The following is a 142,443-nucleotide window of genomic DNA, read 5'->3' as shown; positions in this document are numbered from 1 at the left end:
ATCATGCACATTTTCTAAAACAACAGCCTGTGTCCTGAGGGTTTTTGGAAACCTCAAAGCCAAGTATTGATTTCTTTGTCATTATTTCTGAAGACTGTCTGCCCCAAAGCATGGAGGGAAAGGACAGCAAGAGATACCTGGGAAAGAAATAGAGGTCACTTTGCCCCGCTGTGCCCATGGTGCCTTTGGCAGGGCAGATGTTTAAAGTATGCATGCCTCAAAAGAGTTCTGTATCTTTCTCTACAGTTCCTCCCATCTGCTTCTCTGCTTCAAAGCTTTTGACCATTTCGCAACCGGTAACCATACGCCAGGATTCTCTTCTGCCTGTCATGGTTTCATGTTACATGTTACTCACCAACATGCCAATCCATGAATTTGAGGTTGCGCCCTGCTCTTTCTGCTCCCCCCTAGCTGCTCCACTTTTGGGGTCTAAATCGCAGAGTCTCAGAATGGAACAGAGCCTCATGGGTTACCTGGTCCACCAACCACCCTGAGTAGGACTCCTCTCTGTGGCATATCTCCAGTCATGGGGAGTTTACTACTTCAGAGTATCATTATGTAATATCCCTGATTGATAGAAAGCTTTCTTGTCCCCAGTCTGGCCCCCGCTGGTCCAGCTTCAGGCCAAGGGAGCCCACTGTGTTCTCTGTCTGTGACAGTCCTCATCACTCTGGAGATGGCATCGTGCCCACCCCATCCTCTAGCGAACAACCTTGCTAGAGTTGTCCCCTTGATCCCCCAGGTCCCCTGCTCTACTTCCTGGCTGCGTCTTCTGCTGAATTAGTAGGGCCTGTCCACGTGCAACTGAGGCCGACACTGTGATCTCCTGGTGTGCTCGGGCCAGCCCAGTACCAGGGCATGTGATACTGACACACTGTCTTAGGAACACAGCCTGCCAGTTTATCAGTTTTCCAAGCCCCTGCTCATCTAATATCTGAGATCTTTGTTACATAAATTGAGGCCTCTCCCAGCCTGACCTGTACCTGCTGACCTTTTGTACTAAAATTCAGTGACGACAGAGATTAGTTCTGGAATTAGGCCGAGTTGGGCCAAATACAGGCTGCTCGGCCACTTACTTAACGCCAGAGAAGGCCCTGAAACCTTGGACAGCTTTCATAACCTCTGCCCGCGGGCCTCTCACTGCTGTGTCCTCTCCCGTTGCGGAGCACAGCCTCCGGACGCACAGGCTCCGCGGCCATGGCTCACGGGCCCAGCCGCTCCACGGCATGTGGGATCTTCCCGGACCGGGGCACGAACCCGTGTCCCCTGCATCGGCAGGCGGACTCTCAACCACTGCGCCACCAGGGAAGCCCTTGGAGACCTGATTTTTTAAAGAGCAGTTACACTAGTACCTGTTCTTAAGGGCCATAGGAGGATTAAGAAATAATGTAGGGAATTCCCTGGCAGTCCAGTGGTTAGGACTCTGAGCTCTCACTGCCAAGGGCCTGGGTTCAATCCCTGGTCAGGGACCTAAGATCCCACAACTGAAAAAAAAAAAAAGAAAGAAAGAAAAAAGAAATAATGTAAATTCTTACCATGTGCAGTTTCTTGAGTGTACAGTAAATGATGGCTATTCTTACTGTTGTCAAGCATCTAAGACCATAGTGTTCATCTTAATTGGAAGAAAAAACCAACACTTGGCATCAATGGTGGGCAATCTTGATTACACAGAGGGTAAGTGATGTTGATTCGAAGGGATTCATTGAAATGGAGGAGGAAGAGGTATCAATGTTAGGTGGTAGAGACTGAGGGTCAAGCCAATAGATTCAAGAAAATTACACAGGTCAACAGGAGAAACAAACAGACCAGAAAAAGGAAAAGGGACAGCAGAATTGCAGGCCTCTTTGTCTCCTTGCAGCCATAGAGCAGAGACCAGAGCTCAGACAAGGTCTGTCCAAGCAGCAGCACAGTCCTGGCAAGCACTCAAGTGCCACCTTTGGGGAACCTGGCAGTGAGGGCCCCTCCTTAGGATAACGATGCCAACCTGGGCTGGTCAGCACAGGTGGGGGTGGGCTGTGCATGACGGCTAACATGGACTTCCTTGGCAAGCTCTTGAGTCCTGCCGGTGGCTCCTTTTCCTGCTGACTCTGGGCAGGGACTGCGTGAATAAACTCTGTGCCCGTGTTTATACATTGCTCACCTGTGCTAGTGGACGCCACCCCTGCAGGGCTGAAAGCCAATGGTAGATTCTCTAGGGCAAGAAGGCCCAGCCAGTAGGGGGGACAGCACAAGCTTTGAAGTCAGCGAGACCTGGGGTCAGATCCTGCTCAGCCACCTGTTATCCGTGTGGCCTTGGGTAAGTCATTGGCCCCCCGCTCAGGCTTGGAGCTGTCACCACCACGTGGGGACAGAAGCCTCTCCCTTGCGGAGTTATCACAAGGACTAGATGAGATTTCAGGTCTAAATCACCAAGCACAGTGTCAGGCTAGCTGGAAGAAAGGCTGCATGGAAGGGATGGTATCTGGCATAGTTCACCTAAGAGGTGCCACTTGCAGCCCACCAACTCCTGAAGGAAGACACACAGCCAAGGGGAACTGGGAAGAATTCCAGTCTCCACTTCACACTAGCGTGACCTTGGAGAAATCGTTTACCCTCTCTGGACGCCTATTCCTTCATTTGTCAGACAGGGACAATCCCCGATTTGTAGGTTCCTCCTGAGGATTGGTGCGGCGTCTAGGAAGTGCTTAGTTCAGAGCCCCGCACGGAGTCATCAAGTGAGGTACCGTTCCTTCCCCGAGGCCACCGGCATGCCCTGGCCAAACCGTAGCTCAGGCCCTCTCGCCGAGGGCTTCCTCCCAACTTCCTCTCTCTCTCAGGCTTCAGGCATTCTCCTTCAGAGGAGTGAGACAGAAACAGCAGCCCTGGGAATTCCCTGGTGGTCCAGTCTTAGGACTCCATGCTCTCACCGCCAAGGGCCCAGGTTCAATCCCTGGCTGGGGAACGAAGACCCCACAAGCCATGCAGTGCAGCCCCAAAATTTTTTTAACTAAAAAAAAAACCAGGGCTTCCCTGGTGGCGCAGTGGTTGAGAGTCCGCCTGCCGATGCAGGGGACACGGGTTCGTGCCCCGGTCCGGGAAGATCCCACATGCCGCGGAGCGGCTGGGCCCGTGAGCCATGGCCGCTGAGCCTGCGCGTCCAGAGCCTGTGTTCCGCAACGGGAGAGGCCACAACAGTGAGAGCCCCGTGTACCGCAAAATAAATAAATAAATTAATTAATTAATTTTAAAAAAACCCAAAAAACAAAACAGCAGCCTGGTCCACATCCTCACCGAGACCTGTCAGGCCTGTCTCTCAGGGCCGGTTGTCCCTGACTGTGCCCGTGAGGTCTTTGCCAAGAGCTGCTGGTGACACAAGCCTGCTGAGATGGCAGGTCAGTGCCGGGCTGTGTGTGGAGCAATGGGGTCGGAGCTGGGCTTTAAAGGGCCCTGGCTGGGTGCAAGGTGCTACAGGTATTATCTGTCTATTAGTTATCTGTGCTGCATAGCACATGACCCAACACCGAGGGGCTTAAAGCAACAAGCATCTATTTTGTCGGGCTTTCTGTGGGTCAGGTGTCTGGGCGTGGTTTAGCTGGGTGCCCTGGCTCAAGGTCTCTCGGGAGGTTGTAGTCAAGGCGCCAGCTGGGCGGCAGTCACCCCAGGGCTGCTCAGATCACAGTGGACAGTAGGTTCACTCAGAAGCGTGTTTCCTCAGCTCCACTCTGTGACCAGGTGGCTGGGGCGTGAGCCCTGTCCTGCCCTGCGGGCCGCTCCCCAGGGGCCCACAGCAGCCTGGACTACACAGGTGACCTTTATTATTATATTTTAATTAATTAATTTAGTTTTGGCTGCATTGGGTCTTTGTTGCTGCGCACGGGCTTCTCACCGTGGTGGCTTCTCTTGTTGCAGAGCGTGGGCTCTAGGCGCGTGGGCTTCAGCAGTTGTGGCACGTGGGCTTCAGCAGTTTTGGCACGTGGGCTCACTCGTTGTGGCTTATTTGCTCCGCGGCCCATGGGAATCTTCCTGGGCCAGGGCTCGAACCTGTGTCCCCTACATCGGCGGGTGGATTCTTAACCACTGCGCCCACCAGGGAAGCCCTGCACAGGTGACCTTTAAAGCCCAGCTGGACTCTGAAGAGGAGCTTCTCCAGACCTCCCCCTTGAGGCCTCTCTCTGCTCACTGTACCCACCACCACCCTGGGCCTTGAGAGAAACCTCCTCTGCCCACCTCTTCCTGACTCCCACAGTGCTCTGCTTCAGATCATGCTCGGGACCAGACACACCCATGTTTCCTGGAAGCAGCAGAGGGAGGCTGATGCATTGGGAATGACTTCAAGAAGCCTGGGAATGCCTCGGGGGAATTTCCCCAGAGAATGACGTGATCACGGTGGCCTGTTAGCAGGCTCTGGTTCACTTTTTGGGTTCTCACCCAAGAACCTCTCTTCTGGGCTCCCTGTCAGCTTCCCATGACAGATGCTCTCCTGGACCCCAGTCCCACAGATGGAACCAAGAGAAATGGAGTCCAAGGCCTCCTACCTAAGGCACATTGTCCCAGGGACAGACACCGGCATTGATCGTTCATGAAAACCCCACCCCATGACCACAGCAGGGCCTCCTTCACTCCCAGTCCCTCCTGGAAGGCTCTTCAGGACCCCTGTAACTGCATACCCTATGGCGACCACAACATTCACCCCTGCCCGGCACACGGGCAGCCTGGGAGAGGCCGGAGGTATTCTGTATCTGAGGGCAAGGCTCAGGTCCGGCATTTAGTAGGTGCTCTGAAAATACGTCTGCTGAGTGAATCTTGTAGAAAGGGCCCTGGCAAGTGTGAAGAGAGGGGTTTGACCACAGCTCCAGTACTTTGAGGCTGTGTGACCATGGGCAAGCTTCTGTCCCTCTCTGAGCTTCAGTTCTCTCATTTACACAGTGGAGATCAGAACTTATAAACTATTGGCTCAGAGGCCCTAGCTAGGTTGTAAATATGTTGTTTAGGGCTCATTCAGGGTTTAATTTTATTTTAAAATGAGTTCCCAACGTTTAAAAGTTGGGAGATTTCCACTAAACATAATGTTTTTAGTTTTTATTGAAAAATGAAAAGATCTGGCTACACTGGACCCATTGTCCACATACAAAAATTGACTGGCCTGGGCAGGAGCTGCCCCTTTAATTGTGGTGTTTGGACACAGTCCCACATCCACGTATTCCCTATAGCCTTGCCCAGCACACTTCATCCCAGTGTGTCTCTGCCTGGCCCCAACCGGTATATGAGTTTGCAACCCCAGGATGTCAGCACGTCCTGACTGTTCTTTGGCTCTGTGAGGCCTAAAGATGGCATTACAGGGTCCCTGAGTGATGAAATCCATTAACACCCTGGATAAGAAGCCGCTTGGGCTGAGTGGAGAGAAACTGCTGTTTCTGAGGATGACACAGAGTCTATAAATAGCCGTAGAGGCTGAGTGGTGACACCTACCCCATCTCACCTGGGGATGGGCATGTTTCAGTTCATGGCTCAGCCCAGAGACAGTCCTTGCTCCTGATGCCACTGAGGTCAGCACAGGTAGAAATGATTTCACAGCTGAGCCTGTGGGGAAGGCGGAATTTTCTCTGGTTCAGGCAAGAGGGAGTGATGATGTTTGATTTTTCAAAGAGGGTAGAAGGTGTAACATGGTGGGGATGAAGGATTGCACCATCCCTGACTCCCCAGTACTACCCAACAATGTTAGACCTCAGCCTGGCCTTCAGGATTTTCTGTGATTGCCACGCCCCTTCCCCTGCCAAGCTTTCAGTTTATGGTCAATATTGTAGCCTTTCTTTGAAGATGCCCTGACCTCTCCTAGCTCTGGGCTGGCTTTGGCTTATTCCCCCTGTGGAATCTCCTCTCTGCATCTTTTTGTCTCTGCCCCTCAAATGCAGTTGTCTCCAGGCTGACCCCCTAGGCAGAAACAATTTCCCCTGTCCCCTGAGTTCCACAGTCCCCCAGCTAACTCAGTCTCTATCTTGTTGTGTCGTCTGTCCAAGGTTTGTCTCTCTTGCCCTCCCCACCCTGTCCCAATTACCAGCTCCTCAGCGATAGTGACATATGCAAACCTGATCCTGGAGTCAGACAGATTCCTCCCAGCTCCAACATTCTGCCCTTGGGCAACTCACTCCCCAGCTCTTGGGGCCTTGCTTCCCTATCTGTGCAATGGAACTGCTTCTCAGGCTGCAGTGGAGAGCAGCCAAGCTAAGGGCTAGGCAAGGGCTTTGGGAACTAAAGTGGTTACATGAATGAAAGCAGCTCTTCCCTGGGTTAGGGCTGCTCATAACTCCATTGGGTGGGAGATAAACTGAGGCCCTCCAGGAGCCGGCTTGAGAGACAATAGGGACCACTAATATATTTGGCATAGCTAAGGGCTATGTGAGCCAAGGGCCTGGAACCGATATGTGGGGTGATTCCTCTCTTTCTCTTTTGAATCTGCAGTATACACTGATACAGGGGAGTATCTGCCAGATGTGCTGAGGGCCCAGATGGGGCAGGAAACAAGCCAGCTTCCTACTCAGGCCTGTCCTACTTCAGGGCACAATCACAAAAACGGAGAAGCCATTCCTCAGAACAGAGTGAGGCCCCGTCCTGGGCTGGGACCTGGGGAGCATCTGGGCTCCAGGATGCAGCTGGAGTATCATTGAGTGCAGGCCCCTCCTGGGCCAGGAATAGCGAAGGGGACTGTGGACTTCCAGAAAAGGGTCAAGCCAGCATTCTCATGAGGTGAAGACACTTTGACCCCTTGAATTGGCTTGGGTCAGCATTTTGCTTCCTGACCCCTTCCCAGGAGTCAATTCAGAGCCTGGGGCAGGTCAGTTTAGAGCTGGTCCCAGCTGAAGTCCACCTGATTCCAAGGCCCAGACCCCACCCTCTTCTCTGGCCCCTCAGAACTCTGAGCCCCTGCAGCTGAGGCCCATTACTGACTGAGCCCCAAACCCTGAGCAAAGACCGTCTGGACGGAACTTCCCCGGTGGCACAGTGGTTAAGAATCCGCCTGCCAATGAAGGGGACACGGGTTCGAGCCTTGGTCCGGGAAGATCCCACATGCCATGGAGCAACTAAGCTCGTGGGCCACAACTACTGAGCCTGTGCTCTAGAGCCCGCAAGCCACAACTACTGAGCCCATGAGACACAATTACTGAGCCCACGTGCCACAACTACTGAAGCCCGCGTGCCTAGAGCCCACGCTCCACAACAAGAGAAGCCACCGCAATGAGAAGCCCACACACCACGACAGAGTAGCCCCCGCTCGCCGCAACTAGAGAAAGCCAGCATGCATCAACAAAGACCTAATGCAGCCAAAAAAAAAAAAAAAAAAAAAAAAATGACACATACACACACAAAAGAATCAGAGGTTTAAAAAAAAAAAAAAGACCATCTAGACTCTGTCCATCACTGATGCTCATGGCACAGTACTTAACAGCTGACAAAGTCCTCTCTCTCTTCATTTTATCCTTGGAACAGACCTGGAAAACAAGCAAGGTAGGGATTAGCATCACCCCCTATTCTGCAGAGGGGAAACTGAGGCCCAGAAGGTCTGGGAGGACTGGCAGAGGCTGGCTGCAGAGACTCCAGGGTTCCCCTACCTCTAGGCAGTGCCTTCATCTCTCTGGGCCTCATTTGCACATATGGAGAGTGCAGGTGTTGGCTCAGATGCTCTCTCAAGTCCCCTGCCTGTCATTCATTTCCTGTGGGCCTCCCATGCCCCCAGGCTTCTGGGAAGCCCACCTCAGCATGTGGGGTAAATCCCCCTCACTGTGGTTTCTCCCGCTCAGTTCCCCTTCTCTTCCTGTCTTGCCTTCTTGCTTTTCCTTGGACTGGTCCCTGTGGTATGTTATCTGCAGGTGCAGTTTTGGGGTGAGTGGGGGTGGGAGGGGAGCTAGCAGCCGTCTGTCCTGGTTGCTGGGGATCAGGGCTGTCAGTCTATGGGGTCGGGGAGGAAGAGCCAGACCCAGTCCTGGTGGAGGACTGGGGGCCTGGTAAGAGCACGACAGGCCCAGGCTGAGTCTGGAAGAGGGACTGGTTTCTAGAAGCATCTGGAGACAAGCCCAGGATAGGACAAGGAGGCCGGTGGTCACCATGGGAGGTGCCTGCCTGCCACCTCTCGCTCTAATCCCGCTTCTCCACCTTTCTTTGACTGACTCTCAGTGCCACGGTCTCTCCTGGACCGCCTGTCTGTCTACAGGGCCTATGGGGCGAGGGGCAGCCGTACAAAAGTCTCAAACGTAGACTTTTGTTATATTCAATGAAAACATATGGATGCTCGTATTTTGGAGTTAACCACGTTTTAGCATTTTCCCCTTTTTTCATCTATTGGGACCCTCGCAAAATGGAACCGGCCTCCTTTTGCGAAGTCTTGTCTGCCCCTCAGGTCTCTGGCCCTGGTTGGGGTGTGTTCAGAAGACTTCACGCCCCACCGCCCCACCGGCCGGGCTCCGCTGCCCGCTGGGGCCAGCAGGGGGAGCCCGCGGTCAGGCCGGAGGGGGCGGGATGGAGGCGGGGCCACGAGGCCGGCTGGGCCAATAAAGGCGGCTGCACGCCGCAGCGGCTAACTCCGCCCATTGGGCGCCCGTGACCCTCGCTTCTGGAGTCTCTGCTGGCCCGTGGCTCTCCTGCTCGGACCCGCACCCACGATGCTGGCGCTACGCTGCGGCCCCCGTCTGCTCGGCCCCCTCTCCGGCCCGCGCTCTGCGCACCTGCGCCTACCCGCGGCCCGCGCTTGCAGCAGCGGCTCCCGAGACCCGTCCTCTTCCTCCCGGAACCCGCTCGTGTACCTGGACGTGGGCGCCGACGGGCAGCCGCTCGGCCGCGTGGTGCTGGAGGTGAGACCACCGGACAGGACCGTGCTGGACTGGGCGTGGGGGACGGTCGCGGAAGAGCTCTGGACCCCGGGCCGGCGCTGTGCCTGGCTCGCTGAGTGACCTTGCTTCCTGCTCCTGGGCTCTGGGCCTCAGTTTCCCCATCTCTAAGAAGGGGCATCAGATTGGTCTCTCCAGGCCTCCCCTCAGAACTTTGGACTAGTGGAGGCCCCTGTGGAGGAGAAAGCTCAAGGTCAGATCGTAGGCTAGGAGGGCCCGCCCCGTTGGCCGGGGTCGGGAGGGGCTCCGAGACTTAACGGGGCGGGATCCTAGGCCCGGAGCTTCGAGATGGGTTTCGGGGGCCTGCGGGGTCCGGGCGGCGGGCCCGGCTGGGCGCGCACACTGTGGCCCTTGCAGAAGGCGGAGCGGGCCCCAGCCCCGCCCTCGCCATTGGGCTCTCGGCGTAGCAAAGGTGGTTTCGGGCCGCCTCCTCTCCCAGCAGGGCGGCTGGCCCGGCCTTGGGCTCCAGCCACCAGAGCAGGCATAGAGCTCCTGGAGTCGGGGCAGTGTGCTCAGAGCTCATCGCCACAACTCCATCCCCAGCCACCCTTCCGAGGTGACACTCTGCATCTGCCCTGGCTCTTCGGGCCTTTTTGAAAAACAGAGCAAGAAACATACCTGGTAGTCCGGAAGGTAACAGAGGAGAAGCTTGGGTATAGCCTTCAAGCCCATTTTGAACAAAGGGGCCTCAGTTAAGCCTCAGTTCACTCTTCTGGAAAATGGAAAAGACCTTTATTTTAAAGGTTCGGTGCCAGTGTGGCTCTTGCAGCTGGGAGGCAAGAGGCAGGCTTAGATGGGACTCCAGCCTCCCCTTTCCCCCACCCCTCCTGCCTCTCTCTGAGCCTTGGTTTCCCATCTGCCCATTGAGGAGCTTGGACTGGCTCCTCCCCAGGGCCCTCTTTCCAGGCCTTGAGTCTCTGATGCTTTGGGCCCAGCTGAAGTGGCTCTGCCAGTTCTGCCCCTAGAAGTAGTCCAGGATGGTGTTGGCATCTCTTCTGACAAGTTAGGAAATTGAGGCTGCCTCCTCCCAGCCTGGAGTTCAGGAAGCAGCTGGCAGAAATGATAGCTGCTTAGGTGGCCTCCCACGGAGGGCTGGGAGTGACAGGAATGTGCTTTCCCCCTCTCCTGGGCCACCGTGCGGGTTGGGTCCCTCTTTCACCTGCCTCTGGACTGACCGTCTTGTCCCTCTTCTCTCCCCACAGCTGAAGGCAGATGTCGTCCCAAAGACAGCAGGTAAGTCAGGGCCCAGGGCCTTCTGAGTCCAGTCTGGATGGAAGAGGGAGGGGCAAGGCAAGGTGGGTGGGGTGGTGAGAGCAGTTGGGTTATGAGAACCGTGACTAGATGGGAGTTGACGTGTGGCTCAGCTGCTGAGTACCCTGGGGCAGCCACTGGTCCTCTCTGAGCCTTAGGGTTGGCCCCGCCCACCTGTCCAGTAGCAGCCTCTGAATCAGGAGAAGATACACATACATTTCCTCTGGGACAACTTCCTCCCTCCTGGTGCCCGACGGGGCAGGCTGGTGGGTTCGCAGCCCTTGCTTGGACTCCCTGCCCTGCTGACCCGGTGCTGGAACAGCCAGGAGCATGTGTTCTTGCCACAGTGCTCGGACACTGAAGTCAGGGCGCCAGATGACTTGTCCCAGGTCACACAGCCAGCGCAGACCCAGGGGTGGGGGTCTTTCCATGTCCCGGCGGGGCGTAGGTAGAGAGGGCGCCGGCTGGAACAAGTTGTGGCCCCTGGTTTGAGGCCTGGCCCTGCTGACCTGCCTCTTCCTTCAACCCTCAGAGAACTTCAGAGCCCTGTGCACCGGGGAGAAGGGCTTCGGCTACAAAGGCTCCACCTTTCACAGAGTGATTCCGTCCTTCATGTGCCAGGTAGCGGGGGCGTCTCCCTGCCTTGGGCTCCTCTTCTCTAAGTGGGAATAGTGACGGGGACGCCTCGAAGGATTCTCATGAGGATAAACCAGTGTGCATGTGCCTGGAAAGTACTGAATGGAGGGCAGCTGCGGTCACTCGCTCGGCCTGTCCTCTTACTCATAGAGGCCGGAGCTTTTCCTGGCTGCCACAGAGCCTTCCCTGCCCCAGGGGTTAAGCAACAGGGCAGGCGGCAGGACGGGCCCTGCCTGGCGGGGTCGGGAGAGTGAAGCAGTGGAGGGAGAGCAGGCATCGGGGTGTGGATGTGTTCAGGGTTAGATCTGAACGCTTTGGAGGACCAGCACATTCAGACAGTCTCTGCCCATGCCCCACAGTGTGTCCCACGGAGCACTTGGCGTGGGAGATAAGGCTAGAGAGGAGGAGGAGGAGGGAGGAGGCTGGGCACAGACAAGAACACACAGGTCTGGACTTGGAGCCTCTTTCCAGAGAAGGGCATCTTTCCCGGTTAAATGCGTCTGTTCTTTAGTCATGTCTGCGTCTTTTCAAAAGCATTAGTTTTGCTGTGTCAGATGTTTTGCAGGTAGGTGTTGAAAGCGAGAACTTGCCCCAGGGCCAGGATGGGGCCAGGACCCGAGCTATGCTGGGGGTTGTCCTGTGTGAGGTCAGACCCTGCTAAGACGGGGGCTAGTGTCTGAGGCCAGCAGACCTAGAGGCAGGGGCATGGATGTCATGACCTCTTTGAAGTCCTTTCAGCCTGGAATTCTCCTCCCCCCTTCCCTCCACCCCGACCTGGTGACTGTCATCACATCGTGGTGAGTGGCAGTGGGTTGAACGTGACAAATTCAGGGAGGGGTGAGGGCTGTGGCTGTGAGACAGGCCTGGCCCCGCCCCGTGGCTCTCAGCTGCCGCGGCTCCCGGCTCTGCCCGAAGCTGTGGATGAAGCAGGAGCTGAAGTGGTTGTCCCAGCCGGGCTAGGGTCTTCCTCGGAACCACAGCAGGCAAGGGCGGAGACTCCAAAGCTGGAGGGCTCTCGGAGGCATGGGATGGTAGCACCGGGACGCCCGGGCCAGAGTTTTGAATCATCCCTCTCTGGGGACACATTGGCATTTGGGGATGCTTCAGCCGGGCAGGGCAGGTCACCCGTGTCACCTGAGGATCCCACCTCAGGAAGACAGCAACATGACCATGGCCGGGGGCTGGGGCTCTGCTGCAGCTGGCAGCCCCTGGGCTCTTCTGACCGTGGCTCCCATGGAAGCCTCAGGCGAGCTGTGAGGAATGACGCCAGCCCCGGCTGGGTTCTGTCCTGGGCCTGGGAAGGGGAGATGCTCTGACAGGGAGGGGGACTCAGTGTGGGGAACTGGCTCTGTGCTGGCTGCTGCCGCTTCCCACAGACCACACTTGGGAATGAGGGTTCCTGGTTTTCTCCCTATTTACCCTCCAAGAGTTGTGGATAGAAAATTCTAGGTCACTAAGAAGCATCTCAGAATGGCCGAGATGTTTTTAAGGATCATTTAAAAACTCGCTCAGACAAAAATGAATCATTCGGAAACCAGGGTAGTTATTGTGGCAGAAAATATCTAAGCTTTATCTTATTGTTGCTTATTTTCCTTAGCATTGTATTAGTCCTTCTATCATTGGATGTTTTTTGACCTCTTTGCCTGAGGGCTTCCGGCTGGGTGGGCCCTGGGTGGGCTGGGGGCTGCGTCCTAGCGCTGGAGTAGCACCCCTCTGCCAGCTCTGGTGGCGACGTCTCAGCTGATGCTCTGTGCTCGCAGGCCGGGGACTTCACTAACCACAACGGCACAGGGGGGAGGTCCATCTATGGGAGCCGCTTTCCTGACGAGAACTTCAAACTGAAGCACAAGGGGCCAGGTGAGTGCAGGTCGCCAGTCCCGGGGCCATGTGCCCTGAGCTATGACCCTGCCTCTGCCATCCCAGCAGGCCTGGAGGCAGCAGCCTGATTGCCCCGTATGATTGCTCCATATCTGACGTTGCTCCTTCCTTCCTTCAATGCTCTGGGTGGGCTTGTTGGGTTTTCCTAGAGCTTTTTCATTCTGAGCTCTCAGTTTCAAAACCGAACCTTCCTTTGAGAACCTGGGGGAGAGAGCCTTTAAGCAAAACCCCAGCGTCGTGTCAGACCCAAGGCGCGACATGGGAAAGTCTAGAGTTCAGGGCTGGGGGTCCCGCTCCAGCTCTACCACTGAGAGCTTCCACGAGGCCCTTTTCTCTTGTGGCGGCAGAGGCGGACAGGCCCTGGGGAGCTGCGTCCTCTGGGCCCTGATTCCCTCTTCTGAGCCCCAGGATCTTCTGGCTCAAGCATCTTTGATGTGGTTTTCCCCATCTGCTCATCTGAGTGACTCCCGTGTGAGATGCCTCCTGGGGGCAGCCTGGTCATCCTGCTTGTGTTTGCAGGTGTCCTGTCCATGGCAAATGCAGGCCCCAACACTAACGGCTCCCAGTTCTTCATTTGCACCACAAAGACAGACTGGTGAGTTGCTTGCTCCTGGCTCCAGGCCCTCTGGGAAGATGGGGTGGCCTTGCAGCTGGAGGGGGAAGCTAGTTTGAGGCTGGACTCTGCTGTGGGACAGTAGCCCTCACCCAGGCTGTGTGTCTGTATGAGAGAAGGAGAAGGTTTGTGAAAGGATTGAGGGAGAATTTGGGTTATTCTTGTAACTGTCTTATTAAGCTTCCCATTGTTACTGTCAGCTGGAGTTTTCTCAGTGTGTTTTGTGCACGTGTACGCACGCACACACACACACACACACACACACACGGATTCTTTTACCAAATATATTTGTGAAATGCTGCGGAACATACTAGGCCTCAAGATGGCCTGTGGCAGAAACCTGTTTTCTTGGTTTAACCCGCTGTTTCCCTGGCTTACTTGACCTTGGAATGCACCTTGGAAAATGCTGCAGGAGACGTTTGGATATCACACCGGACTTCTCGTCAGGTCTTAGCATGGGCCTGCAAATAGCTACCAGCCCCTTAGAGCCCTCTTTCCCAATGCCCTTGTATTTTAGGTATGTTTCCCAGGTAAATTTTCCACTACCTAGTTTCTCTGCCCAAAGTCCCCTGTGTCCTAGCCCTGAGGCATCTCGGGGAGGTGAGGGGACAGCAGCTGGCCTGGAGCTAAGACTAAATAAAGCCCATTTTCAAGGACTTTAGGGAGACCTGGGTAGTGGGAGTTACTAGTGGTCTCTACCCTCCGAGCCAGAGGGACGTGGATGTCAGGGTGGGCAGGTTGTTGCTGGCTCTGCCTGCCCTCCTTCCGTGGAACCCCTGGTGGATCCTGAGGTATAACCAGTTTTGGCCTTGCTGGCCCTGAACTAAGCTGCCTTTCAGATTCTTGGGACTGTCGCGGATTGAGAGCTGCTTGGGACGCGCATAGGTTCACCACATGTATTATCTCGGCTCTCACCTCAGAATTTCTGACTGTTAAGATGGTTCCATTTGCACAGACCTCTTAGTTCTTCAGAGTAGTTCAATATCCCTTCATCTCGCTGTGCAGAACGAGAATAATTCGCTTGTTGTAGGTGAGGTTCCCAGGATTCAGGTGAAGTGACCTGGGATTAGGTCACACAGCAGGTGAGGCAGAACATAGCCTGGGAGGGAGCCGTCACCTGATGTGTTCTGGGGGGCTCAGCAAGGCTCGATACCCGAGCTGTGAGAGGTGGGGCCAGCTTTTCGGTGTGGGTTCCTTTCAGAACTGCTGTTTTTGGTAAATGGTCCCATGACCAAGGGGCCGTGACCCTGGGCGACACTGCACCGCCCTCACTTCTGCTTACCTGGCTCACCTCTCCTCGCAGGCTGGATGGCAAACATGTTGTGTTTGGCCATGTCAAAGAGGGCATGGATGTCGTGAAGAAAATAGAATCTCTCGGCTCCAAGAGTGGGAAGACAGCCAAGAAGATTGTCATCACGGACTGTGGCCAGGTTAGCTAACCCGCCGTGGCCAGGGCTCTAGGCCAGCGGCAGCTGCTGGCAACAGGGAGTTGACTCACCCAAGCGGCCGCCTCGGGCTCCCAGCGTGGGGGCCCCTTGGAGTCGCCTGTGCTCCCTCCACCTTCTCTGTGTTTCCGGAAGGCCTCTCAGGAATGTCAGACCTCACAGGACCCACCGAGCTGCTTCCCCAGTGCCTGATCTTCCCCAGCGCCCTGTTTCTGGACACCCATCACGTACACTGTGTCACCGCTCCTCGTCTGGCATCACCTGTGACCGCCCGGCCCAAGTTCACCTGTGCCTTGGACGTTGAGGGTGGTGATGGGTTAGCTCTGAAGGCAGTTTCTGCCTCTCCTTTGGCCAAGGGGGAAAGCCGGCTGCTGTAAAGGGGTGTAAGAGCTGTTTAATGTCATCTTCCTAATCAGAATAATTCAGCAAGACTCCCTGGAGCTGGAGCTGTGGCACTAACTACTCCAGGCTGTGGTGTGACCTGAAATTGGTGGCACAGGCCACGAGCTTGGCCTTTGGAGCACAGTCTGGGCGTTTGTGAAGGTGCCACGGCTGAGACCTTTTATCCCAGTCACTGTGAATCCCATTGGTTTGCTGGTCTTGTGTTTGGAGAGAGTCCATGGGGGTAGAAATCAGCTGAACCTGGGGACAGACCCACTGCGAGCTGTGCCTAGTCAATGTGAATTCCCAAGTTGAAAACAGAAATGACTTGTAAGTGCCATGTACTCTGGAAGGAAGTCAGTGTGTATTCCCTGGTGGGCTTTGATTTCTTCTGTGTGTCTTATAAATTATATCTACTGATTATATACACAATATACTTCTGGAACATTTCTTTGTGTTGAGCTTAAATGTGAAAATAAATCCTGTTTTCTATGAAAGACTGGGGTCCGTGCTTTAGGAAGCAGTGTCTGTAACAGGTATTTGGAGCTGACGTTTATTGTTACCACTGTCACTCAGTGCGCCACGGAGGGCCTTTCCGTGGACTCTCAATCCCCCCAGCAACCTATGAGGGTATTATCATCCTGTTTAACAGACAAGGAAATGGACTCAGACAAACTGTCTTAGCGTTCGCAGCCCATCAGAGCCCTGGTGCCGCCTCTGGGTGACAGAGCCTCAGTTTTGCTCAGCTGTATAATGGGGTAACAGTGCCCACCTCACAGGGTGATAAGGGTCAGACGTGATCTGTGTAAAGTGCACAGCACGGGCCCTGGCACATGGTCTTCATAAGGCTCTGGAATGATGAGGACAATATTTCCTGTGTGTCTGGGTCTTAGAGGAGGAGGAGCTGTGATTATCTCGGGCTAGACATGGACTTTACTACCTTCGATGTGCCGTTTAAATTTGGAGTTAAGTTACAGGTGTTTCTGAATTCACAGGGAGAGCAGATTGGGGGGTGGGAGGAGGGCTAAAAATTTCCTTAAACAGCCAAGGGAGGCACAGTCCGAATACCAGAAGAATCACAGTGTAATTAGCATTGCCTCACATTGGAGTTCCCTGAGTCTGATGATGTGTGGTCACAGGTCCTTGAAGGCATTCTGAGGTCACAGTGGCTGGACTTGGGTCATCTGGAATATGGGGTTCCCTGAGTTATGTGACGTCACAGATAGATGTAGTCACTCTGGGGTCATGGCTGGAGTTGGGTCATTGGAGTCATGGAGAGTTTCCATGAAGTCAGTTCAGCTACATGGGTTGGGAACTCAGCCGGCCTAACAGTTTTCAAACGGTTCTCAAGAGCCTTGGAGGTCCTCAGGCAAGGGCTCCCGAACCCCCTTTGAATCATCAATACCCTCTGTTTTCTAAAAGGGATTTCGTTTGCAGAATGGGATCCTAAGCCAAATAATAATGGGTTGTTGCTCGACCCTTCCAACCAACATTTTACAGACGGGTAAACTGAGGCCCCGAGAGGGGACATGGTTGCCCAAGGTGACCCCGTGAGTCAGTTGGCAGAGCAGGGGCTAGAACCCCGGACCTGCCAGTCCAGAGGGTTTTCTGTTGGAGGCCTTTCGGGATGCACAGACCCCTTTGTCCTCAGATCACACGCAGTCAGGGCTCTTCTGATTTCTGAGGTCAAAGCCGTGATTTTGGTCCCAGTGGAGTTTCCTCTTGACCTCTGGGGACTCTAGGGAGGCAGTGGTGCTGTTGACAAGTGTGAGGGTCGGCTCCTTGAGGTGTGACCCACTGGCCCCCTGGTGACTTCTGAGGGGTCTCGGGGTCACAGAACATGTGGGGCATGTGTTTAGTTCACAGAGCATTTCCTTTCCAATGAGGAGGAAGCACGTGTGCGTGCGTGTGTGTGTGTGCGTGGGTTCGTGTGCGTATGTGTGCGCGCACGCGTGTGTGCACGCACGTGTGTGTGTGTGTGTGTCCGTCCGTGCAGAGGAGTCTAGTGTGGGCTAGCGGAAGAAAGAATGCAGGAATTTCCTAAAAACAGTTTCCTGAAGGTGGGGCTGTTCCCTGCAGTTCTCTTCCCAGAACTCTTACACAAGGGCCTGAGACTGGTCTTACTACATAAAGCGGGAGCCTGTGTAATGTACAGATAGGATATTGACTTCTTGCTGGTACACGGTGCCTAGCGCAGGAAGGAAGCAGTGAGTCATACACGTGCTCTCACAGATGGAATCATGTGTGACGCCATGTAAATTCACAACGTGTTTAAATATCTGAAATAGCATTTTTATGAGACAACACATGATAGCTTTTCAAAATGACTTCACTGAGGTATAATTTACATACAATGAAATCCACACATTTTAAGTGTGCGGATCAATCACTTGACAAATCCATACACTGAGTAGCCACCACCAAATTAAGTTATAGATCATTTCCTTCTCCAGAAAGATACCTCTGTGCCTGTTCTATCACTGTAGATTAATTTTGCCCGTTCTAGAACTTTGTGTAAATGGAATCCTACAAGATTTACTTTTTGTGTCTGACTTCTTTCGTGTACCATGTATGAAGACGTGGGAGAATTTAACACACTTCTGGGCTTTATAGAATGTTGCTCCGTGTTGAGGAATGTCAGTAAATGTTTCCAAGGTCTGCTGAGGCCTAAAGCAATGCTTCTCCTGGGAATCATGGGGTGCTGGGAAAGCATGCAGATTCCTAGGCCACGGCTGAGCCCTGTTGAATACCAGTCTCTGAGGGTAGGAATCTGAATTTCCAAATAATAATAATTCAACTAAAGTTTAAGAATTTGAGTGTAGGCCAGAAGGGGCAAGATTGAAAAGGGAGACCACCAGACCACTCGAGTCATTGTCGACTCGCTGAAACGCCTGTTGCTGGATGCGCCGCCACTTGTAAAAGATGCTTCACTTGAGGAGTCTGGCCGATAACTCTTGGGTGGTGAGTAGGGCACCCTGTGCCGCCCAAGCTTCGTGGGGGCTGGTGGGAAGCTGTGCTCTTCCATAACTGCTTCCCAAAGCCTCAGCCGATGGAGAGGCCTTTCAGGGGAGGAGTTCCCACGGTGTAGCCCTCGGTTCTTCATTTCTCATCAGGAGGAGGGTCTGGCTTTGGTGGGCCCAGACTGGAGAACATTTCTCAATGAATAGCTTCTGGAGGCCGCGAGTCAGATCCATGTCCAAGGTCCACCGGAACAGGGCGGATAGAGAAAGTCTTGGTTCCATGCTGTGTTCTGCTGGTTGCATATATCTGTGAATATACTAAAAAAACATTGAATTATATACTTTAAGTGGGTGAGTTGTATGACACGTGAACAGTATCTCAATAAATCTGCTTAAAAATATGTGTTAGTAAATTCTCAGAATTCTTTGGGTGTGTAAGCTGTTTTTCTGGAGTCCTGTCCCTCTGGAAAATGCTGAGATTTGACCCCGTTGTGGAAGTGGTTTGGTGGGTCTTGGGCATTGCCTTTCAAAGCACCTGTCCCAGGTGAAGTTACCACAGCGTTTTTAGACAAAGAAGTCTGTTCTTCTCAGACACAGAAGGGCAAGCTACTTGCACAGGCAAGGGAGGCATGGAGTGACGGGAGGATTCAAGTTGTTAGTTTCATTTGGACCCAAACAGATGTCTCCATTACGAATTTCAGGATCCCACTCTTTGCCACCGATGCCCTTTCACACGAAAAACTCGGTGAGACTGTGAATTCAAATGTTATTGTAATTCAGCAAGCTACACAATTAAATTTTTGTTTGATTTTAAGTGATTATCAGTCTAGGGTCTACAAGAAGTGAGAGATGATTTAGAGGTGTCACGGAAGCTTTCTGGTTCTCAGACCTTAACGTAAGCTGAGAATTAAAAGACATGAGTTTGTTATCGTCTTTTGGTAAACAGTCACGCATGCTCGAAATAATTCACCCCACACTATTGTCCTTATGGCCGTCGATACTGCCATAACGGTCAAGTGTACAGCCACCTGGCCTCCCAAGGCACATGCTTCTCTCGTCACTTAACCACAGGTGACAGCATGATTAATTGTGATGTCACTGCATGCCAAAAATTACCATCATCCCACTTCCAATTGGCAGGTAGTTCAGCCCTGCCTTCAAGCCCAAGGGCACAGCCAAACAAATCTCGAAATCCCATCTTTGTGGGGTTATCTCCTAGGACCACTGCCTGTGTCAATTCTTTATTGATCAGGGTCCAGACAGGATACAGAAACAACAGAGTAATTCTAAGAGGGAAAGTTTATTATCAAAAATTATTAACCGGGGCTTCCCTGGTGGCGCAGTGGTTGGGAATCCGCCTGCCAATGCAGGGGACGTGGGTTCGAGCCCTGGTCCGGGAGGATCCCACATGGCGCGGAGCAACTGGGTCTGTGTGCCACAACCACTGAGCCCGCGTGCCACAGCTGCTGAGGCCCGCGCGCCTGGAGCCGGTGCTCCGCAACAGGAGAGGGCACCGTGGTGAGAGGCCCACGCACTGCAGTGAGGAGTGGCCCCTGCTCGCCGCAAATGGAGAAAGCCCGCGCACAACAAAGACCCAACGCAGCCAAAAATGAATAAATAAATAAATAAATTACTGACCATAACATAGGTTAACCTACTAAAGGGAAACAAGAACTCTGAACAAAGTGTCTCTCCAGTGCCCTCTATTGATAAAGCTTAATATAATTCCAGGTGGTAAGAGAGAACTGTTACAGTATCACAAACAGGGCAACGAAGGGAGGATTTAGAGCTAACAGACAGACTCATAAGTGGTGGCATTGCTTTCTTAAACAATCTGACAAACTCTGCCATTCAATTAAATGTTTAGGCCATGTATATTTAACTTAATTATCAATATAGTTAGATTGAAATCGACCACCTTGTTATTTATTTTCTCTTTATCCCATATGGTTTTTGTTCCCTTCTTACTTTCTTTTGGATAGAGTTTTTTCCTCCCAAATGATTTCATTCTACCTCCAGTACTGACTTACTAGATTTAATTCTTCATTTTATATTTTTAGTGGTTTCTCTAAGATTTACAATATATAGTTTAACTTATCACAGATTACCTGAAAATAATATTGTACCACTTTACATATAGTGTAAGAATTGCTGGGTTAAACGCCAACTTCACGTTTACCGTTTTGAGGAACATCAAACTGTTTTCCAAAGTGGCTACAAAATTTTACCTTCTCACCAGCAATGTATAATCATTACAATTTCTCCGTGGCCTCACTAGCACTTGTTATTATCTAACCTTTTTTTTTTCCTTTTCTTTTGGCCACACCGTGTAGCATGCGGGATCTTAGTTCACCGACCAGGGATTGAAACTGTGCCCCCTGCAGTGGAAGGGTGAGGTCTTAACCACCAGACTGCCAGGAAGCCCATATCTATCTTTTCTTTTTTTTTTTGGCGGTACGCGGGCCTCTCACTGTTGTGGCCTCTCCCGTCGCGGAACACAGGCTCTGGACGCGCAGGCTTAGCACCCATGGCTGACGGGCCCAGCCGCTCCGCGGCATGTGGGATCTTCCCAGATTGGGGCACGAACCCGTGTCCCCTGCATCGGCAGGCGGACTCTCAACCACTGCGCCACCAGGGAAGCCCCCAAAAAGAATTGATTTTTAAAAACAAGAATGCCTGTACTCTTCAATAGGGAATGGATAAATACATTACCTAACAAAAAAGTACAATCAGCTGTTAGTCCAATGAAACAGATTTCTGTGCTAACAGGGAAAGATAATGATGAGAACAAAGCAGATTACAGAACGGCATGTCAAGTATAATCCTGTTAGGTTAGTGTGTGTGTGTGTGTGTGTGTGTGTGTGTGTGTGTGTGTACATTAAACACAAATATATTTGGACGAACAAAAGATTAGGGGAGGATATGGCCAAACTCTGGACAGTGGTGTCTCTGGGAGAAGTTCGGCTGCTGAGAATTTTCACGTCCTACTTCCTATTTTTGTGTTGTTTCCATTTCACATTGTACATGCGTTATTTTTATAATCAAGAAAGGAAAACCCAGATATTACCACTTGACAGTTTTACTCAAGTAAAGGTGCATGAGGCCTGGATAGCACTGTGCTGGGGAGATCAGGATTCATTTCAGGTTTGGGAGCAACAACAAAAAATTCCCCTTCCCCTTTTGTCCCCTATGCAGGCTTGCCGCTGGCAGGAAGTCGCAGTTCTCAGATTTAGCCACCAGAGGGCAGCAGGGGACCAGCCGATTCCTGCGAGAGGGCAGCTGGGGGATTTTGAGTTGGCGAGGATGTCGGAGGAGAGAGATCTGGGCCAAACTGTTTGAAGCAGTCTCCACCGTGGGGCGGGGCTCGGTCAGGTTCCCAGGGAGAGGAGGACCAGTTATATGCTAGGCAAAGGTCCCTTGCTGCAGCACAAGAGGGAAACTCAGGCAGAAACCTAGTCAGAGCTGAGCTAACACGATGTGGGTGCGTGGAGAGGGAGGGGGAAAGGTGTACAGGCCAAGGACCAGACAGATCAAAGGCCCTTCCTGGGGGCAAGGCGCAGGCTCCTCATCTCCTGCCACCTGGTTGGGATGAAGTTTCCAGAATGCATGGCTCAAGGGCCTGATAAGTAGGAGGCAGAGGCAGAGAGAGAATCATGGCGGGGGGAGGGGGAGGCCGCAGGAGTTGGGGGGCAGCGTTTCAGAGGCAGCACAGGCCCAGGGGACTGGCACCCCTCCATGAACAGTGCAGTAGCTAAAAGTTCTTAAGCATGTCCCAGGTGTTTAATCGTGACAGTGACCCTGCGGAGGTGGGCAGGCAATACCATTCCCATTGTACAAGGGAGGCACCCGGGGCTCAGGGCGGGAGGCGACTTTCTCAGCTCAGAATGACAGCTGATAAGTAGTGAAGCTGCCGTTCAGTGTCCAGTCCATCTGACCCCAGAGCCCTTGCCAGGATGAGAGTGGGGAGGCCGAGATGGAGGTCACGGCAGGTGCCATGATCCTGGATGAACGAGGCAGGACTTGGACCCCTAATTGCCCCACAGGCTACAGAAGCTGGGTGTGGAGGGGCGGTAGAGGCTGAGCCCTGACCTCCAGGAGTGACCAGAGAGGGAGGGGGATGTTGAGCGGTGGTGGAGGAGGACGCTGTTCAGCTCCCAGGGTGGAGGGCTCGGATGGGAGAAAGACCCCCTTCCCTTCCTGGACCAAGAGGGAGGATGTGGAAGGGGGACAGGCCTGAATACAGGGCTCCAGCGGGGGAGGGCCGAGCGCCAGGGAGAGAAGGCACAGGTGTGCGGCCTGGCTCGCCCTGGAGGCAGTGGAGGTAGGAGCTGGGCTCCCCCTGCAACTGGGAAAGGGACCCCCTGGGAAGTTTTCAAGGATAGCGGTAGAAGGGGGTTGGGGGCTGTGTTGGGGGGCTTGGCTTGAGTTCTAGCTTCTGCATAAGCCCGCGGTAACCACCATGGAGCCTGCACTAGGTGGTTATTGGCTCTGGGCTACCATGGGAAGGCTGGCGGGTTCGGCTGGGCAGGTGTGAGGGGCCCAGGGAATTGGGGGCTGAGGGCAGGACAGCCCCGCCAGCTGGCTGTCTTGGGCGGGTGGCACAGCTTCCAGAGGCAGGGACTAGGCCCTGGACCTGACACTGGGGGGTGAGGGGTGGGAAGTGGTGCTGGGAGGGGGCACAGGGAGGGGCTCTGCTTCTCTAGCTGTATGATCTTGGACAAGTCACTCAAACTCTCTGAACCTCGGCTTCCCTCTCTGTGAAATGGTACTCATCCCAGCACCCAGCTCACAGGGTCGTGGTGAAGATCAGGAATGATGACGCACGTAGATGACAGAGCACAGCAGCTGGCGCACTGGGTGTCGGCCAGATCTCACTCATTTATTCCACATTTAACCCTGTGGTGCACCAGGCCACACCGGCACTGCAGGCGCACGGACGGTGGGGTGCTGGCAGTGTGCGGGGTCGGGTCTGGAGGCACCCTCCGCTACCTTGCCCCCGTGCACCTCCCTGGCCTGGCTCCCTTGAGCTCGTCTCCTGCCCGGGAGCGGAACACACACAAGTAGAAAGTGTCTCCTCTCTCAACATCATGTGGGAGGCGGGCCAGGGAGCCTCTGGGGTGGCGTTTGGATGCCTGACCTTCTGCGGAGCCAGGGTCCAGCTGTTTGAGGGCAGACAGGGGCCTGACTCCCCACCCAGGCCCCGAGGAGACGCCCCTAGTGCCTTGCTGAAGGCCTGAGAGCGCTGGTGGGAATCCACTTGGAGTCTCTGGTAGGGATCAGAAAAAGCACAGAGCGTGGAGATGGGAGGGTGCAGTGGAGGACCTGTCTGCCAGTCTGGGGCATTAGGGCCTCCCCTGGACCTCAGTTTCCCCACCCGCCATATCGGTCTCTGCCCTGGCTCCTGCTGGGATTGTTAGGAGCACACACATGAGGCCAGAGGAACAGGAGAGACTTGGGCCTGTGGCCAGGGCCCAGGGCAGAAGGCCGATGGCAGCGGGAGCCGGGGAGAGGAGAAGCAGCCAGCACAGAGCCTCCGCGGCAGCCCGGCGTCCGCTGCAGCCTGCAGTGTGTCCCAATTGCTCCAGCTCACAGGTAAGGACACATTCCAAGAAGGTGGTGGTGCCAGGAGCCTTGTCTGGGCCCCACGAGGGGCCCTTGAGTCCCCAGGGGTTTTGGTGCTGAGGTGGGAGAGGGAGTGGTGGTTGAGCCCACATGCTTCCCCCCCAGCCCGCCCCCAGATCTGAGGCACTGGCCAGTCTCCTCTCCCCGTGCCTGGTTCCTTATACCAAGGCCTTCACGGGCTGGAGCTGCCTGTCCCCCCAGGCCACCCCCGCCCCTGGGGCCCTCACTCCTTGCCCCACCTTTGCAACTGTGGGCATAGCATGCCGCCTGGGGCCGAGCCCCAGCTCTGCCTCTGAACCACACACGGCACTGGGAGGTAAGAACTCAGGGTTCAAATCCTGTTCCTCCCACCGGGTGACCTCAAGTGAGCCCCCGCCTCTGGAGGCCTCAAATGTGGGGTTAAGGTGGCGGAGGACACCAGCTTCGAGGAGGGCGGGCAGGGGTGGACCCAGAGCTGGGCCCTCCCCTCTGGATCCCCCGACACCCCTTTCCGCTGTGGACTCAGCTCTCTCTGCTCTCAGCCACCGCTGGCTGCCCCTGGACATGGACATTAGGTCCAACCGGAAATCCTTCCTGTCCAGGGGAATTACTGGTCTCCACGGCTGCAGATGTCGAAATGCAGGCTGTGTTTGCCTTGGGTTTGTTTTCTTTCCACGGAAAACAAAACAAAACAAATACGGGTGCATGCACACGACACACAAGGGCAGAAAATCAAACATTAACCTTGACACCTCAGCCCTAGCACAGGGGGTACTCAGCCAGTGAGCGAGTGAACCATGTTCCTGGGTTGGCGGCCTGGCACCCCCTCGAACTCCCCGGGTGACCTCTGGCTGGAGCCACAGACAGTGGGAGCAAGAGATCCACAGCCCCTGGCCTGCCACCTGCCAGTCAGGTGCCAAGCTGTGTGCTGGGCCTTGTGTTCACTGGGCCGGCTTATCCGCACAGTATCCCTGCGGAAGCCGGCGCTCAGAGAGGCCAGGGACTCTGCCCAGGGTCGCCCAGCCAGGGGAGGCAGGGCTGATCTGGAAGCCGGCACCGTGGGGCACAGGCCGCTGAGACAGACGGGCTCCGTGTCCTCAGACCTGTACCAGGAGCGCAGCCCTCCCTGGGCTGTGGGTGGAGAGGCTCTCATGGGAGTGATTATTCCCTCCCCCACCCACTCTGCTGGGCTGGGTCCCCTCTCTGCTCACTGCTTGGCTGCATTGACACCCACCTGCGCTCAGGCCAACTCCGGCCCTGCCCGCCATTTCATGCAGCCTGAGGCCAGGCACCCGGAGGTGAATTCTTCCTTTGTGCCAATAAGCAGGAAAGGGCTTGATGGCTTCCAGGATTCACTGTGCACCCCAAATAGGACAAGGGGTCCTGCTCCTGGAGTTGGGAGCCTCTGTTCCTGCCTGTTCGCCACCCTTCCCCCATCCATGATCCCTGATGCCAAGGACTTACCTTGTTTTCTCTGCTCCATCTCAGGGGCTGCATGGAGACATGGGTTGGTCCACAGACATGTAGTTTGGCTATTTAATAAACTAGCTGCTGAAGTTTAAAAATTGGAGAATTTCACATAACAGCCTAGTCCCCCCACCACTCCCCACCCCACCCCAGGTGGTGTACTCTTAGATGGTAGCTATTGGCTGAAGCCGAGGATGGGATGTCCTCCAGTGAGCTGAATGCCCCCTGCCCACGGCCTCCTCCCGGCCATCACCATCCACCCCACAGGACCCTGAGGACCATTCAAAGCCCGGTGTTTCTCAGCCGTGCACACTGGACTGATCAGGGACTTTAAGAACCTGAGGATACCCAGGCCGGTTTCTCAAGCGTCTCTGGGATGGACCAAGGCTCTCGTAGGCGATTCTGGTGAGTAGCCAGGTTGAGAACCACAAGTGCGCCGATCCTGGGCCGCAGGGCTCCGTATGCAGGTGGCTCCTTCAGGCCTGCTTCGCCGTGGCTTCAGGCCCTGCGAGCCGTGACTTCACGTCTGTGGCCCCGGTCAAGAGCCCCACCTTGAGACAGGTCCTTGCTCAGAAGAAGGGCCCTATGTTCCTTCTCCTGGGGACTTCCCAGGAGGCCCTGGACACTTGAGCTTGCTCACTGTGGGATGCCCAGCGTCTGAGGCCCAAATCCCTGTCTTGGCGAGAGGGCCAAGTGGGAGCTGCAGCTGCGAGGCCTAGGGCTGCTGTCTCCGAGGAAGATTCACTCCTATATATGGTCACCAACAGTCTCATCGCAGAGCTAACTGTGACCTAATGTGCCGACAATCTTGCCTAGTCTGGGGCCCCGCTTGGGGAGGGCCCTCGCCCCGGAGAGAGTGTCCGTTTGGGGCCAGGGGGGCTGGGTGGAGGCAGGGCCAGGACAAGACATTCCAGCCACGGGAGAGCGGAAGGGCAGCCCCAAGCCGCCCCTACCCAGCTCACCACCCCCGAATCTGTGAAAACGTTCAGCTCCCTACCGATGCTCCGTGTAAACAAGGACACCCAGGAGCCTCTCTTGCTTTTAAAAGTTCTTTTAATACAGCATGAAAAGGCTATATTTCTATAGGTAGGCCGTATACAGATTCTCCAGGAATAAGGCACACAACGGAATGCCATCCCGAGGGCGGCCCTCGGGAGAGGTCGGGAGGCTTCTCCACGCACCCTCCGAGCTGACCCACGGGTTCTGTTTGTCTTTTTAGCTGGACACACACGTATTAACAGATACAGACACGGACAGGGTCACCACACAGGAGTGGAGGAGGTCGAACGGTGAGGTTGGCAACAGAGAGCGATGAACTCCCCCGAAGGCCGGACGCCTCCCAAACTCCAGGGTTAGTTGTCACACTGGGCTACGATGTAGTGATGCTGGATTAAATATTCGTTTAGAGTAGATTCAAGTCCATTAGATGTTGGAGGGCAGGTGTAAGGGCTCTGGGTGACAAATCCAAGTTCAAAGAGCGTAGGGCACCAAGGCATGGGTCAGATGGCAAAGCTCCAAAGGGGGCGGCTGGAGAAGTCCGCCTCCTGCTTCCTCTTCCATCCTTGGGCCCTGCTGACCGGGAGCCCTGGACCAGGCCAAGGAGACCATCTTTGGAGCTGGCCGACCATGGTGGGGCTAGTAAGTCACACGCCCTCTCCTCCCCAGGCACACTCCTGCCCCCCACAAGTTTAATAACCATAATAACAAGATAATAATAAGAAGGTGCAAGAGAATGGATTATAATGCTGTGTTATCCTCAGCTGAAGAGGCTCGAAGGGCTCACCATTCCCTTTTTCACTAAGTATCTAATAATAGCTTCCCTTAAAAAAAGGCAGTACTTTCCCAAATACACATATGTATAAATACAGGACAAGAACATATTAATAATAAGTCTAAGCACTTGAATAATATGCTGGCTACTTAATACTGATATTTTTATCCAGGGATAACAACAGAGAATAACAATAATATGGCTTAAAGAATTGCCAAGTTTTTTTTCCTCATCAGAATTATGTACCAACTTCATATAATAATCTATGTAGACAATATTTCCTTCTTAATGTAATTCAGTTGCAGACTTTTTACAGACCAAAGCATAGTAAAAAATCAACCCCCCCAAAAAAAACCAACAGGAAAAAGAGAATAGTTCTCACCATAAATATTTTCTTGCAGCTCAACCAGAAGGTTTGCAAAAAATACTTCCAGAAATCTTCATTTGATATTCTATTGCCCTCCTGAAAGCTCTGAAGTTTTGAAAATGCCTCTCTTTTTGTTTACTTTAATCTCAAAAATCAGGCAATCATATTTTTCTTTTCTTTTTCTTTTTTTAAAAAAAGCCCTCAAATATATACAGACAAAAATCACTGTGAAGATTTTTCGGGAGAAGGTAACAAATTCAGTGTTGTGAGAAAAATTGGAAACCATGCAGAAATTTTAACATCCATGAATTTTCGTTTCAAAATACACACATAGTATTTTTTCTTTAAGAAAAAAAAAAGGAATTCTGTGTCAAGTATAACTCAAAATAAATACAAATTCACAAGTAGAACTATTGAATACTTCTTATGGGGTAAACACCGTTCTCTCCCAACTGGATCGCTAGATCTACTAACTGCAAGCGATTGTCCCTTTGAACGTACTAAAACCACACAATTTCTTGTCTCCTGGGTGCCCAGGCCCTCTGAGCACTTGATTCTCACAGCACCAGCCTGGACAGCAGCGGCTTTCGCTGAGCACACAGAGCTCCCAAATTCAGCCAAACAGTGCAGGAGGGGGCGGTGTAGAAGGGCTGCCTCATAGGGAGGGCCTAGCCCCTGCGGTGGCCAGCTCTGCACAGATGGCGGGGGCTGCCAGCTGGACAAACCCACTGCAAAGGTCACTTTGGGGTGATATCCCTTCTCCTCTTGGCCTGTGGAAGGCCCTGGCCTCCAGGGGTCTGGAGCCTGGGTTCTTTCTAAGGTGTGGGCTTCCCCCATGACTGCAGCCCAGGTACCTGAGGCCAAGGTCCCCCTGTGGAGCCAGGTCCCTGGAAGGATTGAGACCTGGTCCTTGCAGCAGAGACCAGCACACTGCCCACCACCGCGAATGTTCTCGTGAGCAGGGCACTAGGATGACTGACAGTAACAGCTTCTCCTTGGGGACAGAGAGCCCTGGAACAGGGTGACTCTGGCTCACCTTGACACCCTGGAGCAGGCAGGGAGCAGCTGGGAGGGATTCCTCAGTGGGCGGTGAGCGTGTTCACAGTCAGGGGCAGGCCGGAGGGAGGCCGCTACAGGGCTCAGGCTGGAGCAAATACACCCTTCTTAAATGCTCAGAGGGCATGGCCCCCCCCACCCCCCTGCCCAAATCTACACTGCAGCCCTCTGGCTGCAAATGCACTCACTCCATCTCTTCGACTCACTCCCTGGACCCCTGATTAACACTTTGCTGTAACTCCTCAGTTGTACAAAACATTTTCATTTGAAAACAAAAGGCAACTGGACACGGGTTGGGTGTCCTTGAGCCATGGTAAACACTGAATTTCAGGCCCATTTCGTGGTTTGCATAATGTTGGGGCAAAATCAAGTGACCCAGCTCTGACAGCCGGTTCCCCTGGGAGAAAGGAAGGGTGATAATGACAATAAAAATAGGACTTCTCACTGGGGAGGGAGCAAAGAGGAAGGCGATCCCCCCACTAGCCAGGACAATGTCGCCCTGACCAGTGTGAACGCCAAGAGGCCTCTCCCCACCTCGGGAGGTAGGAACTATTATCCCCACTTTGCAAACGAGAGGTTCTGTAGCTTGTCTTGGGGTGGGGGGAACCCTCTCCTTCACGTTTGCAGGGTAGGGGACAGCAGGCAGGGCTGGGCCTGCAGGGGCGACAGGGGAGGACGGGATCCCTCCGCATGACTTCTTAAGTGACCAACTGACGGGTGATACTGGGGGCACGGGACCTGGGGATACTGTCCAAATAAAGCTTTCTGCTCCAGGAGATGGCACACAGCCAGGCTGAATCCCAGAACATCAGAACAGAAACGGGCCTCTCGGCTCTCTGCTGTCACTCTCTCGCTTAACTAGTAGCGAAGCAGAGAGATGAGAATCCTTCCCAGGCTCCACAGTGTGTCAGTGGTGAGGCCAGCATTAAAACCGGGGTCTTTGATCTGCCTGGCCTGTGTCCTTCCTGCCAGAGTGGCTTCCCTGCTGGGTCCTGTAGCCTCCATCAGGGGGTGGCCCCCTCTCGTGGGTGGGAGGGGAGGGAGAGGGGAAGGGAATGGGGCTGACAAAATCCTAGCAAGTGGGGGTAGTAGGTGCTGGGAGAGGGGGGAGGCATTGCCTGATGTGCCCTAGGTCACACCTTGGAACACTGTCCAACATTCAGTGCCTCCCCGTGCCTGACCTCTGGGTCTATGGTGGGGGGCAGGGTGCGGCGCCCAGGTGCAATGCCAGTGACGGCAGAGGCGGTCAGGTTTGGGGCTCAAAGTGGCAGGGGGCAGAGATGCCCGCTCCCCAGCAGCTGCGAGAACAGGTGTCAGCTTGCCATGAGTGCTGACTTAGACAGAAAATTAGGGCTTTCTAAGAGTGGCTTTTCACACAGGGCAAACTGGAAGGCTCTGGGTGGGAAAAGGCGGCCTGGCCGGTCTTGGGGAGACAGTCCCCTGCAGGCTCTGGGATTCACAGTAAATTTAGTGCACTCGTGGCCAATACAAGGCTGCTCACCCCAAAGGGAGTCTCAGAGGAGAGCCTGCGGGGACACCAAGGGCTCTGTGTGGTCTTGTGCGCTGACCTCTGCTTGCCCTATTCCCTCCACACAGACCCAGGGCCCCCCGTAGAGAGTCGCAGAGACCCGGCCTTCTGGGGGCGCAGCTACGTCAGTAACACTGTTTGTCAACATACATGAGCCAAGGGCCCACCCCCTAGACCTGTAAGCCTGCGAGGACGCCCCCGCGCACACAGGGGACACGCAGGGGGGTGGCGTCTTCTCTGGCTGACAGGAGGGCGGCGGGGCCCAGCAGGCGGCCGGGTCATTGCACGCGCCGGCAATAGTAGCCCAGCACCTTGCACTTCTCGCACAGGTGCTGGGGGTGCTCCTTGCTCTGGTCGGACACGTCCAGGCCATCGGGCTTCTCCAGGGGTCTCTGCAGAGAGGAAGGAGGAAGCGGGCCCAAGGGTGGGGAGGAGGGAGCGGAAAGAAATACCAGAGGAGCAGTGAGAGTGAGACAGATGCGGAGAGAGGCAAGAGAGTGCTCGAGACAGACAGGAGGAGGGAGACAGACAGGGAGGGCCCAGAGAGAGCGCAGGCGTCTGTAATCAGAGGTTGTTTCCCGAAGCGCCCAGGACCCTTCCTGCTTCTCGCTTGCTGCAGGCAACCCGAGTGTCCTGAGTCCTGCATCCTGGGAGGCATAGGCCTCGCCTCAGGCTGGGGTCAGTGCTTTGGGAGGAGGTCTTGCACACAGAGCCCCAGGTCTACATGCCACTTTGCCCCCCAACTCCACCCCCGCCAGTACTCTCTGAGCAGCCACCACCTGAAGCTCACGAATGCCCGAGACAGAGGCAGCACAGTGGGGCACAGACATTATCCAGATGAAGAAACTGAGGCCCAGCGCAAGGGAGACCCAAGCCGCATCTCCTGATTCCCAGCATCCACTGCTTGCTCCCAGGCCACTTGTCACCACCACACCTGCTCCTGCGGCCTCAAGACTCAAGGGGAGTTTAACCTGGACGGGGTCACAGTGTTTCAGGCTTTGGGTAAGCGAGCCCTTAGCTCTGTGACGTCAGCAGCCAGTGTTCTGATTCATCCCACATCCCAGGGCCTGGCACAGTGCCTGCCTCGTTAGTGGAGTGGCTAGGTGTTTCTGAACAGGGAAACTGAGGTCCAGAGAAGGGACGTGACTTGCCAGACCTCTGAGGCTACTCACTCAGAGTGTGGCCTCAGAGAGCCTCGGTTTCCACATCTGTAAAGTGGGCCATTGTTGCAGCTCGTTTACAGGGCGGAGTCAGATGTCTAGATGCTTGTAAACTGAGTGGCGTTTGGCACATACAAGCACGTTTCTGTTACACAGGGGGCTTCCCTGCTCCCTCTGTACCTCGCATCCTGGCTCTCAAAAGCGAGCTTGTTTCTCTGGAAAATGTACGGAGGATATTAGGCACACCTCCCGAGGCAGACGGTTTCTTGGCTGGCAGCCGCAGCCCCAGCCCAGAACCCCTACCTGTAGCAGGGTCCTCTGCATGGACTCGGGGGAACTCAAAGGAAGCTGATCAGGGCCAGCTGGGAGCCACTTGCCGAGGACAGGGGGCAGGAACTGCAGTCTGGTGTGGGCCAAGGGAGCCTTGGTGCCAGTGACCAGGACCCAGAACGGTCCTGGAGGGGAGCTGAGCGTGAGCGCTACCCCCTGGACAGGCTGCAAACAGCTCAAAAGTAGCGCACCAACTTTTCTGCCTGATTATGCAGTGCCTGGCCTGAAGCTGACACTCAGAGCAGAGAATGGGCGAGTCAGAGGGCTCTAGAAAGCGAGTGTATGGACTGTGGGTGGGCAGGGTTCTGATCCAGGGTCGTAAAGCCCATCCCTGTGCTTCCAGGCCTAAAGCCACACTGGGAAGACATGGAAATAGGGCAGGAGCCTTGGCTTCATCTCAGTAAGCTTTCAATGACTGGCTTTCCTAGCCAGGGGAAAGGAGAAAGAGTTTGGCTTCATGTCAAACCTGGACTCAAACTACCTGTGAGCTGTGTGACCATGGGCAAGCCACCTGACCTCTCTGATCCTCCACTTCTTCATCTGTAAAAGGAGATGTCAGTAGCACTTTTCTCACGAGACTATTGTTACAACTCAAGGGAGATCACAAATAGAAAGTGCGTAGCACATAAAAGTTATTAATGTTGTTTATTATTATTACTAATAGGAGGGGAATACCAGCTGGTAGAGGGCCACTGAAAGTTGAAGCCACAATTCCAAGCTGAAAGACCTGGGAAGGTCACATCCCCTGCCCTCCAGACATCTTGATACACACCTACAGTATCCCAGGGCATGGCCTACACACCCCAGCGCTGGAGAGCTCCCTGGCGGCTGAGCTCACCGGCTTAGCCCATTGCCTGCACTTCACGATCTTGGGCTGAAGTCTGGGTCCCTGTACGCCCATCCCAGTGATCCCAGCCACACAGGGGCCATGCAGACTCTCTGCTGGCCCCCATAGGTCCGATGTGAGCAGCTCTGAAGTCTTTCCTCCCCCAGACTAAACCCAGCCTGATGTCCAGCTCCCCTCCCGGACTCTTCATTGCTGGTCCGAGCCCCTCCCTGAACCCATCTTCCAAGCGGGGCCGGAGAGACCAGAGCAAGCAGGCCTGACACCACCCTTGCTCCCTGTGGTTTACACTTTGCAAAGCACGGCCACATAAATCATACAACCTAACGTCCTGTGAGGGGCATATTATCATCCTCATATATTACAGATGAGGAAACCGAGGCTCCAAGACATTAAAGGCCCTGCCAGAGGCCTGCAGCTTTACCTACCTGCCAAGGACTGTTGGGAGAGAACTTTCTCCTTTAGAACCTTAACTTGCCCTTCTGTAACTTGGGTTGGGGGCGTTTAATAACATTTGCTGTACGTGTGATAGGGAGAGAAGTAAATGAGATGACTGTCTTAAGGTAGTTTCTAACCATAAAAAGCTCTGTAAGACTCTATAATTGCTGTGTGACCTCTTGCAAGTCACTTAACCTCTCGGTGCCTCAATTTTTCTCCTCTGCACAATGGGCTAATAAGGGTACCTACTTGATAGGGTTGTTGTGAAGAGTAAATAAGTTAATATATGCCAAGTTTTTAGAACAGTGCCTGGTACATAAAGAGCAGTGTTGATCAGTATTAATATCATGCATTATTGCTATTATTATTATGTAGAGGGAGCAGGCTGGGAACAGGGGAACCAGCTGAGTCCCTGTGGAAATGCACTTGCAACATCCTGGCCATCCCCGCTCCTTGGCCATGACCCTGTCGGCGCCCCTTCCCTCCACGGGTCCTGGCTCAGCCCTGCCCAGGCACTGGGTGGAGGAGCTGGGGAAGCTGTCAAGGCGACTCCCCTCTGCGAGGGAAAAACAGTCAGCAGCTGGGATTGATCACCCCAGGGCCATCCCCACCCCCCACAGTGAGGCAAAGCCCATTAGTGTTTTCTTCTCATGGGGGGCAGGGCTGGCAGGGGGGAGCCGCAGCTGGAGACTGACGGGAAACAGATGTGGTAGAGGAGGGAGGGGAGGGGAAGTGGAGGGTTCTCAGGAGATGGATACCACACAGGTCAGAGCTCAGGGCGCAGTAGAAATAAAGCAACCCCTCTCCACCGTGGGGGGCAGGGAGAGTATGGGGGGACAGAGGCTCTGAGCCCCTCCTCTCAGCTCTTCAAAGGCTCCTGACTGCTGGGGAGCTCGGCAGGGCCACCACCCCCTCTGCCCTCAGCCCAGCTTGCCACTTCCCTGAGGGAGAAGAGCCCTGTGACAGGAGGTTGGGGGGTGAGGCAAGGGGAGACCCGGTCCCAGGCCCCCCTGTCTGGCTGAGTGACCTTGCTCAAGTCCCATCTCCTCTCTGGGCCTCAGTCTCCCCGCTGCACACAGTAGGTGCTCAACAAACAAGGGCTGAATGACGAGGAGAAGGAAAAGCAGAGCCACACGCACTTGGAAGATTCTTCCTCACTGGGCCTGGGAGACTCTGATCCTGAGTGTGGAGACGGGGAGGTGATGGTCAGGGAGGCTGTGCTTGGACTGAGCGCAGGATGGAGACGAAGCAGGAGAGGCCACTGCCAGACTGGGGGATGGGGGTACGGGCCCGGCATCATGGAAGGGGTGCTAGGGCAATACAGGGGTGCGGCCAAGGAGGCTGGAGCCACACTGGAGAGTTGGGCCCTGGTGGACTTGGGTGCGTGGCCTGGGCCCTGCCCCTCTGATTAGGTCACAGAGGTGTGAGAGTCATAAGGACTGAGCCTCCCAGACCCTAGCACAGCCCCAAGCACCATACGTCTGAGCCACTGCAGGAACTGGCCCATTCCCAGCTCCCCTCCCCAGCCAGCCACCCTGACCTGCCCTTGCTGTTCCCCCTGCCCCCGCTTCCCCCAGGCCACTCATCTGTCCCCTCCAGGTTCCATGTTTTCCTCCAGCCCCAAACTTGATCCCTCTTCATGAGTTCCAGCTTCTCTACTGACCTTGGGTAAGTCACTTATGCCCTTTGCCTTAGTTTCCTCCTCTGTAAAATGGGGAGACAATAGAGCTGACCTCATGGGGTGGCTGAGAGGATAAAGGTATAAAGGTATATGCAGAGGAGTGCCTGGCCACCACACACTGCTGTCACAACTTCCCCAATTCCTGCCAGTCTCCAGTGACTGAGACGCACCTACAGCACCCCTCCTCTCTCCTGTGCTCGGAGCCCAGCCCAGCGCTTTGCTCCAGCCCACCCAGTTCAGAGAGCGCGAGCTGGGACACCAACGGAGGCAGACACAGGTGCAAGTTCAACGCCAAGGCACCACTTCCACCTGGGGGCCCTGGAAAGGCCACGTGGCTTCTCAGGACTGCACGTTCCCTCCCAGTGAACAGGACACCCGGTCTGAGGGCAGAGCACACATGAAGGGTGTGCAGGGGCTCAGCAAACGGCACCCGGAGGGTGACCACACCTGCGACTCAGAAGAGGAGTTCTCTGAACGCCAGTTGCTAACCCTGTCTGATGGAATCCTGTCCCTTGGGTTGCAGAGGAAGCTCCTGGAAAGCCAGGCAGCCCCCTGACCTTCGTCTTCCTTCAGAGCCTGCACAGACCTGGCGAGCAGCCGTCAACAAAGTGTGTCCAATGAGAGAAAGTAGGAACCCCTCTGACAGCACGGGCCACGCACAAGGGCCCTGGGGGAGCAGAGTTCAACGAGGGCGAGCGTGCTGACAGTCAGACATTTGGGGAGGTGCTTTCGAACTGGGGTTCCAGACCAGCTCAGGAATTGCCAGGAAGACTTCAGGATCCAGGTGCCGTGGCTCCTTTACACTGCCCGCCTTCAGCCCCAGCCGCGACATGCTCCTACAACACTATGTGCATATCACGTGCCCTGTGCCCAGCCACTGGGTCATCAAGCCTGTCTTGGCGCTCCAGAGCCTTGGTGTCTCCCTTGGTGCCATTAGGTTGTGGGCCAGGCCCCCTGCACTAAGGAGCCCCTTGTCCACTGGGCTGCATGGCCAGCTTCCCATCTATGTTCCTGTGTGCGACAGTGTGGGTGATGGGAACCATGGAAACCCTTGGGGGCAGGAGGATGAAGAGTCTGCAAACAGAGGCCTGCACGAGGGTCATAAAATCACAAAATGTTTCAACCACAAGAGTCCTCTTGGACAACTCCCAGATGCTCCTAGTAGGATAAAGACCAAATTCCATGCCATGGCCTCTGAGCCAGCCCAAGGCAGCCCGGCCCCTCCTTCCGCACTTTGCTTCACCCCTCAGCTCCTCCAGTGCTCGGCTGGGCCCTGTCCTCTCCACTCTGCACGTGCTGTTCCCTCACCAGAAGCGCACCCTCCCCTCTCTGCCACTCCCACCCCAGCCCCCTTCGTCTGCTGACCCTCCACTGCCCCTCGGAGCTCAGCCTGACGTCACTGCCTCGGGGGATCCTCCCCCATCCTCCTGTCTCCCTTTCCCTGTGGCCTCCTCTGCCCCCCCCCCCACGCCCCCGCTCCTGCCATCGTCTTGGTGACTCAGGTTACACAGGGAAGGCTCGCCCCACCCCCGCTCCCCGTACCCCAACTACCTCACCAGCAGTGACCGTGTCTCCCACCATCCCCTCAGCCAGAGCCTGGACTTGGCCTTCAGAAACCTGCTCTCTGTCCGGCACTCCCCCCAGTCCGGGCCCCGCCTCTCCATCAGGGCCCCTCTGGCTTCCCTTCCCAGCCGTCCAGCTCACAGCCCAGGACCACACTCTTCCACCATCACACCTGACTCTTTGAACTCTTCCCTCTGAAACACTCATCTGGCACACCTCTGTCCCCGAACCCCTGTAACACCATCTCTGGCCCACACCTGTGCAGTGAACACTACTGGCCAAGTCACAGAACCGGGCTGACGGCTTGGGTGACAGTTATGATCTCGAAGCTCCCCCTGGGCTGGCATGCTGCTTGCCAGTCCGGCTATGTTTCTCTAGTAGGTTCGCTTCCTTCCTTGTCCTTCCCCAAGCCCACCACACCCCTCCTCACTCTGACTTTTAGCTGAAAACCTCATGTCCCATTTCACTGAGAAAACAGAAGCCCTGGAAGTGAGGTCCCCCTTCTCTGCCCCATCAAACCCACGACCCTCCCCAATCATCCCCCACCTCCCTCCCTCCTGGGCTGATGATAAGGCATCTCCCTCTTGTTCCCTTATCATCAGCCTTTTGCTTTCTTCTGGGTCATTCTCATTTGCCTATAATGTGCTCCAGGCTCTCCCATCTTCAGAACACCCATCTCAACGCCACCATCCCTACTCTAGCTACTGTCCCATTTCTCTGCTTCTCTCCACAATCAATGCCCTTTGCAAAAGTGGACAGTGAAGGTATTTCCTCTGCGGCCTGGCCCAGGGAATCTCCACCACCATGGACACTGCCCTGGCCAACAGATCTAAAGGGCATCGGCTTCAGTGGTTCTCAGAGCTTGGTGGCAGCTCAAAAAGTCCTCCAGGTAAAAGTGATGCCCTCCAAAGTTTCGGGACCACCTCCTTATTACCAAACCTCAAGGGCCCTTCTCCATGGTCATTACACCTGACATCTCAGCACCAGCCACCACCTGTACTGCCACCCTCCCACCCCCAGGACTCCACGCTCCTTGGTCCCCCTCCTCGCTGGATGCTTCTCCTCCATCTGACCTCCGAATGCTGGGATTCCACAACACATGGTCTGGGGAATCCCTTCGCTACTTTACCCACATTCTGCAGGAAATCTCATCATTCCCTAAATACCTTTAGGCCAATGGTGAACCACCTTGACTTCTCATACGAGCTTCAGAATAACAAACCCAACTGCCCTCTTGACGTCTTGACCTGGATTTTCAGGAACATCTCAAATGTAGCATGTATTAGAGATCTCTTGCCTTTATCTAGAACACCTATGTCCCATCCCAACTGCCCCCAGCCCAGGCTGCCCACCTTGGTAACGACCACCTCCATCCACTCAGGAGCTCAAGCCAGAGTGTGACTGTTCTCATTCCTGGATTCCTGGCCCCCCGTCACCTTTCACATCCGATCCCGTGATGCTCTGTGTTGGACCCAAATCCAGAGCCACCACCTGAGTTCAGACCTCCTTCGGTTCGCCCGGGACTATGGCCGTGGCTTTCCTGCTGGTCTCCCCAGTCTCCCAGCCCCTCTAGGCCAGTCTCTACACACAACCAAGGCAATCAGCTCAAAATGAAGCCGAAAGCCCTGTTGCTGGGGGCTTCCTTGTAGGGCCCCCCGAATTCCTCTGGTGACTGCTCCATTTAGCTCTCCCGTATCTCCCACTCCACTCTCCTGTTCCTTCACTGAGCTTTCAGCCTTGAGCATCTCCAGTCCAACAGTCTCAGGGCATTAGCATTTGCTGTACCCTCTTCCCAGGATGACCATCCTCCCTCTGGTGACAGGTCTAGCTTCCTCCCCTGCTTCAGGCCCCAGAGTAAATGCCGCCTCCTCTCTGTAGCCTGCAGTGAGTGAGTGCTGCCTGGGACGAGCTGCCTCAACCCCCTCCCAGCAGGGCAGGCCGGCCCTTGGCCACCAGCCCCGTTGCACAGTATCTGGCACCCGGTATCCACCTTGTAAACATGCGCCAACTGGGCGAAGAACCAACAAAATGCACTTTTCTACAGCATCCCGCCGCCTGCGTATCCCTCTTTGTGTCACGGTTGCAGTTCGTTACTTTCAAAATTCACTGGGGTCTGTGGTCTCAGGGTCTTCGTACAGTTGCCCCTTTATCTTCCTTCCCTTCCTGGAGAAACAAGCCCTCTCCCCCCCACTTCCTATGAGACAAGGAAAGAAAGGGCTAACTTGGATAGATCTGGTCCCATTCCCATCGTCTGAGGCTCAGTAAGGGAAAAGCTCCCCCTCCCCCGGTCCTTCTGCCTCACCTGCTCCCGCTCCCCCGCCCCTCGCCCGGCTCACCTGCTCCCGCTCCCCCGCCCCTCGTCCGGCTCACCCGCTCCCCTCCCCCGCCCCTCGCCCGGCTCACCTGCTTGTGTGGGTACACGTTGATGTGGCACTTGATGCACTCCTGCCCCATATTGGCCCAGGAGTTCCCGCTCATCCATTTTCTCTTGCACTTGGGACACTTGTACTCGCCAAAGCAGCGCTTTTTGCCCTGGTACGGGGTCAGACCCTCGCCTTTGGGGCGTGCCTAGAGGACAGGAAGCAAACACAGGGATTAGGATCCAACAGGCCAAAATGATGCCCCACAGGGGTCCTCATGGTTTCCCTCTTCAGCCTTCATGCCCTGTGTCCCCGTGTGCCGGATACCTTTTGTCCTCAGTCCAGAGAACACCAGAGTCACCCTCAGAGCACACATGGGAATCCCAAGGCTGGGAGACTCGTGTGGGGACAGAGAACAGAGGAGGTGGTGAGTGGCGCACATCTCTTTTAGATTTAAGGGAGCAAAGTCCTCGATGGTGGCTAGGAACTATTCCTTTAACTCTGCTGTCATGAAGGGGCAGCTGGTGGTCACACGACCTCACACAGGTGCTCTCTGGCCCTGGGTGGTGTGCTTTAAATGGCTACTGAAGAGACAACGCAGGCAGAATACAACCTTGTAAGCAGCGAAAGTGTGTCTCCCCTCACCCCTGCTCCCAGCCATCTGCTGCCTTACCTGGTGGCTATCTGAATTTCCTTTACACCACCCCAAAGATGGGCTCTCCATTTACAAACATATACACCATATACATACGTACGTGCATCCTTTCTTTTCCCTCACTTGTATGGAGACAGATTATATACTTGGTTCTACATCTTCCCTTTTCACTTAATAATATATCTCAGACATATATATATAATATTTTCCACCAGATCAGTATAAACAGAGCTGCTGTATTGTGTTTGAGGGTTGCACAGTATTCAGATCTATGCAAGGTTCATAGTGCTTTCCCATCACTACTGCAAATGTCTAGATTGTTTCCACTCTTCCACTGCAAGCAATGCTACTATGAATAACTGCATATATGTGTGTATGTACATATATAATTTTGCACAGGTGACAGTACATTTGTTGAATAAACTCCTAGAAGTGAAATTGCTGGGTTGATGGGTATGTACAATTTTCATTTTTAAAGATGACAATTGCCACTACCCGCCTCCATGCCTCCAGCTGCAGGTGTACAAACTTAATGTCCCGTCTCCTCCCTAACATAGTTTTCATCTTTGCCAACCTAAGAGGTAGAAAATCTTCTCAGAGTAGCTTTGACTTGTACGACACTTATTATGAGCAAGTGAGAATTTTTTTTTTTTAAATATGTTGTCTTCTGCCTTTTTTTAAAAACATTTATTTATTTATGGCTGTGTTGGGTCTTTGTTTCTGTGCATGGGCTTTCTCTAGTTGTGGCAAACGGGGGCCACTCTTCATCGAGGTGTGCAGGCCCCTCACTATTGCGGCCTCTGTTGTTGCGGAGCACAGGCTCCAGACACGCAGACTCATTAATTGTGGCTCACAGGCCCAGGTGCTCCGCGGCACGTGGGATCTTCCCAGACCAGGGCTCGAACCCGTGTCCCCTGCGTTGGCAGGCAGATTCTCAACCACTGCGCCACCAAGGAAGCCCAAGAGAGAATTTTTGCATTTAAGAACCACTTGTGTTTCCTTTGTGAACTGTTAGTTCATATACTTTGTGATTTTTATTTTTCTGCTGGGGCTTGGTATTTTTCTTGTTGATCTGTAATTGCACTTTATATATTAAAGAAACTGGCTCTCTCCTCTATGGTATTTTTTTTTAAGCAGGTTTATTGAGATATGGTTCACGTACCCGACATTTCACCTATTTAAGGCGTACAGTTCAATGGGTTTTAGTATATTCACAGAGTTATACAACCATCACTACAGTCTAATTTTAGAACATTTTTCATTACTCCCCCAAAGAAATTCTGTATTCATTAACAGTCACTCACCATCCAACCCCCCACTTCCTCACCATACCCAGCCCCAGGCAACCACTAATTTACTTTCTCTTTCTATAGATTTCCCTACTCTTGACATCTCATACAATAATTGCCCTTTTGTGTCTGGCTTCTTTCACTCACTGTAGTGTTTTTAATGTTCATCCACATTACAGCATGTATCAGTATGTCATTCCTTTTTGGTGCCGAATAATATCCCATCATGTGGTCATGCCATATTTTATTTACTCATTCATCAGAGGAAAGACACTGGGTTGTTTCTAATTTTTGGCTATTATGAATAATGCTGCTATGAACATTCACGTACAAGCTGCCTAGTGTTTTAGAAAGTTGAATTTGTTGCCCCATTATTTGAAAGTGCGAGATTTCACATAGAAATATGACCACATTGGTCCAGACTCCTTGCTGGTGATTATCAGCTGAGGTTAAGGAGTGGCCGCCCCATCAGACCGACTGCAATGCATCCTCCGTGTCACCTCTGTTACGGCCAACTGCGCCCTGCGTTATGTCACCTGCTTAGCACTCACAGGATTTGAGTTTGAGGCCGGCTTAAATGCAGGCACTACACTGTGACTATCAGTCATTCCTAGACTGGCATCCTGAGCATTGCCTGGGAGCTCATTAGAAATGCAGAGTCTCAGGCCCCATCTTCCATCCACTGAATCAGAATCTGCATTTTCACAGGAGCCCCAGGGAATTCATACGCTATTAAGTTTAAGAAGTACTGGTCTATGAGATGGTCTGTTTCCATAGTAATGTTTCCCTGGGTATTTGCCTGTTTCTGAAGCAGTGCATAAAAGTTAAGAACACCAGACTCTGGACCCAAATCCTAGCTCTGTGATCCTGGGCGAGTCACTTCACAAGACTAACGATAGGAACTACCACGAAAGACTGTTCTGAGGATTAAGTGAGGTAAAACACTTAGAACAATGCCTGGCAAATCAAACAGGAGTATTAATTATTATTATTTAATAATATAGAACAATAGCGGTATATAAAATAATAATTTCTTCCTTCGGTAATCATGCCTTTTTTGCCCAGCCGCCATTACCACCACTTGGTGACAGCCTACCAGAATTACAGACAAAACCCTAGAAATGGACGTACATGCTGAATGTGTAAATCTAAACTTAGAAAGTGACAACAACGCCGCCCTGGTCTTTTGGGCCCACTGCCTAATGTCTTTTGGATCGTTATTGGCCTTCCTGGAAGCCATGATATCCTGGGGAGACCGAGCTGGACAAGGCAGGGCTGGCTCTCGGCACCGGTCAGGTCCATGAGAGAGGCTAGTTATGCCAAGGGGAGCACTCGGCGTGCAGCCAGGGCCCAGGGTCCAGTCAATTTGCAGTAGACAGGCCACCTATGACTCTGAAGGCACTTCGAGTTGTGTTGGTCTCAAGATACGGGGTGTGCAGTGACCCAACCACTTCTGGTGGCACGTTTTTCTACCTGGTGCCTGGTACCCACAACTTACACAGCCTCCGTTCTGCGGTAATCCTGAAATAAAGTACTAGATGAACTCAGTTTCCTGGTCCCCGTTCTTAAAGGCACTTACATTTTAAAGGGGGACAAGGGATTGACATGTGGTACCTCACTGACGGTAGGATTTGAGACTTCTTGGTTGAAGTGGGAAATGTGGGGGCCATCACCAGCCAGACCCACTCTGGGATCTGGTTCTGCAGGCCTCTTGGTTCAGAGACTGATGGGACCTGGCACCTGGCCTCACACAGCTGGGTCCAAGGGCAAGGGTCAAGGCATCTCGGGACACTCAGTAGAGTGAAGGGTGAGGATTGGGGCAAGATCGACAGTTCAGTTCCCAAAAAGTCTCTGCTCCAGAAATGAACAGGAAGGAAAGGTACACAAATAAAAAGATAACGGCATGTGCACCAAAGGGAGAAGCAGGAAGGTGAGAGAAGAGCAAGGGGGTGAGTCGGAAAACATCACCACACCATGTAATTAGAAACCTGGACATTCTGGAGCCTTCCATCAAGGACTGGGAGCTTCTGGGCAGGGACAGGGGCTCCAGGCTCCTGCAGTATCAAACGCCTTCAGCGCACCATTCCCACACTGCTGTCAGGCCAGGCACTGGGAGGGCCCAGCTCTGACACCCCACCACATGATACGTGGCTCAGATCTTAGACTTCAGGGCCAGATGCCAGTGGTGGCATTCTACCTCTGCCTGTGACTGTCTGGGGGACCTTCAGCAAGCTATGCAACCTCTTTGTGACTTGGTTTCCACAGGAACCCGGGATGATGAGAACGGGCCAGCTTTCCCAGCGCCGTTGGAGGGATTTGATGCATTCACGCAGATGAAGGTCTTAGCTCGGTGGGTGGACACTGCAAGTGCTCAGTAACCGTTAGCGATTTCAGTAGCGTTCGCTTCTGGGGCTTGTGCAGGGAGAGGGAGCAGATGTGTTCCAGGTGATACAGAGGCTGGGGCTGAGACCAATGGGCATAAACCGTAAGAGGAAAGTCCCAAAGATGGGAGGGAAGCCTGAGTAGAGGGTGGGCTCACCACCCCTGTGTTGCCGGGGCGTGGGGGGTGGCAAGCAAAATAAGAACAGCGTTAGGTGTCTTCATCTTCTGGAATCCTCGGGGGGAGTCAAGAAAGGTAGAGGAAGGCTGTGGAAGCTCTGTGGATGCTGCTGGCAGAGGACAAAGGGAAGAGTGAAGAGAACAGACTTTTACGAAGGACCACCTGTGAGCTAGGCTTTGTGCTACAGCTCCATGGCCTGTCAGGCTCCCATTCAACTCTCCCCATAACCCTGTGGGGCAGGGAATAGCATCACCCACTTAACAGATGGTGAAACTGAGGCACGGGGAAGGGAAAGCACCTACCAAAGAGTTTCTAGTATGTGAGGGGCAGGAGGCCAGGCCCAGCAGGCTTTTCCACAAGGCTACACCCTTTCTGTCTGTCACCCCCAAGTGTGTCCCCACCATGAGGCTGAGGCCTGTGCTCAGGAGAAGAAATCCCCCAGGCCCCAGGGCCTCCAGCTCAGCCTAGCCCAGTGGCTTTGCCCTCCTACGGGTCAGAGGGGAGAGATGCCTGTGGGGCAGGGGCAGAGAGGCAGTGGATGGAGGGAGGGCAGGCCAGCAGGCAGCTCTGGGCAGCGAGCAGCAGCTTCCCGGAAGGGCTCAGTCCCATCAGTCTTACACTTACAGACAAGAGCAGGGCCAAAGGGAGTAGGAATTTTTGACAGAAAGAAGGCTTCTCTGCCCCCCACACTTTCCCCCTGCCTCTCCTCCCAGAAAGGCATGGCCTCTTCTCATAAATGTCAGCATGAAGCAGACAGTGACTACCAATGGCCCTGCAGGGACCACTGCCCATCCCGACTGGGAAGCAGGCCAGGCCTGACCAGGCTCTCCTGACCCAGGTCCCTGCCACACACCCCTCTGGGAAATCACATCTGCCAGGAGCTCAGGCAAAGCTCAGTGGGGCTCAGAAACCAGCCCTCTTAGTACAGACAGGCCCTCTGGGGACCAAAGAGGCCAGGGAACTTGCTCAAGGACACATAGCAAATCAGGGACTGAGCTGAGACGAGGGATCAGGTCCTCTGACCTCCAGATCAGGCTAGAATCACCATGGAGGGGACCCTGGGAAGTGAGAAATGGTGGCTGGCATGGTGGTGGGAAGGAGGACTTGTGCCAGGGAGTAACCAGGGCAAAGCTGGGCGGGGAGTGGAAGGAGACATCCGGGCAAGCCAGCAGCTTGGGGAGAGATGTAGAGGATGCTGACGCTACCTGGGCACTTTTTCAGGATGGCTCAGTGCTTTCTTCCTAAAGGCTCATGAGATTTCTTGTGGCTGGACGCTAGGTAGTGAGTTCCCTTTCACTAGGGGTATGCAAGCAGAGAATGGGTGAACAACGATCAGGGACATTGCCAAAGGGACTTTTGCCCTGGTCAGACAATTGGACCAGGTAACTCTGAGGGCACTTCAGCTCTGTAATCCTCCCAACTCTTGTTGCTGGTGAAGGCCAACCAGGCAGGTGTGGAGAGGGAACACTCTCAGACACTGCTGGGGGTGGGCTTGAACAAGTACATTTCCTACTCCATTTCTATAGTGCAACTTGGTAAAGGTTTCAAACTTTAAAAGTTCCATTCCTTCCCTCCCAGCAAATCTCTATCGGGGCGACCATCCTAAGGAAATAAAAGATCAGAGGTGCAGACCACAAGGATGTTCAAGGATATCCATTACAGCATTGTTTATGACAGCGACAGGCTGGAAAAAAACTAATGTCTTGGTTCCCTAAATGACGTTACACCCATTGGACAAATGACAACAAAGCCATTGAAATATTTATGCGGTTTTTTTTTTTTTTTTGTGGTACGTGGGCCTCTCACTGTTGTGGCCTCTCCCGTTGCGGAGCACAGGCTCTGGACGCGCAGGCTCAGCGGCCATGGCTCACGGGCCCAGCTGCTCCGCGGCATGTGGGATCTTCCCGGACCGGGGCACGAACCCATGCCCCCTGCATTGGCAGGCGGACTCTCACCAACTGCGCCACCAGGGAAGCCCTATGCGGTTTTTAAAAAAGGGTTTGGGAAAACATTTTAAAAAGAAAGCAGGATAAGCGATTGAATATAGACTGCTCCCAGAGTAAAACTGTAAAAAGGAAAAATGTGCAAGGAAAGGGCCGGCAGGAGATCAGTCAGAAGTGTTCAGAGGTTGCCTCCGGGAGACAGGATGCTCTGCTCTAATTAATGAATTGTCTTGAATGAGTAGGTATGACTTTGATGGAGAAAATTACGATGGTCCATCAGCCGACTCCCTGGCCTGCAGGCCCCTCCTGCCCACAAGGGGGAGCCCTGTGCTTTTCCAAGGTGGTGGGAACCAGACAGAGATGGCAGCTCTGTCCATACTTTTCCCCTGGGGCCTGGGTGCCAGGCAATGGCCAACCTCTGGCTGCTTGTTCTGTTGGACCACGTTCATGTCCGTAGAGCTGCCCTCCCCGCCATGGAGTGGACTTCCCAGCCCCTGGATCCCATTTGCTCCCTCAATTTTGAGGACAGCTGGAAGTATCCACACCTATCACATGACATAAGAGTCTGGCTGGTCACTGTGGTGCGCGGGCTTCTCATTGCGGTGACTTCTCTTGTTGCAGAGCTTGGGCTTTAGGTGTGTGGGCTTCAGTAGTTGTGGCACGTGGGCTCAGTAGTTGTGGCTTGTGGGCTCTAGAGCGCAGGCTCAGTAGTTGTGGCGTACGGACTTAGTTGCTCCACGGCATGTGGGATTGGGATCTTCCTGGTGCAGGGACTGAACCTGTGTCCCCTGCATTGGCAGGCAGATTCTTAACCACTGCACCACCAGGGAAGTCCCTAGACTGAGTCTTTTTTGCAGGGAGATGACATTGTCATCTTTGGTAGCTTGAAGGAGAACATCCCAGGGACGCTGGCCCAGGAGGGGGCAGTGAGATGGGGTGCTCAGGACCTGAGGCCATGCCCTGTGCATCATGGCTCCACACTGGCTTCTGCCCCAGGACGCAAGGCCTCTGCTCTCTGGATCACGGTTTTGGCTATGGGCCCCAGCTGCAGGCCTCAGCCCCAGCCCTGGCCACACCACCTCTGCCTGCCTGTGCCCGGCCGAGCTCTGGGACACAGTAATAGCCATACTCATTGGGTGTCTTGTCAGAGCCAGACCCCCTTTGTACAATCACCTTATGAGTCAAGTATGCTTAGTCTCAGGTTTCAGATGAGAACACTGAGGCATGAAGAGGTTAAGTAACTCACCCAAGGCTATACTACCAGCAGGTGGTAGAGTCTGGACTTGAACCCAGGCTGCTGACTCAAGCCCATCCTCTCAATTGCCCCGCAGTGTGTGAAGACGATATTAAGATGAGGAACCCATCCAGCCAGGATGGTGAGAAACAGGAAAGTGTTGCTACTGTCACAGGCCCTGGCATGCTGGGTGGCCCGGGGGGCATCCCTTCCCCTCTCTGGGCCTCAGTTTCCCCATCTCTCGAATGAGTGTGGCACTGACCACTAGGCAGGCTCACTTTCTTCCCTGAGGCCCATAGGACAGCCTGGCAGCCACCCTCACGCTCCCATTCTGCCAGGGAACACTAGGCTGACCCCACAGCACGTCCAGCTGAGAGGCACTGGCCGAGCCAAGAGAAGCAAGGGAGGAAACAAGGAACAGATGGGCTCCTTGCTGGATCCCTGTGCCCCCTGTCTGCATGCTCTCCTGTGGCCAGGTAGCCGAGGTGATCCTGACCTAGAGTCGAGAGGGAAAGAGCCCTGGGTTTGAGATGCCCTTTCCATAGATGAAGACACAGAGAACGAAGGGCCCAGGACTCTTTGTGCGTCCCTGCTGGCCCTTCCTGGAAGGCCCAAGAGGGTTCTGGGGACCCTTTCTAAGGGCTGGGGGCTCTCCCTGGAGGAGGCAATGCCCCTCTCCCAGAGTCTCCTCTCTTGAGCCCCCCTTCCTCAGGCCCACAGGTACCCCCTTGCCCTCCGTGCTATCTCTCCCCTCAAGCCTGGACCCATGGGGAGTAAACAGGGGCTGCGGTCAGAGGCCGGGGCTCAGCCCTGGCTCTCCCAGGCCCAACCTGGAACTTCATCTGCCAAGTGTAGGAGCTGGGGCGCTAACATTTCATGAGCACCTACTATGGGCCAGTCACTTGCCAACCTGTCACTCCAAAGCTCTTCCATTCTATGGGAGAGCAAACAGAGGCCCAGAGAGGCCAAGCAAACTGTGCAGGGCCCCACAGCCGTGGAGCCAAGACTTGAACCCGGTCCGCTGACACCACAGCAACACCCCCCACCTCATGCACAACCGCTCCTGAAATGGTTGTGGGAAAATGAGAGAACAAGCCTGCTCCCAGGACCACGACTCCACCTCTGAGCTCCGACCCTTGGCTACCACTGCAATTATTCATTCATTCAACTAACATTTATTGAGCACCCGCTCTGCCCCAGGCTCTGTGGAACATTCCAGGAATATGGAAATAAGCAAGACAGATGAGGAATGCTCTCACAGTCTGGGGCCTTCCAAAGGCATCAGCCCTGTGTGACCCTTTCGCCAAGCGTGGTCCACACCTGTCACAGACACCCTCGGACACACATTTTCCGGCTGTGGCCCAAGTCAGACTCACACCTGCAGAAACACTCTTGGACCCACGTCCTCAGGCAAAGGCTGCTCTTCACCCAGTGCTCCTAGGTGACAGGCATGGGGCCAATGCAGGACACGTGAAATGATCTCTAATCCATGCAACAGCCCTATGAAATCAGCACTCTGAACCCTACTGACAGATGAGGAAACTGAGGCTGGGGACAGGGGTAGCACTTGCCCAAAGTCACAGAATCAGTAAGCGGTGGGGCCCGCATTGGAGCCAGGATCCGGGCTTAAGCCTGTTCAGTGCCCGGACCCACTTCCCCTGCGCCCTGTGACAATGCTGTAGCCGCCCTCCAAAGACCTCCACACTCACGTGTCCACACACATGGCCCGGGGGGGGTGGGCAGGAGGGCCGCTTCAGCCTCTGCAGCCTGGTCCCGGCAGCTGCGGGCTCGGCGGAGGCCCCAGAGGAAGCAGGCGATCAGAGGGACAGGTGGGCTGGACCCCGTGGCCTGCAGGCTGCTGGGAGGGAGGAAGGACGCGGCAAGAGGTCCCCCTGGGTTTCCTCCGGAGTCTCAAGGGCCCCCTTGTCTGAGCACAGGCGTCCTGGCCCCCTCCCCCAGGCCCCCTCCCCTTTTCTGGGTTCCTGCCGCAGCCCAGCATGAGCCCAGAAGGCCCAGCCTCCTCATTGCCCCTCCCGGCCCGTTCCCAGCCCAAAGCCACCGCAAAAATGCCATCCTGATTCCACAACACTAGGGTTTGTCCAAGTGCAGGGGAACAATGACGCTTTCACAGTGCCAGGAAAAGGTCTCAGGAAAACCCTGGGGAGGGGGCATGGAGTGGAAGTGTGGAGACAGGGAAAGGGCTGAGATGGAGAGGAGAAGACAGGGGGAGGCTGGGAGGCAGGGGCAGAGCAGTCAGGAGTCAGGGGTAGGGAGCCAGGAGACTGAGAAGATGGGAGGGCAGGCCGGGGGAGGAATGACAGACGAGGGGAGAGAGGAAGCGGGGAAACGAACCAAAAAGGAAGGAGAAAACAGATACAGGAGGGACGCCCCGACAGAGGCCAAGAAGCCCCTCCAGGACCCAGAGCTGTGCGGAGGCCCCTGGCACCCCCCAGGCCTCTGGGCACTGTGCCCCTAGGAGCCCCTCCCCGCCACAGGAACCCCTCTCTCCGAATCCCACCCCAAGGCCAGGCAATTGGAATTGCTCTGAGGCAGAACTTTTTGGAAAGCAGAGACTTTGTAATCACATGAACAGCCACTCCCTAAGCTATCTGCTTCCTGCTTCTGGCTTTCCTCCATTAGCAGACCGCACGGATCAGAGCTCAGGGGCGGGAAGGGAAGAGGGGGGGGGCGTCCAAAGGGGTGGAAAACATCCGAATCAGAGCGATTGCAAAAGGCCTGGGTTTTCCTCCCCTCCTGTGACTGAGGAGGGAGACAGCTATCACTCGTCCTGCCACCGCCGTAGGGAGTGGATGTGGTGGACGGAAGATCTGCAACCACCATGCGGTTGGCCGAGAGCTGGATGCAGCCCTGAAAACCATTTGTTCTCCTGAGCGGGTTCCCGGGTCCCTGCTCATCCCTGTTTGGGTGGCCTGTTCACCCAGCAAACCCTTTCTTCTGACTGTGCTTCCTCCCCAGCCGTGGCCACAGCCCGGGTCCAGTCAGGCTGAGTCACCCCCAGGTACTTTAATGGCCAGGCTCCCCAGACTTAGGTAAAACACTCAAGGCTTTCGGACCCTTCCCCAGCTGACCTCACCTTCATTGTTGCTGCTCCCTCCTACAAAACTCATGCTCCAACAAAGACAACAAAACCATCTCCTGCGAAGGACATGCCCCGCTCTGCCCCCATGCCTTGGCTTTTGCTGTTACCTCCGCCCCGAACATTTCTCCACCTGGTGAACGCTCATGTATCCAGGGCCAAGCTCCAAGGCCACCCCCTCTGGCCTCCCCCATCCCAGACAGGGTTAACTGTCCTCCTCAGGGTGCTCACGCCACTCTGAGTCCCAGGCTCGAGCGCTAGCTGACAGCCCTCCCACTGCCTCCCCCAGAGAAGGCCCTGGCTCCCCAAACTCCCGGGGGACCTTGTGGTCTGCACCACTCGCTTGGCTGTGGGTCATGTCCTGCCCTGACCCGGCCTCCAGCATGCCAGAGATTTCATCCTGAATGTAAAGAACTTTTGAAAACTGCTGTTTCTTTGGTCTTGTTTCCCAGTAGTCTCTGAGTGTGCGGGGGCCACGCAGGGCCCTCTACATCTCCTCGGGGCACACTGGGTGGGGCTCAGAGCACATCGACAGCTGGAGGGGACAGTGGTATGGGCAGTGCCGGTGATGGGTGAGGTGTGTGGGCCGGAGTCAGGGTCACGCAAGCAGGAGGTAGCAATGCTGGGGCTGGCTCACCCTGAGGACGCTCCTCCTGGGCCGCGCTGAGCACCCTGGAGGGCCGCCTCAGCCCACCAGCGCCACTTCCACAGACTGTCTGGTCCCTGGCTCTGCGTCTGAGGCCATCCCTGGTGAGGCCTGGCCAGACATGACCCGGCTGGATGTGGCTGTAACCAGCCCAGCTCCATCTGGCTGGAGGGAGGCTCTGCACCAGTCCTGGGGGCAGAGCTGGGGGCAGGAAGGCGGTGGGTAAGCCTACAGTGATGCTTTGGGTGTGAGGGTCACAGCCCTGGGAGGAGAGGACAGGGGAACTCAGCTCAAAAATAGCGATGGGGGAAGGGTGTGGAGGGTGGCCAAGCGCCAGAACAGAAATCTGATCTGCCCTGGCTGATGAAACGCTGAAGTCGGCAGTTTGGGGCCACTCTGGCAGGAGCTGGGGCTGAGGCTCCCACGGCTGCCTGGTGAGAAGCTGCAGGCCCAGCCTCCAGCCTCGGCTCTGTCCTCACATCAATTGCTCCTCTCCCTGGGCCTCCATCTCCTCCTCGGCTCACAGGGGGTAGAAAGAGAAGCAAGCTGTCCACCTCTGAGAACTTTCATCAGGTGAGTGCTGGAGTTTGAGACACTTAGGAGATGGCGACAGCCACAGGCGGGAACTGCCCGTGGGGAGTGTCCACTGAGTGCCGCGCCGGCCATGCGCCTGACTTGTAGGTGGCTTCATTGTGACCCTGTTTCCAGATGAGGCAACAGAGGCCCAGAGAGGTTAAGTCACCTGTCCAAGGTCACAAAGCAAGTCAGTGGCGGGCCTTTGATCCCAGTCTACCTGGCTGTCATCCAGTTCCCTCGCTGCCGAGTGAGGGTCAGAAGGCTGTGGACTGGTTTCAAGGTCGTCTGTGGCAAGTGTAATTGGGCAGAGCAGGGGTTAAGAGGCTCCTGGAGGCCAGCCCAGGCGTCTGCCCGCTTTTACCATGGTTCCACGGTGTTGGCCGGTCCTGAAACTCAGAGAACGGGCCTTGGGGAGGAGGGTGCACGTGGCTGTAAAGCATGTGTGTTCGTGTGCGTACAGGCATACGTGTATCTCTCACGGTCACTGCAGGGCAGCAGACCATGGCACAAATCTACCCGTGTTCTCCCCTTCAGGGTTGGGGCCTGGCAAAGGAAGAGCTACCCTTCTGTGACTTTTCTAGGGGGTCACGGCGAGGAAGCCAGGCACTTCCCACCCACACAGCCCAGGCTGCAGTTGACCTTGCTTTTTCACCCAGGGGCAGGAAAAGTGTGCAAAACCATCCCCCCCCACCGTCTCCAAGAGCAGGGGTGCTCAGCACGACGGCTCTGTAGCGGTCAGGAGGACGGAGCTGTGCTGTACAGCCCCAGATGATCCAATACCCTCCCTGGGCACAGCTGTAAAACCCTTACAGTTCCTGCCACGTGCAGTGTTACCTTCACCAGGTAACACTACAACCCCTACAACCCCTACAGATGAGGAATCCAAGGCACAGAGAGGTTGGGAGATTTGCCTGAGGTCACACAGCCGGGAAGCAGCAGAGCTGGGATGCAAACCCAGGTCTGGCTCACTCCCACAGCACCACAGCACCACGGCTCCGACCTTCCGGGGTGTCCTCGCCCTTGTCTGTGGGCAGCCCCACGTAACAATAAACCTGCTCGTGTGTCGAGAAGGGAGGGGAGGGGAATGTGCCCATTACAGGAGCGGGGCTGGCTGGTGGTACTCGTTCTCACACCACCTCTGCACGCCAGTCCCACTAACTGGTATACCTCATCTCCCAACAAAACCCCGTGGAAGCTGCACTTCCCCCCGGAAGCCTTCCTTCACTGCTCCTGCTTGCAGGGACCACTCTGTTCCCGGCCCCCTCTGCAGCTCATCTCGTGCACTCTGTGCCCACTATACTCCTGTGAGGGGAAGCAGTGCACACATGCCCCTTTGTCAGGGTTCTGAGGCAGCTCCTTTAAAGTGCTGACGGTGGTGTGAGCCAGGCAGGCACGGGACCTGCCCTCACGGAGCGTTTGTCCCAGAAGAGCTCTGGTGTGGGAGCTGGGCTGACCAAGCTATGTGCTATCTGTCTCATTTAATCAGCACAGTAACCCCACCGCACACAGTATAGCAATATCCATCCATTTTCCTTACCAGGAAACCAAGGCTCACTTCCAAAGCCACAGAGCTGCGAAGTCCACATTCCATCTTTCTGACTCCAGTTGCCCAAGCTCTTAATTCTGGAGCACAGGTTATTACTCACACTTGAGCGTGCATCAGACCCATCTGCGGGGATCGTTATCACACAGGCCGCTGGCCCCATCCCTAGAGCTCTGGAATCAGTAGGTCTGAGGTGGGCGTAAGACTCTGCATTTCTACAAGTTCCTGAGTGATGCTGAAGCTGCTGGCCCAGGGACCCACTTTGGGAACCACTGCCTTAGGTGATACTGATAACAGTCTGTTAAAGTAGGAGTGTCTTTTCCACACTGCCCCCTTCCCTCATGCCCATTCTACAGCCCAGGAAACAGAGGTACAGAGAAGGCAAGTAACTAGCCCAAGCCATACAGGAAGATAGGGTCGGAGCTGGGAATGGAGCCCAGGGCTCCTCACCCCAGCAACTGGTCTGGATGCAGGACAGTGAGGCTGCTAGGCTTAGCAGGACAACGGCCCAAGGTGAGGAGAAGGGCCATCCCTTTAAAAGTGGAACTGGTGGTGGAGGTGGTGGTGGGGTGCTGGGGGAGGGCTGGCCTGGCTCTCCTGGCCCAGCCCCAAGCCTGTGACTCCTCGGCATCTGGAAAGCATCACAAGGAACAATGGAGGGAGCAGGGGGCCTGGCTGCTCGGGGGCTCTGGCCCCCGACTGTTCAGGAAAGCAAAGGAACTGGGGCCCTGCAGCCCTCTCCCACACACACCCCCCCACCGCTGTTTGCTTTGGCCCCGGCACACATATATCCCAAGGGGCCCAGCTGTCAGGAAATTTCAGCCCCGGAACTACAGACCTGGGGGCCGCTGGCCAGGTTGGGTGCCCAGGAGCTAGGCGAGAAGTCAGGAGGCACCGGCCAGCCCAGCTCCCGCTCAGTGGGCAAGACTCCTGTATTACTGTGGCTCCCCGGGCCTCAGTTTCCCCCCAGGAAGCTCAGGTACCACCCCGCCTGGGCTGGCTGCTTACCGTGTACTGGCACGGATCTGACCAGCTCGGTGCCTTGGCCCACGTTGCCCCCAGGGGCCCGCTTGTCCTCTGCAGGCCAGTGGGGGCCAAGCAGCCAGCCGTGGAGCGGGGAAGAGATGGGGACAGTTACTGGGTGCATTTACCCCGCCTGCCACCAGCTCTTCCACTCACGCCCTCAGCACATATGCACTGAGCACCCACTATCTATGAGGCACCAGAGCAGAGCGGTTAACAAGACAGATGTAACGCCGGACCCCACGAACTTACAGTCAGGTGGGAAAGGAAAAACGCCAAGTATCTCATTCAAATAATTATAGCCGTGATGAAAGCTATGAAGGAATGGGATGCTACGACAGAGACGACTGACAGGGATCCCGTCTTCAGAGAGGGAAACACTACTGTGGGGTCTGTCCCAGCCTCCAGTGTTTCACAACTTAAACTGTAAAGTGGGTGTTTCTTTTTTTTTTTAATTTTTATACATATTTTAAAGGTTACTTTCCATTTACAATTATTACAAAATATTGGCCATATTCCCCAAGTTGTACATTACATCCTTGAGCCTATCTTACACCCAGTAGTTTGTACCTTCCACCCCACAACCCCTATTTTGGCCCTCCCCCACACTAATAACCACCCGTTTGTTCTATCTGCAAGTCTGCTTCTTTCTTGTTATATTTACCAGCGTGTTGTATTTTTTAGATTCCACATATAAGTGATATCATACTGTATTTGTCTTTCTCTGTCTGACTTATTTCACTTAGCATAATGTCCTCCAAGTCCATCCATGTCGCTGCAAATGGCAAAATTACATTCTTATGAAATGGCTGAGTAGTATTCCATTGTACGTGTGTGTGTGTGTGTGTGTGTGTGTGTGTGTGTGTGTGTGTATAAAACCATATCTTCTTTATCCACTCATCTGTTGATGGACACTTAGGTTGCTTCCATACCTTGGCAATTGTAAATAGTGCTGCTATGAACATTGGATTGCATGTATCTTTTCGAATTAGTGTTTTTGTTTTTTTTCAGGTATATACCCAGGAGAGAAACTGCTGGGTCATATATCAATAATAACTCTAGTTTTAGTTTTTTGAGAAAACCCCATACTGTTTTCCACAGTGGCTGCACCAATTTACATTCTAAGGTGGGTGTTTCTTAACACACCCCACCCCTACCCCAGCCCCAGCACGCTGCCACCAATGTGCTCTGTGACCTGGGACAAGCCCCTTCGCTGCCTGGGTCTCAGTTTCCCCATCTGTCAATGAGAACATGACAGGAAAGGCGAATACTTCATCTTGCGTGTCCAATTACTTGCTATCGGAGCACTTTGTTAAGAAAGATGCTATAGCAGCATCCTAGCTTGATAGGCAAGAATAATGTCATTTTGGTGCCATCTGCCGTGACATGGCCGTGGCTGGGGGTGACGGACACACAGGACTTGTGTTGGCATTCCAGGCCTAGGCGATCCCCAAAGATCCTTCCTGTGCAAATGTTCCACAAGCAGACAGCACACAGGCTGAAGAAGCAGACTGCGGTTGAGTCTGGCGTGGCATGAGCCTTGGCTTGCCCTAAGGCAGAAATCACTGCTTCCTTCCACCTCTGGGCCTATAACAGATGCTAGTCTAGCCCCGCCGGTGCCACATGGTTTCAAAAACACTCCTCTTCCAGCCAGCCTTCCTGGCAGACATCCCCCTGGGTCGCAGTTTGCCCCCTGTACTTTGTGCATCTCTGTAGGAAGCACTGAGGTACCCCACTCAGTCTGTGAGCCTGTTGCCTTCTCCCAGGCCCCTCCCCAGGGACAGAGACCACGTAGGATTCCTCTCTCATCCTCAGGCCCAGCATGGGTTTGGCGCAGAGCAGGGAGCCTCTGGGGAGGAGGTAAAGGACAAAGTGATCATTTTGGACATGACCATCATCCTGAAATAAGCAGCTAGAGGAGAAAGTCAGGAGGGCTGGGGAGGCATGGGGAGGGGGGCAGGCAGCAGGCTGGTGACTTCCTGAACAAGCATGCCGCCGATGTTCCTGGTCCTCAGTGTGGCTATTGTCCCTGCCGGTCCGGAGAGCGGGCTCAATAGGGCCTCTGTCCCTCCTCGGGCAGGCTGGCCGGCTCAGTGGCGTCCCACCCGGGCAGCTGGGAGGCAAGGGCCGACACTTCCTGTCCCTGCCGCTGAGTGTTCCGAGGGGCAGTGAGAGGGGAGGGGGACCCTCAAGACAAGCACCCATCTATGTCCCCCAGGGGAGGGCTGCCCAGCTGGGGGAGGAGGCGGGAGAAGGGAGAGCGGAGCTGGGGATGTGCTCACCCCTCTGCCTCATCCCCTCTCCTCCAACCAGCGCTGCCTCTGAGCACTCTGGCGCCCCTGCTGTTGCTCAGACAGGCCAAGCACATCCTCGCCTCATCTCAGGGCCTTTGCTCTTACTGTCCCCTCGGCCAGGAGTGCCCTTCCCCCAGATCTCCGCATTGTTCGTTCCCTGCTTCATCTATCTCTATTCAAGTTGCTGCTGCCTCAGGGAGACTGTCCCAAACAAGCCTTCTGAACACAACCTAACACCACAGCGCGTACATCTGCATCTACGTCTTTACCGTAGGTCGTCCCACACCGCGTGAGCTGCATTCTTCCCTTGTCTTTCCTGTTCACTATGGACTGTCCCAGTGCCTGGGGCAGTGCCTGGCACACCGTAGGTGCTCCATAAAGACATGCTAAATGAACAGATAAAAGTAACACACTTGAACATCCATCTACACACCGAGAGATGTGCTCTGGGAGAGCAGAGCCCTGTGTGTTGGGGGCATGTGGCCAGGGTGGCTGGGGAGGAGGCCCCGGGAAGTACAGGAAGAGCCAGGTGAAGATAAAGCGGAGAGGGATCCACGTGGATCGGGCAGCTTGTGCAAAGGGCTGGGATGGCAGGAAGCGTGGAGGGCTTAAGGATTAGAGGCCAGCGGAGGCCAGCCCACACCGGCCCTGGGACCACGCTGCCGAGCTGGATTTTAGCGTGGGAGTCAAGGGAAGTCAGGGAAAGATTTAAAATCAGCGGTGGCAAGGTTAGCCTGGCGTTTCAAGAGGTCTCTGGCTGCGTTTAGAGAATGGATCGAATGGGGGGAGGGGCACATGGAACATGAGGACACTTGGGGGCTGCAGCCACATGGCTAGTGAGAGGCGATGGTATGGTCTGGGGAGGGGTGGCAGAGAGGAGAAAGGTGCAGGGACTCCAAAGACAGACAGGAGGTACCGTCCACAGGACTTGGGGTGGCCCTGGGGGAGGGCGAGCCAGGGGTCAAGCCTCAGCCATCCTGCCTGGCTGTGAGGGCTGGGCCAGGGTCCCCCCCTCTGCTGGTGACAGACCTGGCTCTAACTGGGGGAGGGCAGGGCAGGGGGAGGTGATGGACGGAAGGAGGACTGGGCAGCAGGCAGCAGTGATGGATGGAACAGCCTCGTCATAACTACCTGCCCAGCTCCTTCCCAGGGCCCTGCCCTCAGAAGTCAGGAGTTGCCCATAAACCTGTCACCTGAGCCTGTACAAGCTGCCCCCCGGGGGAGGGGCCACCACAGGTCTGATGTGGAGGGGGAGCCAGATACCCTGGTGTGGTGCTGCAATTACACACACACACACACACACACACACACACACACACACACCACACACACTCCCCTGCAGGTGAGCAAAAGGCTCTCATTACAGGAGGGAGCAGAAACGCCGGGCCACGAGCTCTCAGGTTCAAGGCTTGCCCACAGTCTCGAGTTGCCTCCTAGGCCCTGGAACGACTCTTCAGAGCCCAGAAGGAAGAGTCAATGGAAAAAGTGCTGAGTCTTAAAGAGGGATAAAACTCAGGAGGAAGGGGAAGAAGCTGGAGTCGGAGGGAAAGGTGCCCTGGGTTCTCCGTGGTCCAGCCTCTCAGTGTGCACAGCAGGTGATTAGCAGGGTCTCCAGGGCAGGCAAGGGGACCTCCAGCATCACACAGCCCATGAGGGGCAGGACAGAGCTCAGATGTCCCCAGTCCAAGTCCAGTGCTAGGGGAAAGCCTGAGGCCGACGCAGACAGGAAGGAGTGGAGGGCACTTCCAGAAGCTCTCCCAGCACCTTCTCAGCCCTGGGACCCGGCCATGCTCCCTGTGAGGGCCTCTCAACCCCAGCGGAGCACCATGCCACCTGATACCAGCCACGTCCCCAAGAGGGCACGTCTTCTCCCCAGGGTTGGCACTAGGGCAGTACTCAGCTCAGGGACCCAAGGCAAGCCCCCCGGAAGCCCAGTGTCTCCAGTCCCTGAAGCCCACCCACATGTGCTCCTATGGGTCCTGGCCCATCTCTCCCACCCCTGCCTCACTCCCAGAAGCCCATAAGGTCAGAATCGCGGGAGTGGAAGGAACGGTGTGGGAGACTGGCATGTGAAAGCCATGGAGCAAAGCTTTCTTATTCTGCCCACAAAAGGGCAGTGAGCTTGGGCCCTGAACTGAGCCTGGGCGGGCACGTGTCTGCAGACTGCAGGTGCTCACGTAGCGCCCAAAGGAATGACAAAGGAATGACACGCACGGGTGTTTCTCCGGGGCACACACCTTAAGATGAGCTGCCACCTCCATTTTCAGTCAACTGACAGGGAAGCAGGTGGTCAAGAGGGTATCAGAGACTCCTTAAACCTGTCTGGGACCCAAGGGAGGCGTGTTCACTGAGCTTCCCATCAACCTGGCAGCTCCCTGGGGCCCAGCAGCGGCAGAGCCTCTGTGCGGGCATGTGCACTGCATACTGGAGAGGGGTGTGTGTGCAGGGCGCGCACTTAGAGCTCCGGGTATGTGCGCCATGTGTGTGGCAGCACACAGCCCCTGGCTCTGCACCCAACTCTACAAGCTGCAGTGGGCCAGGGAGAGGTCAGGGAGGTCCAGGGCTGGGCAACCACAGGCAGCTCTGGATTTCTCAAATCCATCAAAGTAACTTCATGGAAAACTGGGAGAATCATGCTGAAGGAAGAGAGAAATGCAACCACTTATCTCTCCTGGAAAATGTCTTCCTAGTCCCCGGCCACTGTCTATCCCATGACCCCACATCCTCTCAGCTAGCCAAGTGCCGAGTGAAAGAGCTCTGGCTGTGCAGCTCTGAGACCTGGGTTCGAATCCTGGCTCTCCCATTACTGGCGGCAAGAGCTTAAGGAGGTTTCTAAACCTCCCTGAGCCTCGGTTTCCCACCGCTCAAGTGGGAATCATAGTATCCATCGGGTGGGGAGTTGAGAAGAGTTCATGAGCTCATGAATGCAAAGTGCCTGGCACACAGTTGGAACTCAGTAAATGGTAGACCTCATCGCCTTCCTCGGCATCATATGGACACTTGCCTGAAATTTCACATGCCCGAGGCCTTTATACCCTTTCCCCTCTATCTTGCCAACTTTCTGAAAATCCAGGAAAGTCTCTGGAATCCCAAATTTCATCCTCTCAGCGAATATAAATAAACCCACTCAGTCTCCCTCAACAAACACTAGTTGCTGTTCAGAGCCTGGCTCATTGCTGAGCATGAGGAACTGGCAGTGGGTGAGGCTGGCCTCTGTCCCTTCCTAGCACATCAGGTTTTCCCATACAGGGTCTCGTGTAATCCTTACAGTAACTGGGAGTTGCAACGCACGGGCCCAGAGAGGAGAAGGGACTTTCTCAAGGTCACACGGTGAGTAAGTGGCGGTCCCAACCTACGCCTGCCTGTTCCTAGCTCCCCCTCTTCTTCCTGGTCTCTGAGCCTGCTGTGTGCTGGCGCGTGTGGCACCAGTCCTGGGGCAAATGAAACAGAAGACGGTGTGGTCTGGCCGGCAGGAAACAGCCAGGGGAGGTCACGTGGGGCAGGGAGAGCCGCTCTTGGGCCTGGTGAAATCCACCAGGCTACAGGCTGTGAATGCGGGATCCTGAGTCGCGAGACTGGTCCCTGTCCCTTCAGGGGGACCCAAAAGTTGACTGGCTGCTATAGCAGGTTGATGATTCTGTGCAAAAAGCAAGGCCTTAGAAGGATGGGATGGAAGACACGTGCAGTAGCTGGACGCTTAGTGAGGAGGCCTGGGTTTGGGCACCAGCTCTACCAGGCAAGTGACCTCCTATTTCTGGGCCTCAGTTTTCCCATCTGGAGTCAGGGTGTGTGTGGGTTTAGAGGAGATGCTTTGGATGCAATAACCTCTAATGTCTGAGTCACAGCTGACCTTCTGGGAACTGACCGCTCTGCTGTGAGATAGGGCCAATGCACTGAGCCAACAAGAGATGCTGCAACATACCTAACCCATAGCCCTTCCTGCTGTGTGGTCAAACACGTCCCTCATCCTTGCTCTACCTTCCACTCCTCTACTGATAGTGACAGAGCAAGAGCGAGAGCAGAGAGAGCTCTGTGGGGTCTCTGCTCTCGCCACCCCTGCTCTTCCCCCCAGAGAGGCCATCCAGGCCAAGCAGGGGAGGGGGCACGCATCCAAGCTTACACAATCACCACCTTGTCTGGGGGAGACAAAGGCCAGGCTCTGGGTCTCGGCGGCCAACAGCCTGGATGGAATGACGGGTCACAGAGTTGCTGAACTTAGAATTTTAAAAAATGTTAGTACCATAATAGCTTAGATTCTTCATCTCTAAAATTCAGAATAATAATGTGTTAGAATCATAGACATGGAGAATCTTCATTTCAAAGAACAAGAGTAACAGCACGTTGAAACAGAAAACGTGGGAGAGTTCAGAATCCCACCATTGAGATATGGAATGATTACAGGAACCTCAGACTCTTGACAAACTCAGAACAACCAAGTGTCAGTATCATCCCACGTGGGAAGCCTCGTTTCCCAGAATAATAAAATTTGGTAATCACAGGATCTAAGAAATCTGGGATTGAACTTAGTGCAGTGTTGGAAGCAGGAGGAACTCCTGGAATGTTCACTTCCATCTCATGGAACCTTCTAATCTTGAATCCCCAGGACCTCAGAAGGACCAAGACGGTTTTACTCACCTGCAGGGGCCCTGCCCCATACCTGCCTGAGCTCCACTTCAGACGTGGCCAAAGGTACATCAGAATCACCTGGAGAGCTGAAAACATGCCCATGGCCAGGCCAACCCTGGATCTACTGAATCAGAATGTCCAACACCAAACTAAAAAAAAAAAAAATCCCCAGGTGATTCTACCGTGAAGCCCCAGTTGAGAAGCACTGATCTGGTAAACCTCACCACCTTATCACAGACAGGGAAACAGAGAATGCAAGTAGCTGGCCCAGAACATACAGCAGTGGTCTCTAGCCTCTACACCAAGGTCAGGCCCCTCAGGCCGTGCTCTACCTCCACCTGGACCTTTTGGGCTCCAGGGACCCTGTGCTCAACTCTCTGTGTCTGCCGTAGAGTCCCCCTGCTCCAGGGGCATCCCCAGTGGTCTTGGGGACCAAGCAGGCCAGGACAGAAACTGCTAGGCTCACAAAGCCAGCCCCTCCCTTCCCCCTACCCTCATGCTTGAAGTCCTCCAGGTGGTTTCCAGGGGGGCTGGAGGAGTACTGTGGAGGTCATCAAGGTCAATCGCCAGCCTCCAGGGAGGCCTGTAATGAAGGAAGGTCCCAGGAATGGGGAGTCAGAGGCCAGGAGTCCCTGCTGCATCAGCATGCCGAGTGGCCGTAGATAAGTTCCTTGACCTCTCTAAGTGAAAATGGTCTCAAGGCAGAGGCTGGACAGAGAACCTCTGGGAATCCTTTCTGCCTCTGCCTCTGCCTCTGCCTCTTGACCTCACCCAACATGGCCACACATTTAAGGGAATGCGAGCCCTCTGCAGCCTTAGCCAGATTGTTCTCAATCAATTGGGAAGTTCTTTCTTTCGTCTGACCTGAAACATTGCAGCTGCAGTGTTAGCCCTTTGCCCTCCTGCATGTAGATGGAGCCTGTCTGGGCACAAATGCCCTTTATTTGCTCAGAGGAAATCCCCAGTCCTCCTGCACCTCAGCTGAGGGTGCCCCTCTCCCCGGTCCCTGTAGCAGGTCTGGCTGGCCTTACAGATTCCTGTGGGAGCTGAACTCCCAAACAAATGATGGGGGTGGCACTCCTCAGAGCCCGCCAGAGCAGCAGAGGCTCACAGCTTCTGCCTGATTGCAGTTTTAATCAGATATGCTCACAGCTCCTAAGCAACCTAGCAGGGCAGGGGTCCTGCTGGGCCAGAGTGTTTCCTCCAACGAGATGGGAGATTTCCAGCCAAGAACCCCTAACAGGCTATGGAAAGAAAACCCAAAAGGCAGTCTCAAGGAATGGGGAAGTGGGAACCCAGATGGTCCTTAGACCCGTGTTTCCCAAATTTTAACATGCCCACGAATCACCTGGGAGCTTGTGAAAATGCCAATTCAGATTCAGCAGGTCTGGGATGGGGCCCAAGGTCCTGCATTTCTGATAAGCTCCGGGTGCTGCTGCTGGTCTGCAGACCACACTTTGAGAAGCAAGCCTTTAGATGTTCATAAATAAAAACTTTTTATTCCTAAGAACCCTCTACTGTTGTCTGGCTTGGTTTGCAATTCATTTCCAGCTCCGTTAGCTCATGAGATCCACAAAGCAGCCCTGAGGGGCAGACAGGATGCATATCGCTGGGTTCATGGCACAGAAGGGGAAACTGAGGTGTGGCAAGGGGCTTGTTCAAGGTCACCCACCTGGCTACAGTGCCTCCTCTAAACTCTTCCTCCGTGGCTGGTCAGAACCACACACACCTTGGCAATGAGTGGCCTGACACAGCAACTCCCTATCCTGCCTTCCACTCAACTGTGTGGGCCTGGAGGCAGAGGCCAGACAGCTCCTGTGCTCTGAGGCTTCCTGAGGGTCCCCGGGGGGCCCTCACTGAACTGTGCTGGCTACTGATCTGGCTCTCAGTGGCCTCGGTTGGTGGACCAGAGGGTTAGGAATCAGCCAGCCTATACAGCCAGGCTCGCTGGGCTTAAATCCTCGCCCTGCCCTTGGCTCCTGTGTGACACTGGGAGAACTGACATCTCTGAGGACGTGGATGATGAGCCAGGTCTCAGCTTGGTCTCTGGCACACGGAGGTTGCTCAGCCAACATTCACTCCCTGCCTTCCTTTCCTTTCCCACCTCCCAGCTGAGTCTTGTTTATTTCTCCCCTCCTCCCTCACAGACTCTAAAGCAAGAATGCTTGGGATTCGATCTTAGCTGTGTGACCCTGAGCAAGTCACATACTGCCTGTGCCTCAGTTTCCTCCTCTGTACAATGGGGATAATAAGAGCCTACAGAAGGCTGGTGTGAGGATTAAATGAGTCAATATGTGTAAAGTGCTTAGAGGAGAGCCTGGGACATAGAGAACTCTCCCTGTAAGTGTCAGCTACCGTACTGTTAATACCATCTCCATATGATGGCCCGGCTCTGCGGCAGGTGCCAGGGCAGATGCTGGGGGCACAGTATCGAAGCAGCACTTTCATGCACCAGGCACCGTGCTAGTGATTTCATGGACTTCCTGCCCACTCCCCCCACCCTGACCCTGCCCCAGATCAGAGTCAAAAGAGAAGACAAAGACACTAAGCTGGTTGTGCGAGGGTCCTTTGGGAACACACAGGAGGGAGGGACCAGCGAATGGGAGGGTTCAGAAGGCCTGTGGGGGGAGGAGACCACGGCCCTGTTTAAGCTTCACACCCCCCACCAAGGAGCAGGGCAGCGGGCGGGTGGTAGAGGGGAGTTTGGGCTCGTGTTTGCTTTTACCCCTTGTTATCGTGCTCGAGGACACGCCTCTCCTTAACCTGTGGGATGAGACACTCACCTCCCACACGAAGTGCAGATGCAAGGTGGAGAGGAAGCCTCCCACAGCCTGATTTCTGCCTGGGCCAGAGCACAGCAGATCCACAGCGTGTCCTGGTGGACGGGGCTGTTCTCAAGGATAGAGAAGACAGTGGAAAAGGCTGGGTCCTGCGATCAGACAGACTTGGCCTGATCCTAATCAACTGTGGAACCAAGGGCAAGTTGCTTGCCCTCCACGACACTTCGTTACAGATGGACCGCAGACACGCCCAGGCTACAGTGAGCATTCTATGAGATAATGAGATGGAGGCGCTTTGCAGGCCAGGCATGAGGGCGGGGGGGGGGGCGCATTTCTCCAGGCTCCCCACCCCGCTCCATGGGCATAACTTCCCTGTATCTGCTGCCTGATTTCTCTGCAGCCCAAACCTTAGATGTGGGGCAGGGGTGAGAGGAAGGAAGCCCAGATCTTAAAGGCAGGCCAGGTCGATGGTACCGAGTCATGGAACCCAGAGACTGAGCCACCTCTCACCCCAGACAAGCCATGGGGTACAGGCTCCATCCTGAGGGGCCACCCAGATGTGGTGGGAAGGGAAACTGCGGCCATCAAGGTGTGCCTCCAAGACCCCCCAGCAGATGAGGGCAGGAGCCACGGCAACCTCCGGGCTCACACCCACCCTAGAAGCCCACTTGCTCACCTCTAATCAATTCAGCACACATTTTGGGAGCGCCTGCTGTATTCAGGGCCTGTGCTCGGCTGCTCACTGGGCAGTGGGGCAAACAGTACAACTTTATAGTTTTCAAAATGGGTTTGCCTGTCCCATTGTTTCTGGATCTCACAGAAGCCCTGATTGATGGGCTTAACGGCTGGCCCTATTTCATGCACTCAGGGGGTGTGAAGGCTCAGAGGCAGGGTCAATTTGGCCAAAGTTGAACAACTACTGAGCCATAGGCTTGGGATAAGAGCTCAAGGCTTTTGACCCCAAAGCCCATGACCTCTTGCCAGCCAAGCAGACACAGACCCTACCTGGGGTAGGCACCCAGGAAGTGGAGAGATGGTTGTGTGAGCATCGGCCCCAGGCTAGGCAGGGCTCAGCAAGGCAGGGTAGGAGCCAGGCGGGGGGCACAGGAGGCCTCTCCACGGGAGAGGGCACATTTGGGCTGAGCTTGGAGGAGAAGATGGAGAAACGAGAGTGAACCACCAGCCGAGGGCACAGCACAGGCAAAGCCCTGGGGTGTGAGAGTCTCAGCAGAACTCAAACGGCAAATAGCCAAGACCACCTCCTGGGGCCCAGGCTGAGGCCACACTCCAGGACCAGGGCAGGGCACAGAGCCATACAATGAGCAGGTATCACCTGTCGTCCGGGGACAAGGTGGGGAGGCAGGACATGTGAGAAGCCATCAAAGGCCTTAGAATCAGGTCCTGGGATAGGGGTGCAGATCATGGAAAGTGGAGCTCCAGAGGAGAGCTGGTGGGCCTGGAATGGCTGCGGAAGGCATCTCCAGGGAGATGAGTTCAAGCTGGGCTCTGAAAGGGGGGTGGGAAAAAGAGGTTAGTGAAAGGCACTGCAGGCTGGGGGGACGGCATGAGCTGAGGCACTGAAGCTGGAGGGCCCCGGGTGCACAGTGCACCTGAGTGTGTGGTTAAGTGGCCTGGCCGGGGTGGGGCGGGGAAAAGAAAAAAGAGGCTTCAGGGCCCGTGGCATCCCAGGCTGCCTCTCACCCACCTCACATCAAACCCATAAAGCCAGGCTCGTGAGCCTCCCTTTATAAATGAGGGCAGATAAGGCTCATGGAGGCCCAGCAACCTAGCGAGAAATACTAACAAGAGCTGCCATTGACTGAGCGCTTGTGGGATGCCAAGTACAGTATCAGCTGCTTTGCCCACACATTTCCCACAAATACGCAAGAAGTGGGTGAGCCCATTTCACAGATGCCTGGGTGATCTTGTGCAACATACACCAAGATACAGCTGGGGAAGGGCAGAAGTGAGCTCTGAGCCCAGCTCACTGAGACTCGGGAGGGTGGTCCCTTTGAGCTTGGAGGAAAGGGGAAATCAGAGAAGGCTGCCTGGAGGAGGTGACGCCTGAGAGCTACTCAGCACAAGGATGCAATTGCTCTGCTCCAGCCCTCCATCCACTAGGCCTTGCAGGTGGCTAAAGGACCAGGGACAGGTTCTGGCTCCCAGGCTCTGCCAACATCCCTGTCCCTCAGAGACCAGAGACAGATGATTCAGAAGGTGAAGCCAACTGACATGGCGAGATTCCTGGGGACCCTGAGTCACCACCTGTGGTCCATTTAAAAGAAGAACTGGCAGCTGAGGATGTGAAACTGGCCCTCTCAGACTCTTTCTTGCCAGGCTTGGGGCAGCAGGAAGGATGTAAAAGTGACCGCCACACGAGCCCCCACGCCCTGTCCCTCCATCCTCCCAACAGCTGCTCCCACTCGTCTCTGCCAGGGCAAGCACTTGGCGGGTCCATCCCTCTGCCTGGCCAGAGGGGAGCTGACAGCCCACAGGTGGCACTTGACACCTTCCAGCCATGGCCCATCGTCCCTCCCCGCAAAGCACCCACCCTGGGTAGAGTGGAGCCTCCAGGACCCAGGTCCTAACTTCTCATCCCTCAAGCCAACCTACATGACCCAAAGTCATCAGAGCCTGTCCCAGCCCCCATCCCAAGGCTCCTGAGAAAGCCCAGCCTCATCACATGGCCTTCCTGCAGCCCACCCCAGAGGCAGCCCATCCTGTGGGATGAGGGTGGGATGGGGGGATCAGAGCCCTCTCGGATGACCCCACAATCCTGAAACGTTTTCTTAGACCTCTAGAACTTCTCAAACCAGTTTGGAACAGCTGAGCTGAGGCATAACAATACTGATGGTCAAACTGGGGGATGAATGCAGGCGGGTTGGCTTAAGGGCTATGCTTGGAACCACCATGCCACAAAGTGAGGGCCTCGGAAGGGGAGGGAGGAAAGACCGAGGTCACAACATAGGGTTTGGGGGGACCACCCCAAAACCAGCACCGACACCAACTAGCAGGCACTACATCATCCCCATCAACACCCGTCCCAGCTGATATCTTCCAAGCGCTCACGACATCCCAGGTTCTGTGCTGAGCACTGGAATATCAGAGCCCAGACCCCCAGATTCGGAGCAAGCCCCTGCAATGATACTTGTTACATACAATGCAGGCCACCTGCCCTGGGCCCAGTCCTTCCTCACTGGAATCGTAAAATGACACTGTTCGTCCTCCCCTCCTTCCTTCTCTCCCCCTCCCACCCTTCCTTTCTTCCTTTCTTTTCCCTTTCTCCTTCCCTTCCTCCCACTATTAATCTTTCATAACTTGTAGTCCTGGCCAGAGCCGTGAGAAAATCTCGGTTTCCCCATCAGTATATGGATGTCTTTGAACTAATCAATGGTCCCTGCCCAGAGGTTCTGCACAGGAAATCCTGCATACCCTCAGTCCCTCTCTGCCTGTCCCCTCCCCAGGCTCAGCCACTGTGGCCCCATAGGAAACCCAGGCCTGCAGGGAGGTCAGAGCCACAACAAGGGGTTGGAAACCCCAGGCAGAGGCCAGACATGGGCTGAGGGCCATGGCCTTCCCTGCCTCCTTTGGACACCCCACAGGGACCAGCCTGCTCTGGCCTGGGTAGAGGTGCAAGAGCTGGGGTCCAGGGGCTGCAGAGACTGGGATGGGGACGGGGTGGGTGTGGGGGGGACCTGGGCCAGCCTTCACTTTCCCCCTGCCTCCTGCCCCTCCCCCAGCAAGACCCTGAAACTATTCACATCCCACCTCTAAGGTTTCAGCTGTTCTAGGATTGGATTCTCTCACTGCTCTATTTTTCTTCTTCTTTTGCAATCTCCAAGAAACCCGAGCTGCCAGATGGGTGGGGGCGATGATTGTTTTCTGTCTGACATCTGGATTTCATTAGCAGCCCTGGGCATGCTGACTCAGGAATGGCAGCTCCCCTGGGCTCAGACCTTCCCCAGACCCCTCACAGTGCCCGGTCCTTAGCTGGACACAGGAGACACAGGTGATGACACCCCTCAGACCTCCCTCAAAGGGGCAACCAGCCCCCCAAGAATATCTTGGGAGTGGTGGAGGCTGAGGGCTTAGAGAATTCCTGCTCCCAGCTCAGCGCCTGATGGATGGCTGCCAGCTGGGTGTGGCTGGGCCTGAGCACCATGAAGGGTGACAAAGGGCTTAGGGAAAGTGTTCCCCATCCGTACCCCAGTCTCCATCCCTAAAGGGATACTGAGTGGGCCATCAAGGCAGGGAGCCCTGCACTGGCCCCAAATAGCAGACATGTTTTGGAGATGAGGAATGGTGGCCCAGAGAGGTTAAGTGACTTATCCAAGGTTGCACAGCTGGTAAATAGTAGAGCTGGAACCTGAACTCTGGTTTTGGGGTTATAAACTTGAAGCTGTTTCCTTTGACCTTAACAAGATGTCCCTTCACTAACATCAGGGTCCTTACTGTTGTCATATGGACCCTCAACCCTGTCTGAGCTTCAGAGAAAGGTAGTATGTGGGGTTTTCACATTCTATCATCCATCAGAGAGGCCTGCAATGGTCACCTGACCCAAAGCAGGCCCAGACACTCTTCAAGGCCACATTAAGACACTTGTGGGCCCCCTCCTCCATAAAAAGTGATTAAAAATTCTATTTTATGACTGTGTTGGTATAAAAATAAATATTAGCCAGGCTGGATTCATTATTATATACTCATTATTATTACTTTCATTTTTTTCTTCTGGTTTTAAAATAAATGAAAATCACAACATTTTTGTGGGCCCTGAAAGAACAGTGGGCCCTCAGCGTGCCTGCTGTCTCTCCCAGAGAAGTCGGCCTGGCACTCTAGGTCAAAGCACTCATATTCGGCAGAGCACTCCTTGCCATGCCATAGCTCCTTCTTTTCTTACTGATTTGTGCTTATCGTCTGACTTCGCCCACTGGAACATAAGCTCCAAGAGAGTGGGAAGCTTTCCCGGTCTGTTCACAGTGGCATCCTCAAGTGCCTACTACGTGCTTGGCACACGGTAGTGTTCAATAAATGTTTGCTGAATGATTAGATGAAGAGGAGTCTATCTTCTCAGGCAGGTGTATTTTTATACCAGGTAGTGGCACCCCACTGGCCCAGGTGGCCACTTCAGCGATCTGGTGGCCCTCCCTGACACTTTACCCCTCTCCCCCTCACCTGCCTGGTCACCATGCCCCACAGATGCTACTTTCTCTTCATGTCTGGAATTCGTCCCTTCACCTCCAACCTCTGCTTGCCCTTGTCTTATATCTGGTCTTACCATCTATCCACGTTCCTAGACTGGTTTCGTCTGCACTCTTGCCTCTTCCAGCCGGGCCTCCCAACTGCCACCAGTATGATCTTTCAAAATGCCAATCTGAGCATGTCACCTAAAAGCCTTGGATGGCTTCTTCTTGCCCTCCAGATAAAGTCCAGGTTTGTGCAGCCTGGCACACAGGTCTTTCACCACCTGCTGCAGCCACCTCTCCCACCCCTCCCCTCAGGCACCCAGAGCGCTAGCCTTTGCCAAGGGCTCGGGGTTCCCGGAAGGCAAATTCCCACTATTTACACGCTTCCTTGGAAACCTTCCCTGCTCCAGACTCAGACGCCTCCTCTCTGAGGTCTCCCATGAACCCCCAGGTAGAGCTGGTATCTCACTGCAAACCTTAACCGCAGCCCTGGTCACCCTAAATGGTCAACACCGTTTCTGTTGTCCACTCTGTTCCACTGAGGACGAAGGTAGAGCTTTATCCAGCACAGGCCTGACACACAGTAGGAGCTCAGGAGAGGCTGGGCAATTGTACTGAGTGCTGGGCCCAGCTCTGTCCTGGTAGACTGCGTGCGCTGGGCACGGATGTGGCAGTGAGCCAAGGTCCCACCACAAACACACATACCCATGCAGGCAAGCGCGGCTGACGCGGAACAGGTCCTGCCACATCGGTGTGCAGAAGCCAACATGAGACACACAGGTGACACTGCAGGCAGGCCTAACAGAGAGCACCCATGACGTCCCTACAGCCACCTGGGATTTCTGCAGTCACCAGAGCTGGCAGCCTCAGCCACCCGTGGCCTCCTTGACTGCCCTGGGGCAACAGAAACCCTGGGGCTGGACCAGCGGTCGACTCTAACAAGACACAATGACTTGGCCAGACCAGGCCTGATATGGCTTTTGCCCACATTGTCTTTGTCCCTCTTTATTTCCAGCAACCCATTTTCTAAAGAACCCTTTCTGAGAATGATGGTGGAGATCAAAGTCTGGACGCTAAAGCTGATGGTAGAATCTAATTTAAAAAGCATGGGCTCTGGAATCAGGAAGGCCTGAGTTCCGATTCCAGCTTTGTTGTTCATTAGCTGTGTGACCTTAGGCAAGCCACCCAACTTCTCTGGGCCTCGGTTTTATCATCTGGCAATTGACCTGATAGAGTTTTTGAGACAATTAAATGAGCTAATGCGTATTACACGCCAAGCTCAGTGGTAAACTCAGCGCTGAGAGACTACTATCATTGTTGTTCATATTATTGCTACCCTTGAATTGACACCTGGCACACTGTGTGGGGACAGCAACAGGGACAGATTTGTCAAGAGCTGAATGGTAGACATTCTTGTGTCCCAGTCTTCTTGGGCCAGTGCTGACATTGGTTGGAGAAAGACCCTGGCCCAGGCACAGCCTCACCAACACTGGGAACTTGTCTCCAGCACTTTCTGCCTCTGCTTTTGGGGCTACCCCTCTTCCTGTAGTGCCCAATCCCCTTGCACTGCACCTGGTACCAATGAGAAGGCTCATCACTCTGAAGAGCTGAACTCTGGACACCTCTCCCCACCCTTAAGGTCGGAAAAGAATCAATTAACAGGTTACCAACTTCTGGTTCCTGTATCCCACTACCCAGGCTGTCGGCAGTGAATGCTTTAACCACATTTTCACTGCTACCTTCTTCAGAGCCTGGGGCTCCATGGGCAGCTTCAGGACCCAGGCAGGGCTGGCCTAGTGTTCTGCACATTCCACCCCCAGTTAGACCATTTAAGATGTTAAAAGCATCAGACCATTTAAAAGTCATTCCACAAAAAGGAGAGGAGAGAGAGGAGTAGAAAAGTTATTCAAAGAAATAATGGCTGAAAACTTCCCAAATCTGATTTAAAATTTTAATCAACGCATCCAATCAGCTGAACAGACACCAAGAATGATAAAGATGAAGAGATCCAAAAATGGACACATCATAGTAAAACTGCTGAAAGCTAAAACAAGGAGAAAATCTTGAAAGCAGCAAGAGAAAAATGGCATGTCATCTACGATGGATTTCCAATAATATTAACTGGCTTCTCATCAGAAACAATGGAGGACAGAGGGCAGTGGGATAACATATTTAATGTGCTCAAATTTAAAAATATCTGTCAGCCAAGAATTTTATACCCAACAAAGAAACCTTTAAAAAATGAAAGTGAGACAAAGACATTCTCAGGTAAATAAACAAAAACAGAGAATTCACCGCTAGCACACCAATCTTTCAAGAAATACTAAAGGAACTTCTTCAGGCTGAAAGTAAGGGACCTCAGAGAGAAATGTAAATACACATGAAAAAAGCAAGGAGCACTGATAAGGTGGTTATGTAAAAGACAGTATAAGTGCAGATTTCTTTTCTTCTCTTAGCTGATTCAAAAAGCAATTTATAGGGCTTCCCTGGTGGCGCAGTGGTTGAGAGTCCGCCTGCTGATGCAGGGGACACGGGTTCGTGCCCCCGTCCGGGAGGATCCCACATGCCGCGGAGCGGCTGGGCCCGTGAGCCCTGGCCGCTGAGCCTGCGCGTCCGGAGCCTGTGCTCCGCAGCGGGAGAGGCCACAGCAGTGAGAGGCCCGCGTACCGCAAAAAAAAAAAAAAAAAAAAAAAAGCAATTTATAAAACAATATGTATATAATTGTCTTATTTGTCCTGTAACATAGAAATGTAGTATATTTGCCAATAATAGCACAAAGGAGGTGGGTGGGAGAAAATCTGTCTTGGGCTAAGGAAAGAGCACCAAGTGTTAACTTGAATCCGCAGGAACAAATGATAAGAATTGGAAATGGGAAATAAGAAGGCTAATCTGACATAAGCTATGGATATATAATTGCTCTCATTTCTTCTCCCAGCTTCTCTAAAACACATAAAGTTAACTAAAGTAATAATTATAACAAGTATTGTTGAATTTGTAACATACATAGATGTAATATGTAAACAATAATGCCACAAGAACAAGGAAAGAAGTATAGAGCTACAAAGGAGTTACATTTCTGTATTGTAGTTAAGTAACATTTCTCACTGGAGTTAAGTCAGTATAAAGCTAAGGCACATTCTGATGAGTTAAGAGGTATAAGATAAGCCCTGGAGCAACCATTAAGGAAATAGCTTTTAAAAATGGAGAGGGCTTCCCTGGTGGCGCAGTGGTTGAGAGTCCGCCTGCCAATGCAGGGGACACGGGTTCGTGCCCCGGTCCGGGAAGATCCCACATGCCGCGGAGCGGCTGGGCCCGTGAGCCATGGCCACTGAGCCTGCGCGTCCGGAGCCTGTGCTCCGCAACGGGAGAGGCCGCAACAGTGAGAGGCCCGCGTACCGCAAAAAAAAAAATGGAGAAATGCCCTGTGATAAATGAAAATGAAAATACAACATACCAAACTTATGGGATGCAGATCAGAGGAAAATTTATAGCTAAACACCCACATTTAATTTAAAAAAAAATGATGTACAATCAGTGTCCTAACCTTCCACCTCAAGAAGCTAGAAAAAGAAGAGCAAACTAAACATAAAGCAAGCTAAAGAAAGGAAATAATAAAGATTAGAGTGAAGAATTGAAAGCAGGACTCAAAGAGATATTTGAACACCCATGTTCATAGCGGCATTATTCACAATAGCCAAAAGGTAGAAACAATCCAGTTGTCCATTGATGAATAAATGGATAAACAAAATGAGGCATACACACAGACACACAGATACACACACACAATGGAATATTATTTAGCCTTCAACAAGGAAGGAAATTCTGACACATGCTATAACATGAGTGAACCTTGAGGACATTATGCTAAGTGAAATGAGCCAGTCACAAAAGGATAAATACTGTATGATTCCATTTATACGAGGGACCTAGAGTAGTGAAATTCTTAGAGACAGAAAGTATAATAACAGTTGCCAGGGGTTGGGGGAGGGAAGGGGAGGGAATTATTGCTTAATGGGTACAGAGTTTCAGTTTTGCAATCTAAAAAGAGTCCTGGGGACGGACGATGGGGACGGTTGCACAACAATGTGAGTGTACTTAATGCCACTGAACTGTGTACATTGAAACATGGTTAAAATAGTAAATTTTATGTTATATGTATATTGCCACAATTTTTCAAAAGGTTAGAGTAGAAAGTAAGGAAATAAGAATAGAAAAACAATAGAGGAAATCCACTAAACCAAAAGTTGCTTCTTTAAAAAGTTCAACAAAGTTGACAAACCTTTAGCTAGAATGACCAATAGAAAAAAGAGAGAAGGCTCAAATTATAAGAATCAGAAGTGAAAGAGGGGGACATTATAAAACAAAATGAAAAGGATTATAAGGGAATATGATGAAAACTGTATGCCAATAAATTAGATAATTTAGATGAAATGGACAAACTCTAGAAATACACAGTCTACAGAAACTGACACAAGAAGAAATAGAAAATCAGAATAGACCCATAACAAATAAAGAGATTCAATTAGTAATAAAAAACATCTACTCACAAAAGAAAGCCCAAGCTCAGATGGCTTCACAGGTGAATTCCACCAACCATTTAAAGAAGAATTTATATTAATTCTCCACAAACTCTTCCAGAAAATAAAACAGGATGGAATACTTCCCGAATCATGGAACTGATAGATGTTATTACATGGATGAACCTTGAAAACAATATGCTAAGTGAAAGAATCCGGTGACAAAAGACCACATATTATATGGATCTATTTATATGAATTGTCCAGAATAGGGAAATCTACAGAGACTGAAAGTAGATTAGTGGATGTTAGGAGACGGGGGTTCAGAGGGTGATCGCTAAAGAGTATGAGGTTTCTTTTTGAGGTGACAAAAATGCTCTTTAATTGATTGTGGTGACGGTCGCACGGCTGTGTGAATATGCGAAGAGTCATCAACTTGTATATTGTAAATGGTTGAATTATAACTCATTAAAGCTGTTACCAAAAATAAGCATTTCACTTTTAAATGTTATAAATGCTGAGCTCTTACCTAATAGTTCATTTGAAACACAGATTTCCACCTGCTCCTTCATTCCGGAAGACTTGTACTAAGCACCTGCCGTACTGTATGGTACCTGGGCTGGCAGAGATGAATCGAGCCCAGCACATGCCCCTGGGGCCTGTGGTCATATTCCAGCCTCTGCTAAAATACTTACCTAAGTATGTGCACTCTGCATTGTGATGCAAGGGAGATAAAATAATGCTGGCCAACAGTTACTGAGGGCTTCCTGTGTGCCAGGCATTGTGCTAAGCGCTTTCCATGCATTACTTCATTGAGTCCTCACAGCAGTCTCCTGTGTTAGTGTTCTCACTAGCCTCGTTTTACGGATGGTGACCCTCATGGAGAGTGAAGGGAGATCCTTGGGTCTGCAGGAATCCCGGATAGAATCAAGTCTGAGATGAGGCCAGAAGAGGGGCTCTACCAACTCAAGGGAGAAACAAGCTCCACAGGCCATGGAAGTCTCAGCGTGGAGCTGTGTGGATGCTCAAGGAAACAAAGAGCACAGAGGCCCCAGGACCAGGGCTCTGCCCTCTCCTCAGCACGTCACCTTTCTGAGGCTCTGTTTCTCCAACTGTAAAATGGGGTATTACTCCTACTTCGGCCACACGGTTAAGAGCCCTGCACAAGATAAGCGAACACACTGTGTAACCCATATAAAGGAAGGACCGTGGTTGGCACAGTGCTAGAAAGTGAGAGGCACCTAGGAGAGGGACCCTCCTACCCCTCACATTGGGAAGAGCTCTGGCCCCGTCTGGGAGAGCACAGTGCGTGCGCAAATACACACACACCTTCGCCATCCCTACACCTCTGACTCATCACCTGTTGCCTTTGGATACTGGTCACCCTTGTCCCATCAACCTGCCAGCCCCACTCAAGCCCCTCTCCTCCTGGAAGCTTTCCCAGGCTGTCTGCCCAGCATGAGCACACCTCCTCAGAGCCCCTGAGAGCCCCTGCTTATGTCTGAGCGTCACCTGCCTGTGGGGTTGAAATCTCCACTCCTCCACTGACTGGCTTGATGGTCCAGTGTGAGACCTTCACTCACACAAAGCATCCCGCAACAGGAGGCTATTAAAAGCACTTAGCACACCAGGCAGAAGTGAGCGCTGAATGAAATGCTTGGAGAGCACTTAGCACACTGCCTGTCTCCTCCTTAAACCTGGTGGAGTTCTGCTGTGCCCTGTAGGCAGAGTGCCTGAGAGCTGACAACCCCTGTGCTGGCGGCTCAGCTGGGGAAGGCTCACTGGGTGGGCCATGGGCACATCTCTGAGCGCCAACCAGATCCTCACCCTCTGCCAGGATCTCCTCATGCAAAGGGCCCCTTGCTTACTCTGTACACTGAGGGTAGACAGGGCACAGGGGAGTGCGGATCTGGAGGGCAGCCCATCAGTGGGTCTGGCGTGGGTGGGCCTCTCTTGGCCAGGGCTTGGGGGGAGGGCTGAGGTCACCGGCTGAATCACCGGGGATCTTACTAGAACACAGTTCTGGGCTGGGCCTGAGATTCTGCATTTCTAACAAGCCCTGGGGTGATACTGATGCAGCTGTGGCCGGCCGTACTTGAAGCAGCCAGGACCTGAGGCATGGCACGGTCATTTCTGAGAAGAGCGGTGATTGGCAATCGCACCTCAACCTCCCGCCGGTCCTGGAGGGACCCAGCCCTGCCCAGCCACACCCTCGGCTGCCAACATCTGGAGGGCAAGACTACACGGATTTTCTGAGTTTCCAGGATTCCATTTCCATTACACGTACAAAATAAAAGTAGTACCACGTTCTAAAAACAGTGGAAAGTATGAAAAAACAATAGGGAGAAAAAAATCACTGATAATCTCGTATGGTGTTTAACACAACTCTTAACCTCTCTCTCCCCAGGATTCCAAAGCCATGTCGGTCAGAGAGTCAGGGTCGCCTGGTGAGTGGGGTCTGCCCCCCGGACCCCCACCCTGTCGTGGCAAAGCACCGGGTGAGAGACGGGGCTGCTCCTGAAGCCTCGGTCTCCCAACCCCCTTCCCACCCCAAGGGAGCGACACCCAGCCCACGGTGCCCGAGGCCTTCACCTAGACCTATCCCGGGGACACAGGGCTCGGGCAGGGTGCCCCCTCCCCCTCACGGGAGCAGGCTGCAGAGGAGGCAGAGGCGGGGGCCTGGGGGAGGGGGGCGCACATCTGGATCCCTGGCCCAGAGCCCACATTCCTTCCCTGTGAGCGGGAGGCGGCGGGCTCTCGGGAGAGCTGTGAAGATGCTGCTGGCCCCCTCCTGCCCCACGGTAACAGGACCCACCTCGGCAGGATGACTGGGGGGACTCGAAGGCCCAGAACCTCATTCTGGGGTCCCCCACCCAGATTGCTGACCGGCCAGTGCAGCACCAAGCTGGGGGCTCTGTCCCGTCCATACCAGCCAGCCTGCCTCAGAAAAACCAGAGGGGACAAAAAGGTGGCGACCAGCAGCCACGGGGCCAGGCGCTCGCTGAAGGGGCCCTGGGGGGACACAGGGCCCACAGGTCAGCAGGGGCCCTGAGCCCCACCGGGGCCGGGCTGCCTTACCTGGGGGCAGTCCTTGATGTAGTGTCCTTTGTTGAAGCACAGGTGGCACAGGTAGTTGGGCGGGGGCCGCTTGCTGGGCTTGCGGGTCTCAGAGGTGAGGGTCAGCTCGGAGAAGTGCTCGGTGAGGGAGCTGAGGCCGTCGGCGATGTTGTTGAGGGAGCCGTAGGGCGAGGCGCTCTTGTACACGCTGCTGCTCAGCGCCTGCAGGGGACAGAGGCCGTGAGGGCTCTGGAGGCCTGGCCACTTACGGCGCTGTGGCCTCCTGGGAACCTCCACAGGCCCGTACACACACACGCACACGCACACGCACACGCACACACACCAATTCATAGTGACCCTTCAGCCGCCTGAGGGCTCCAGCTTCCTGGAGGCTGCATTCAAGTCCTACCTCTAGTTGCGCATCCAAGGACAAGCCAGTTAGCCACTCGGGGCCTCAGTGGCCCCATCCGGTAAATGGGAATAACGATCGCTACCTCCAAGGGTTTCTATGAGGCTAACATGAGGCCAAGAGTGTAAAGCCCTTTATTTCCTGCCGGGCCCTGAGGAAGCACTCAGTATATGGGGATGGTGATGACAATGATCATAGCTCTCTACACACTGCCAGGGGTAAGACGTACGGCACAAAGCAACCTGTTAGAGCCGGGGCTCTGCCACGTCCTTGTGGGGTGACTTGAGACATCAGCTCGCAGCATTGTTTCCATAGTACAGAAGAGGAGACTGAAGTGCAGCATTTTGCCTGGTCTCCTGCAGCCCCAGGCCTGTGCACACTGTGTTCCGGGGAGCCCTCGTCCCGGCCCCGGCCAGCTCTCTGGAAGCCCGGGGAGGAAGTGGCCCACCTCTCTCACCTCTCCCACCTCCAGTTGACAGGAACCAGATGTCTTGCCTGGCTTCAAAGTAGACGCGGCCCAGGCCCCCTCCTGGTGTATACAGCTTCTATTTATAGGAGTCACGGGCTCTGGGCGGCCGGGCACACTGGAATTTAGCAAAGGTGGGGCCTGCGGTGAGGCTGGCAGGGAATGGCCGTGGGCCCCTCTCCTGGGGCCAGGCCAAGGCTGGAAAGAGGCAGCTTCCCCAGGAGGCTGATGACATACCTGGGCACGGGGCTTGGGCACACCTGGCCCCAGCTAAGGTGCCCAAGAACCCCAGCAGTGAACTACAGACCTGGGGGAGACTTGTTGGAGAGACAACACAGCCTTGTTCTTGGGGGTCCCCAGGCTCACAGGGGAGGAGAGCCACAGAGAGGAAGTTGCCTCAGGCTCCCTTACAAAGATGGGGCAGAAGGAGCCCAGGGTAGGGACGGTGCTTTCTGTGTCCCCTCAGTGTGGGAAGGCAGGGAGGTGAGCTGAGAGCTGGCCCCAGGGGATCAGACACCCCTCGTCCAACCAGGACAGATCCCACCCCTCACACATGTACGCCTCTGGGGGGGATCTGGCACTCCTCCCTAGAGGACACAGCCCTCACTCTTCTTGGCTCCCTGGACACCCTGCTATGTGACCCTGGGCCAGCCCTTTCCCTCTCTGGGCCTCTGTTCTCTCCCATGTAGGTTTAGACCACAGCCTGGGATCTGGAAGGAAAGACAGAGACACCACATCCAGGGCAGCCAGGCCCAACACACAGTCAGTTTGCAGTGACTGGGCATTGAACTCAAAGGGTCCTAATGACCATTTCTGCTCTACCACTGCCCAGGACTACTGTGAAAGATCCCACACAAACCTGCATCAAGTCTCAGGGCAACTCTCCAGCTCGTAGAGAGCCCCAGATGGTCCATCCTGAAAGGCAGAGGGTCCCCCATCCCTGGAGGTATGCGAGCCAAGACTGGACAACCTTAAAGGATGTGGGGAAGGTCCCAAAGGAAGTGGGATTAGATGATAATAGTAACATATACTGAGCACTTTAATGTCCCTGGTGCTGGAAACTTTACACGTGTTAAGATAGCTGACGCTCACCACAGCCCTATGAGCCACTGTGCCCATTCTACAGATTAGATGAGTGTGTCCAACCTTGTATGGAATGGCCTGGGACACTTTTAACAAATACAGTTTTCTGGGCCCCACCTCAGACCTACCAAAGCAGCCACCTAGGAATGAGGACCCAAAATCTACTGCATTGTTTCACTGCAGTAAAATATACATTACATAAAACCTACCCTTTTAACAATTTTTAAGTCTGCAGCTCAGTGGCACTAAGTACATTCGCACACTTTATCGCACAACCGTCACCAGAACCCGTCTCCAGAAATTTTTCTTTATTCCAAACTGAAACTCTGTCCCTGTTAAACACTAACTCCCCGAAGCCCAAGTCTGCATTTTAAAGCTCCCCTGGGGCAGCTCAGGTACAACCTGTCCAGTCCTACCTGGCCTTAGGAGCACCTGGACTTTCCAGCTATCAAGGTCTCTCCTTAGCTTGTCTCTCGACCTCTCCCCACCAGAACTGGTCTGGGGGAGGGCAGTATCGCCCCAGCCTCCCAGAGAAAAGTTCATCCAAACAAGAAACTTGAAGCTCCAAAGGGTGTGACTCACCCTCACGGCTGGGAAATGCAACTTCACAAATAACAACCCTCTTATTTTTTTTCTCTTTTCTTTTATTTTTTCTGGGTAAGATTGAAGCAAGTCCACAGGGATCAGGGCTGTTTCAGCAGCAACTTGTCAAGAGGAAGGGGAAGTTTGGTGGGAGCCAGAAGAGAACTAATTACACCCTGAAAAAACCTCTCCCCCATCTTGTGGCCACACACCCTGCCCACGGTGGCCCCGTGGGTATCCCTGGGCAGCCAGAGGCCTCCGAGCAGGCTGTCCTCTCCCCGGCAGCTTGACATCCCCCCCATAGCCTCAGATGGGGCACAGCTTTGCCCCTCAGGAGGGTCACACAGGCAGCTGCGGGTCAGAGAAGCGAGGCCAGAGCTCCCCTCATCGCCGACCAGTGTGCTCCGGCCTGGGCCTCACGGGCGCTCCAGCTCCCTCCCCCCCGCCACCGTTCAAGACGACACCACGAAAGGACGAAAGGCGGAACAGTCAACTGACCCAACCTCACTCTCAAGTTACAATGGAGAAACTGAGGCCCAGCGAGGCCCGGGGGCACAGACCAGAGCACACAGCCAGGCCTAAGGGCCAGGAGTTCTGCTTGCCGGCCGGCTGGACGGGCAGGTGGGGCAGCAAGCTGTTTCCTCTCCGAAGCTCCAAGGAGCTCGGGCCATGGAGGTGAAAGGCAAGTTGGTCTCTCGGACGTTTCCACGGCCTGTGGGGACTGGCCAGAGCAGAGGCCAGGACACACAGAGCTCCCTCCCTCTGTCTGTGGAGCCGGGGCCCTGGCCTTTTGGGTTTCCCACGTGTAAAATGTAACATGGACCAGGGGAGGAGTGCAAACTTGATGATCTCTGCCAGCCTGCTTCTTCAAGGTCCAGATTCCAGGCACTGAAAGATGCCCCCAGAGCCTGGTCCACAGAAGGCACTTTATCCACGAGGTCACCACCTCTCCCAAGTCCTGCCATCTGTAGCTGGAGGACAAGGCCGGGCAGGGCTCCCCTTCATCAGTCAGCCCCTAACTCTGCAACAACGAAGCTGCTCCCCTTACTGTCCCACCAGCAACCGCTCTTTTCCCTCCAGGGCTGCACTTGCTGTCCACCCCTGGGATGCCCACTCTGGGTCCAAACCCCTGCAGGACCGGGCTCTTGGCCACGGCTCTAACTCTAGTGGTGTGGCCTTGAACCCACCCCTTCTTCTTTCTCAGGCCTGGGCGCCAAGGGACGGTGTGAAAAGCACAGGTTCAGGTGCTACTGAGGCCCCACTGGCCACAGAGTCCCCAGCCCCCTCCAGGGGCCTCCTGACCTCCCGGCCACAGCCCTGTGCTGTAGGCTGGGGTGGGGACCACCCTGTGACTCCCCTGCCCTTGCCTGAAGGGGCTCTGATGTCTCTCTCTAACCTCTTTACACGGTGATACCTCCTCATCTCTCCACAAGGCTGGACATCCCCCAAGGCAAAGATTCTGCAACCCTCCGTCGCCCCAGAGACCAGACTGTTTCTGGTGTCCCCTACGCCCATGACTGTCCTGTGTGCAATAATCACAGGCGGGAAGGGAGCTCCACTTGACAGATGAGGGTATGGATGCTCCAACACCTTGAAGGATTTAGGCCAGGGTCTCTGAGTTCCCACGGTCTAAGGCTGAGGGTGATTTCACCTCAGATGTAGCTGCTCTGGGCAGTGGTTGTGGGCAGCCCCACCAGTGTGTGGCTCTGGGTTATCTGGGCCCAAATCACCAGCCTGGGGGAAGAAACCGCCCCTCCTTCCTCCCTGGGTCAGCGACCCCAGCAGCTAGTAGGAAGCGTGGGATCCTTATGCCACATGTGGGGAACAAAGCATCAGATTCCTGTCCATTGCTGGAACTCCTCCAAGGTTCTGGCTTGGCTGTTGGAGAAAGTTAGATGGGAAGATACTACAGTTGATTCTCATCCTACTTGTGTTAGATACTTGACTGGATCCCTTCCCTTTCTTAGTCTCATCCCTGACAAGAACACTCTGGATGGGCATTACTGGTCCTATTTTATAGAACTGGAAACTGAGGCTCAGCGAGGCTGTGTAACTTGCCCAAGGAAACACAGCCAGCATGTGGCTGAGAGGAGAGTCACACCCAGATCTGTTGGCCTGTTGTATTTCAGCCCCCGAATGGCCTCCAAGGCTTGGCTTCCCCTACAGGAAGGGGACCCAGAGTAAAACACCTGGCGTGGACCATCCTCCTTGGCACAGAAGCCCCTCAGCCCTGGCAAGATGAGACACCAGCTTCTCTGGGCTGCTTGAGGGGCTTGGGGCCCGGGGTTGGTGGTTCTGTTGAGGGGTTTGGGATCCACAAGTGGAGATTTCCAGGGCTGACTCAACCTGACAAGATGTGCTCCCCCTTGGCCGCCCCCCCAGGACAGAAACAGGGCACAGTGGGAGGGGGGAGGCAGGAGTTAGGACAGGTGGGCAGAAGCTTCCGAGAGCAGACCAGAGGGAGAAGCGATGGGTGCAAGAAAAGAAGAGGGACAGCAGGCAAAGGCGGGAGCAGCCCGGCAGGGAAGGTCATGGCAGTGGCAGTGGGCAGCGTCCAAGGAGGTCTGTCCAAAGCAAATGCTGAGTCCTGCTGCCCCTGGGCCTGAGACGGCCCTGGAGGAGGAATTCTCTGGTCCTAGTCTCAGCTCTGTGGGGGCTCTTTCATCAGCTGAACAAATGCTTTCTTATCCCCAAAAGCCACCCCCATACACACACACACAGACACACGCACACACACATGCACACACATACACACCCACACTCCTCTCTTTGGGACAAGAAACCATTCATCTCACAAATGAGTCTACCCCTTCTCCAAAGAGACCTGCACTTCTTCTACCCGCTGGGGTCTAAATGGGGCTCCGGCCCGCAGGGTCAAACACAAACACATCCTATACACACAAGCAGGGGCGGATGTGGGCTGGGCTCAGGGACAGAAGGAGACAGCCATTGTCAAGGCTGGAGCTGGCCGATGGGAGAGTGAAGCCACACCTGGACCGAGGGTTTCCCTAGCCACAGTCAGACCCCAGCTCTGCTCCTGTTTCCAAGGTCCAAAGCTGACCTGTGGGCCAAGAAGGTGGCAGGGTCGACCGTGACAGAGGTGGCAATCCCCCCACTCCGGAGCCCCGAGGGCACCAGTGCCTCCTAGAGGCCCATTCACCCAGGGCATACAAAACACAATCCCCTGGACACAGCCAGAGCTTGATGGGAGATTCAGATTTAAATAAGCAAGCTGTGCTCTTCTTGGTAGGGGGAGTTGGGAGAGAGAAATGGGGAGAGAAAGGACCAGGGGATGCAGGAGCACAGTGGCAGCAGGACAGAGCAGAACAGACACAGGGGAGGCTCCCCATCCCCACTCAGTCCCTCCTGCTCCCCCCAGGTCACCACTCACTCGGTAGGTGTTCACGTTTCACAACCATGTGCCTGCTGCCCAGCTACAGCATAAGCACTGGGGACCAGGCTGCCCCTCGCTTCTAGAATATATTCACTACATCAAAGCAGAAAGCATGGATCCAAGACCTCGAGGACTAGAGGTCCCTAAGATTTAGCCACCCTGGGGTGCCACTGAGGCTTGCAGCTTCTACAGTAGGGGGCCTGGATTTGGGATCCACTGTTGACATGATCCCCTTGAAACTACATGCAAATGCGAGTTCTGCGTGTGCATGCACTTGTGTGCTATGTGCATGGCACTGAGGAGAGGAATTCGAGCTGCTTTCAGATTCTCAAAGAGGTCCATAGCCAAAGAAGGCCAAGAGCTGTTAGCACACCTAAGCTTCTGCTGGGACCCTATCTCTAGGGATAGGGTTTCATGATTCCCAAGTCAGCTCTTTAAAATTTATCAAGCAATCCATAAACACTTCTTCTGTGCGATAAAACAAGAGGCTAAGAGACTAGGAAAGCATTCACAATAGTCACAAGTCTGGGGAAGGAAGAGGAGGAGAGAGTCCAAGTCATCCATCCACCCATCCACCTAGTGAATGTTAACTGAGCACCTAGTCTGTCCCAGGCACTGACTAAGCATCGGATGCTGTGATTACGAAGTGGAAAAAGACAGGATTCCTATTCTCAGAGTGTTGAAATGTAGCTATGGAGACAGACACATATTTCACAGAAATACCGATTGTTAAGACATGCTTTACCAGAAGGATGTACCACTCATCTGTCATGGGACACGGAAGCTGGTGGGAGGTGTGCTCCCCACGACAGCCAGGTAAAGCCTTCGGAGAAGAGACATCCACTGGTGCCATGAAGAAGTAAGTTGGAATCTGTCAGTTATACGGGGACAGTCAATAGCATTAGAAGCAGTAGCAACAGCAAGTGCAAAAGCTTAGAGGGATGGGCGTGCTTGGTGTTTTCAGAAACCTCAAGTGGACCAGTATGGCCAGAGAAGGACAGAATAAAGATCATACAACACCTGGGACTTCCCTGGTGGTCCGGTGGTTAAGAATCTGCCTTCCAAGGTAGGGGACGCGGGTTCGATCCCTAGTCAGGGAACTAAGATCCCGCATGCCACAGGGCAAATAAGCCCACACATGCCACAACTACTGAGCCCACGCACCACGACTAGAGAGAAGCCTGTGCGCCACAACTAGAGAGAAGCCCGAGGGCCACAACGAAGAGCCCGCACACTGCAACAAAAGATCCCGCGTGCTGGGCTTCCCTGGTGGCGCAGTGGCTGGGAATCCGCCTGCCGATGCAGGGGACACGGGTTTGTGCCCCGGTCCGGGAAGATCCCGCGTGCCGCGGAGCGGCTGAGCCCGTGAGTCGTGGCCATTGGGCCTGCGCGTCCGGGCCTGTGCTCCGCAACGGGAGAGGCCGCAGCGGTGAGAGACCGGCGTACCGCAAAAAAAAAAAAAAAAAAAAAGATCCCGCATGCTGCAACTAAGACCTGACACAGCCAAAAATAAACAAATAAATAAATAAAAAGATAATACATCACCACCATACACACATACACATGTGCACATACACACTTATATGACAGACCAAGCATCCTGAGATGTCCCTAACTCTATCTTCCTCCTCTTGAAGAGCCTTAGTTTCCCCATCTGCACAATGGGTTTGTGGCACACAGTGGATGCTGTGAGACAGGAGTGCTAGGAAGTGCTCAGTGTCCATCTCCTTTGCCTCTCCCAAGCCAGGCCACCATTGGACTCACATCCCACAGAGCCCCATCCTGGAGCAAGGACATGACAGGAAACCCAGAACCCATGACCAAGGCCTATCACCCTCAGAAGGTTTGAGATCGGGGACAAAACATCCAAGACACTGAGGCTTGACAGAACACCCTGGTTACTGCTTGCCCTGCACTGGCGTCCAGTGAATGATCCAGGCGAAAGCCAACTGCACCAGCTGGACGAGCCACAGAGATGATTGTAGTTGGGATGGAGAAGATTGCTAGATCTAGCTCTGCCACTGTCTTGCTGGGTGACTTGCCAGGCCTGTTCTCTCTTCTGTAAAATGGGAGCCACAAAGAAAAAGATGCCAAGGATAAAGCATCACCAAGAGTAAGAGATGCTACTCAAGGCCCGTCTTCTCCACAGGGCCCTTCTCTTGGTGCTGACAGTGCCTGGCTCTCGGCCGCTGCTAATTCCTTATTACTAATGCTGCCTGCTTTCCTCCCTCCCACCTGACTCAGATGGTCCACGAGGTGTGGTCTCCCCTCTGAGTCTAGGCCCGCCCAGTCAACTTAATTTGATGGAGGGAGGGTCAGACCACCTCAGCCAACAGGCCCTCGAACGATGGTCCCCCTTGCCTGACTCAGAGCTCAGCTTTCCAGGGCTGGCCAGAGGGAGCTGGGCATCCGCCCAAGCTCCCAGCTGGGTTGGAATGGCCATTCCTCCCAGGCCCTGGGGCTGCCCCCCACCACCGCACACAGACCACAAAGGCTGCTGGGAACAAATTTCAGTTCCTGAAGCCCACTCAGCCCCAGCGAGGCAAACTCCCACCCTCGAGCAGATATGTGGCTTTGTTCTACACTTCCAGGCAGTCTCTCAGCTCTGCCGCACCTGGGGAGAGCACAGTCCCTAATACCTGGGAACCTTTTAAAGCAGGACACTGTGGTCACCCCTCTATGGCTTCTAACAGCCCTGTGTGTGCCGGAGCCTGAAGCCCTGTCCGGTAAGCCTCACGAGACCTTTGCTGCTGTTCTCAAATCTCCAATGAGACCAGAGCTGCAAAGAGGAGGGTGTCCTCAGTGCTACAGAAGATAGTACTGGGACCCAGGAGGGCAACTGGGTTAATAGCTCCAGGAAGAGCCTCCTACGGTTTGAAGAAAGAGGTCTGCTTTGACAGAGCATTCTCTGAGCCTGGAGATGTTCATAACACTGGTGTGTGTTCTGTGCCAAAAATGTAATCCAGTCAAATAGGTATGCAAAATGTTGGGCTGAAGAAGAAAGGTTAGCAGGTTTTGTACTGCAGGACTTCTCAGAGCCTTTACTGTGTTAGCATGGTGTGTTTCCAAGGGAAGGACAGTATGCTATGCTTCCCAAATGTATCTGACCCCAAAGCCCTTCCCCCAACCTCCACAAAGTATCACTTGACAGTAGGGCCACATCTTCAAGCCACTTCTGGCCTTGGAGGAAGAGGGAAAGAAAACAGTTGCCTTAAGCATCTGACCTGGAGTGGGACAGCTACATCTCCTTTGAGGGGGTAGAGGGACTACCCGGGAGGGGCTCTCGGCATCCCTCTGAGAGCTAATGCTCAACATGGGGTAACTCTACTTTTCTGGAGGTGGAGTCCCACAGTCCCCACACTGCTGTGAATTTAAATTCCAAACAGAGCCTGGCAGGGAAGACCCCCCCCCATGCCACCCACCCCCCACTCCCTCTAAGATCTGGCTTCCTCGGATACTTGGAGAGAGACAGGAAGGGCTCAGCCAAGGGCCTCACAAGTTCCCCTCCAAAGACATATAGTTGTTGCCACAGATCAGGGGTCGAAACAGGGGTTCACAGGGCCCGGTTTCTGGACCCAGAGGCCTTTTAAAAAACTGTGCAGAGTACCTGTGTGTGCTTTGGCCTGGCAGCCTTACCACAAACTGAGAAGCCAAGGAGTCCCCACAAGCATCCAAGTCGCATCCTGGTGTCTGCTCCTGCACTTTGCCCATGAACTCTGCCATCTCCCTCTCCGCTCCCAGGGCCAGTGTTCCACTCAGAACCCTTGGCTTATCTTCAGCTTCCAGAGCTGAGGTTCCAGGGCACAATGGGCTTCTGTGCCCCCATGTCCTCACACCTCCCCCCGCCCAAAGCCCAGCTGCATTCATGGTGTTTTGCTATTGTGGTGGGAGCAGCCTGGGGTGGTGCAGGAGGGGGTGGGCCCTTGGCACAGGGACCGGTGCAGACAGGCTGTGGTCAGCGGTCAGCATGCAAGTCACATCCGCAGGCACTGCCACCAGGCCTGCCAGGCTTTGCACAGAATGGCGACGCTCCTGGGCCCCTGGGTCCCTTCGTAGAGTCCCCTCCAGCCCACACACGACTTGCTTCCTGCCCAACAAGCCCCTTGGTGGCATTCAGGTGGGGGGTATTTTTTCTTGTTCTCTCAACCAGTTGCTATTCTGGAGCCATATTAGGTCACCAGCTAAGCCCTGGACACAGGAAAGGCCTGTCCCCAGGAGCACAGCTGGGGCTTCAAGAGGGTTTAGGAGGCAAAGCGGGTGGGGGGTGAGAGCGAGTGAGTCTGAAGCCAAGAGAGTCTTCCGGAAGTCAACAGGCCCAGCCCTCCAGCCCCTGCAAGGAAGCCCCTCTTACCTCCCTAACCCAGCCTGTCTGTAGGCACATCCTCTCCTGTACAGCTCTCAAATCCCATACACATCACCCTGGGGGAGAGCAGAGACTACATTTTACAGATAGGTAAACTGAGGCCCAGACAGAGATGAGGGTTCCTCCAAAGTCAGATCGTGAGAGACTTTCTTCCACCACTGCTCTAGATAACCTTTACCAGCTCCTTCTACAGTGGCCCCAGCAAAGGCATGTGCCTCTTCATGAGGACATCGAGGTAAACAGCAGCGAAGTGACAGAAGGCAGGTCTCACTGAGACTTGGGTGGGATCCTGGATGCCAGAAATTTCCAAGAGGAGGCACAACAGCCTACCCTCACAGGGGACTCCTGATGGCCCCAAACTCCCAGGCCATCTTAGCAGAGAGCCACATGGTGGAACAAAGCCACCATAGGGTGGGAACAGAGGGAAGCCAGTAGAGGCTGATTAGGGGACTCTCACTTGACCTGTGAGTCGTGGTCACCCTCCTGCCTTTGGGCTCCCACAGGACCCCCATGAAACCACCCATCCTTCACATGGCTCTGTCTTCTAATCTGGGGCTCCCGCGAGACTCTGGCAGAATCCCCAGGGGGCCACACAGAGCTCAACAAATGTTTGGTAAGAGAACAAACAACTGACAAGACCCAGGCACCGTCCTGCAAAGCCCCTGGTCACAGAAGCCATTCCCTGAAGAGGCGGCAAAGTCTCTTACAAGAAAGAAAGATTCCCAGCCAAGAACAATTCCTCACGTGGAGAGAGTGCTTTACAGTTTACAAAGAGCTCTGGCATACAAATGCTCTCGCCTGGCACCAAATAGTGCTTTCCAGACTCATCTCCCCCAGCTATGCCTGACTAGCCCAACACAGGTCAACCAGCCCTTCTCTCTGCTGGCCTGCCATTGGCCCATCTCTAGGCCTCAGGCCAGCGATTTACATGTCCATGTCTCCCCTAGTCAATAATGGCAGAGGGGAACACATTATGGGGCCAGAAAGGGCGACCCTCTGTCTTCCCCACCTCCATCCCCAGCACACTGGTGTATACACAGGCCTTCTCCCACAAACTGTCAAGTATTCTGACTCTCCCGAAACTAATTGGTGCGCCCAGGTCTAGAAGGAAAGTGCCCCTCATGTGTGTCCTCTCCCCTGCCCCTTCCCCCTGCACTTTTGCAGAGAGAGCTGCCAGAAGGAGAGTGAGTGAAGGCCACAGAAGGGTGTCTGCAGTTCCCAAATGAGGCAGGAGTAAGTGGGAGTGGGGCCCGGGAGGAGTCCAGCTGAAGCCAGAGAGGGTGGTATTCGGGAAGGCTCTGAAGACCTCTCAAAGGGGCTGGGAGGTCCTGGCAATCTGTGTATTTATCTAGCTGGGGGAAGATGCACTGCCCCTCCGATTCTGTAACTGAATCCACCCAACAGGCAGACTTTGCAACAGCAGCCGGCCCAGGTTTCTGGAGAAGGCACTGGGCAGCTGGAACCTCTCCCCCTATCTAGCCCCCCTCCCAAGAGCTCAAGAGGATTTCCCTTTCATTTCCTTCCAGGCTGGGAGGGCGGGGGACAGCGCAGTCTGTGGGGTCAGGCCCTCAAAAACCACTTCCTATGTGGCTGGGGGAGGGCGAGCGGCTGGAGGATGTATCTGGGGGTCCCTGTGTGAGAAGAGAAGAAAAATTCTCCGGGCTAGTCACTGCTCTCCAGGGTGCCCTTCGGATCGAGAACCACCAAAGTCGGAGGAGAAAAGATTTTAGGCCCCTCCAGAGGAACTCGGAGCAGAATCCACACTCTCCGTCCCAGCCAGCGGTGGCCGAGAGGGGGATGGGGTTGGGCGTGGGAAGGACACTTGGAAGGGGCTCCCTGCACAGGCCGCGCCCCGGCTGTCTGGAGAGAATCCGGAACCCACCCTCCCAGCCGGGCCCCCCCAGTCCCCTTGGAGCAGGGCGCCCCGGGCTGGGAGAGAGGGCAGGAGGGCCCCGCCCGCGCCTGAGCAGCTCCGGGCCGGGCTCAGCTGGGAGGTGACGCGCTCCCGGCGCCCCGGGGACTTCGGGCGGCGAGTTTGGCAGAGCTGAGCGAAGCCAAGCCAAGCAGGGCCGGGCAATACGGAGCCGGGCCTGGGCCAAGCCAGGAAGAGCCGGGCAGATACGAAAAGGCCCGGCACGGTCGACTGAGGGCGGGGGCGCGCAGGGGCACCCACCTCTCCGCGCTGCAGCTGGAAGAAGCTGTTGAGATAGCTGGAGTGCAGGGGCGAGCCCAGCTGCTCTGGGCGGCCCTTGCCGAAGGCCAGCTCTGGGGGCGCGGCGCCGGCGGGCGGCTCGGGCCGGAAGGCATCGAAGGCGCTCGCCTGGTGCGTGTCCTGCAGCGACAGGTAGACCCAGTTGAGCAGCTGGGCCGGCTGGTACACCGAGGCGGCGCTCGTGTCGATGGCCGACAGCAGGCTCATTTTGCGGCGACGGTGCCGGCCCCCCCCCCGGCCGCCCGCTCGCGCCCCCCCGGAGCGGAGGGGCGGGCACCGGGGAGCCTGCGCCCACTGCCGCCGCCCGAGCCCCGACGGCGATCGCCTGCACCCCGCGCTCAGCCCACAGCCGCCGCCGCCGCCGCCTCCCCCCAACTGCAGCCGCAGAGCGCGCGGGCGGAGGAAGGAGGCTGCGAAAGTTGGGCAGGAAACTTTTGGGCCCGCCCCCTCCGATCCGCCCGCCCCGCCCCACGAACCGCTATCTGCCTCAATTCTGACCCCTTCAGCGGCCGCTCCCGGGGTGGGGTTCTCCGAGGCCCCGCCCCTCCTGGAGCCGTTCTCGCTCTCTATTGGCTGTCTCATTGAATATAGAGTGATGGGGGCGGGGTGGACGGGGAAAGAGAGCTCATCTACATATGTAGCACGGTTCGGGCCCGCCCATGGGCGGCCCCCTAGCAGGCCCCGCCCCCTCCGTGCGGCCAACCTAGCTCCCCCACCCTACGGGAGCTCAGTGCTGCCCGGGCCTGATCAATCCCGTCTCGCCTTGCTCTCAGCTCTCTTCTGTCTCTTTCTTTACAAATCCTTTCCAATTATTTCATTTTCACTGTTTTTTCCCCTATTTTCCTACCTTCCACATACTCTATCCTTTCTCTCAGACTAACATCTCCTGTGTCCATCATCTGTCTGTCGGTTTCGTCGTCTTTCTCTATGGATCTGTCTCCGACTCTGTCTCTGTCTCTGCCTCTCATCTTTTCTACTTTCGTCTAGTCTGATGTGTCTCCCTCTCCTTCCCCTCTCAGGCCCAGAGACACACGCGCGCGCGCGCGCGCACACACACACACACACACACACACACACATATATCTCCCTCCCTCTCCGTGCTATCATCGAAGGACCCTCCCCCTCCCACTTAATTCCTTCCATCTGCAGAATCGCTTTGCAGGTCGGCTCAGCCAAGGGGGGCCTGGGTTCCTGTCCCAGGAAGGACTCCCCGCCCCCTTCCCTCGTTCCCCCTCCCCCTCTCTCTTCTCCTATTTCTGCTCTGGGTCCGCCTCACTTCTCGCCCTTTTCCTCAGCCCGGACCCCCGGCCCCAGGCCGCCCCGGTGTTTCTGTGGGTCGCCAGGACCCTAGATGGGTCTGGGGGATCTGGGGAAGACGACTGCCACTCACGGCCCCAGGACGGCCCAGCTAGTCCAAGTATGCCTGAGGAAAGCCCCCGCCCCAGCCTCCGCCTGCGCCCAACACACCCCGAAGTTCCAGGGGGACTTCACCCTCTCAGACTGGGGTAGTCTTCGGGCACCTGCACTGCGCCAGCGCCAGGGACCTAGCGGCGAGGCGCCCGGTGGGGGCCGGAGTCGCCTCTCCAACCTCAAACCTGGCCCTGGAGCCATTCCCCCTGGCGTTCAAGTGCTCGGCTACCTTCCAGATGAGTGGCCTTGGCGTGGCGCCTGACCTCTGCGAATAAACCTGTTTCCTCTTCTGTAAGATGCGGAGGGTCACTGTCCTACCTCTGGGCATGTTTGTGAGCTTACCAGTTTGAGTTTAGTAATCAGAAGATATTCCATAAGCGTCAGCTCTCTGCCATCCCCGCCATGAGGATTTCTCCCACGACTGGCATCGGCACACATCTGTGGATGCTTGGACCTGAAAGGACTTCAACGATGACCAAGTGCTACCCTTTCCAACCATGTCACCGAGCAAGTACCCCTTGGGTTGTCTTCTGTCTCATTTGATCAGGTTTTCAAAGATCTTGTCTATCCAACAATTTGTGATTATTAGGACAAATGATAGCACACACACCAATCATATCTTAATATTTTTATTCATCCGAGACACATCTCTACAGTACTCTTTATATTTTAAACCTATTTGTTTAAAGAGAAGGTACACACTTGTTAGGAATAAATGTTATAACCATTTACTTTTGGAAACATTTGGGGTCATCTCTGGAACTCCAATACTATCTTTAAGGTTCCAAGGTGGGGGGCTGGATAGGATTTGGAACCACTGATCTAGACTTTGCCTAAATTTCACAGAGAAAATTGTTGGTCAGAGAGGGGACATTTTCCAATTGCACAGGAAGTTGGGGAGCCCAGAGGAGACCCCAAGGCTCCCAGCACCAGCCCAGAACTCTCTGTCTTTGGCCCCCACTCTCCTTCTGGATGAGGGTAGTCCTGTTATGTTGAAGTGGTGGTATTTTTCCCTAGTATGGTTTGCAAATTCAAATTGCTTTAGGGCCCAAGCAGGTACCACTAGGTATAAGGCAATAGACAGGTAGTGATGGGGCATGTGGAGAACCAAAGTGCTAGCCACACAAAACCCTTCTGCCATGGTTCTCAGCCTGAGACTATGAGTCTGACACCTGGTCTGGGGTTCCCTGTCCTTAAGAGTGATTTGATGCTGTGAGGTTGCTTGTCCTACCTGGTGACCACTGGTCTTTCCACCCCAAACTCACCTTATCCCCGCCCCATAGTTCCTACGCAGGGCCTGGTACATAGATAGCAGATGATCTAAAAATGTTTGCTAGGTCAATGGTTGGATGGAGAGATGGCCAAATTATGCTCCCCATTGAAGCCTGAATGGCTTCTTTGCTTTTGTACTTTTCCCCCTCCCCTTGCCCACAGCACACCTGCTCGACACATGGGCTCTGTATCCAGTTAGTGATCAATAAATTTGAGCAACTGACAGGCAGTTTGCCTGGATAGCAGCTGATTGGGCCCCTCACCAACCCCTCAGGTCCCTGAGACAGCACATCCCGTGGGATGGGAGGTGATGGGTGAGGGTGACCAGGTGGGTATCAGAGGCCTGGGTCCCAGGATAAGAAGACTGGTCCAGGCCCAAACTCTGTGCCTCCCCACTCCCCATCATGTACACATTAAGAAGCCTTGCTTTCAAAATGTCAGAGGTCCTATCTCAAGCCTTCACGTTACAGAGGAGGACACACCATGGCCCAGAGAAAGAAAGGGAGTGGCCCAGGGTCACCCAGGAAGCCTGATGTCTAAGCCACCTGCTCCTAATCCAATCTACATCTAGCTCTCCCTTCCTTGGCCCTGGTCTGGCAGTCTCCTGTATGGCCGCTCTGGCCTATACATTATCCTCAGAACCACAGGTAGGAGGGAACTCTCAGGTGAGGTTTGGATCCCTGTCCCCTGCCCTTTCTGAGGACTCCATCCACCCTGTGGTCTCCAGAATGGGACAATGGAGAGAAGACAGGATTTGGAGAAAAGCAACCTGGGCGGGTGGCTTTGGGCAAGTCTCGGCCCTCTCTATAAACCTCAGTTTTCTCAGTTAGTGACTGATGGGGTCAAATGAGGATGCAAACAGGAAGGTGCCTTGCTAGCTGGGAATAAGCCATCATGCGGGAAGGAAGTGTGGTATTAATAATTTCAGTAAGAGCAATATTCAACTTTCCTGGACTGGTGGTTGGAGGAGGAGGGAATATGTAGGGAAGTGTCTGTAGCTGAAGTTGCCCAGGCAACAGTTTGATAGGTGTTTGGTGGAGTTTCAGACCAAGATCTCTGAGCTCAGAGCAGGAGAAACTTTGGAAAGAAGAGCAAGCAGGGGTCTTCGTGGGGTGGGGGGAATCAGCCTTCAATTTGGGCTTGAAAGGCCGGCAAAGACGAGTAGAAGAAGACGGGACTTCACAATCCTGTGCACATTTTTGCTGCTCATTTCACTAGAAAACATCTCGTTGTGATTTGTAATGCAGAGGAACCCCTAACCCTCTTGAACCTGCCTGCATGCCAGTGCGTCAGGAATTAAAACCGCAGATACGTACTGGGAAGGCTGACGTTTGCCTCTCCTCTGGGCCAGGGCTGAGCCCTGGGCTCCCTTGGGCTGTGTGTTGACACAGAAGGTGTCAGTTTACAGCAGTGATAGCAAAATGGCAAATACTCTCCCTGCACACGCCACTGCCCCATCCCCCAAACCGGGAGAGAAATCACTGAGCGCAGAACTCCTTCCCAGACGGGATGCCAGACTCCACCTCCACACAGCGCTCTGCGTTGCCACTAAGGGTGCCGTTGGCCCAGAAGATGAAAACGATTTGCCATCCCTTATATCCACCCTCCCAAAGAACTCTCTGACCTATATGAGGACTTTGTGCAGAATTAGAAAGAGGCTACCCTCAACCCCAGTGGGCTTGCGGTACCCCTTCTTCCCGTGGGTGCAGCCCCCTCGTTGTCAGGGCATAGGACTAAGTAAGTGCTAACTTAGATTTTGGCAACTACCAACCCCAGATATCGTTGTGCAGTGCTCCAAAGGGAAAACCAGAGAGACAGCCTGACCACTCCAGGCCCCACTCACAGACTCTTGACCAGAGGAGAACCACACAAGGTGGGGAGAGCCATGCACCTTGAACTCAGCCGGCCACTGCATATAGGTTCAGAGCAGCGCACAGTCCCTGGGCCTTTGGAGTCTGCCCCCTTCCTCGCTGTGTGACAGTGGCAAGTTGAATACCCTCCGCGGCAGTTTCCTCGTGTGTGACGTCTTTCCATGGTTGCTTGAATCCCAAGACACAGGAAAGCACTGGGCACCTGACAGCCCTGGCCCCTAGAAGGCCTCAGGGAGTGCTTGCTCAGTTTCAAGGCTCGGTTCATTGAAGTGGGCGTGAGGAGTACCGGCTTGGATATCGGACGCCTAGGGTTCTCAGCCTGGGGCAAGCTGGCAGACGCCCCTGCACCGCCACCAATGCCTGGAAGTCATAGGGGCAGGTCTAGCAGACTCCTTGCTCCCCAAGGAGCGGCCTTCAGAAAAGTGGTGGGGCAGAGATGGGGCCTTCCTCACATAGGGACCATGGCAGCAGCGACTTTCCTCCTCTCCTTCCAATTCCACATCCACTTTTCTTTAAAAAACAAGCCGTGTACATTTTACCAATAGTCTGTTAGCCACCCCAACCCCGTGGAGAGATCCCAGGCCTTCAGGGCTAGAAGGAAGATGCCTGGTCATTCAGGACCAGTGATTGAAATGTGAGCGTGTCCTTTTGTGGGGCACAAGGGGGAGTGGCTCTTTGATTTGTATGTATTTAGGCTTGTGGGGCCTCTGGTTGGAAGATGGGGGTTAAGACACTCACCCAGAGTTGAGTGTGCAGAGCTCTGTACATTGTCTTGGGAAAAGTCTTGTCCACATCAAAGAATGGAAGGGAAACTGGCTAATGGAGACTTTGGGAGGGTTTGAAATGGCCCCTCCAGTGGCCTTTGACCTTCCTTGTCTCCTTAGAATCTTGCCATGGTTGCCCAGTGGATAAGGTCCAAACACTCACTGGGCACGACATTCAAGGCCCTTTTGACCGCTGACTCCCGATCACCTTTCTACCTTAATTGTAGTTTCAACCCACCTTCCAACCCCTACACCACACGTGTGCCCTGCCCTCTGACCAAATGAAACCACTGACCTTTCCCCACTCTTGCAAGGCCTTCCTCACCTCCGTGCCTTTGCACATGCTGTTCCCTTACCAGGAATAGCCCCTCTTTCAGCCTTCCCAGCAGACTCCTCTTACCCTTCAAGACTCTGTCGAAAAAATGACTTTCTCCAAGAAGCCTTTTGTAACCACGACCCCCACCTCCACCCTCACACACACCCACTAGATGTTTTCTGTTTTATTCTTGACTATCAGTGTTTGCATGGTATTATGACATCATAATACCGTGAGAAGGTCAGTCCTTCCTTCTCACCCCCTTCCTCACAGCACCGCCACTGACGAGCTCCTTTGCCTGACCCAGTGCTGGATCAGAGCAGCCCCACTGTTTACTTAAGGAGTGAACGAATAAACTCAGAAAGCCTTTGTGGTTTGTAGACTCAGAGACAGGAGACTGTCAAATCTGGCCTGGAACGTCTCAGAGGCTCAGAGGATTGCAGAAACTCGGGGGGCTCTGGCAGGGAAAGTCACTGTTCCCTGCGCATCCATGCCCTCCCTCCTTTTCCCAGCCTCCCTTGCAGTTGGGCTGGGGCCACGGGACTTGTTCTCGGTGACAGGAAGGTGAGAAGAAACAGCATGTCTCTGGTGAGGCAGCAAGTGTCGGTGAGGGTTCTCCATATTTTCTCTCTCCCATTCTGCTGGTGGGAAGTGAAAGATTCCAGGAGAGAAGAGGCCAGATCCCTGTAACCACATCACAGGACAGCTGACGAGGAGGACCTCTCAGACTGTGTTGGGGGCTAGAAACAAACCTTCTGGTGTTCAGCCTCTGAGAAGGAGGTGTGGGTGGGGGATTATTTGTTACAGCAACAGAGCCTGCTCTAGCTCAACTAAGAGAGGGGCTCAAAGATGATCTGGTCCCCAAACCTCATTTTACCCATAGGAAAACTGCCACCTAGAAGAGGAAAATCACCTGGCTTCTGCGTCTGTGATTTTTGAGTTGTCCGCCTGAAAAACTATGTGGTGGCAGCAGCCATGTCTTCTGATTTCCAGCGCCAGCCTTCCCCTTCTTCCTCAGCCTGCGTACACAGAGGGTGTTAACCATAATCCCCACTCCATAATATTATTTTTTATTTAATTGTTTGTTTATTAATATAGTAAGTCCCTATGAACAAGCTGGTCAGAGGAAAACCTGGACCTTGACAATATCTTCTATCTACCTATGAGGTCGACCCTTAGCCAATCCCCCAGGCTCCCCCAATCAGAGATAATCAGCGTGTAGAATAATTCCCTTGATTTCCTATTTATAGAGTTTTGTCTCGTATATGTATATATATTCTAAATATATTTGATTTATTGTTTAACTTTATTTAAAGAATATCACACTGTTTGAAATCTCTGTGACTTGCTTATTTTGCCTAATATAGTACCGCTAAATGGTATTGAGGAATGCCACTGTCACCCATTCATTCAGATGGCTGTACTCTATTCCATTGTGTGACTACAGTACAGTTTACTCAGCCATTCTCCTGTTGACGGCTCTTGCAACAGTGCAGGCGGGACTCTTCCTGACCCACCTTTGCAAGAGTATCTCTGGTGTGTGTGCATTTGCTGCATTGCAGGATCCGTCAGCGTTCACCTTTACATGATATTGCTAAATGTTTTCCAGCAGAAGAGGTCCTATGGGTCCACACTCTCCGCAACACTTAATTTCAGACTTTTTTATTTTGCCAAACGTGTGCGCCGTTAGTTCTCCTGACACTGTGGCAGGCTCCCTGACCTCCCTGACCTCCCTGATCTCCGTTTCCAAATCCGCTGAAGGGAGGTGATATTCTCAGTGCCTACACGGCTCCCAAAGTGAGGCCAACAGGGAGAACGGGTGGTGTTCATGCAGGACACACGGAGCCAAGGAGCAAGAAGTCTGGCCTTGCTCTGCCATGGTCTGCACAGCAACGGACAGGCAGCTACACCTTCCCAAGTCTTCAGGACCTGGCGGTTCACTCCATTTCAAAAAAACAAGAGGCTGAGAGGAGTCAGCGTGTGTAATCAGCACACTGGGATACGGAAAGCAGAAGCAGGCAGACCCTGAGAGTTCAGGGCTGGGAAAGGATTCTAGGCCCACCCAGATCAGCCAACTCATCTGACCCACACTTGGGGGGTTTTCCTGTTGGCTCATGAAGTGATATTAGTCAGAGGTATTGTTCTCCCTGGTCTCTGCCATTGATAAGACAGAGAAAAACAGCTCCCACAATAACACTGATGCCGCCAGCCTTTCCTGCCACTTGCCTGCCTGGTTGGAGTCCTTCTCTCCTGCACTCCTTCCTCTCTCTCCTTCCAGAGACTGTGATTCAGGCCAAGATTCCTCGTGGGGTTGAGGAGTCGGGGGTGGGCTCAGTGCCCACCTTGAGTGGCCTCAGCGGGCTCCTAGCTCCTTCTAACCTTGGACCTTCAGACTGTCAGAGCCCAGAAGGCTCCTAGGCGGCGGTGTGCAGAGACCAGCTTACACCGGCTCACCAGAGCCAACTGCTCCATGTTTAGGGATTCTGTCAGTCAGTTGTTAAACACGTCATTACAGGCTTCCCTGGTGGCGCAGTGGTTGAGAGTCCGCCTGCCCATGCAGGGGACACTGGTTCGTGCCCCGGTCTGGGAGGATCCCACATGCCACAGAGCGGCTGGGCCCATGGGCCATGGCCGCTGAGCCTGCGCGTCCGGAGCCTGTGCTCCGCAATGGAAGAGGCCACAGCAGTGAGAGGCCCGCGTACAGCAAAAAAAAAAAAAAAAAAAAAAACCACAGTCATTACTAAAAATTAAATTGTTTAATATTACAATTAAATAACATAATAAAACACAGGTAATAAATACTTACAACTCATCACATCCTAATTATTTGATTACCTTTTGTTGTTATCAAAAACATTGCACAAAATATTGTTTTGTGATACTTTTGTTTCATTCATAAAAAACATACACTGGTATACATACCTGGTGTACCTGGTCATGATATAACCAGAAATACATGATACGTATTTCTTTCTTTTTCTTTTTTCTTTTTTTTGTGATAAGAACACTTAGGGACTTCCCTGGTGGCGCAGTGGTTAAGAATCTGCCTGCCAACCCCAGGGACACAGGTTTGAGCCGTGGTCCGGGAAGATCCCACATGCCGCAGAGCAACTAGGCCCGTGCGCCACAACTACTGAACCTGTGCTCTAGAGCCTGCAAGCCACAACTACTGAAGCCTACGCACCTAGAGCCCGGGCTCCGCAACAAGAGAAGCCACTGCAATGAGAAGCTCACGCACTGCAACGATGAGTAGCCCCTGCTCGCCGCACTAAAGAAAGCCCACATGCAGCAACAAACAACCAACGCAGCCAAAAATAAATAAATTTAAATAAAAGAGCCTTCTACCCTCTGCTAAGGTGTACCCTCTTAGCAAATTTTTGAGTGAACAATGCAATATTGTTAACTATAGCCACTAAGCTGTGCAGTAGATCTCTACGACATATCTTGTATACCTGAAACTTTGTACCCTTTAACCAATACCTCCTCCCAGCCCCTGGCAACCATCCTTCTATTCTCTGCTTCGATGAATCTATGTTAGCTGCCTCATATAAGTGATAGCATGTAGCATCTGTCCTCCCGAGCGTGGCTTATTTCACTTAGCACAATGTCCTCAACATGTATTTCTTTTTTTTTTTTTAGACATCTTTATTGGAGTATAGTTGCTTTACCATGTTGTGTTAGTTTCTGCTGTATAAAAAAGTGAATGAGTCATATGTATACATATATCCCCATATGCCCTCCCTCTTGCATCTCCCTCCCACCCTCCCTAACCCACCCCTCTAGGTGGTCACAAAGCACCGAGCTGATCTCCCTGTGGGATGCAGCTGCTGTCCACTAGCTATCGATTTTACATTTGGTAGTGTATATATGTCCATGCCACTCTCTCACTTCGTCCCAGCTTACCCTCCCTCCTCATGTAACATGTATTTCTTAAGCCACTATTTAAAACATCTATCAGCTGCTATTACACTACTGTTCAAAATTCTCCGATAGCTTCCACCACACTCGGAAAAAGCCCAGAGCCCTGATCCTGTCCACAAGCGCTGCAAAATCTGCCCTCTCTCTCATTTCCTGCACTCTCTTTCTGGCCACTGGCCTTCTTCTTACTCTTCTATGACCCTCAGCTTGTTTGCCCCTTGGGGTATTTGCACTAGCCATCTCCACTGCCTGGACCATTCAGCCCCAAATATTTACCTGGCTGCACAGATCATTCAGGCTTCAACTCAAATGTTGCCTCCCTACTCATTTATTTGTTCACTTATTTATTGTGGGTCTCCCCTGCCTCCAGCCCCGCACACACACACACCAGGATGTAGACAGGGACTTTGCCCAGCACACGGCATACTGCCCGGCACACAGTAGGGCATCAATTCATGTTGGCGAGTGAATGCACTGACCCCAGCATGTGGGAGCAGTACTCCATGTCTCCTAACAATTGGAAACTAGCTTGATGTTCTCCCTGAGCCCGTCAGCAGAAAGTGAGGCCCAAAGAGATAAGAGATGCCATAAGGTCACTGAGGGAGTGAGTAGAATGAGACGTGCAGCCCTGGCCACCTGACACCACTGTGCCCTGCTGCCCTGAGCTCCCCAGTCTGTAGCCAAAGGTTTTGCCCTTGAGTCTACCTCATGCCTGGGCCTGTAGGAATTTCAGCTCTCTTGGACCTTTACCAGAGGGTTTGTTGCCTTTATCCCTTTTAGTTTCATTATTTTATGTTGCTTTCTTGTATTTTATTTTTGCTGTATTTTATTTCATTTCATTATTTTATAATAACGGTCCACAGTTTCTGTGTTCTGGTGAAGGCTAATCATTTACTAGTGGATCCTGAGCTTTGGTTATTTTTCTTCTCCCTGCCTCTCCCTTCCTCCCCAGTGATGGCCCTCTCAGGCCGATCCCCTTTCCACTGTGCCCCAGCTGCCCCCTTACTGGGAGGAAAACACTGTGCTCCCCGGGGCCTGCTGGGTGGGTGTTAGGGCTTGCCCCACCCACCCCGTGTGAGCTAGTGCCTTTCCCTAAGGCCCCTTCCTTTGTGGGCCCTGACTCCAGAACCTGAACGAAAACTCCCTGAACCTCATCTTCCTTGTCAGTGCTTTGGACATAGGGATCTATGCTGTGCCTACTTCCCAGGGCTGAGAGAATCCAATTAAAACAAGTAGTTGTGAGCATCCTTTATGGGCTCTGAGGTTCTATCTGATCTTGGGCATGTGTCCGCAGTCATGAGCAGAAAGGGCTTCTTACTTAGCCCATTGGTCCTTCTGATCACAGGCTGCCTCGGCCAGTTTCGAGCCCCTTCCCCTCAACGTCCTCCCTCCTCTAACGGACATGCTTCTCTCAGCCTTGCTCAGCCCTGCCCTCCCAGCCTCCTGAGCCAATAACAAGGCTCTCTGATGCATATAGCCACTCAGACCCACTCACTCCCCTTACTGCTGGATTGCCAGATTTAGCAAAATAAAAACAACAACAAACAAACAAGTTTGCCGAAATTTGAACTTCAAATAAACAATACTTTTTTTTTTAGTGTAAGTATGTCCCATGCAATATTTGGGACATACTTACACTAAAAAAAATATTCGTTGCTCATCTGAAATTCGAATTTAACTCAGCGTCCTCCTATATCTTATCTGGCAACCCTACTTCAGGGCTTTCCTCAATTTGCCTTGGGTCAGTCACCTAAATCACACTCTGCATTGGTTTCACTTTCTGAAAACAGGAAGCACAAGAGATAACTCTCAAGAAAGTTATGAGACTAAAAGAAAAAAAAATGAAAAACAAAAAGAAAAAATGCTTGGGCAAGTCCCCAAAAAGTGTGACTTGCGTACAAGGTTAAGCAAATCTCATCCTGGAGCTTAAAACCGCCCACCAGGTCTGGAGGTGGGGTCTGTGTTCTTCACCCTCCCCAGGAAAGCTTCCCACCCAGGCTTCCCCACCTCTTGTAAAGCCCCCACTCAGTGAGTTTCTTGGCATGGGCCATGCCACGCTCCCCCACTCTACCCTCAACGGCCTGCAAGTCCCATCGGTCCCTAATGACATCATACTAGGGCACTGATTTTTCTTCTCCATCCTGAGGCCCGCCATCAGCCCAAGTGGCTAAGCATTAGGACGACTCTACATTTCAGTTTGCTCGCAAAAGTCCAGTCTCCTGCCGGTCATTCCTGTGTGGATTGTAAATTAATAAGGCCTCCTTTCACTTTCAAAAGTGGGCAACAAATTATCTGTGACCCATCACCACCCTGCCTTCTTAGTTCCTTGTCTGCCTCATCTCCAGGGACCATCACTTCCACTGCACTGCAGTCCTCACGCTTCCCCTGGCCATATTCTGGCCATGTCACTCGGAACCATCTTACTTCTGACATGGAAAACGCAAGCATCTCTCTTTGACCATAACTCCTCTCCTTCCACTTACTCCCATTTCTTCTCCTTTCCCCCACCCACCTTACATGTCTTGGTGCATCTTGTCAATCACTCTTGTCAGCATCCCACTGGTCCCATGGGCCTGGTATCTCACTCGCCCAGAAATTTTCCAGTGTGGATTCATCCATCATCAGCCTTCTCTGGACTGGCCTGGACTGGCGAGAGATGCTGGCGAACCTCACACAATCACATAGTCTGAGGCCACTAAATTCTTGGTGGAGGAAATGGCATCATTGAGCATGTGCTTCTGACAGGACGCCTTGGCTACAATGTAGGGCATAGACTGGGGTGAGGGTGGGGTGCCAGCAAGCATGAGACCAGAGAGGAGCTATTCATTCACCAAGACTTTACTAAGCACCTGCTCCGTGCAGGCACTGTTCTAGGCACTGGGGATAAACAATCAACAAAACAAACAAAAATCTTTACTCTCAGCAATCTAGCAGTTTAGTGGAGGGATTTAGACAGTAGACGAGTGTATTAGTCTGTATTACTCTAATAACAGAACTATGGGAGATGTATATATCTATATCATCTATATGTGTATCATCTATATCTACATATAGGGAGAAGTTTATTGTAAGGGATTGGCTCCCTTGGTTATGGAGACTGAAAATTCCCAGATCTGTATGGCAAGCTGGAGACCCAGGAGAGCTGATGATCCAATTCCAGTCTAAATCCAAAGATCTAAGAGCCAGGAGAACCTATGATGTAAGTTCTGGTCGCAGTCTGAGTCCGAAGGCAAGAGAAGACCAACGTCCCAGCTAGAAAATGGTCAGATGGAGAGAGAGAATTCTTTCTAACTTAGCTTTTTATTCTATTCAGGACTTCAATGGACTGGATGAAGGAGGAGGGCAATCTGCCTAATTCGGCCCATGGAGGGTGCTTCTGGATGGTCATCTCAACTCATAATGTATGGCCAGGTATCTGGGTGCCCAAACAGACACCCAAAATTAACCATCACCACATATAAGCAATTAAAATAAATAGTACATTAAAAAGCGTAAGTGCTAAGGAGAAAAAAAAATAAAGGAGGAAAGGAGAATAAGAAAAGTTAGCTGTCGAAGTTTTCCATGGGGCAGTCAGGGTCAGCCCCTCTGAGGAGGTGACAAGCGAGGACCCGAATGAAATGAGGGGGTAAAACTTTGGGATATCAGAAGGAAATGCATTCCAGGGAGAGGAAACAAGAGTTCAAAGGCTTCAAGGTGGGACTAGGCTGGCCATGTTCAAGGGACACAGAGTAGGACCCAGGAGAGCAAGAAGGAAGGTAGACAGTGATAAGGTTTCGAGAGGAAACGGGGTCCCATGCAGAGCCTTGTGGGTCATTGTAAGGATCGTGGCTTTTATTGGGTGCGACATGCAGAGGCACTGGAGGGTTCTGAGTGGAGTGACAAGATCCGACTTTCACTAGAAGCAAGTGACCGTGGAAGCATAGACGCCGGTTGGAAGCCACCATAGTGATCCAGGCAGGAGATGATGGTGGCTCTTCCCAGGGCCTCTGAGTTTAGCAGGGATGTTGGACTCTCGACCCAAACACCCACACACAGTGTGCCAGGCCCGGTGCTGAGGTCCCGACACAGGCACACGGTAGGAGTCCTCTAGATGACTCCAGATCGCAATGTGCTAGTGAGTTCTGCCAAAGCCCACGGGTGTGGGCAGCCCGGAATCTGAGGCGTGTCAGCTGTGGTCCATGTCTGCTGGCAAAATGTGTCTTGTTCATGGCTGGCTTGCTGTGGCACGGCCTAGGAAGATCCCCAGGCACAAGCTTCCCACAGGGGTCAGCTCCAAGTCGGCCGACCTAAAACAGCTAGAGCCCACAGAGATGCCTCTGCAGACCAGGGGCCAAGCAGCCACCCTGCTCAGGTCCCCGCGTCTGCCTTTCTCATCCGTGACTGCCCTTAGCCAGAGCTGACGGGGTTGGACACTTGACCTTGCCCAGGCGGCACAGTTTTCTCTCTTGGAGTGAGAGAGACCCAGCCAGCTCCCAGCCCCCGCCATCATCCCAGAGCAAACCCTGCCCTTGGCTTGGTGGAAAGCCAGGCTTCGTGGAAACTCTTGCTCCCAGTGGGTAGGCTCCAAGCAGGTCAGCCACTCCTGACCCCTTCACTGTGTCCGAGGGGCTCCCCTTTCTCTGGAGCCTTCACATCAGTCCTCCTCAGGACCTGTGAAGGGGAAATGGATTTGTTCTTGAATAAGAGGTCAGACTCAAGGGAGGACTCACTGACCCCCTGGGTCGTTATCATGATCATCATTAAAGCTTTAATTAATTTCACAGTGTGGACTTGTTTTTCAGAGTTGGTCACTGCCCCTGGGAATTTGTAATCTGAGACAGATAGACTTGTTTAAGACAGGAGTGACGAAAAGACATTTGCAAACCTCAGGCAGAATTCAGAACTCCACAGATGGAGAGAACCCGAACTTATGCTGAGTATATCTTAGATATGCCACCAAAAGTATAAGCAACAAAAGAAAAATAAATTGGACTTCATCAAAATTAAATTTTTTTGTGCACAAAGTAAAATTTTAAAAATAAGTAAATAAAATAAAGTGAAAGGACAACCAACAGAATGGGAGAAAATATTTGCAAGTCATATTATCTAATAAGGAATTTGTATTCAGGATATATAAAGAACTATTACAACTCGTTAATAAAAAGACAACCCATTTTTTTTTTCCAAAATGGGCAAAGGATCTGAATACATATTTCTCCAAAGAAGATATACAAATGGCCATTAAGCACATGAGAAGATGCTCAATATCATTAGTCATTAGGGAAATGCAAATTAAAACCACAATGAAATACCACTTCACAGACACTAAGATGGCTATTTCTTTTTTTTTTTTTTTTTTTTGCGGTACGCGGGCCTCTCACTGCTGTGGCCTCTTCCGTTGCGGAGCACAGGCTCGGGACGCGCAGGCTCAGCGGCCATGGCTCACGGGCCCAGCCGCTCTGCGGCACGTGGGATCTTCCCGGACCGGGGCACGAACCCGTGTCCCCTGCATCGGCAGGCGGACTCTCAACCACTGCGCCACCAGGGAAGCCCAGATGGCTATTTCTTTTTTTTAAAAAATGAAAATAGCAAGTGTTGGTGAGGATATGGAGAAGTTGGTGGTAGGAATGCAAAATGGTGCAGCTGCTGTAGAAAACAGTTCCTCAAAGAGTCAAACGTGGAATTACCACGTGGACCGAGAAATTCCACTCCTAGCTATATACCCCAAAGTGTTGAAAACAGGTACTCAAACAAATACTTGTACAGACATGTTAATAGTAGCACTACTCACAAGAGGCAAAAGGTGGAAACAACCAAAATGTCCATCAACTGATGAATGAATTTTTAAAAAGTGAATATTATTCAGCCATAGAATGGAATGAAGTACTGATGCATGCTACAGCATAAACCTTGAAAACACTCTGCTAAGTGAAAAAAGACATACACAAAAGAATTCATTTTGTATGATCCCATTTTATATGAAATGTCCAGAACAGGGAATTCTACATGTAGGGAGAAAGCAGTTTAGGGGTTGCCAGGGACTGGGGAGAGAGTGGGGAGAACCGGGAATGATTGCTAATGGGTATGGGGTTTCTTCTCGCGGTGATGAAAATGCTCCGGAATCAGACAGTGGTGATGGTTGCACAACTCTGTGAATACACTAAGAAACACTAAACTGTGCACTTTAAAAGGATGAATTTGTGCACGTGAATTACACCTCAATTTAAAAGAAAAGACCCGGTGTAAATTTTCAAGTCCTGTAGGGACCCGTTCTCCAGCGCCCCCTAGGGGTGAACAGACTCTGGTGTGTTGCCTCCATCTTGGGCTGTGTTGAAAGGACAGCTGGGGGCATGGAACAGGAGCCCTTTCAAAGTAGCTCTAGCACAGGGGAAGATTTGCCCGGTAAATGCAGGAATAGCTCGTGATGCCTGAGGCCAGACAGTGCAGGACTCACAAGGTGTGAAAACAGGAACGGAAAGTTGTCTGGAACTAAAGCAGCCGCTCTCCCAGCCTCCCTCCTGTCTCTGCTCCAGGCTCCTCAGCCCCCGCGGGGATGCTCTCCGTCTCTATTTATGTACGAATCCTCATGACTGCTCCTGAAGCCTCTACCCCTGAAGAGCTCAGCGCTGGCTAATATCTGACCCCGACACGGCATGCTCCAATTCTAAGAGACACAATCTGATAGGACTGAATCCAGCTTCTGGATTGATTCCCCCAGGTCAAAGATGTTCACCCACAGTCCAATTAGCTGTACCTCAGAAGAGGCTGGGGGAAATGGGCCGTTTCTCTTGTATCTTAAGGATGGTCTGCACCACTACTCAGTAGGACAGACAGGGCCGAAGATCACTTTTGTTCTGTTTCTCTCTGTGTCGGCTTTGCTTCCTTACTGCAAGCTGGTGTTTTCCATGTGGCTGCAAGCAGCTCCAGATCTACACACCTTGGAGAAGGAAGGATTCGTCTGCTTCCAACCTGAAGAATCTCAGAGAAGGGACTTCCCTGGTGGCACAGTAGCTAAGAATTCCCCTGTCAGTGCAGGGGACTCGGGTTCGAGCCCTGGTCCGGGAAGATGCCACATGCCGCGGAGCAACTAAGCCCGTGAGCCACAACAACTGAGCCTGACCTTTAGAGCCCACGAGCCACAACTACTGAGCCCGTGTGCCACAACTACTGAAGCCTGCGCACCTAGAGCCTGTGCTCCACAACAAGAGAAGCCACCACAGTGAGAAGCCCGCTCCTGCAACGAAGAGTAGCCCCTGCTCGCCGCAACTAGAGAAAGCCCGCACGCAGCAGCGAAGACCCAGAGCAGCCAAAAATAAATATATTAAAAAAAAAAAAAAAAGAATCTCAGAGAAGAATTCTGTTTGGTCGAGTTTAGGTCATGGGAAGGTCCTGAGGTCAGTGGAAACCCAGAGGATGGGTAATAATCCAGCAAGGTGCTCCCTCTATAGACATGTGAATGGGGTGGGCATGGCTCCTGAGAAGAGGAAGGGATCCAGAACTACAAGGTCCTCTATAGGGTCCATAAGAGTTGGAGATTAGGAGAGGATAAGACCACTAGCCTATCTGAGCAATATGTGAGAGCATCTTGGAGGAAGGTAGGAGTTGAGGAGTATTTCCATGATAGAAGAGTTATAATCTGGTGCCTTCAAAGCTGCAAAGTCGCTAGAACGAGGCATCGGGAACCATCTCAACAGATTCTGATAATCAGAGGAGCATCCAGGGAAGCCTTCACCAATAAAGCACCCTAATACACGTGCCTGGTAAGAACCTAGCACATGCTCAGTACTTTCACGTGCCAAGAGCACCTCCGCAAATGAGTTCCTTTCCCTGCTTTTCAGAGAAGGGGAACCGTGGCTCTGAAAGGCAAAGTCACCCATCCTGGTGGAGCAGGATTCCTTGCAAGGCTTCTGACCCCAGCTCAGACTCCTCCCATTGTCGTGTACTGCCTCACCCTTTGCAGACCTCTGAGATGGTGCGGGGGGTCTGGGCCGGGGCTGGGTGTGGAGCCTGGATGTGTGCGGCCAGATGGAAGAAGGCCAGACCTCAGGAACTACAGTCACAGAGCATGTGGCTGTCGCTAGGCACGTCGAAGCCCCTGTGGGAGCTGCAGGGGCGGAAGGCAGGCGGAGTATGTGTGTGTCTGGGAGGCCACTTCCTCCAAATAAACACATCCGTGAGGGAACTGGGGCACCTCCCCGTGACTGAAGCCATTTGTTTCTGTGCAGTAAACTGTGGCTGACCGGGAGACTGGCTGATGCTTCCAGGAAAGAAGCTCATCTGATGCTCCACCAGCCCCAAGATGCCTGCCTCCAGGGCCTGCCCCAGCCCCCGACTCCAGATGTTGGAGCCCTTCTGTGGTCACCATCTCTGAGCTGACAGACCTGGAAGTGGTCACTTTGTTCCAGGGAAGTCTTGAGGGAAATGCAATCACTGCCTACACGTCCCTGTAGGGCTCAGATTTAGGGCAGAAGCAGCAGATGTGTCCTGGAAACACCAGAGACGACAGAGAAAGGAAGATTCCCACCCGACGGGAAGAGAGACTGTGAGTGAGCGGGCTCTTGTGGTTAGAGGTGTACCAGCTGAGCTTGAATGGAGGAGAGACGAGGAGGGAATTGCAGCCACGCCGGTGGATTAGGCTATGTGACTTTCTTGGGTTTTTGAGGGGGCAGGGTTTTTTTTTTACATCTTTATTGGAGTATAATTGCTTTACAATGGTGTGTTAGTTTCTGCTTTATAACAAAGTGAATCAGTTATACATATACATATGTTCCCATATCTCTGCCCTCTTACGTCTCTCTCCCTCCCACCCTCCCTATCCAGGCTATGTGACTTTCAAAGTCCTCCCCCAGCCCTGAACTCAAGCAGTACTCCCCCTCCTCCAAGCTTTATTTCCATTCCATTCCTTTTGTTCTAGGGAATACTTCTGTGATGAACATTGCCGTTTGCTTCCCAGCATCCTTCCCACTCTCCCAGCGTTCCAGAGCAGCTGCCATGCAGTTCTGGTGGGACTGACCCTACCCCCAGCACTGGGAAGAGGCCTTGCTTTGCCTCAGCCAATCAGCATGACCCCATCTCTTGCCAGAGTGATGGGTTACTGGGCAGGCAGGGACTGAAGATGAAAGCAACCAGGGCAGATTATTCCCCCAGACACAGGTTTTGGTTCAGGGGTGGGCACGGGACCTCAGCAGGACAAACTGGAGGGCAGCCCAGGACTACCATGTGATGGATGTGGGAAGGATCCCTCCCTGTCCCCGTGGGCATGACTGAAGCAGCACACACCCAATGTAACAGGTGCACACCATGCCCTCCCCATATCTCCTGTCCCATATCCCATTGCCAGCTCTTGATTTCTGTTATTTTTCAGCCGGAAACTTTTTCTGGCTGCTGGAGCCCACTCTGCCTGCTCCCAGGACAGGCCAGAGTAGCTGGTCCACTCGGTGGGATAACTCTGATACATAGTTCCCCAAAATTCCTCAGTAGGCTTGCACTCTAGTTTTCCAAAGATAATTTTCTCGATAACCTTTTATGGACTATTTCCCTTCTCTGTCTACTAGTGTTTCCTGGGATATCTTCCCAAATAAACTACTTATTCTCACATTCTCATCTCAGGATCTGGGGCCAGGGGTGGGGCTGGGAGAAGGGATCTAGCTTAAGGCACCTGGATTGTTGCTGACAGCCATCTTGAGGCTACACGGGAGCCAGTGTTAGGATGAGACCAAGATATGGAAGAAGGCAGGACAATGAAAAGTGGGTCCTTGGGAACACTGATGAGCTGTTGAATCCACCGTGCCTGAAGTCTGCCTTCCCTCTAGACATTTCATTTTTGTGAACAACACATTCCCTTTCTAGTTTAAGCTGCCTGGAGTTGGTTTTCTATTACTTGCAACTGAAAGCATGGTAAGCGATGTGATTCACAACGTGGATAACCTCAAGCATGGCCTTGCAGATTGGGGTGATGGACAATGAATGTTTGATAATGAGGCAGGGAGAGACAACCTGCCATGGGAGACGGAGGAGATGGACGCAGTTAAACTCGCATCTCTGCCGCTTAGCATTTAAGTGGATGAGGCACTTACTTTCCCTCTCTAAGGCTCAGTTTTCTTATCCATAAAATAGGAGCCTTTCAGGGTTATTGTGAGTTCTGAAAAAATAACACTTGAAAAGTAGCTAGTCTGTAGCAAATGGTCAGTAAATCATAGGTATAACTGATAATAGAAGAAGGAAAAGAAGGAGAAAGAGAGAACAGAGAAGAAAGAGAATTTATTCTGTGCCCTTGAAGACACTAGTGAACAGGAGTTCAGAGTGGGAGAGGAGAACAGGGTGTTGTTCAGACCGATTGGAGAGGGTCTACCTTGGGATTCAGGGAGGTAATAATAGTAGCTGACAGCTCTTTCTCAGCACCAGGCACTGTTCTGAGCTCTTTTCACTTGTAAATTCATTTAGTCTTCTCAAAAACTCTATGAGGCACGTACTAGTATTACCATCACTCACCACTTTGCAGAGAAGGAAACTGAGGCACAGAGAGGTTGAGTAACTTTCCCAAGGTCACACAGTAAGTATGTGGCAGAGTCAGACGGGAACCCAGGAGGTCTGAATGCAGAGCCCATACTCTTAACCTCTACTGACTCTTTTCAGCCCCAAGATAAGGGAAACGCCACAAACGTTGAATGGTTTTCATTACAGGATGAGGCGTCTGGGCTCTACCCGTAGGCAGTAAAGCTTTACTGACACTGGCCTGGGGAGAGTGAGAACGTTGCATAAACCCCTGGTAATTGGTTAAATAGCTATGGAGTCATCCCAGGAACCAGATTTTCATCCCATTCTTCCCATGGTAACAAAACCTCCAGTGCATTTTCCAAAAGGGAAACCAGAGAGCTGAGAAGCTGTTCTTAACCCCTCTGAAAGATAAGAGATGATGTAGGAGAAAGAATGAAAGATAAAATAAAGTAAGAAAAACTTCCGAGTGCTTGTGAGACCCTGAACTTTGCTCTCATAAGAGGTTGGGAAACATCTTTTTCCAAAGAAGGCAGACTTTCACCGATCTTCGGGGCTGAAGGAATACCATGGGACCCTTCAAAGATGAACTCCAGCAAAGGAGATAACTGTTCTTTCAAGTTTCTTTCAAGTTTCATGTCACATAGCCCTTCACCCAAAGACCTAAAAAACGATTGCAAAGATGTTTAAAAGCTACGAAATAAATACATCACAGTTTTCAGAAATAAGAAGAAGATATAGAAGTGAACCAGAAACTTGGAGGAACCTTTAGGAAACCCAAAACAGATGATGGGCTCTGAAGGGAAGAGGGAAAGCGTGGCACAGGGTATACATGGCTGTGATAGCCATGGTACCTCCAGGGCAAGGCATCTCGACTCAGCTGGAGTTCGGGAAGGGGACGGTGGCTGGAGCTATGACCTGGGGGAGGCCTTAGGATCCTGGCTGTGAGCGAGGGCTCTGAGGGGATGGAATCACCAAGGAAGAAGTCACTCTGGGTAGAGTGAAAAGAGATCAGGGCGAAGGATATCAGAGGCTGGGCAGAGGGAGGTGACTGTTCAATGACCAAGTTTGTAATTGCTTCACTGTAACCCTGACTTCCCTTCTTTGTTGGCTTCATCACCTCTGTCACATCCCCCTGAAGGTTCGCTGTAAGACATTGTTTGTTAGGGAGGTGAGGGTGGATGTACCAAACAGGGACTAGAAAATGTTTGGGTTCCAGTCTGTTCATGGGGTCTCGCTCTCTTTGCCCTTTCCTCCTGTCCCACCATTTGTGTCATCTTCCCAGGCTGAGCCTATCCACACATGACCTTGCTCTGAGGCCTCCAGCTCAGAATGTTGAGCCAATTCTCCTCCCTTCCCGACAGGCTCGGGCCTTCAAAGCCCTGAGGTCGGGATCATTAAGGGCAGGGGGTTGGGACTGAGGCCCTGACTGGACGGGCACTGGGAGAGAGTTTGGGAGCAGAGGGTCTTCTCACGGGACTGGAGTCACAGCAGCCCTGACTTTACATCCCCAGGGAGATCAAATCTCTGGTTCTGAGAAAAGAAGGGGGGATACTTCTGGTCGAAACCGGTGGGTTGGACATTGATATTAGCGTTCACTCCGTCCCACTAAAATGACAATAAAGAGGTCAATAAAGAGGTCAAAATAATAGGACAAGGAGAGGGGATTATGCAACATAATTTTCCAGGGTGGAAAGCTGACGAGAGAGTGTAAATGACTTAGCAGACCAGAGGGAACGGAATCACCAACGGGCAGGTGGGAAGCCAAGAAGCAAGTCGATCTACTTTGCAGAACCCCTCACAGGCTTGGAAAAAGAAGACATCCCTTTCCTCTGGAAGTGGGTGTGAAGGTGAAGCCAAAAAGAGGAATGATCGGTTAAAAGTCTGTTTAATTATCCAACTGATTTGAAAACTTACACCAACACAAAAACCCTCACACAAATGTCTACAGCTGCTTTATTCATAATTGCCCCAAACTGGAAGCAACTAAGATGCCCTTCTATAGGCGAATGGATAAACAAACACACAAAATTGTATATCCATACAATTGAATATTATTCAATGATAAAAAGAAATGAGCTATGAAGCTGTGAAAAGACATGGATGAATTTTTTTTTTTTTTTTTTTTTGGCCACACTGTGCAGCTTGTGGGAGCTTAGCTCCCAGGCCGGGGATTGAACCCAGGCCCTCGGCAGTGAACTCATGAAGTCCTAACCACTGTACTGCCAGGGAATTTCCACACAGGTGAATCTTAAATGCATATTGCTAGGGGGAAGAAGCCAGTCTGAAAAGGCTACATACTGTAAGATTCCAAATATATGACATTCTAAAAAAGGCAAAGCTATAGAGAAAGTAATGGCCAGTGATTGCCAGGAAGCAGGGGAGGGTTGAATTGGTAAACCACTGGGGATTTTTTTAAGGACTTTGAAACTGTCTTGTGTGTAATGTAATGGTGCATTTGTCAAAACCCATAGAACTTTATAGCACAGTGAAACTGAACATATGCAAAATTTAAAAAAAAATCACTTAGGAGGTCATCAGACCCCAGGATGGAATGTATAATGTGACAAAACAATCTAACTCTATTGCAAATGTATAAATGAGCCTGATTGAAAGGGGCCAGGGCGGGAGGGGGGTGGGGAGAAGTTGCTGACCTAAGTAACTTTGGAAATGAAACAAGACTAAAGGGAAAAGAAACTGTACATAATCACTATATTCTAGTTGCACTCTAATGCTTTCCCATGAGTTTACAGGCTAACAGTTCTGATACTGCTATACATGTGCCGTGGAAGTAAATAATTAGGTAAATGCATGGAGACTGGTTTCTCACCGTTTGAGTGGGAGGTTACAAACAAGTAAGAAGAGGCTAGGATGATCCGTTTCTTAATGGATTAGAGTGGGAGGTAACAGTATGAATTTATATTTAACTTAGTATAGATACCATACAGATGGTTACATATAGAACTATTTATAGATATGTATATATATATGGTTTAGTGTACACACATACAATTTTTGCTCTGTCAGCTGAGCAAGCCTAGAAGCTACAACATCCCAGTATCAGTGAACATACCCAGCACCCAGATCTTGGTTTCTAATACCTCTCTCGAATAAAAGGAACCAGGACTCCTCGGAAAAATGGCTGGTTCTAGAACTGGGGCAGGATATATACAAACAAGCCTGGGATGGAAAAGTAAGAGAGTGCTCGCACATACATAATGCACACGCAATGGTGAGGGCATGTCCAAGGACAAGGGCACCAACTGGAAAAGCTCCCAACAGCCAAAGTTGGAACAATTTGAGCAACTAAATAAAGTAGTAGTGATTTATAACTCAAAGTATAAAATAAATGCCCATACTGATATAAATAATGATTAAATAAACAAGCAGAGGAGACTAGTCAAATCTCCTGTACAGAAGAACTCCAAATAATTTATGTAGATACTCTTCCCTCAAGGAGGTAGAACCTAACACCCCAGTCCTTAAATATGGGTTGTGCGTAGTGACTTCCTTCCGAAGGTGACAGTATTGGGAACTGGTGAAAAGAGTCACTTCAGAAGGGAGAAACCTGACCATCAGTACCTCAGTCAGGTGATCAAAGTTAATATCCTCGGTGATAAGCCATGTTGGTATTATGTCCTCTTGATACAATGTGATGAGAATGGTACTGTGCCTCTGTGGTCTTTCTCTCAAGAACACATAACCCAAGTCTAATCACTAGAGAAACATCAGAAAGATTCCAGTTGAAGGACATTCTACAAAGTACCTGAACAGCATTTCTCAAAATTGTAAAGATAATTTTAAAAAACATGAAAAGTTTGAGAAATTGTCATACCTAAGAGGAGCCTAAGGAGACATGAATACTAAATAGAAACTTTATTTTTTAAATCCATAGAAACAATAAATGCTAGATAATGCTAGCTAGAACCTAGAACGCCTTGAAGAATCTACTCAACTAAAATATATAGGGGGGAAAGAAAGGAGGAGGAATAAACTGGGAGATTGGGATTGACATATACACACTACTATATATAAAATGGATAACTAATAAGAACCTACTGTATAGCACAGGGAACATTACTCAATACTCTGTAATGACCTCTATGGGAATAGAATATAAAAAAGAGTGGTTAATGTATATGCATAACCGATTCACTTTGCTGTATAGCAGAAACTAACACAACATTGTAAATCAACTATACTCCAATAAAAATTAATTTAAAATTAAAATATATAGAAATACTCTCTGATAGAATTTTTTGTTCAAGTTCATTCATTATAGGTACAGATTGAGGGTAAAAAAGCTGGATCTTTGGATGAACAAGTGATAGAAAAGTATACATTTTAGTAAAATCTCATTTTAGGGGTGACAAAATAATTCCATCAAATTCTCATTAAAAGAAGATTATTAGAAATTAGTGTATATTACATCTTGTCTAGTATCACCACTTCTGATTTTAAAATTTAAGTCTACAAATAACATGAAAAGACATTAGATATTATTCTTGTAGACTGTTAAAATACTTGGGGAAAATGAAAATTTTCCTTTGGAATAAACTCAATGTATTATGCCAAAAAAAGTCTAAGAAGCAGTTTAACCCCAGATCCATTTCCTCCCTCACTACACAGGTGGAGGACTGTCTGTTCTGCACCTCAGTAGAAGCCTGAAGCTTCACTATCTGGAGAAGATAAAATAAGGATATCCAGACAGGAAGACAGCAGACACACCGATGGGTGTAGAGTGTTAAAAATAGGGATGAAATGGAAGTTTACTTACCAGATGGTGAAACTGCTGGTCTTCTTCCCCCACTCAAATCCAAAACTACTAGTAGCCATGTTTACAAGGTCCAGCAAGGACTGGGTAGGCAGGCTCCCCAACAAAATGTTGGCCTAGGGCTTCCCTGGCGGCGCAGTGGTCGAGAGTCCGCCTGCCGATGCAGGGGACGCAGGTTTGTGTCCCGGTCCGGGAAGATCCCACATGCCGCGGAGCGGCTGGGCCCGTGAGCCGTGGCCGCTGAGCCTGCGCGTCCGGAGCCTGTGCTCCGCAACGGGAGAGGCCACAACAGTGAGAGGCCCGCGTACCACAAAAAAAAAAAAAAAAAAAAATGTTGGCCTGATTACCCTAGAAAGAAGCCCACAGTCACCAAGCACACACCCCTACCTCCAAAACAGAAACATACACAGAGTGTACAGTCAGATTTTGGTGTCTTCCTCAGACAAGAAGACAGACAAGAATCACCTGTTGTTTTGGGGAGAGCCTCTACTAAGAAATAAAAGCAACCTGGGAGAAACAGAGGCTTGCGCGGAGAGGAACACTTCAGGAAAAACTATCACGAATATTTTCAGAGAGGTGAGAAGAATTATTCCATACATGAAACAAAAAGAAGGAACTATTAAAAAGAAGATCCAGAGAACAAAAATTAGCTATTAGACGTTAAACATATAATAATAATAAAAGCTCAGTACCTTAAGAGAAGGAAAAGGCACATCAAAGACTGGGAGAAAATATTTGCAAAACACACATCTGATAGAGGCTTGTATCTAAAATATACAAAGAACTCGTAAAACTGAACAATAAGAAAACCAACAAAAAAAAAAGAGAAAGAAAACCAACAAATAAACCAAAAAATAGACAAAAGATCTGAACAGATACCTCCTCAAAGAAGATATAAAAATAAACATATGAAAAGATGCTCAACATTATATGTCATTAGGAATTAACAAATTAAAATAATGAGGTACCAGGAATTATCTAAAAGCCAAAACACTGACAACACCAAATGCTGGTGAGGATGTGGAGTAACAGGAACTCTCGTTTATTGCTGGTGGGAATGCAAAATGGTACAGCCACTTTGGAAGACAGTCTGGAATTTCTTACAAAGCTAAGTGTAGGTTTGCCATCTAATCCAGAGATGGTGCTCCTTGGTATTCACTTAAATGAGCTGAAAACTTATGTCCACACAAAAACCTACACACAAATGTTTATAGCAACCTTATTCATAGTTGCCAAAAACTAGAATCAATCAAGATGTCCTTCAGTAGATGAATTCAAAAAGTACCAATAGCGCCCAGTCTCTCGGCTCCTTGGCGGTAACTGTCCCTTTGGCCTTTTTAACTTCTTCATTTCCAGGACTCAAATTTACTGCCATGTCCTCTGAAGAAGAGAAGCTCTTCGTGGGAGCCCACAACTTCAACACTGATGAGCAGGCTCTGGAAGACCACCGCAGCAGCTTCAGACCTATTTCTGAGGTGGTTATTGTCAAGGACTGGGAAACTCAGCGATCCCGGGGTTTAGGCTACATCATTATCACCAATCCAGAGCATGCCTCAGACGCCATGAGAGCCATGAATAGAGAGTCTCTGGATGGTCGTCAGATCTGTGTAAACCACGTGGGCAAGTTGGCCCTGGAGAACAAGAGGGGGTTCCTTTGGAGCCTATGGGCGTGGTCACAGTTACTCTAGAGGTCGTGGGGACCAGGGCTATGGAAATGGCAGGTATGACAATCAACCTGGAGGATATGGATATGGAACGTCCAGAGACTATAGCGGCGGAAGCCAGGGTGGTCATGACCGCTACTCAGGAAGAAATTACAGGGACAATTATGACAACTGAGATGAGGCATGCACACCTAATATAGATACACAAGGAATGAAACTTCTTCTGATTCAGGACCATCCTTCCAAATGGCTGTATTTATAAAGATTTTTGGAGCTGCACTGAAACATCTGTTTTAGTACATCAACTCTGTTTTTGAATTGAGCTCCCAAGGTAGCTTGTTAAAGACCTTTCAGAAAGCTTCATGTGTTTTTTAAAATTTTTCTCCCATTTAAAGACAAATTCTGAGCCATTTGTAGAGTATGGGTATTTTTCCTTTTTTTTTTTTTTTTAACCAGATTTTTAGTTCAGGCTCTTAGGATTATTGGTTCTGGCAAAAAATGTTTGGCCAGACTGATTGTTCTTAAAAATGTGTATCTAGGAACATTTTAAAAACCTGTACACAATGTTTAATCACGGTTAGGAAGCAATTTCCAACTGTTAACTATAAGAAATCAAGAACATGATTACTTAGAGGTGTTTTATACTCCCGATCTCTGTCTGATTATGTAGAAATTTCTTCAAAATATTTGCGTATGTTTTTTTGTTTTCTTTTTTTTTTTTTTTTGGCCGAGCTGCGTGGCTTGCGGGATCTCAGTTTCCCAACTAGGGATTGATCCCAGGCCACAACAGTGAAAGTCCAGAATCCTAACCACTAGGCCACCAGGGAACTCCCCTATATATATTTTTTAATACTGGAAGAAAAAAATATTCTGTTGTGTTTCATGGAGCACTTAGGACATCCTTCACCGAGTTGATTAAAATGATGAAACCTGAAAACAAAATAAAACAAACAAAAAAAGCACCAATACAAGCAAGTTATTTTGAAATATGCAAGTAAATAGGAAAGCATTGTTTAAAAGAGTTGAAAGTGGTTGCCTCTGGGGAAAAGTGAATAGTGAGGACGGGGTAAGAAACTAGTTTTTGTTGTAACAAAAGAAGAATTTGCCTCTCTTAAACAGTGTTAGTGGATCACTGTGATAAAAGTAAAAACAAAAATAGAGAAAAAGAAAAAAAGAACTGGAGAGGAAGGAAGACTCACACATAGACTGAGCCCCCACTCTGGGCCAGTGCTGTTCCAGACACATCTTCATGCTTTGTCTCTTGTAATCCCCACCAGCCTAGAGCATGTATCACTCTCCTGTGAGCCAGGTGATAAGACAGAGGCCCGGAGTCGCCGAGAGCATGCCTGGGGACACATATCTAACAAGAGCTGCCCAATCTCTTCATCTCCCTGCTCCCACCACTTTGGGCAGCTCCCACCAGCACGTTATTTTTCTTCTGAGTTAGTTGCTCTAAGGAGAAAAGGTCTTCCCCAAAGCCTTCCTCCAGCCCCTGCTGAATTGGGGACAGAACTCTGTCAGTGATTTAATACAACCCAGATGGAAGGCTCCAATTGGCTCTTTTTCTTTTTTTTTTTTTTTTTTTTTTTTTTTTCGGTATGCGGGCCTCTCACTGTTGTGGCCTCTCCCGCTGCGGAGCACAGGCTCCGGACGCGCAGGCTCAGCGGCCATGGCTCACGGGCCCAGCCGCTCCGCGGCACGCGGGATCTTCCCGGACCGGGGCACGAACCCGCGTTCCCCGCATCGGCAGGCGGACTCCCAACCACTGCGCCACCAGGGAAGCCCCCAATTGGCTCTTAAAGCATTGCCTTTTGGGAGATTTGCAGATAAGCCTTGGGATGTGAGCGGAGAACAATAAAACAGGAGGGTGACAGAATACGAAGGCTGCGAGAGGGGGAGTCACTTAGGGATGAGTATGAACCTGACAAAGCAGCCTCCTGCACAGCTGTCAGGCCTGTGGCCAGGGTTTGGGGCTCGGCCACCAGCCCAGAATCTTAGAGTCAGAGACACATGTGCTCCACACATTCACAAATTCCGGAAACACTTTTGAAGACCCAGTGGCAGGCCTTGGGGTGGGAGCTGGGATACAGTGTTGAATCAGACACAGACCTCTGCCTTGAAGGGCTCACAGACTAGCAAATGAGACAGAAAGATGGACGGATGGATAGCCAAATATTTATGATCCAGTGGGATCATAAATAAACATTACAGTAGAGGCAGGGACAGAGTATAAGAGGAGGACAAGAGAAGAGTCCTTGTTATGGAGGAAATGACGTAGGGCTGGGTCGTGAAAAATGAACAGACACATGCCAGCAAAAGACGTTGGGAGGGGCACCCCAGGCAGAGAAAAGAGCAGGTGCAAAGGCATAGCAGCTTGAATGGATGGTGAATCATGGAAGCAGAGTGAAAGGAGCTCTCAGGGCTGTTTGGAGCAGCCCCGCAGAGCTCAGAGGAGCTGGTGTCGTGAGATATGACATCCATTCCTGGTCCCTCCCCTTCCTAGTGTTGTGACCTAAACAAAGTCACCTCACCTCTCTGAGCCTAAGTTTCTTCATCTATTTTAATGGGTATGATAGATTTTAATTTTTTTAACAACATGGAAATAATATATTACGTTGCATTTTTTTAAAATCAAGAAATGTTGGGCTTCCCTGGTGACGCAGTGGTTAAGAATCCGCCTGCCAATGCAGGGGACAGGGGTTCGATCCCTGGTCCGGGAAGATCCCACGTGCCGCGGAGCGACTAAGCCCGCCCGCCACAACTGCTGAGCCTGCGCTCTAGAGCCTGTGAGCCACAACTACTGAGCCTGCGTGCCACAAGTACTGAAGCCCACGCGCCTAGAGCCCGTGCTCCACAACAAGAGAAGCCACTGCAACGAGAAGCCGGCACGCAGCAATGAAGACCCAACACAGCCAAAAAAAAATGAATTAAATTTTTAAAAAAAAGAAATGTTATACACATGTGTCATGAAAAACAGGTTTCTTGGTCCAATACTTTCTACCCCTGACTCACTTCCTCAAGGCAACCTCTTTTAAACATCTATATTTTTGTTTACTTAGGTGGTAAGCCTCTGAAATTATTCCATTTCTTGATTTACAGATTTTAGGTAATCTATTGACTCCACGGTATGAAAAATGAAAATTTAATTCACATAAATGCCCTTCTTTTTCTTTTCCTCTCTGTTTTGCCTGCTTATCTGTCTATCTATCTAGTCTATCTATGTCTTCTTCTGTTTACATTTGAACATTTAAACAATGTACTTACTCTTCTGTCCCTTGTTTGTTTTATCAACTCTGGTCAATATCTCAGCAATCTTGTATGAGAATTAGACTATTAACTTCTCCACTTTTTATTTCATTTCCCCACCTCTAATTCAAGTATTCCACTGACTTTACATTTATTTTTATATTGTCAAAATTTTTAACATTGACATTCTATCTTCAATCATCCCTGAGTTTCTATGCTTTGTCTACAAATTGTTTCTAAAAATTGAAAATAGTGTTTATATTCTTATGACTACATATTGTTTACTACGTAACCAATAGGATGCTATAATTATATTACCTCGATTGGGTTTTTTTGCCTTTTTTTCTTTTTTTTTTTAATATGTTGTCTTTTGCCTTTTTTTTTTTAAATTTATTTAGTTTTGTCTGTGTTGGGTCTTCGTTTCTGTGCGTGGGCTTTCTCTAGTTGTGGCAAGTGGGGACCACTCTTCATCGCGGCGCGCGGGCCTCTCACTATCGCGGCCTCTGTTGTTGTGGAGCACAGGCTCCAGACGCACAGGCTCAGTAGTTGTGGCTCACGGGCCCAGTTGCTCCGCGGCATGTGGGATCTTCCCAGGCCAGGGCTCGAACCTGTGTCCCCTGCATTGGCAGGCAGATTCTCAACCACTGAGCCACCAGGGAAGCCCTTGCCTTTTTTTCTTGACATTTATAATCGCCTTTCATTTTCCCCCTGCATTACCTTATTTTGCCCTATCCCTAAGTTCTTCCAGTGTCTCTAGGATAACATAAAATCTATGTAATTTCTAGACTGTGAGCTCCACAGGGCAGACATTTTTATCTGTTTTGCTCACTGTTGTGTGTCCTCAATCTGCCATCTTGAACCTGAAGTCAGAAGTTTCTTTATCTACCTCTCAAGACTATTTTTTTGGCCATGCCGCATGGCATGTGGGATCTCAGTTCCCTGACCAGGGATTGAACCCGTGCCCCCTGCAGTGGAAGCGTGAAGTCCTAACCACTGGACCGCCAGGGAATTCCCTGAAGACTATTTTAAGAGGCAATTGTGCCAAAACAACTTTTTAAATGTCAAGTAGGACTTCCCTGGTGGCGCAGTGGTTAAGAATCCGCCTGCCAATGCAGGGGACGCGGGTTCAAGTCCTGGTCCGGGAAGATCCCACATGTCGCGGAGCAGCTAAGCCCCTGCGTCACAACTACCGAGCCTGTGCTCTAGAGCCCATGAGCCACAACTGCTGAGCCCGCGTGCCACAGCTACTGGAGTCCTTGCGCCTAGAGCCCGTGCTTCGCAACAAGAGAAGCCACCGCAGTGAGAAGCCTGTGCACAGCAACGAAGACCCAACACAGCCAAAAATAAATAAATAAATAAATGTCTAATAAATAAATAAATGTCAAGTACTATAAACATAAAATTATTATTTCTATTAAACTTTTTTATTTTTATTTTATCCATCACCTCCCAGACTGATGACTGTTCAACCTCTGTATGCAGTAATGAGAAGCTCACTTTGTATATTTCGGCATCTCTGATTCCTAAAACATCTTTCCTCTATTAAGCTTAAATTTGCATCTCCGTACTTTCTTGCTATTAGGCCTAGCTCTTCTTTCTAGGGTCTTAGCATGTCAGACAGCTCATTGCCTCCTGGGCCTTCCTTCAGAAACAGGGCAGCTACATCATGACCTTCCTGGTGCTCATCTGTAGAGTTTACTCCCAGCTCCTCCCTTCATTCCCCCGACCATGCAAGTTCCCACCCTTCACTGTCCTGACCATGCTGCCCAAAGGGCAGCGCCTACAACTGCCCACAGACTCTAGGCCCATCTCAAACCTCACAGTAGACAGTAAGTATATGAATGGTATTATTTTCTTAAACTCTCAGTCCTTAAAACAGCATGAGGACCAAATACAGAAAACAACAATCTCTCTCTCATTTAAAATGTCAGGTCTTGTTAATACACAAAATATGCACTGAAAGGCCAGTATTGACACTCTGCCTTATTACTGCAATCACAACACAGCCTCCTAACGTGGAGTTCTTCTCAAACCAGGTCCTCACATCCGCTTGCTCCAAAACCCCAGCCCAAGGACACAAACTGGTTTGTGGTGAGTTTTTCATTTGTTTGTGCAAAACAGAAAAATTGAGGGCAATAGAGTGAATGTTCCATAAAGTTAAATTTATTAATTTAGAGGACTTTTCTTTATTCAGACACTCTGTTCCTCTTCCTTGTTTTGGTATTAAAATAAAAGTATCGATATTAAACTTTGTATTAAAATTATTTTATAAAATGATGAGTGATTCCCATTCAAAGGTTCAAGGAACTACATTTTGGGAAAACTGAAGTGCAGATCAGATCATATTTTAATGGACTTCTTGGAAAATAAAAAGTAGGGAACCTTATTTAGCCCTCCAAATTGCAGGCAGTGGACACGGGGGTGGGGGGTTGTTGCTTATACGCCCTTAAAATCCAGGAGTCTGGGAACTGGGCTAGATGGGTAGAGAGTAGAAATCCAGACGGTCTCTGATGTTAGTGGCAGGAACTTTAGGTCTGTTCTGAGCACGTGCAATTACCTTTGCTACCCTGAAGATCAGCCCGGGGCAGTGGTGTGTAAGTTAGGCAGGGTTGCTGGATGAGATGGTAAACTGGGACGGGACCAGGGCCGACTTGCTGCGGCTCAGGCTATGGCACGGGCTGGCTCGTGGGGCATTGGAATGAGTCTTCTCATCTTTTCCTCTCTTGGAGATATTGGCCAGGAGGGCCTGTGCCTGTACTGGTTACAAATGAAGGGAGGGAAGAGGCTTTATTATACTAAGATGGGTAGAGCTGAGCATCCAGTTAGTGACAAAAAATGAGGTATCAGAGGACTTCCCTGTCAAATAACCTGGGGGATGCTACATTTAACAAAATCATACAGGCTTATTCACTCCAGGGCTTTTAACATGTGTTAACTCCATGTGAGATGCTTAATCTCCAGGAATCAAATATGCTATGTTTCCTCAAATTATGGACCCTTTACCCAGAAATGACTATGGAAAATAGGGGAGAAACATGATGAAGAGGTTTGACAGGCTAAGATCATAGAAAGCCTTGAACCTGAGGTTCTCAGTCCTTCCTGTGTATGAGAGGAATGTGGGCTGAGTATTAAAAATGCAGACACCTGGGCCTCATCTCCTGACAAGAGGTCTGGAGCAGGGCCCAGGAATCTACATGTCTACAAACTAGTTCCCACGCGAGGGCTCTAGGGACCACACTTTGCGAACGTGGAGTGCAGATGAGACGGTATCCACAAACAGAAGGCCTGGAAGCTACAGTTCAGACGCGCGCATGAACTCAAGCCTCTGAGCAGGTGGAAGTCTGGAGCTGAGAACCTCGTGGGCAACTCCACCCCTGCCCAAAGGAATGGGAGTGGGGAGAGCGGAGCTGTCTTCTCTCTGTCAGGGCAGAGGACATCCCAGCAAAGCCACTTGTCTTCCCCCTGGTGTCTGAACAAGATACTGCAGGGCAAGGCTCACAGACCTAGAGAGCAACAGACCCCAGCTGCCCTGGGAGAAGTAAGTGGACAAGACTCAGCCCAAACCTTGCCTCTCCCAGAAAACTTCTCTTAATTTCATCCTCTCATCGGTGCTCCGAGAGTTTCTGAAACATACCACTTCACTCTGCCATGCCTCCTTCTGATGTCTCTGAAATGCTGATTTTCGAGCTTATGGGGACACGGATAGCTTTATTTCAGAAAGTGCAGAGCCTTAGGGGTACTTTTACAGCTGGAGGTATACATATGCTAATTAGAGCTATGAAGATAAAAATCAAGGACCAAACACCAGCGATGTAGCTGGACAGGGAGAAAGGGGGAGGGCAGATAGAATAATCTCCCATCTAATACGGCCGAACCTCAATAAAGTAGGTAACTTAAGAGACAGCAGAAAGGCTACATACTGTAACCCTCCACTTCTATGACACTGTGGAAAGGGCAAAATCATGGAGACATAAATTGGATCCATGGTTGTTAGGGAAGATTTGAGGATGAGCTGGAGAGGGTAATTGCTTTGCAATCAGACTTGGAGGCAGGAGGAAGGGGAATTATACTGGGGAGCGGGAGTGGGTTAGAGAAAGTCCCAGAAAGCATCCTACCTCGGCAGACCATGCCACAGTAGTGCGGAAAGCAGCCTGCTGGGCTGTGCACAGCACTCTCCCAGCTCTGCCCTGGCCGCTGACTAATGTCTTAGGGATGTGAGAGGCCCAGGAAAGGATGCTGCCAAGGATTCCAGGAGGGGCAGGTCACAGAATCTTGGGTAGGAACGAGAACAACAATTAAAGCAACTGACTTGATTCAAGCTTCCCATTTGCCCGGCACGGTATGCTATAGACTTTACATATATTATCTCTTCCAATCCTTGTAACAGTTTTTGGCATTATTACCCCCATGTAACAGAGGAGGAGACTACTGGAGCCCAGAGACGTTAGGTAATCTGCACAAAGTAACACAGCTAATAAGAGAGAACAGGATTTGAACACAGGCACCTCTGTCTCCAGAGCCCTAGCCCTTACCCACCACCATGCAGGCCATCTCCCGTCAGCCCAGCGATGGCAGTCTCTTCCAACACCTTCCTGCAACGTGCCCATCTGCCTTGGCTTGCACACCTCTTTTGGTGGGTACGCATTATTCCCCTGCGAAGGTCATGCTTCAGTGGACTTAAAATTGACTTCTGAATGCATTCACCCATAGCCCAGTTACCCCTCCCGGCCCTGAGATCATCATTAGTGCGGCCTGTCAAACATTTCCATCTGCTCCTGGGTCCTGGTGGGTCTGCACCTCCAGCCCCCTGAAATTACGTGCTTCCACGTGACTTCCTTCAACCAATGAAATGCGAAGCTTTAGAAGTCAGGGTGCAGTTCACCTCTTTACTCTGCCACGGTGTTTGGGGGGCAGGGGATGCTCATGTCTGGAGCAAACCCCACTTGGCTTGGATCCCTGAGTGACCAGGATGAGCAGAGCCCCTCCTGCTCTGTACTGTGATGTCAGCAAGGAATGAGCCTTGGGTGCGTAAGCCACTGAGACTTGGGGATTGTTCCTCATCGCAGCCAAACCTAGCCTGTCCTGGCTGAATCGGTCCCACAGAGCAAGTCAGTCTGCAACAACCCAGCCTCCTCTAAGCCTTCTCTAAGCTAGTTAGCCCATTTTTTTCCAGCTGAGCCTCCTATGACTTGGTTTGTTGACTTGTCACCTGATCTTTTCTTCTAGACAGGTTGCAATGTGAGAACTCTTGCGGGAGCAATTGGCAAAGCCGTTGCCTCTCCCCTCCTCCTCAGCTCTCGACCTCAGTTATGCAGCCGTGATTGCACTAAGCCTTGGGCAGGCAAATAAGTCTTCCCTCTCCCCGGGGTTCCATTCTGACCTGCCTGGTTCCAATTCTTTGGGCCCTGGCTAAAAAGAACACTCAGGATTTGGAATTAGAGTGACCTGGGTTTATATCGTGGCTCTACTACTAACTTACTGAGTCACTGTGGGCACGTTACTGAACCTCTCTGAGCCTGTTTTCGCAAAGGGATAGAAATAATAAGACCCAACCTTGATATAGTTAGAAGTACCAGGTCAAGTGCCCAGCACCTCCCTGGTATCCAGTGGGCCTGTACAGATGTTATTTCCCCTCTTTTCCTCCTAAACCCCATCTCCTTCAGGTTCACAAAATGAGGGGAGTGGAAGGCATTTTTGGAATGAAGCCCCAGGTGGCTCCTCTACCACTGCTGTGCCCTAATCCCCACGTCTCAGGCCACTCAGGGGCCCCTCCTACATCCCCTCCCAGGTCGCAGCTGTCTGCTCCCCCTTCCTCCCCCTCTGCGTCTCATGGGGCTGGGAGAGAGGGAAGTGGACGCCAGGGTGCAGATGTTCAGAGCTCAGAGAAGGCTGCTGAGCTAATCCCAGGTCTGCTGGTGAGACTGGGCCAGCGCCTCAGAAGTGGGCGTCCAAGAGGCCCTCTCCTGCCTGCCGGCTGCCTGAGGCTCAGCTCGAATTTCCGAGGCCCCAGCTCGGGAACAGCTGCGTGGCTTCCCCTCCCCTGCCTCCGTTTTCTCTCCTCTCTCCTCCCGACATGAGTCAAGTAGACAGTGGGGCAGGGCTAGCCAGGGGTCTGGATGGAATCCAGAAGGCTCCCAGCCACTCAACCCAGGTCTCTAAACCCCCAGGGAGCTCAGATACACAGGGTTTCTTGGGCCTTTCCACTCCCTACTGCTCTCATCTGGCCAAAAATCTCAGGCCCAGCATTGATGTTTGGATTGGTGTCCACCCCTCTGCTCCGAGCCTGGCTGGCCTTCACAAGACAGCTCCCCAGTGCCGCGGGCAGGACTAGACTTGGGGTGGGGCCTCTTGGTTCAGTGGTACCCTCACCTACAAGCCTCCGCAACTTCCTCCTGCCCCCCCCCCCGCCCAGTTCCTAAATGCCTCTTCCAACTGTCTCCCAGGGTGCTGGATCTCTGACCTCCCTTTTCACATCCCCATCAACAGCCCCCCTCCTCACCCTCCGCCAGCAGAGGTATGTGTGAACGCTCACCACCACTTCCTGAATGTTTGGTACATGAAAATCTTGTTTCCTTTTATCCTCAACAGTCTTGCTTTTTCCTCTTTGACAAATAAGGAAATGGAGAACCAGAGAGGCTAACTTGTTCACAGAAATATGAAATAGCAAAGTCAGGATTTTGAACCCAGTTCTGATGTGTTGATGACTTTTGAGCCCAGGCCCTCTCTCCACCCAACCACCTGGCCTAGTAAACACGAGCCCAGTCCTCTGGCCTGGAGCACGCAGGGCAGCTGCACCTGCTAACTTACTTACCGGGCACCCTGGGAGCCGTGGATCTACGTGTGCCATTTCAGCTGAACATATCTGGCCGAGGGCGAGAATGAGGAGAGGGTGAGTTAGCTAGTGATTTAGGAAGCGGGCAATGGGAGGGCGGAATCCACCACCCTTGGCTGGGTCCCCAGTCTCCAGCACAGTTCCTGTTCATGCTGGGAGTGATTCTGGATGAATATGGGAGTACCGTTTGTGTGTGACCTTGAAACACAAGCCTGCTACCACTCAAGGATCTAACCCCCGTGGGTGTATTGAGGGGCTGCGTGGAGGGTCCCCCAACTGTCTCTTAAGATGTCTTTAAGGGTAATTTTGACTCTACGCAGTCCCTGCCTGTGATTGTGAACTAACTCTAAACATGAATAGTTGTTCCTTATTCCCAGGGAACTGGCCTATAATGGTGGGATTCCAGAAATGGGGGGAAGTCAGGGGAGGAGACTGGGGACCTGAGGCCTTTCAGGACCTCAGTCTCACGCTGTGAGGTCCCAGGAGCTCCCCCTTGTCCCTCTCCATCTAGGTTTTCAGTGTGGAGCCATGAAGGAGTGTTGGACAGGAAATGAGTTCTGTTTCTGCGGTGGGACCCTGGGCAGGTCACTTATACCCGCAGTTTCCTCAACTGTCGGATGAGGCTGCTGGACAAGCAATGCTGATGAGATGCTAGAGGCCCCTGGGGACTCCACCTGGGCTGGGGAAGGCTCAGAACACTGGCCCGGGGGCAACCCCGCCTCCAGTACCAGCTGTCCTGCCTGAGGCCCCTCTGCCACCAGTGGTGGTCGCTTTGGGTTCGGGGCTGGCGACTAGATCTGCTTCCACGGATGGTGTCATCACCTCATCTTCTAGGTGAGAAAAACACCTTTGTGGCCTGTGTGGCCTGTGCAGCCTTCCCCTAGCCCTACCCGCTTCCCAACACCTCCATCCTCCCTGTGTCCCCCTGTTCCTAAGCCCCATCTTCCAGCATTGTCCCTCCAAGTCCTGCCTTTCTGCTGAGCCTCAGGCTCAGGTCCCCGCAGGCCTCCCCCATAACCAGCTAGGTGCCCCATCCCCCAAAGAACTGCCCCTGCCCTTTCCCTCTGCTTCAAAAAGTCCATGTTTTGGCTCGAAATGGTCATGGGCCCAACTGCTCATTGATATCGGCTAGGTGACCTTGAATAGATCACTTCAGCCCTCTGAGCCTTAGCTTTGACATTGGCAATATGAAATATGAACAACAATAACAGCAGTAATTTGAGCATCAATCTTATACTGGGCGCTTACCCTGAGCCGGGCTGAAAACCAAGTCTTCACAACAAGCCAATGAAAGGAAAGCAGTTGTCTCTCAGATGAGGAATTGAACTTCAGAGAGGTTAAGTAACCTGCCTAAGGTCACAGAGTGAGTAAGTGGTAGAACTGGGACCGAGCCCAGGGATGCCAGTTGCCGAGGTCACTATGCCACGCTGTACTTCTGGGACCTCTGTGAGGCTGAAGTGAGATGACAGTGCTAAGGGACTCAGCAAACAATGGCAGGTCTTTCTTCATGATCTTATTGAATCAAAGTTCAGCATATCCAATGAGAATGTGAGTGCCTGGTCGTCTCCAAAGCCCTGGGGATTGTGTCTTAGAAGGAAGAGTGTAGCCCTGACCTTGGGCCCTTACCCCAGGAGGGCCAGGCCTTGCCTAAAGTTTGGGACATTCTCTAGGCACTGCCCAGGTTAAAGGCTGATGCAGCGGGAGGCCTATACATATGCACCTGCCCTGGGGTGGGGAGGCCTATACCCATACGCCCTGGGCACAGCAGAAGGTTGGGAGTGAGGCAGAGGGGGAAGTTTGCGCTGCTGTGTCTGAGGTGCTGTGGGGGGACGGTAGGCCTGTTGGCAGTGCAAGGGGCTGGACTGAGGTCTAGCCACCCACGGGAGAGCCACAATGTAGGGGCATTGGGCACCTCACAGCTTCTCCTCTGGCAAGTGGGGAGAAAGTTCCCGCCCTGCAGGGGGTTGTAAATGTTCAGCAGGGGCGCTGCTACAAGGTAGGGTTAGCTAAATAGGGACAGCTGCATCAAGCTTGCTGGATCCCCGGAAGGATGGGCTCAGTGTGAGGTGGCTGAAGAGCCCCCTGCCTGCAGTCAGGGCTGGCCTGGAGGAGGGTTGAACCTCAGTGGTAGTAGAGGAGGAGGTGTTGGTGGGACAGCGGCAGTATCTGGAGGTAGCAGAGGCTGGGGAGGGAGGGAGGGGAGGTGCAGTCACCCTGGGACTAATGCATTCACTGAAGTAATAGTCAGGTAACATACAGTTCACCACTTTTTTATTTTTATTTTAATTCACCACTTGAGGACTATAATTTAGTGGCATTTAGTACATTCACAGTGTCGTGCAACCACCACTTTCATCTAGTTCCGAAACAAGCTTATCATCTGCAGAGGAGACTTTACCCATGAAGCCTTTGCTCCCCTGCTTTCCCGCTGCCCGGCCCCCGGCTGCCACCAAATCTGTTTTCTGTCTCTTGGATTTACCTATTCTGGACGTTTCAGATACATGGATTCAAGCAACATGTGACTTTTTATGACTGGCTTCTTGCACTCAGCAGAACGCTTTCAAGGTTCATCCATATTGCCCCATGGATCAGTATCCCATTCCTTTTTTATGGCTGAACAACATTCCATTGGATAGATACACCACATCTTATTTATCTACTCATCATTCATCAACCATTCACCGAATGCTGGTGGACATTTGGGTTGTTTCCACCATTGGCCCCATTTTGAAGTGCAAGTCATTGAAAGGCTGAGGTCCCACCATCATCACTCAAACCTCAGGGTGAGCAGAGCTCCAACCAGAGTCCCCCCATGTAGCGTCAGTCCTTTCCTGCCCAGACAGCTGCCACGATGGTCACAGCAGTGCCCTGGAGCGGCTGCTGAGCATTGCCCCTTGGAGAACAGCTGAGTTTCTTGGTCTTTATTCAGATCCCCTGGCCCAGGGCAGAGGGACAAGAGGATGGGAAGAGAAAGGGAAGGTGGGAGGAAAGAAAGAATGAGTATAAGCTCCCACAGAAGCCTCTGGAAGCTCCGGGCCAGTGAGTGGTGTCCACGGTGGAAAAACCTAGCTGTGCCTGAGTCTCAGTGGAGCCCACCTGAGCACCATCAACTGGACAGGCTTGTCCAGGTGGGGAAGCTGAGCCCTGGGGAGCAGCGGTGGCTTGACCAATCTGGAGCCAAACCAGAGATCAACCCTGGCTGTTCTGATTCCCTGACTGGGTGTTCTCTGCCTTCCTGACGTCAGCACGGGGCCTGGTACGGGCTTGGAGGGGCTGCCCCACCTCTCCAGTGGGCCCATTCTGCAACCAGGAAGCAGGTAAGGGGTCTGTCTCCTTCCATCACACGCAGGAGACGGAAGAGGGAGGAGCGAGCACTGGATCTGGAGCCCTGGGTTCCAGCTGCCCTCCTGAGAGCCCCTCCTGCCCTTGCAGCTTCCCTTCGCGCCCCCCCCACCTGTAAAATGGAAATTTTAGCTCACTGGCAGGGGGCTTTGGGGCCCAAATGAGACCACACCTGCGACAGGCGCATGCAGGCTGTAAAGCCGTACGCCGACCCTTTGCTCACCGTGGCCCCAGCAGGCGAGATCCGGCCGTCCCGTCCTCCTGGAGGAAGGACTGTCCCAAGAGGGTGTTTATCTCACCCTGGGCCTGTAACACACTTGACCCAACCCAGCCCCCAGCCTCAGTCCCAGCCGCAAGGAAAGAACAGCACCTGATCTGCATTAATCTCCACTCCCCGCTCCATGCCAGACTTGGGCTAAATTAAGTGCATCCTTGGCCAGCAGTTCCTTCCCCAGAAACTGAGCACATCCTTCCCGGCTCCCCTCCCACCCACAGCTGTGCCTTCCCATCAGGCTGGTGGCTGGAAAGCAGGCAGGCCTCCCACCCATCTGCAGCCCCGATCTGCCCCCTGGCCTCTGGCTGTCCCCAGTAGTATCAGGGAGGGGACGCTGTGCCACACCCCTCACCATGGGCCTGGCCCGAGGGGGGGGGGGATGTTGGCATTAAGTCCCTCCCTCCTTCCCTATATATTTTTTGAGCACCTTCTAAACGTCCTGTATCCTCTCCTCTAAGTACAGATCCCTGCCCTCAAGGAGCTTACATTGTAGTAAGGGGAGACAAAGAGGAAACATAACAAGTAAATTATACAGTGTGTTAGAAGGTGAAAAGTGCTATTTTAAAAAAGAGAGAGAAAAGGGACCAGTGTGAGGGGTCAGGGTGCAGGTGGGTGAGAGTGAGGGGTGTGTTGCTGTCTGAAAGAGGGAGGTGGGACAGGCTTCACTGAGAGGATGGCAGCTGAGCGGGGCCCACCCTCCCCACGTAAGGATTTGCGTATGTTTGCAGAGCGCTGGCAGCAGGCACTCGTTTTGACTATTTTCAGGGGCAGCGAGGGCAGCTGCTGACGTGGCTCTTCTGTCCGGCCCAGGCACGGCTCCTCCCGTCCTGGGCAGGGAGCGTTTCTGCTGTGGGTGGAAGTCCCAAGGGAGTGGGGCTGCTGGCCTGGCCTGGAGGGGACCTGCCGCTGGGGACGAACCAGTGTGAAACCTCGGTCTGTGCCAAGGATGTGGGCCTGTTTGGAACAGAGGAAGCCCCAGCTGACACACTGAAACAGGCCTCGGCTGGGCATGCTGACCAACTAGGCAGGGACGCCGGGGCGGGTACCTGGGGGCTGTGAGCCACAACACACATGCCGCTAAGACGTGAGCGTCCTGTCCCGGCTCCCTCCGCGCTAGACCCGCCACCCCCAGATACACACACTCCCACCACCCCACACGTACTGCATCAGCAGACTCAGAAAGACCCACCGTCACACTCACACAAGAATATCACAGCACAGACACACAACGCACATACACACCCCGTATACACGCACAGTACATCACACACACACCAACCATCATGTCACATACATGACACACCCACCCCACACACCCTCAAGCGAACACACCCAACATATACACGCTACTCCACACAGACACATACATGCCACACCTCACTGACACATATCATACATCCACCCATTGCCATATACACAGCACACATGCCATCCACACCCCACACTTTGTCATAAAGTACAGGTCTGAAGCGTCTAGATGAGCTCTGTGGTACTGTCTCTGTCACTTACAGAGTTGGGACACCTGCGATGTGTCCCCTGACAACCACTTTATCTCTGTTCCACGGCAGGGAGGAGGGAGACCTTCAGAATTCTTGAAGTGTCACTTCATAGAATGTCCACTAAGGAAGGGGAGTTCTCTTTCACCACGTAGAGCTCTCTGGAACAAGGGGAAGATCTGGCATAAATACCAGAAACTGGGTTTTACTGCTAGCGTGACTGATTACCAGTTACATGTCACTAGGTAAGTTACTTTTCCCCTGTAAACCTCAGTTTCTTCTTCTGCAAAATGGGAATAAAAACTGCTCTTTCCAAACTTCTCAGATGAAGAGAAACTCTCTGTGAAATTGCTTTGTAACCTGAAGAAATACTGATACAAAATAGGATTGTCAGAAATTCATACAGGGCTTCCCTGGTGGTGCAGTGGTTAAGAATCTGCCTGCCAATACAGGGAACGCGGGTTCGAGCCCTGGTCCGGGAAGATCCCACATGCTGTGGAGTAACTAAGCCTGTGTGCCACAGCTACTGAGCCTGTGCTCTAGAGCCCGTGAGCCACAACTACTGAGCCCACGAGCCACAACTACTGAGCCCATGTGCCACAACTACTGAAGCCCACACGCCTAGAGCCCGTGCTCCGCAACAAGAGAAGCCACCGCAATGAGAAGCCCGTGCACCACAACGAAGAGTAGCCCCCGCTCGCCGCAACTAGAGAAAGCCCGCGCACAGCAACGAAGACCCAATGCAGCCAAAAAAAAATAAATAAATTAATGTTTTAAAATAAGAAAGAAATTCATACAATTGTACATGCCTTGTTGTTCCTCCCTCATCTCAATCCCCCCACGCCCACCCCCACCCCTGCCACACACACACACTTCCGGTCAAGTCCCGGCATCCTACACTCCGTGGGGTGGTATGAGCAGGGGTCCCTGCTGCTTCCAGGGGAGGCTGAATGGAGTTACACAGGAAGTGAGATGGTGCTGCAAGATGGGCTCTCTCTTTCTTCTCAACCCAGGCCCCAGCAGGAAGTGATTCTTGCCAGCAACTGCCCTCCCATGGGCTGTCTGGGGCAGAGAAGTCACAGTCACGACGAGGAGAACACCAGTGCAGGACAGAGAGCCCAGCTAGGGAGGAGAGACACAGAGCTGGGGCATCTATCACTCGGCGCCAGCCTGCCCATCTGCTCGGGGCTGACACTTTGCAGAGAGCGCTGGAAGGCCGTCTACACTGGAAGAGAGCTTCACTGGGCAAGGTAATAGCTGCTCCGAGCCATCGCAGGGCTGGGGGTCCTAGGCAAGAAGAGAACTAGGTCCCTGTAAAAACATGCAGTATGATCTTGAAGCTTCCTGAAAGATGGGGACTCTGTCCTTCTCAAAATCCACAAAGGCTATAATAGCTTGGGTGGGCACAGGTCGGCAGCTCCGAGCCATTGCTAAATTGTGTCTGTTTCATGTAACAATCCTAAAGGCAGTCTGGGGCTGGGGCAGCAGCCCTGTGGCTCTGGGGACCAGGTTCACTGCAGTTTCTCTGCCATCATCTTCATGGCCCAGAATGGCCCACCGATGTGTCTGCAGTCCCGTGGTGGGGTATTGTGGGGCAGCCTGCAGTCTCTGTCACAAAAGACAAGGAAAGGAGCCCTTACGTGGGTCATTCTCTCGTCACCCCTTCCTCCACTTTTTTCCTTTCCTGTCTCTCGGCTCTGTGCTGGGGGGGCTCACCCCTGCAGACTGAGTCCTCCTGGCTCCTTTGCCACTGGCTTCCTGTTGGGTTAACCAAGGGAGGCACAGGGGGGATTCTGGAAGGCAGGAGGAGAGAGTGCTGGGGTATCTCTCCCCTTCTCCCCGCTCTCTTCACCAGCATGTATCCATCTGCCAGTGTGACCCCCACGGTCGCAGTTCCCTCAGGAGATCCCTCCTCCATGGCTCCAGCTCTCAAGGGACCCAGAACACAATTTCCTTTCCTAATTCCTTCAGCCTGGGAGTGATGAAGTCTTCCCACCGCTGCTAGTCTCTATAAGCCTCTTGCTTCCCTGTCTGTTCCCCTAACCTGCCCACACCTCTGTCAGTAATCTCTTTATTACAGCATCTTCATGGGTACCATCTGGGGTGATTCTGTTTCCCACAGAGACCTTAATGGACACAGCCCTCAAGGGAAAATGATGTCTAAACACCCGGCTCACATGGAATACGCTTGACTCTTGGAATTTAAGCTCTGGATCATCATCAACAACCCCTCTCCCTCCTCTCTCCTTGCAGATTCTGCCTTCTCCTACATTTCTTTCTAGATATGCCCTGTGTCCCCCAAGACTTTTTTTTTTTTTTGGATGTGGACCATTTTTAAAGTCTTTATCGAATTTGTTACAATATTGCTTCTGTTTTATGTTTTGGTTTTCTTGGCCGCGAGGCATGTGGGATCTTAGCTCCCCCACCAGGGATCGAACCCACACCCCCTGCATTGGAAGGCGAAGTCTTAACCACTGGACGTCCAGGGAAGTCCCTCCCCCAAGGCTTAATCTGAACACATAGGTGCAATTTAACACCTTCCATCAAATGAGAAATGACCGTCTCAGTGCCTAAATGAATTGGTTGAGAACAGAGGACCCAAGGGGATGAGACTACCTTTCTCAGCCTCCACTGAAAGCTTAGGGGCCTCAGACTCACCTGGCAACATTCCACCTCATGCAGAAATCATGTGAGCAGCCTCCCTGGCGGATGGCTAACCAATTTCTGCTCATGTCCTTCTGGTGACGGGGAGCTCAGTACTTCTTGTAGCAGTCCATTCTAAATGGCTTGCTCTCGAACCAGTGAGAATCAAAATCTGTCTCCCTCCACTTTCTACCCACAGGACACAGCTGTGACCTTCGCACAAGTGTTGTGGACTTTGAAGACGTCAGTAATTGTGTCCTCCTGAGTCTTCTTCTCTCAGGCATTTCATGTCTAACCCAGCCTTCCCGTGGCTTTCAGGTGACCTCCCTCTCTCCCTCCCTCCCTTCTTACCTTGATATGAAGAGTTTACAGACTATTTCCTGGGGAGATGGAAGAAGAATCACATCTCACCTCACACAGCAGAAACTTAATAACATTTCCCCTTAAACATTTCTGACTTTTCCTCCAAAGCTCCTTTATCCTGCTGCTACTTCACCTTTCTTCCCCTCCCCCACCCCCTCCTCGAGAGTGGTCCTTTCACCGGGGGACTCCGAATCTCTCCGCAGCCTCCAGGCCCACAGCATAGTGTGCGAGACTGTACTCTTCTCAGTCACCACCAGAGGTCTCCCTACTTGAGTCTGGTTTGCTCCCATTCCAAGCCACGGTGCATCTTGGACAGTGGTTTTGCCTGTGCTGTTCCCTCTCAAGACTGTCCTTTTACCAGTGTCCATTTTTTGCCATCTGGATTAAAATATCCATTTATGGAGCTCCTAATTATCTTTCAGATATCAACTGATATGGAGTCTCTGAGGAGCGTCCTGGGCCTTTCTGGTCCTGAGCAGTGAGATAACATTGCCTCAGCGCTCTCTGTACCCCGCTAGAGTACTCATGACATGGTATCCTCAGCGTGATGGCTTTTCTATCCTTGAACATAAGCCTTGTACATTTGATACTCTCTACACCAAATATAGGCCTCGTATAATACGCTGAGCAATGTGGAATATGGGACTATCACCTCCCTTGTTCTTGTTTTTACATCTTTGTGGCTAAAGATGGCAAAAAAAAGTTTTTATTTTGTTTTAGTCTTGGAGCCAACCCAAATTCCTAGACTTTTTCCCAAAGATCCTTCCTGAGTCAAATGTTCCCTGATCCTGAATTTGTGAAATTAATTTTTTTGAGTCCAAGGAGATAATGTTAACAGGGACCTGTAGCAAATCTCTCCTTGTTCATTTTGGCCTCTCATCCATCTTTACAAGGTCTCTGTGGACCTTGGTTGTGTATAGAGCACAATTCCCCAGGTTTTTGTTCATGAAGGCTCACCGCATACCAGTGAAAGCTGTACCTTCCCCCATGACTCCCAGGTGGAGCACACGACCATCAAAACACAGTAGCTTCCCCTCCTTTGAAGGTCAACTCTGAGCATTTCTGTCACCTGTCTTTATCCTCAAAGTCAACCAAATTCCAAAATGCTCTCCCATAACCTTGGACACATAGTAGGTGCTCAAGAAATGTTAGTTCCCTTTTACGCTACACAACGATCTCAATACTTTCTTGTTACTCATTCATTCAGTAAAGAAATCACGTTTACATGCTAGTTCTACAAGATACAAAGATTTTAAAAATACACTGATTCATCGAAAGAAAAAAATTAAAAAGACATGCTTCCTGCCAACAAGGAGCTTAAAATAAGATATAAACAAGCAAGTGAACAATGATAAGACACTGTAAACAAGTGTTACATAGTCTCTCCTTCCAAATTTTTGAAAATTCTTCTATATAATTAGTTTCCTGCAATATTTTAGAATGAGGTAGTATCTCAGTCTTCCTAGGGATAGCCATAAACAGAACAAGCATTGGCACCAAAAAGGTATCATTAGATTTTGGAAGAAAGTATATCACCCGTGTGTTCAATTCTACATCAATAAATACTTGTATTCATTCATCCAACCACCAAACATTTATAGAAACTGTGTTAGGCAAGATGCAAGTTAGGTTGTTGTAACAAAGACGCCCCAAATTAAAGAGGTTTAAGCAACAGAGAAGTGTATTTCTCTGTCATACGAAGAAGCACAGTTGGTAGAATGAGAAGCCATATAGGCAAGCCATATTGCATAAAGTCCTCGGTCAGTGAGGCAGGCTGGAGGAGAAATATTGTCCACTGTGAGCTCTGCCTCTGCCATGCTCTGTTAGCCTGGAAAAAGTAAATGCCAAAATAACTCAGACACACAGCCCTGTGTCCTAGGGAAGATTCCAGCTGTCCTGAAACACAGTCCTGCCCTGCTCCCCAGTGAACGTCTTACAAATATCTAGTTGAGGAAAATTTTTTCTCTTTCACAGATAAATAATAATCAAAGAGGAACATGGTATCTATAAAAAGATACTCCATAAAAATAGGAAAGTAACAGAATATTTGTCAAATGAATGCCAGAATGATAGAAAAATATCACTACACAGCAGTTGGAAATTGTGTTCAAATACATCACCATGAATTTTATAAATGTAATAAAGCAAATTCTTCCATTACACAAAAATTCTAAGCAAATACGTAAGAGGTCCGGGAAGATCAGACAAGACAACAGAGGAGATAAGACAGACCCTGCTGGAGATCTTGAAAAGAAGTGAAGAGAAAAGAAGCATTCCAGAAATGAACAGTACACCAGGAGCAGCAGGAGAACAGACACTGGAAAACACAAAGAGAGATGGAGTATTTCTTTATCTTATCCCAAATCAAAGAGACATACTTTGGAATGAACAATTTAAAACAGGAGAGAAAATTATAGCTATGGAAGACAAATGAACATTCTATACCCAAAGACATCATAGGAATTGAAAGAACTTGAAGAAATATTTAAAGGTATAATTTTTTTTTTTTTTTGCGGCACGCGGGCCTCTCACTGTTGTGGCCTCTCCCGTTGAGGAGCACAGCTCTGGACGCGCAGGCTCAGCGGCCATGGCTCACGGGCCCAGCCGCTCCGCGGCATGTGGGATCTTCCCGGTCCTGGGCACGAACCCGTGTCCTCTGCATCGGCAGGCGGACTCTCAACCACTGTGCCACCAGGGAAGCCCGTTGCCTTTGCCTTTAGTGTCAGATGCAAACACTCATCTCCAAGACCAATGTCAAGGAGCTTACCCCCCACGTTTTCTTCTAGGAGTTTTGTTTTGTCTTGTTTTGTTGCGGTACGCGGGCCTCTCACTGTTGTGGCCTCTCCCGTTGCCGAGCACAGGCTTCGGACGCGCAGGCCCAGCGGCCATGGCTCACGGGCCCAGCCGCTCCGCGGCATATGGGATCTTCCCGGACCTGGGCACGAACCCGTGTCCCCTGCATCGGCAGGCGGACTCCCAACCACTGCGCCACCAGGGAAGCCCCCTACAGGTATAATTTAAAGTTTCTGAAACATGGCAGATTGAATTTATGAGTTCTTGCCACTCCTTTCTTAAATACCATTAGTATGCTAGTAAAGGTGTAAAAAGCCCATAGCACCACAGGAACAAGAGAATTGGGGGAAGAAACAACAGCAGAGAGGAGATGTCAACAAAATTTTAGAAACTGGAAAAGAAATGACTGTGTGCTAATCCAACAAGCGGGGAAAACGCCCACGTTCTCGTTTGGTGGAGGAGACAGCCAAGGATCTAACACACAGAGCAGATTCCTGGAGACCGTCAGGAATTGGAGGCACCAGGAGGGGGCAGCAGAGTCACAATATCGGTTCTCTTCCTTCAGAGTAATGGAACGGGAGCTGGGCACATGATTGCTCAGCTGGACTCTAGTTTTTCGTCCTCCCTTGCATCTGACTGTGGCTATGGCCTAAGCGATCAGTGACCAAGTGTGTGTGAGGTAATGTGTGCCATTTCTGAGTCTGGGCCCAAATACCCTGGGTGTCTGCTATTCTCTCATCTTTATCCTTTTCAGAACCGGAACACAGAGATGCCTTTGGCCCGGCTTTGACCATGCAGAGGAGGACCGTGTCCTAGGAGACAGCAGAGCAACAAGATGGAAGAAACCTGGGTTCCTGAATGACAACGTGGAGCAAAGACTCTCGCCAACCCGGACTGCCCACCACGGCACTGTTTCATGTAAGAACATGTAAGAGACTTCTATTTTCTCTAAGCCACTACATGTTTAGGCGTTTCTGGTTTTGTTTGTTAGTTACACTGGCTTTAGCCAGTTACCTGAACTAATGCAACCAGAGTATGGAGTAGAGCTAAAAGCAGGAGTATTGGTTGAGAGTCTGAGTAAAACTCAATAACAGTCCTAGATTTTCTTCTCCACTCACTGAGTCTGTAGGTCTCCCTCCTCCACCTTAGCAAAACCATGGGAGGTCTACTCAGAGGAAATGTTTTACCCTCTGGCCTCAGGGGCACCAGGCTTAGTCGCAGGTGGGCATTAGATGCTGGAATTAACATGGGATTAAATATGGACAATACCATGAGCACTGAGGCTCCTGCCCTCTCAGGCCACAGAGCCCAAACATTGTCCTCTGTCCTCTGCTCTAGAATGCTGGTAGCAGATGTATTACTCCAAACCCACATGCTACGCAGGAGATTAGTAGATTCCTCTCAGGGGGAATTGGCCACCTTCTTCCCCAAAAAGATTTATAGGAATTCACATTTGGGAATCCCTACACAGTCACCGACAGTGAAGGCCACCAGTTGACAAGCCCTACTCATGCACACAGGCCTTCCAGTAGATGTTTTAGTGCCTCACTAAAGGATTTCCAGAAATTATCACAAAGTTTTAACATGAAAGATGGAGGCCAAACAGAAAAACAGCACACCTAGAAAACAATTTAGAAAACACAAAAAACAAGCAGATAGAAAAAACTAAAACTATGCCACTAATATGCTCAGAAAGATAAAAGAAGATTCATAAACGTGAAACAAGAGTAGGCTGTTTAAAAAAAAAAAAAAAAAGAGCAGTCACAAGACAAAAAAGATCCAATGAATTTTATTTAAGAAAAACCATAAATGATGATTCTACAGAAAGAATATAAAATTATAGGACTCCTCCAAAACCTAGTATGAGAAAAAAATAGGAGAAGAAAATGTGAGAAAATTAGAAAATCAATCCAGAGATGCAGCATTTGATGAGTAGAAATTCCAGAAAGAAATAACAGAAAAACAGATTGGGGAAACATTTTTCAGGTAAATAATTTTTTAAAAACCTTTCCAGAATAGATAGGCATGAGTTTCCAGATTGAAAGGATACCCAAAGCACCCTGTGAAATGGATGAAAAAGAATTCATACATAGCATACCACTGTGGTGTTACAGAGCCCCAGGAATAAAAAGAAACTTCCAGAAAAAAATTTTAAATAAGAAACACAAAAAAATCAAGAATTAGAAAGACATGAGACTTCTTAATAAAATCATACCCTTGTAGGCAATGTAGGTATGCCTTCAAAATTCATAGCAGAAATGTTTTCCAACATGGAACTACATATCAAGACAAAATAATTACTCAAGTTTGAGTAGAGCTATTTACACATGTGCAAGACTTCTAAAAACTTACCTTCTGAGCATTCTTTCTCAGGAACCTAGTGGAGGATCTACTGCAAAAAAATAAGGGAGTAAAAATCAAGAAAGAGGAAGATATGCAATCCAGGAAAACACAAGAAACTGGCAATGAGAATGCCCAGGATGACAGTTTAAAAAAAAACAACAGCAAAAACAACAGCAAGCTAGCAGCGGTGCAGTGAGCTTACAGAGCAATCAACACAGAGGGGGCAGGTCAGAAAGCTCCAGACCAGGAAAGGTATCTCCAAGGCAATTCAATTTACAGAATACTTTATGTGGTGATGTAAACTCATAGCAGAGCATTGGGAATGAAACGTTCTAAGTACTTAAAAATATGGTAAATCAATAAAGAAAAAGTTGTTTACTCCAAGAAAAATTTTTAATGTACAAATTAGGGAAAGTAATTATGGTATACTTCAAGATTCAGCTGTGAATAACATGTACAGAGTCACCATTGAATGGAAATGGAAACCCAGCAAGACACCATTCACCCCACCAAATTAGCAAAACTTAAAAAATCAGACAATATCAAGTGCTTGCAGTGAATTTGGTGTAATAGGGATCCCCCGTCCTCCACACATACACAAACATACACACTTCTAACGTGAGCTTCAACTGGTGGAACCTCTTGCGATAATAAATTGTAATTATCTATAAAGCTGAAAATGCACATGGTCTACAACCCAACAATTCCACCCCCTGAGTATATACTTGACAGAAATGTATGTGTATGAATGTCCAAGGCAGCAAAAAACTGGAAACAATGGGAAGCAATTCAAATGTCCATCCACAGTAGAATTTGTAAATAAATGATAATATATTCATATAATGGAATACTTCAAAGGAACTGATATGGTTCCTACTTCTTAAAGTTGGCAGAGATTACACAGGAGTTGGTTTCATTCTTCCTTCAAGAAGCTCTTCCAAAAAAAAAAAAAAGAAGCTCTTCCAATTCCTCTGTCCCTGCCCCTGAGCAGCTGTCAGGGGAGGAGAGATGCTTAGAGATCTGAAGCCTAACTGGCTTCACAAACAAAGGGACAAGAAGAGGACACATGTCAGGCTTTCTAAAGGGCGTGTTTTGAAACCCTTCGTCTTAGACAAACCCTCAGTCTTAGTCTGCCTAGGATGCCCTCCTTTCCTTCTCAGTACCCACCTGTAACAACCTGTTCATCTTTTAAGGCCCTCCCTCCAAATCCTTTGTCCATCCACCTGTTGAGAAAACTGAAGTTGAAAGCAGCTGAAGAATGTGCTTGGGGAGCACAGCCATTGAGAAGCAGCCCTGGCTCTCTAGAATCTGTGTCCTGTTTACAGGCAGCATCCAAGACTAATTCATATCTGCATTCATACCACCCTTGAAGATGGTCCTTTGTAAACAGTAGGTGCTCAACATATGCCACGTCCTCCCTCCAGGTCCTTAGTTAAGTTTAAATAAGAGTGTTGTAAAACTATTAATATTTTGATGCTGCTACACAGAAAATGACCAGCAGATGGCAGCATGGAGCTCTCCTGGCTTCTAAGGTCCCACTTGCAGGTGTAGGGGAGAAAAGTTGGTTTTTCTTTTCCATCTTCCAAACTCTGCTGTCAGTGCCTCCGGAAGGCCCATTGCTCCCGTTTGAAACACCCGTCCTCCTACTCCTTTGATGAAAAAATGTACTGAGCATCTGCGGAAGCTGCAGTTTGGGACACAGTGGCGGGAGGAGAGCACAGGGACATGCAACAAGGACGTGAACACTTTTACTCTCTACAGAGACTTAACATGCCGATCCCCATGGCAAGCCTGTGGTACAGTGGCAGGGAAGGCGGCTTACTTAAGGTTCCAGTTTTCACTTGGGGAAACTGAGGCTCAGAGAGGCAAGGCGATGTGCTCCAGGACACACAGCAAGGTCAGATTTCTGACTCCTAATTCAGTGCACCAAGTTAGTTTTACCATTAGTTTCTCAAAGGCAAAATCTACCCTGAAGGCACTCTCAGCTTACATATGCAGATAGGAGACCTGAGAGTTAAAAAATAATGCAAAATGCCCCACCTCCCCAGAGGGTTCAATGCCTTGTCCAGGCTTTCCTGTGGCTGCCCTGCAACCATAGACAAGCCTGCCTTTGAATAACTTACCCTCCAGGCACTCTTCACTTGGGGTCTGTGAACACCCTAGGAGTACTATACCACATGAGCAGGGGAGATTATATATATATATGAGCACATGCATGAGTGTATGTATCCACACTTATGTGTTCCCAGTTTCTTCACATGCCCCCACCAATAACTGTGCTAGTTATTAATGTATTATTCCTCAACTCCAAATTCACCCACCAATACCAGCTCTGTGCTGATGGGCAGAATTCCCATAAGCATCTCTCCTGTACAGTGAGCATAGTGCTATAATGTAAGCTTTCTCAGTAGAGGGTGATGGGAGAACACTGCAGGAGGAAGGGGCTTCAATTGCTGGCTTTGCCAGTTATAAGACATCCTGTGTTGCTCTGCCCCACCCACATGCCCAGAAGGTCCTCCAGAGACCTTGCAGTCCTGCCTGGCCTGGTGATCATTTTCCCATGACCCTCCCAACCCAGACACTGTGCGTGCCATGGCACCCGCCTACACTGCCACTTGACCCCCTCTACATGCCCACATGCCTACCCAGCAGGTTGTGGCTCAACTGTGCCCTGGAGGTTTGCTTCCTCCTTGTCCAGCAGCTGCAGACCAGCTCTGGCCCAGGCACCAGCTGATCTCTCAGCCTCCAGTGGGAACCATGGCACCTTCTCCAATGGGGTCTGATCCCCAGCCTAGGAAGGGGGCCCCCTTCCATGGGTCCTCTTCCTCAGATGAAGGGAGAGTAGCCTTATAGGGTTCTGTTTACAACCTATAGTTATTCTTTTATCATAGCACAATATTCTTTAATTAAAGTCCCATTTCTTAAATCCCTATGTGGTTTCTGTCTCCTGATTGGACCCAGACTGGGACTTGTGTGCTTGTGGCCCCCCAAATATTAAGATCCTGGGACTTCCCTGGTCCAGTGGTTAAGACTCTGTGCTTCCAGTGCAGGGGGCACGGGTTCGATCCTTGGTCATGGAACTGAGATCACACATGCCGCATGGCACTAGCAAAAAAATATTTAAAAAATCCAAAATATTAAGATCCACCATACCTAGACCCAGATAAAACAAAAATATAAAATTCTCAGCTCATTGCTGAGCACACAGAGAACAATAAATCTAAGTTTTTGTGTTACTACCGTATGCTGGGGATGGAAATCACTTCCCCTGTTGCCACAAAGGGTTGACAGCTCTGGCAATCTCCCTGAAGGGGTCCCTCTTGCTTGTTTAGCTTGAGTTGCATTCTCTCCTGGTGTAGCAGTAAAATACCAAGCAATTAGAGCTATCATTTATAGAGCCCACACTTCATTTCAAGTGGTGTGCCAAAGGTTTTATATGTACTATTAGCTCCGTTTTACAGATTAAAAAAAAAAGCAAAGGACTAAAGAAGTTAGGAACTTGCCCAGTTTCACAGCTGGCCCAGGAAGAGCTGGATTTTGAACCCCACGATATCCAATTCCAAAGCCCAAACTCTTAAAGACCATGGTATACTTCTTCATAGCAAACATCTATTGCTGTGTCAAGCTCTGTGCTAGACAATTCACAGTAGTTATATAATGTCTCCTATAACAGCTGTGTGTGATAAGCAGTTCTGTACATTTCATAGGTGAAGAGACTACATTTCTTACCCAAGGCCACTCAGCTAGGGAGTGTGGAGACAGGGTTTGCTACTGGCCCTCAACTCCAGAGCCCACAATTTTATTTTATTTTTTTCATAATTTTGGAATTAATAAGGGCTGTCTTTATTAAACAAGAGCACAGGTATAAAGAATATTGTTGAAAGACTTGATTACACACACATAGACTGAATTACATACCCATATACATGAGTACACAGAAAACCTTACCCTAAACAAATATAATAATAATCTCTAATGGCAAAAGGCACCAAAAATAAATTTTAAAAACCAATAACAGCTTGGAAAAAAAATTCTTTTAAATATGTGCAGTGTGAACTTCAGAGCCCACATTTTTTTTTTTACATCTTTATTGGAGTATAATTGCTTTACAGTGGTGTGTTAGTTTCTGCTTTATAACAAAGTAAATCAGTTGTACATATACATATGTTCCCATATCTCTTCCCTCTTGTGTCTCCCTCCCTCCCACCCTCCCTATCCCACCCCTCTAGGTGGTCACAAAGAACTGAGATGATCTCCCTGTGCTTTGCGGCTGCTTCCCACTAGCTATCTATTTTACATTTGGTAGTGTATGTATGTCCATGCCACTCTCTCACTTTGTCCCAGCTTACCCTTCCCCCTCTCCATATCTTCAAGTCCGTGCTCTAGTAGGTCTGTGTCTTTATTCCCGTCTTACCCCTAGGCTCTTCATGACATTTTTTTCCCCTTAGATTCCATATATATGTGTTAGCATACGGTATTTGTCTTTCTCCTTCTGACTTACTTCACTCTGTATGACAGACTCTAGGTCCATCCACCTCACTACAAATAACTCAATTTTGTTTCTTTTTATGCAGAGCCCACATTTTTAACGTCTACAATTTCCCAGCTCACATACTGGAAGTGATTTTGGGGGTGAGAATGTACCCTGACCTGGGGGCCATGATGGGTGAAACAACGGAAAGCACATGGTGCCTGACTTCATATTCAGTGTCCATCAGTTGTCAGTCATGTCATATGTGTTACAAGATAGGAAGCTAGTAAAGGAGACCCGTACCAGCAGATGTGTCTCTCTCCCCTCATCATCGCCCTACTGCACCTGACCTTAACCCTCACTCTAAGGAGGAGGGATGATCTGCAGGCACCTCTGTAGGACTGCTTTGGAGGGACCTATGATCATCTCCAAACCTCATCTAGGGAGGGCTTCCCTGA

The 142,443-nt window shown here is 51.9% G+C and overlaps 2 protein-coding genes and 1 pseudogene across 2 annotated transcripts; 2 read left to right on the top strand and 1 right to left on the bottom strand.

Annotated features, from left to right (window-relative positions):
• The first annotated feature begins 8,633 nt into the window (after positions 1 to 8,633).
• PPIF (peptidylprolyl isomerase F) lies at positions 8,634 to 14,675 on the top strand. The gene is made up of 6 exons (XM_065893793.1): positions 8,634 to 8,822; positions 10,061 to 10,091; positions 10,642 to 10,730; positions 12,506 to 12,602; positions 13,143 to 13,218; positions 14,540 to 14,675. The coding sequence occupies exons 1-6, from the start codon at positions 8,634 to 8,636 to the stop codon at positions 14,673 to 14,675; spliced, it is 618 nt and encodes a 205-aa protein (XP_065749865.1).
• Positions 14,676 to 28,631: 13,956 nt separating this feature from the next.
• On the bottom strand, positions 28,632 to 88,122 carry ZCCHC24 (zinc finger CCHC-type containing 24). Its single transcript, XM_065894532.1, has 4 exons — positions 87,682 to 88,122; positions 75,233 to 75,433; positions 38,232 to 38,396; positions 28,632 to 30,204 (listed from the first exon to the last, which is right to left on the bottom strand). Exons 1-4 carry the CDS (start codon positions 87,925 to 87,927, stop codon positions 30,091 to 30,093), a joined length of 726 nt encoding a protein of 241 aa, XP_065750604.1. The 5' UTR covers positions 87,928 to 88,122; the 3' UTR covers positions 28,632 to 30,090.
• A 25,769-nt stretch (positions 88,123 to 113,891) lies between these two features.
• Positions 113,892 to 114,357, top strand: LOC136136518 (RNA-binding protein 3 pseudogene; annotated as a pseudogene).
• Positions 114,358 to 142,443: the final 28,086 nt, after the last annotated feature.

Source organism: Phocoena phocoena, chromosome 16, assembly GCF_963924675.1.
Source record: "Phocoena phocoena chromosome 16, mPhoPho1.1, whole genome shotgun sequence".
In the NCBI taxonomy this organism is placed as follows: Eukaryota; Metazoa; Chordata; class Mammalia; order Artiodactyla; family Phocoenidae; genus Phocoena; species Phocoena phocoena.
This window is presented reverse-complemented; position numbering and strand designations above follow the sequence as displayed.

Bases quoted from the DNA above. Each gene is read 5' to 3' on its own strand.
- ZCCHC24 (XM_065894532.1), bottom strand. From the start codon at position 87,927: ATGAGCCTGCTGTCGGCCATCGACACGAGCGCCGCCTCGGTGTACCAG. The intron at 38,397-75,232 runs GTAAGGCAGCCC...CCTGTCCTCTAG, and splicing joins ACATCAAGGACTGCCCCCAG to GCACGCCCCAAAGGCGAGGG. The intron at 30,205-38,231 runs GTGAGCCGGGCG...TCCTCTCTGCAG, and splicing joins ACGTGTACCCACACAAGCAG to AGACCCCTGGAGAAGCCCGA.
- PPIF (XM_065893793.1), top strand. From the start codon at position 8,634: ATGCTGGCGCTACGCTGCGGCCCCCGTCTGCTCGGCCCCCTCTCCGGC. The intron at 12,603-13,142 runs GTGAGTGCAGGT...TTGTGTTTGCAG, and splicing joins ACTGAAGCACAAGGGGCCAG to GTGTCCTGTCCATGGCAAAT. The intron at 13,219-14,539 runs GTGAGTTGCTTG...CTCTCCTCGCAG, and splicing joins TGCACCACAAAGACAGACTG to GCTGGATGGCAAACATGTTG.